Source organism: Platichthys flesus, chromosome 15, assembly GCF_949316205.1.
Source record: "Platichthys flesus chromosome 15, fPlaFle2.1, whole genome shotgun sequence".
In the NCBI taxonomy this organism is placed as follows: Eukaryota; Metazoa; Chordata; class Actinopteri; order Pleuronectiformes; family Pleuronectidae; genus Platichthys; species Platichthys flesus.
In genome coordinates this window covers 5,702,479-5,811,683 of record NC_084959.1, presented here as the reverse complement: position 1 = coordinate 5,811,683, position 109,205 = coordinate 5,702,479, and the positions used below count along the sequence as shown (strand labels likewise).

The 109,205-nt window shown below is 42.8% G+C and overlaps 8 protein-coding genes, 1 long non-coding RNA gene, 5 other non-coding genes and 1 pseudogene across 16 annotated transcripts; 5 read left to right on the top strand and 10 right to left on the bottom strand.

Moving 5' to 3' along the window:
- The first annotated feature begins 8,155 nt into the window (after positions 1-8,155).
- On the top strand, positions 8,156-17,850 carry LOC133970121 (von Willebrand factor A domain-containing protein 7-like). 2 transcript variants are annotated; one of them, XM_062406955.1, is made up of 16 exons: positions 8,156-8,176; positions 9,334-9,521; positions 9,633-9,905; positions 10,019-10,109; positions 10,351-10,482; positions 11,381-11,567; positions 11,658-11,827; positions 12,407-12,519; positions 12,623-12,739; positions 15,014-15,232; positions 15,322-15,454; positions 15,552-15,701; positions 15,992-16,084; positions 16,187-16,470; positions 16,560-16,853; positions 16,935-17,850. In XM_062406955.1, exons 2-16 carry the CDS (start codon positions 9,345-9,347, stop codon positions 17,349-17,351), a joined length of 2,850 nt encoding a protein of 949 aa, XP_062262939.1. In that variant the 5' UTR covers positions 8,156-8,176; positions 9,334-9,344; the 3' UTR covers positions 17,352-17,850. The 2 variants fall into 2 exon arrangements, with proteins under 2 accessions (XP_062262939.1, XP_062262938.1); XM_062406954.1 differs by lacking the exon at positions 8,156-8,176 and having other exon boundaries at positions 9,266-9,521.
- Positions 17,851-19,602: 1,752 nt separating this feature from the next.
- Positions 19,603-26,925, top strand: LOC133969343 (von Willebrand factor A domain-containing protein 7-like). The gene is made up of 15 exons (XM_062405760.1): positions 19,603-19,782; positions 19,892-20,164; positions 20,244-20,337; positions 20,676-20,810; positions 21,455-21,641; positions 21,730-21,905; positions 22,033-22,145; positions 22,230-22,346; positions 23,146-23,349; positions 23,435-23,567; positions 23,946-24,095; positions 24,473-24,565; positions 24,646-24,908; positions 24,992-25,288; positions 26,309-26,925. The coding sequence occupies exons 1-15, from the start codon at positions 19,603-19,605 to the stop codon at positions 26,708-26,710; spliced, it is 2,817 nt and encodes a 938-aa protein (XP_062261744.1). The 3' UTR covers positions 26,711-26,925.
- Positions 26,926-27,000: 75 nt separating this feature from the next.
- Positions 27,001-39,078, bottom strand: coro6 (coronin 6). Of its 2 annotated transcripts, none has more exons than XM_062405761.1 (11): positions 38,866-39,076; positions 35,832-36,031; positions 33,431-33,553; positions 31,650-31,779; positions 31,371-31,549; positions 31,021-31,140; positions 30,777-30,881; positions 30,511-30,656; positions 29,635-29,692; positions 28,220-28,447; positions 27,001-27,874 (listed from the first exon to the last, which is right to left on the bottom strand). In XM_062405761.1, exons 2-11 carry the CDS (start codon positions 36,027-36,029, stop codon positions 27,752-27,754), a joined length of 1,410 nt encoding a protein of 469 aa, XP_062261745.1. In that variant the 5' UTR covers positions 36,030-36,031; positions 38,866-39,076; the 3' UTR covers positions 27,001-27,751. The 2 variants fall into 2 exon arrangements, with proteins under 2 accessions (XP_062261745.1, XP_062261747.1); XM_062405763.1 differs by lacking the exon at positions 27,001-27,874 and adding an exon at positions 27,898-28,048 and having other exon boundaries at positions 38,866-39,078.
- Positions 39,079-40,143: 1,065 nt separating this feature from the next.
- On the bottom strand, positions 40,144-60,165 carry ssh2b (slingshot protein phosphatase 2b). The gene is made up of 15 exons (XM_062405759.1): positions 59,929-60,165; positions 54,920-54,963; positions 47,289-47,401; positions 47,112-47,176; positions 46,909-47,030; positions 46,750-46,815; positions 46,592-46,657; positions 46,240-46,434; positions 45,983-46,076; positions 45,738-45,866; positions 45,387-45,433; positions 45,106-45,252; positions 44,762-44,962; positions 43,506-44,547; positions 40,144-43,081 (listed from the first exon to the last, which is right to left on the bottom strand). The coding sequence occupies exons 1-15, from the start codon at positions 59,989-59,991 to the stop codon at positions 41,753-41,755; spliced, it is 3,723 nt and encodes a 1,240-aa protein (XP_062261743.1). The 5' UTR covers positions 59,992-60,165; the 3' UTR covers positions 40,144-41,752.
- A 2,221-nt stretch (positions 60,166-62,386) lies between these two features.
- Positions 62,387-66,436, top strand: nsrp1 (nuclear speckle splicing regulatory protein 1). Its single transcript, XM_062406556.1, has 7 exons — positions 62,387-62,446; positions 63,337-63,427; positions 63,618-63,674; positions 63,781-63,909; positions 64,088-64,295; positions 64,478-64,580; positions 64,683-66,436. Exons 1-7 carry the CDS (start codon positions 62,427-62,429, stop codon positions 65,455-65,457), a joined length of 1,383 nt encoding a protein of 460 aa, XP_062262540.1. The 5' UTR covers positions 62,387-62,426; the 3' UTR covers positions 65,458-66,436.
- Position 66,437: 1 nt separating this feature from the next.
- LOC133969830 (calpain-1 catalytic subunit-like) lies at positions 66,438-73,869 on the bottom strand (annotated as a pseudogene).
- A 3,118-nt stretch (positions 73,870-76,987) lies between these two features.
- LOC133970132 (uncharacterized) lies at positions 76,988-79,742 on the bottom strand. The gene is made up of 8 exons (XR_009924270.1): positions 79,511-79,742; positions 78,965-79,042; positions 78,677-78,770; positions 78,421-78,484; positions 77,890-77,932; positions 77,633-77,701; positions 77,327-77,405; positions 76,988-77,081 (listed from the first exon to the last, which is right to left on the bottom strand). It is a non-coding gene; the product is annotated as an uncharacterized LOC133970132 (long non-coding RNA).
- On the bottom strand, positions 77,163-77,235 carry LOC133970227 (small nucleolar RNA SNORD65). The gene has a single exon (XR_009924283.1). It is a non-coding gene; the product is annotated as a small nucleolar RNA SNORD65 (small nucleolar RNA).
- LOC133970228 (small nucleolar RNA SNORD65) lies at positions 77,479-77,551 on the bottom strand. Its single transcript, XR_009924284.1, has one exon. It is a non-coding gene; the product is annotated as a small nucleolar RNA SNORD65 (small nucleolar RNA).
- LOC133970226 (small nucleolar RNA SNORD65) lies at positions 77,773-77,845 on the bottom strand. The gene has a single exon (XR_009924282.1). It is a non-coding gene; the product is annotated as a small nucleolar RNA SNORD65 (small nucleolar RNA).
- Positions 78,561-78,634, bottom strand: LOC133970229 (small nucleolar RNA SNORD65). The gene has a single exon (XR_009924285.1). It is a non-coding gene; the product is annotated as a small nucleolar RNA SNORD65 (small nucleolar RNA).
- On the bottom strand, positions 78,853-78,924 carry LOC133970233 (small nucleolar RNA SNORD49). The gene has a single exon (XR_009924289.1). It is a non-coding gene; the product is annotated as a small nucleolar RNA SNORD49 (small nucleolar RNA).
- A 565-nt stretch (positions 79,743-80,307) lies between the features above and the next one.
- Positions 80,308-86,607, top strand: rab34b (RAB34, member RAS oncogene family b). The gene is made up of 11 exons (XM_062405746.1): positions 80,308-80,398; positions 80,778-81,009; positions 81,497-81,588; positions 82,160-82,225; positions 82,885-82,986; positions 83,942-84,006; positions 84,099-84,150; positions 84,278-84,359; positions 84,696-84,786; positions 84,883-84,990; positions 85,986-86,607. Exons 2-11 carry the CDS (start codon positions 80,962-80,964, stop codon positions 86,045-86,047), a joined length of 768 nt encoding a protein of 255 aa, XP_062261730.1. The 5' UTR covers positions 80,308-80,398; positions 80,778-80,961; the 3' UTR covers positions 86,048-86,607.
- A 238-nt stretch (positions 86,608-86,845) lies between these two features.
- Positions 86,846-101,587, bottom strand: supt6h (SPT6 homolog, histone chaperone and transcription elongation factor). Its single transcript, XM_062405745.1, has 37 exons — positions 101,454-101,587; positions 100,136-100,246; positions 99,883-100,047; positions 98,741-98,814; positions 98,438-98,612; positions 98,208-98,289; positions 97,741-97,996; positions 97,511-97,612; positions 97,287-97,400; positions 97,039-97,128; positions 96,732-96,874; positions 96,459-96,604; positions 96,242-96,352; positions 95,800-96,080; positions 95,538-95,692; positions 94,907-95,102; positions 94,646-94,785; positions 94,345-94,462; positions 94,171-94,247; positions 93,922-94,057; positions 93,704-93,841; positions 93,262-93,429; positions 93,049-93,176; positions 92,713-92,920; positions 92,450-92,597; positions 92,141-92,283; positions 91,903-92,043; positions 91,519-91,714; positions 91,261-91,406; positions 90,969-91,061; positions 90,738-90,851; positions 90,487-90,611; positions 90,137-90,249; positions 89,965-90,042; positions 89,685-89,863; positions 89,139-89,431; positions 86,846-88,818 (listed from the first exon to the last, which is right to left on the bottom strand). Exons 2-37 carry the CDS (start codon positions 100,233-100,235, stop codon positions 88,626-88,628), a joined length of 5,265 nt encoding a protein of 1,754 aa, XP_062261729.1. The 5' UTR covers positions 100,236-100,246; positions 101,454-101,587; the 3' UTR covers positions 86,846-88,625.
- Positions 101,588-102,628: 1,041 nt separating this feature from the next.
- Positions 102,629-106,325, top strand: sdf2 (stromal cell-derived factor 2). The gene is made up of 3 exons (XM_062406229.1): positions 102,629-102,875; positions 103,876-104,072; positions 104,774-106,325. The coding sequence occupies exons 1-3, from the start codon at positions 102,704-102,706 to the stop codon at positions 105,071-105,073; spliced, it is 669 nt and encodes a 222-aa protein (XP_062262213.1). The 5' UTR covers positions 102,629-102,703; the 3' UTR covers positions 105,074-106,325.
- Positions 106,326-109,205: the final 2,880 nt, after the last annotated feature.

Here is a 109,205-nt window from a genome sequence, read left to right as displayed (position 1 = left end):
GGGGGGGAATTTTGGATCAGCTTTAATCTTAGTGATGAAGCAAGGTGGTACATTAAACATCCTATTTGGTGGCTATCACCAAAATGTGATACAAGAATTAAAAAAGGGGAAATAAAAACATGAAGCTTATTGGTTGTTTCACATGGGAGCAGCAGATAACCAAAGAGATCCTTTCTGTAAAAAAAACATTAGACCGCCATCTAGTGGAGTAAGTGTGATATTTCAAACCCTTAAGGATTTTTTATATAATCATAAAGTGTTCATTTCTCTATCCAGAGACAAAACCCTGCAGGTTTCGTAGCGTGTTCACGGGAGAGTGCACAGTCCATGTGGCGCAACTTGACGAGTTGGTGAATGAATCTAGTTGAGAAATAAAATTACTAAAAATGATTAAACTGAAAGTTTTGGCTATTAATTTTCTGCCTATCACAAATCTACTAATAATTTAAGCACATAGCCACACAACATATTAACGTGATAAGAAAAGAAGTTCGCACCTGCTGTGATTCAAAGGTTTTCTCTATTTACCTGCTCAAGATCAGCCGGGTCTCCGAACTCGGTGAGTTGTGCTGTGGTCAGCGGGCACCCTGCTGTGGCCCGGGGATGGAACACCACCACGTAGAAGCCCTGACGTATGGCCTGATGGTACAGGGCTTTCAAGTGAGGGCTCGCCTCCCCATGAATGAGGGATGAGGACAAGAACAGGAGGCGTCGAGGTGAAACAACCAAGCGCCTTCTCCCCTGACTAATGCTCCGTCCCTCCCTCCCACCTCCCCATCCCAATCCTCTCACCCGGTCCGGTCTCCAGAGCTCAGTCCACCGTTACAATCCCCCCGTCTCTTAGCAGCAGATTGTCCCTGGTGAACTCTACTGTGTCTCTTGCAGGTCCACACAGCAGAGCGGACAGGGTCTGGAGGTGGGGGTCTCCCCTGGGCCAGGCAGCCGGTCTCGGCCTGGTCAGAGAGCCACAGTGGTGCAGCATATATTTTTTTCAGTGCAGAGGTTTTGCAGATGAGCTCGGATTCTTCTTCAGGCATGGACGCCCGTCCTGTCCGACAACGTGCTCTGAGCCAGCGGAGGACGAGACTCAGCAGGAACAGGCATCTCGCCCAAGGACAGCTTGGTCTTGGCTGGGATTCGAGCCGCTCACCTTCTGGTTGGAGGACAACTGCTGTACCCCCTCAGCCTCAGCCACAAGTGTCTTTAACTAAACAGTTTTACTAAATTAACGGTCATCATCATTTACTTTATGTTTACCTCTTTTAAAATCGATATCTCGTTTATTCTGCTCTTTTTAATCTCTTTAGTTTACTTGAAGTTGTTTTCCTTCGCAATACGTGAACTTCTTTGTATTAGCATGTTTGACCACTTTCGTGCACTTGCTTCCTTATCGGGTCTTTAATGGTTAAACTTGAAAAGCTTCTGCAAACAATGCAACAGCCACTATTTACAAAGCACATTCCATCACCAGCCAAGTTCCTGACGTTGCCTGTAATCAATATGATGGAAAAATAATTAACCCAGAGACAACAGATATTATCTTCTTCTGTGAAAACAGTTTTCTCTGCCAAGGCCAGACTGAATGCCAAAAACACTCACGCACTCACTTCTAAAGTGAATGTTTTTTTCGGTCCGGTGTTCAGTGACTCATCACGTGGTACCCAAACACTGAGGTCACACCCTTTACCAGAAATTTACCTTTTATCCAACAATGATGTTCTCACAACAGTTTTATTTATAAAGCACATTTCACACAGAGGTAGAATCAAGGACGGTAGAAACAACACAAGACATAAACAGAATAAATCAATTTAAAATCAGGTAGCACTGCTAAAAACAACTCTTTTTAATCAAAGAGATTAAAAAGAGGAGAATAAAAGAGGTAAACATAAATGAAATGATGATGACCATTCATTTAAAAATCACTTTCAGTCTAGCCTTATAACCGTTTATATAAGTTTGTATATGTTTATAAATGTTTATAAATGATCCCATCAAGGCTAGCCTGGATGCCAGATGAACTTAGCCACGCCCACAACGTTGGAAGTCGTGAAGCTCGGTCTGGCATCGCTCCTTTGGGGAGAAATTATGCCCGAACAGAAGCTGTTCGGACCAATCAGATTGTCAGGGCGGGCTTTATACGATGATGGACAGATGATCAACAGTAACGTAATCAACCACGTCACCAAAGAGCGCTTGGGCCCCCGGTCTCTTTTCTCTGATGCCTCAGATGAACACGCTTCTTCAGCCTGGTCTCCTTCGTCGTCAGTCGATTTTTTTAACACGGGAATGTCGCGTTCCAACTGTGTTATTAAGTTCTTACAGGACCGACAAATGCGATACGATTTGTTTGATGTGTTGTGGAGTTGTAAACCTAAACGGAAAATTTGTTGCCTAGCGCCTTGCAGCGATCGTTTCAGCGTCACGTCTATTTTTTTGCGCTTGATGCACACAGAAGCAACGACTCGGGTTAGCTTCCGAGTGCATTGTTTTCTATAAATAGGTGCTGCGTCTATCGGGCCGATACCCACACACACAAGCTACGACTCAGAGAGCATTATTCCTCCACTCCAGACCCGAAATGAGATCTCTCCACCAACCTCCCAGTCTGATGCTTCCCGGCCGGGGTTACACATGAAATACTGCTGTAAATACGTTCACAAGCAGCCATTCCAGTTAGCCCGCTGCTGCTAACCGTAGTGGGACACACACAGGGGACACACACAGGGGACACACAGGCTGGAGATTTGTCACAGATCGATAATGATTAATGATGAAAATGAGATATACCCTGCAGACGTGGGGAACTCTAAGCCGGTGAGACGTGTCCGGCTCTCAGGTGTGTGAAGTCAGCGGGAGCATCGCCAGCCTCGCAGTGAACCGCCCGGGTAGAGCCGGGATCCAACCCGCCAGCGAGCAGCCGGCTGCCTCTGCTGCCTATGCCGGCCAGCAAGCCGGGCACTGATTGCTATGAGGCTAACGCCAGCTAGCTTACATGTCACCGTCAATTACCGAAACAAAACAACAGCTTTTCTAGTTGAAGACACTCACTGCAGCACGAGACACGCACTGACAACGCTCACCTGTCTGTGGGGAGATCAGTCAGGCGGCTGCTGCTAACCGTAAACAAACATCGACAGGTCCACCAGAAGTGAGCTGCTGACATGGAGCCAGCAACCCCCGACATCACATAGCGAGCCCGAGCTGAGGAGGGGGCTTGGGCATGTGACTTACCCCGACCGCAGGCTCTGCTTCTCGTCCAGATCTCCGCTGCTTCCCGGGTGGGCTGCCACATGCAATACTGCTGTAAAAACGTGCACAAGCAGCCATTCCAGAAAGTGCTGCAACTTTTAACACAAACTAACAGCAAGCTAGCGTTAGCTCCCTGATGCTAAACGTAAACAAACACAGACAACAGACAGACAATTTCACTTTCACAGTGGACGAGTCGGTAAAAAACCTCACCATCTTCATCACTGGGCTATCGGCCGCCTTTACTCTCATCAGTCCCTCAGGTGATCTGTCATTGTTACTGGTTAAAGCGATTACTGCGTTTTTATTAACCATTTATTAACTAGTTCACCAGTGTTATTCGTTTATTGTTTTCTCTAGGCGTGTCTCAGAAATAAAAACATGAAGCTTATTGGTTGCTTCACATGGAAGCAGCAGATAACCAAAGAGATCCTTTCTGTAAAAAAACATTAGACCGCCATCTAGTGGAGTAAGTGTGATATTTCAAACCCTTAAGGATTTTTTATATAATCATAAAGTGTTCATTTCTCTATCCAGAGACAAAACCCTGCAGGTTTCGTTGCGTGTTCACGGGAGAGTGCACAGTCCATGTGGCGCAACTTGACGAGTTGGTGAATGAATCTAGTTGAGAAATAAAATTACTAAAAATGATTAAACTGAAAGTTTTGGCTATTAATTTTCTGCCTATCACAAATCTACTAATAATTTAAGCACATAGCCACACAACATATTAACGTGATAAGAAAAGAAGTTCGCACCTGCTGTGATTCAAAGGTTTTCTCTATTTACCTGCTCAAGATCAGCCGGGTCTCCGAACTCGGTGAGTTGTGCTGTGGTCAGCGGGCACCCTGCTGTGGCCCGGGGATGGAACACCACCACGTAGAAGCCCTGACGTATGGCCTGATGGTACAGGGCTTTCAAGTGAGGGCTCGCCTCCCCATGAATGAGGGATGAGGACAAGAACAGGAGGCGTCGAGGTGAAACAACCAAGCGCCTTCTCCCCTGACTAATGCTCCGTCCCTCCCTCCCACCTCCCCCTCCCAATCCTCTCACCCGGTCCGGTCTCCAGAGCTCAGTCCACCGTTACAATCCCCCCGTCTCTTAGCAGCAGATTGTCCCTGGTGAACTCTACTGTGTCTCTTGCAGGTCCACACAGCAGAGCGGACAGGGTCTGGAGGTGGGGGTCTCCCCTGGGCCAGGCAGCCGGTCTCGGCCTGGTCAGAGAGCCACAGTGGTGCAGCATATATTTTTTTCAGTGCAGAGGTTTTGCAGATGAGCTCGGATTCTTCTTCAGGCATGGACGCCCGTCCTGTCCGACAACGTGCTCTGAGCCAGCGGAGGACGAGACTCAGCAGGAACAGGCATCTCGCCCAAGGACAGCTTGGTCTTGGCTGGGATTCGAGCCGCTCACCTTCTGGTTGGAGGACAACTGCTGTACCCCCTCAGCCTCAGCCACAAGTGTCTTTAACTAAACAGTTTTACTAAATTAACGGTCATCATCATTTACTTTATGTTTACCTCTTTTAAAATCGATATCTCGTTTATTCTGCTCTTTTTAATCTCTTTAGTTTACTTGAAGTTGTTTTCCTTCGCAATACGTGAACTTCTTTGTATTAGCATGTTTGACCACTTTCGTGCACTTGCTTCCTTATCGGGTCTTTAATGGTTAAACTTGAAAAGCTTCTGCAAACAATGCAACAGCCACTATTTACAAAGCACATTCCATCACCAGCCAAGTTCCTGACGTTGCCTGTAATCAATATGATGGAAAAATAATTAACCCAGAGACAACAGATATTATCTTCTTCTGTGAAAACAGTTTTCTCTGCCAAGGCCAGACTGAATGCCAAAAACACTCACGCACTCACTTCTAAAGTGAATGTTTTTTTCGGTCCGGTGTTCAGTGACTCATCACGTGGTACCCAAACACTGAGGTCACACCCTTTACCAGAACAGAAGCTGTTCGGACCAATCAGATTGTCAGGGCGGGCTTTATACGATGATGGACAGATGATCAACAGTAACGTAATCAACCACGTCACCAAAGAGCGCTTGGGCCCCCGGTCTCTTTTCTCTGATGCCTCAGATGAACACGCTTCTTCAGCCTGGTCTCCTTCGTCGTCAGTCGATTTTTTTAACACGGGAATGTTGCGTTCCAACTGTGTTATTAAGTTCTTACAGGACCGACAAATGCGATACGATTTGTTTGATGTGTTGTGGAGTTGTAAACCTAAACGGAAAATTTGTTGCCTAGCGCCTTGCAGCGATCGTTTCAGCGTCACGTCTATTTTTTTGCGCTTGATGCACACAGAAGCAACGACTCGGGTTAGCTTCCGAGTGCATTGTTTTCTATAAATAGGTGCTGCGTCTATCGGGCCGATACCCACACACACAAGCTACGACTCAGAGAGCATTATTCCTCCACTCCAGACCCGAAATGAGATCTTTCCACCAACCTCCCAGTCTGATGCTTCCCGGCCGGGGTTACACATGAAATACTGCTGTAAATACGTTCACAAGCAGCCATTCCAGTTAGCCCGCTGCTGCTAACCGTAGTGGGACACACACAGGGGACACACAGGCTGGAGATTTGTCACAGATCGATAATGATTAATGATGAAAATGAGATATACCCTGCAGACGTGGGGAACTCTAAGCCGGTGAGACGTGTCCGGCTCTCAGGTGTGTGAAGTCAGCGGGAGCATCGCCAGCCTCGCAGTGAACCGCCCGGGTAGAGCCGGGATCCAACCCGCCAGCGAGCAGCCGGCTGCCTCTGCTGCCTCTGCCGGCCAGCAAGCCGGGCACTGATTGCTATGAGGCTAACGCCAGCTAGCTTACATGTCACCGTCAATTACCGAAACAAAACAACAGCTTTTCTAGTTGAAGACACTCACTGCAGCACGAGACACGCACTGACAACGCTCACCTGTCTGTGGGGAGATCAGTCAGGCGGCTGCTGCTAACCGTAAACAAACATCGACAGGTCCACCAGAAGTGAGCTGCTGACATGGAGCCAGCAACCCCCGACATCACATAGCGAGCCCGAGCTGAGGAGGGGGCTTGGGCATGTGACTTACCCCGACCGCAGGCTCTGCTTCTCGTCCAGATCTCCGCTGCTTCCCGGGTGGGCTGCCACATGCAATACTGCTGTAAAAACGTGCACAAGCAGCCATTCCAGAAAGTGCTGCAACTTTTAACACAAACTAACAGCAAGCTAGCGTTAGCTCCCTGATGCTAAACGTAAACAAACACAGACAGGTCCACCAGAAGCGAGTTGCTGAAATGGAGCCAGCATCCCGACGATATCACCCAGCGAGCCCGAGCTGAGGAGGGAGCTTGGCTTGTGACTTACCCTGACCGCAGGCTCTGCTTCTCAGCCAGATCTCCGCCTCTCACCCCTGAGGCTAGCTTTGTAAATGACGTAAATTCTGGTCGTATTCCCATTCGACGCACTCTATCGTATAGTTTCTTACATAGAGGAACCACATCAAATCGCGGGAGTTGTTTTTGGGACGGTTGACATGCCCACATTAACGTGTAGAAGCACTACAAAAGTGGATTTTTCATAATATGTCCCCTTTAAATTATTTTTACAACCCCAGCAAAAATTGTTTTTACTGATCTTCTTCTACTTCTTCCTGCGTGCATGCAGTTGAGTTCTGTTGACAACAACTATGCATCGCTTACCATACATCACATACTTGTGCTCTGATTGGTAATAGGTCTATCCAATCGAGCAAAGAGGCATTTTTTTCCTGGTTCGGTTGCAACACGCCCCATAATCACAGCCCAATGGAGCGGTATCAAACTCACATTCTGACTATAATTATGAGTATGACAACGTCAGGCTACATCAACTCTTCTCTTCTTAATGTTTTGTGTAAGTCGTTGCTGTATAACCCTCAGTGAAGCTGTGAATTGATCAATAGTGTCTCTCAAGGGTCTATGAAAAGTTTATTTTATTATTGTTATTGAAAAAGTTCAGATCTATGAATTTTTTGACGGAGCTCGATCAGATCAGTGAGATGACAGCGAAGTGAACTACACTCTAAAGTTAAAAACAGACTTTATTAGTGAATTCAATACATCTCCAGCCATGTTACCTAAACATTCCTTTGTATGCCTGAGGTATAGAATTCTTTGCACTACTTTTGCATGTTTTCTATGAAGCAATTCTTCTAGTTTTGCTTGAAGAGCTCCTGCTGTATTTAATCCATAGACTTCCTGCATAAATAAAGGATAAATTAAATCAAATCAAATCGATAGAACACTTTGAGCTGTGTCCATTTACAAGAAATCAATTCAGGAGCAAGTTAAAGTTAAAGTTAAAAGTTAAAGTTAAAAAGTTAAAGTAGCTTTATTGTCAATTTCTTAACATGTTCAGAACATACAAGGAATCGATACGACGTTTCCCACTCTCCCACAGTGAAACATATAAAGTGCACAGGCACAACAGATAACACAAGACATTTCCTAATACTAAGTAAACATACAGCAGCATAAGGTTCTCTAAAAGTGTGAACGTAGTGATTTAAGTGATAAAGTGCAAACAGTACAAGAGACAGTTTGTTGCAGAAGTGGACATACAGAATTTTTTAAGTACAGCAGCATAAGGTTCTCTAAAAGTGTAAACATAGTGATTTAAGTGATAAAGTGCAAACAGTACAAGAGACAGTTTGTTGCAGAAGTAAACATACAGATTTTTTTTGTACAGCAGCATAAGGTTCTCTAACGTTTAAACGTACTGATTAAGTGATAAAGTGCAAACGCAAGTTCCCATAAATGAAAGTATGTTGAGAATCCAACCTGAATGGTGCGACACAGAAAACCGGTCAAACAAGTGACTCCACCCTGGATGTAAATTCTTATAAATGTCAGCGGTTCCATGAGAGATAAAGTCTCTGAGACGACTTCGAGACATAAGGTAGGTTACACTCATATATCAAACGAATATTAGTGATGTTAAAACAAATATATATATAAAGTGACATCAGTCACATTTTTAGTTTTTAATAAAATGTCTTGTACTACCCAAAACCTAGATTTTCTGAATATTATTATATGCACCGAGCTCCTATTTTCACTGCATTAGCGTTCTTATGTTTGTTTTACCCAAATCTTGGATTTTTGTGATATCAGAATGAAATGCTTATGCAGGTGCAAATACCAAAGGCTAGTTTTCATGTACATACTATGCTTTAACTAGTTAATTAGAACATAATTGATTTATCATAGATCTTTGCAATTAATACCATCAGTCAAATAGTTAAAGCACAGTATGTATGTAAATGGTAGCCCTCTGTAATTCAATCAGCTCAAGCTTTTAATTCTGATCACAGAAATAGAAGAGACGGTGTTAAATAATCAGAGCTACAGTATATATAAAGATATATATATATATCTTTGTATATACTATCTGTAACAACTCAGCCACACCAAAACGACTTTCTCTGCTTTGTTTGATCCCCTGCATATGAACATTTGTGTGTTTTTGTATCTTACATTTTGCTAAATTTATTCTAGTTAAAAGTGTGAAAATCATGTAACATCAGGTAACTTTCTTATAACATCATCCTTAAGTACTTGTTGGTTAAATTTTTTGTGTCATTTGCGTGAATATGCAAAGTCAGGTTTAAGTAAAGTTGTTAAATTGAGTCCAACAAAAACCTCAGTAAAATTCACCACTGTGAATAAGTCAATCTGAACAATGGACGCAAACTTGTTTAGGAGGTTTGGTGGTTGTTGTTGTCCTAGTGATTTAATCATAACAGATTTAATGATTACCTTAAAGAAATGTAATGCTCTAAAGAATAGGTGGATCATTTTTCACCGACAGATCAAGTTAAGAGACTGTCACTGTAGAAACTGTGACATTAGGAGGAGGAAGTACATTAATAATAATGGTAATCCGTGCCAAAAGGTCCACCTGAGCACTACTTACATCTACAAAGTGTAGTCCAAATACATTCTGGCTGAACAGCTTTTGGGAGTACCACGGAGTGCATATTGTGTTTGGGAACTATACAAATGAACTTGACCTGAAACTCAGTTTGTACTCTCTCCCTCGTGTCTATCACACAGGTGCTGCAGTGATGGGTTGGTTTGCTGCGCTGTGTCTCGTGCTCCTGCAGATTGGGGCTCATGGTTTTGGTATCTTTGATGGGATCTCTCTAAATCATCAGGAGATCACTGAGCGTGCCATCCTTGAAACCACGCTGGATGTTTGCCGTGATGCGGCTCTGGCTGAGGGCAAAAAGTTCACATTACCTGTAAGGGTTGAATCAAGCTAAATTAAACAAATAAAAATTAATAATTTACAGGGTAATAAAAGTGTGTTTGTGTGTGCGTGTGTGTGTGTGCGTTTGCGTGTGTGTGTTTAGACACTGCCTTACACTGCTGAGTCTGTTGCTCTTGCCTGTGATGCGTCAAAATCCTCCAAGAGTTTCAGTCAAACCATCGAGTATATCCAGGACAAAAATGTGGGTATAGACAAGCGGTATTTCTACAGCGCCCCTCATCACTTCGACAACGAGGAATTCACGAGGGGAAAGGAACTCATCACGAGCGGATTATCAGCTGTCAAAGCAAACAATAAGCTCCAGAATTTTGAAGCGGCGAGAAAAACTCTGGGAAGACTGCTGCATTCTTTACAGGTACTTTCTATTCAAGGTACTTTATGAAGTAAAAATGTGCTTCGATTGCAAGAAAGATTTTTGGGGGATCTGGGTGAAAATAACTTCTGTATCTTACCTTTTTATATCTAAAGGATTTCTACAGTCACAGCAACTGGGTGGAAATGGATGAAACAGCTCCAAACACTAAGCTGATCAAACCAGGAAGCCTCGGAAAAACAGCAGGTAAATACATCGAAGCTATAATGTCAGTGTGTGTGTGACAATTTCACTGACTTGTTTTCTTGCACTTTATTTTAGTTAAACATTTCAAAACTGTATGCATATTATCCTTTACACTGATTTGTGTGTCTACGTGCACTTTTACTCCTCTTTGCTCAATGTGGTCTGATGCTCCACTGCATTTCACTGCTCTGGTGTTAATTGTGTTCAACAGCAACTAAAATGAATCTCATACAATCTACAGCCAAAAGCAGAGCAACCTGTCGCAGCTGCAACGGAGACGACTGCACGAACAACATTCTGGAGGACATCCTGCGGGAGAAGATACTCACCACAGGATATTTTGAATTTTTGCCAGGATTCTCCAAACCTGATGGTAAATGTCTTCATGTACCTGACTGGGTCATTGACAGGATCCAAATCCAATGCTAGTTTTATGATTGTGATTCCTAGATGGCAGAAGGATGTGGGCCACCTCAGGAAATAATGAGGCACTAATGGCTTTCTAGTGGCCGAAACAAAATGAGACGTGAGCCTAAAGTGGTCCACTTTACAGATATGGCCCATATTTAACAATTAGTTGAATCATGTTCTCATGAAATGTGGACATCCAAGTATAATAAACCTGTGGAAGCTGTGGTTTTCATGCCTCCTCTCTGGCGACACCCAGTGGCCAGGGGGATTATGTTTTGGGGTTGTCCATCCGCCCCATCCTTACGAACACGATATCTCCACTTTTGGGGACTTTCTTCAAATTTGGACCAGTTGTCACTCAATTTCAAAGATGAACAGATAATTTTTCAGTGGTCGAAGTTCAATGGTTACTGGAACCTCATATGACCCTGGGAGAAAACATTTCTGTAGATTGATGGAGTTATATAATCGCATACAAGACAGCCGCAGTGCCAGGCTTTCTCAGCAATACACAGCATTTGACATTTTATGTCCCTAACATCCGCTGGTGTTCACTAACACCTTTAAATTAAGTTAGACCTAAAATATCTGCATTCGTTCCAACATTGGGTTCTTCTCGGGCCCCATCCCTCCAGCAGGTTTGTTAGAAATCAGTTCAGTAGTTTTTGTGTAATCGTGGAAAAATGTTAAACAACCAACAAACAGACACATGTCAAAACATAACCGCCTTAGCCAGGGTAATTAAGCTGAAATGCATTTACATATAAACGCTCATGATTATGTAGGAATGGTGTCACAGATAGAAGAGGCATGGGTCAAGCTGAGCATGTCATTCTTATTCTGTTTCTAACGGTAAACAGGAAAATGCAGCCATGGAGGTGGATTTGACAGAACAAGCAGCATTGATCCTACGGGTGGGATCAACAAAGACGAGACTGATTCCGAACACGGAAATCTCCACGTTAAAGCAGCAAACATGGCCATCGCTGCGACCAGGCAGGTGCTGGAGGACATTCGCCGGGCTGCCGGTGACGCCACATTCCTACAGTAAGAAAACAATCTAACTCAGTTACTGTATGCACCTTAAAATTCTGAATCGCAAAGTTAATTTCAACTTTTTGAAAACTCGTTCCTCAGGCTGATGGGAATCAACAAAGGGAAAGCTCTTTGTTTTTGCATAGACACCACAGGAAGCATGGGTGATGACATCGAGGCAGTGAGGAACGTCACAAACTCTATAATCAACAGCAGAGTGGGAACAGAGGACGAGCCCTCGGCCTACATTCTCGTACCGTTCAATGATCCAGGTTGGACCTTGAAGATTAATCCTGTACATGGGTCATTTTTCCTACAGAGAGTTAACTATTTTTGTCTGATAAACCGTCACAACGGAAAAGAGTTGACCTTCATCTGTCGCTTTCTTGTAAGACATTTTCCGACGATAGATCATTTTCGCACAGCTGCAATTCTCCTCTGCCGTCACACTCAGGGCGGGAAGCTCAAATACTCTCAACATAACAATATAGTACTGCCATGATCCGGGTTGTAGGCCATATTAAGTATAGACTATTCAAAAGCATTGATAACATGACAGCTCCCCAAAAGGTCAATGTTATGATTGCCCCCTTGTGGCAACTGCTAACATTAGCTGTCATCCAATCAGATTTATTGTTTGGTCAAGGTACATCAATGTTTATTTGACCTTGAACCTGAATCACAGCAGCACTAACAGTTCATAGCACCATTTGAGCTTCTGATACCAAGAGTTCATGATGTCCGTGGTATAAATCTGGCTTTTAAGTGAGAATGGTAACAAAAATCGTAAATTACTCACAAAGATGAAAAATATAATAATTTCTCCCCTCTCGTCTCTACCTGAAACCCAGACTTTGGGCCCCTGATGAGGACCCAAGATGCAGAGGCCTTCAAGAGAGCTATCAATTCGCTTACTGCATCTGGTGGAGGAGATTTTCCAGAATTGAGTCTTTCAGGACTTCGGGTACTGTTGAAATCTTTGAGACTACTTCAAGATCTGACACCGCAAAATCCCACGATAACGGTTTAAAACAAACACGTTGGTGCTGCCTGTCTCCTCTGTACAGCTGGCTTTAACCGGTGCTCCTCCAGCGTCTGATATCTTCCTCTTCACTGATGCATCTGCTAAAGACGATTACCTGTTGGGTGCAGTGCTCACACTCGTAGAACGAACCAAATCAGTGGTGAGTATTGTCCTTGGTCCGAGTAAAAGCACAGGCCGGGGAAATTAATATTGCAGGAAATTTACGTCAGAGAATTTACTTAGAAATTTAAAATAATAACTGCCTATTATCAAATAAATGACATAATTACAGAGGTATGCTAAAACAGCCATAATGAGTGTAGGGACTCTAAATAAAATTCTATGGTTCTCGTCCTTGAGTTTAATATGGGAAATAGTCAAACTGGATAGTTCCACTGTTTACTGTAAATTAAATAATTCACAGCACAGCAAAGCTTGACCAGAGAAACATGACCAGGTGTGAACAGTACTCAATAGTTCACAGTTAGTGGTGTTGTGCAATAATGCATTGAACGTGATACCATCAAATGGTGTGCCTTTCGACATTCAATAAATTTGGTTGTCAAAATAGAATATAAATATGAATACTAAAAATATGAATATTAAATCATAACTTTAATTGATTCAAGTTACCTCGGGGCACCACCTTTCAAAGGTAGGGAAAAGATAGCCAATATATTGATTAAAGGGGACATACTATGAAAATTCCACTTTTGTAGTGCTTCTAAACGTTAATTTGGGTGTCTGGCATGTCTGCCTTCCCCAAAACTCTGGAAAAAAACAACTCTTGCGATATGTTGTGGTTCCTCTATGTAAGAAACTATACGCTAGAGTGCGCAAAATGGGATTACGACCAGAATTGAGGTCACAGTCAGTTTACACGGCATAGCCCCCCCCCCCGGAGGCGGAGATCTGGCGGAGGAGGAGACCGGTGTAAGTTACGGGCCACAGCCCCCTCCTCAGCTCGGGGGTTAGAAGCTGGGAAGCTAGCCAGCTGGGACGCTAACCAGCCGGGGAGCGGGGTAAGTTACAAGCCACAGCCCCCTCCTCAGCTCGGGCTCGCTGGTCGATGTCCTCGGGCTGCTGGCTCCATGTCAGCGGCTTCTGGTGGACGTGTCGGTGTTTGTTTACGGGTAGCAGCAGCGAGCTAACGCTATCTTCTGTGTGCCTGTGTAGCTCCGGTAGAAGCAGCAGGTTTAAATAGAAAACAGCTGTTTGTGGGGAGCTAAAGCTAGCTTGCTGCTAGTTTGTGTTTAAAGTTGCAGCACTTTCTGTAATGGTTGCTTGTGCACGTATTTGTGTTATTGCGACCGTGAACCTTGCCTGCTTTTTTATGTTTTTTTGGGTTGAGAAAAACACGTATTTAGTCAGATTGAGTTTTTCTTACTAAGAAAGCTGTCAAATCTAGTTTTTATAAGGTTTTGGCCCTACTCAGTGGCGCCCCCCATAGGTTTGCATTAGGCTATGGTAGTGGAGTTCAAGACCTTTCCAAAACAGTTCATACCATGTCTGTTGCATATTTAGTTTCCATCCTGTAAGCCATCAAAGCTGACTCAGGTGCAAGGTTCAAAGGTCATCCCTGAGGAGCAGGAACCATCCACAATTTTTCCACTGACAGAATGTTACTCCCAAGGTCAAGACCTTTACGATGATGTCTTTGCTTTTGTTCTACGACAAAGTCTACATTTCATCTTGCTCCAAGCACAGGCCCTCTGGGGTGTACTTTCTCAGACCCTATTGGGGTCCAAGCTGGATCAAATCTGTCAAATCTGTTTTAAGAGGTATTTAATGGCCAGATATGGTCAAAATATTTATGTTTGCTTTCTACACAATCATATGTTTCACTTTGGTCCAAGTATGAGACACCTTTGTTCATTAACAACCCAATTTATCACACCCCAGCCACAGACTGTTTGCCCTCCTCCCCTCTGGGAGCCGCTACAGGGTCCTCCGTTCCCGGACCAGCAGGTTCAGGAACAGCTTCTTCCTGCGGCTGTCAACCTGCTAAATCACCGTGGTGCAGAGTTCATATGTCTTTTCATATCAGGGTTAGGGTTAGATGAATGTTTTTTATTTTCACGAAGCAAGAGAAGCGCATAGGTCGCGTGTCCCCAGCCTCCTGACTCACGATTACGTGGAATTCAAACAACTTCTAGTGCATTCCTTTTTAGTAGCATTTCCTACGAAATTTTGATGAGACCAGCCTGCCTGGTTATACCAACGCAAAAACACAAAGCTCAATCTTACCAGCACTTAGTCATTGCCATGACGTTTAAAACAGGAAAACTTTGTAAAGGCTTCTATGCTGTGTTACAACCAGGTTATATAGTACTGTTGTTTAATTGGCCAAATATGAGCGTTTATCTTCTTACAGACTGATAATACATTCCATGTTTTTAATTCTCATGGTCCCATTTATCGACTTTCTTTTAAGGTGAACTTCATGATAACTGGCAGTCTGGGGTTTCGTCGCCGAAGAGAGAGTAATAATACCAACGATCAACAACAACAACAACCCAGAGCGATAACAAAAGCATCTTCCAAGGTGTACGAGGACCTGGCTCAGGCTTCGGGAGGTTTGGCTATACAGACCACAAAAAGTCAGCTGCTCGCGGCCACCACCATCGTTACAGAGTCCTCCAGCTCCGCTCAGGTACAAACAAAACACTCACACTGGCACGAGCCATTTTTAGATGATTGATCAAGATTAAATTGTGTCATCAGTTTTAATTAATCTTCCAGGTTCTCCTTCTGCAAGCGGCCAGGAGTCCTGGAAAATCCGACAATTTCACTTTCACAGTGGACGAGTCGGTAAAAAACCTCACCATCTTCATCACTGGGCTCTCGGCCGCCTTTACTCTCATCAGTCCCTCAGGTGATCTGTCATTGTTACTGGTTAAAGCGATTACTGCGCTTTTATTAACCATTTATTAACTAGTTCACCAGTGTTATTCGTTTATTGTTTTCTCTAGGCGTGTCTCAGAGCAGCGCTAACCTGACGGGACCTTTGATCAGTTCATCCCAGTCAGTGGGAAACTTCCAGACTCTGGAGCTGACAACACAAGCTGGACTGTGGGAAATACAATTTGTGTCAACAAATCCCTACACACTGAAGGTCAAAGGTTCGGCCCCCGGGATTATGTTGCTTAATCACATAATGAGTACTTCACATTGCATTGTGAGCCTATGATCTTCAACATGGAAGATGTGCGGCCAAACTACTGAGCCATAAAATCAACGGTCAACTACTCATGTGTTTAAAGCTGTGACAATATCAGCCAGCTTGGTTCAGGCGGAAATATCTCCTCATTTTAAAAACTTTGCACATTCAGCCATTTTCCTTAGAGAAGTGACGTTACAGTGAATTAAGTCACGGAAGGTTTCACATTTTCTGACCATTTATATTTTTCAGGTGAGAGTTCCATTGACTTCCTCTCTGACTTTTTGGAGGTGTCCGAGGGCCCATTGGGAGGTTTTGAAGTCCTTGAAAATCGCCCCAGAGCTGGTAAAGGCACCAGATCTTTGTGATACTTAAAAGATTATTTGAATCAACTTCTTACCTGCTTGAATGGATTTTCTCCTCTTTTTGTTTTTTTTTACCCTGAAGGTGCCAACGCCAGCCTGAGGGTGACGGTCACCGGGGGGGTGTCTGCCATAGTGACAGAAGTGTTTCTGGTGGTCTCGTTAACATCAGAGCAGGTTAACGGCAGCGTGGAGAGTCTGGGGAAAGGAAAATTCGTAGCTCGGTTCGACAGTATTCCATCGGGTGAGTTTGTGGTGCTTGTGAAGGGCCAGAGCACTGAGAGCAGCACCACTTCCTCCAGAGCAGCTACATCCTTCCAAAGGCAGTCATCCAACTCCATCCGTGCCTCTGCTTTGACTGTTTCTGCTGTACGTAAAATACATCGGGCTAACAACTGAACTGCAGTTCTGATGTTTCACCTGTTACTGAATGTTGTTCCTTTCGTTTGTTTTTGAAGGATGATTTAGAAGGTGTCTTGGAACCAGGAGTACCTCTTTCTGTTCCTTTCTCTGTGATGAGTAATGGCTTAGGAGGAAGCTTCACCATCCAAGCTACCAATGACCAAGGTTTTACGCTATCGTTCCCATCCACTCTGCCCCTGACCGCTGGAAGCAGGGCTAATGGCACGGTGAACATCACAGCCCCTGCTGGCACTGCATCTGGCACCGATGTCACCCTGACCATCGAGGTCAATGCTCCAGGAGGCACGGACACCAACTATGTCGTTCTGCGTTTGACTGTCCTCATCCCGGTAACTCTCTAAATCATTTTGCCCTTCGTCCTTGTTGTAAAATCACTTGACTTCATCTACTGTTCTCTTCTCTGTCCGCAGGTGACTGATTTCACTGAGCCAGGCTGTCAGCTGCTCAGCCTGCAGTCCAACTGCTCTGCAGACTGCAGCGCGTCCATGTGGGAGCTGTCAGTGGAGGTGACCGATGGGGTGAACGGGACGGGCATCGACACCATCAGCTTCAGAGGAGGCAACGGGACCAGTAACACCAGCCTGCTCGCTGGTAATGCAACGCTGGTGTCCTATAATGCGTCTTGCTGTTCACCTGATGTGGAGATAGTAGTTGTGGATCAGGTGGGTAATGTAGGCTCCTGCTCCTTCACGGTCCGGACAACGACGCCAACCGTGAACGCCACTCCAACCACTGCACAGCCAACAACAGCAGCCTCTACACAAGCTGTTCAGTCTCTTCTTCTTTGCCTCAGCATCGCAATTCTAGGGCTCAGCTTAACCATCTGAAATGGGATCAGCTAAATCTGAACATCCAGGTTCAAGAATCAAATATTAAGACATGCTTTTGGGGTTTTGAAAATCACTTGCCAGTTTATTCTCAGTATATACTCAGGATCTCAGTTTTCTACTGAGAGGTGTGTCTAATAGCTGGTCTACCCTTGTTGATTTAAATGGGTTTAGCTTAATAACCTGGGAGCTTTGAGTTTGAAGCTTTGTTTGTTACAAGTAGGCAACTACTGGCTACTTATGTCATTGTGAAATTCCTTTAAAAAACCTAAATGGGTTTGCACTATGTGGTATGATGAAGACATATATATACATCATTCATGATGTGGGCATTACTGATATTAAAGCTGTGATTGTTACCGTTGATTAAATGAAAATGTTTCTACATTCCTTGCTCTTGTTGAGGGTTAAGGACAGAGGATGTAACACTATGTTAAAGCCCTATGAGACAAATTGTGATTTGTGAATATGGGCTATACAAATAAAATCTGATGGATTATCTACGTCTGAGACTCTTTCATTTCACAAATAATAAAAAATCTATAATGATAAATTGAATATAAAACCACAACATGGATCACAAAATGAATTGAAAACATTCATGACCATACTGTCAAGCTTTTAGTGGCATTATACACAGGTTAAAAAAGGGGGGGGGGGGGGGGGGGGACTTTTGGATCAGCTTTAATCATAGTGATGAGCAAGGTGGTACATTAAACATCCGATTTGATGTCTTTCACCAAAATGTGATATAAAAATTAAAGATTGGGGGAATAAAAACATGACGTTTTGGGTTGTTTCACTTGGGAGCAGCAGAAAAAACAAAGTGATTCCTTCCTGAGCTATACAAAACCATTAGAGCGCCATCTAGTGGAGGAAGTATGAGCATCCCTGACTCATACAGAAGAAAGAATCTGATATGATGTGATGTTTCAAACCCATGAGGATTTTTAATCTAATTGCAAAGAGTTCATTTCAGAGACAATACACATACACACAACCCTGCAGGTTTCGTAATGGTGTTCACGGGAGAGTGAACTGTCCAGGTGGCTTGGTGATGAGTATGGTCACTGCAACAAGGTGTAGAAGAAAACCTGTGGAGACATGACAAGACACAGCATTGTGCCCACCCTCCATTTCTGTGTTCAATTAGCTTCTTCACTTCTCTGTTGATGTGGGGACCTCAACATGTCTCCAAAGCATCACTGCCGATCGGAGCTAGTGTTGATCTAGACCCGTGTCCTCTGCAGAGTAATTTGACCCTGGGGGGAATCTCGATTGAAACCATTTTGACCAATGGAAAAGGGGCTTCAGTATTAAGAGATGCTTAGGTATATACAGACACGTCTCCACTTCCTCCCACTATCCAGAAATGGAGTAAAAACATACCAGAGAGACTGTTTATAGAATGTTTATAGAAACACTGCCATCTTTTCCGGCTAAGTCATTTGGATAGCGGCGATACACAAACACAACCAATCCTCTTTATGGCATAAAATAACTTAATTCTAGAAACAGGTTAAACCCCCTATCTGCTGTGTTCATCACAGATCTCATGTAACAGGTTAAACTTGTGCTGCGTGGTCACGCCCTCTCCGGGACACATAAGGTAGGTGTTGACACAATCATCATGAGTTTAGAGGACAACAGCAAGACTTCAGGTACCGTAGACTTTTTACTCAAGATAATGAATTGCACCTGAAGAAGAGAGGAAGGATCTGTTTTTTATATAAATGCAAATCTACATAGTACCTGTCCTCTACAAATATACAAATATTTCTGGTCTAAAAGGGTTATGCAGGTTGTTTGAAAGAAAAACTGTCATGCATAAGATATTAAGATGACCTTTAAATGTTGAGGCTTTACAAGGTTTTCATGCGTTATATGAGATTTGTTTGGGAAAGGATTGTTTATTGTTTATACAGAGAAAAGTGTGTGTGGAAGACTAAGAGTTGTAAATGAGTAATGAGGTGTGAGCTTATTTTTTACTATGATTGTGTCAAATATAAAATGACATTGTGTTATTGATATAGGGATTTTGTGATCACATGTACAGAGTCAAATGCCATCGCCATAATCGTTTAATCCAAATTTGCTGGGCATGAAGAAGTATTCCCAGTGGAGGAATGCATTTGAAACATGTAACACACCCTTTGTTTTGTTGATGAAAGCAGGAAATGACTGATACCATTAAATGGCATCAAACAAACAAAAAAGACCTGAAATAAACCTGTTTCTCCTCAGGTACGTCATGTCGTCGGAGTTGGCCGTGTTGTGCCTCCTGCTCCTGCACACCGGGGCTCATGGCTTTGCGATATTACCCGGGAAATCTCAGAGTCACCTGGAAATCACTGAGGCTGCAATCTTAAATGTTGTTGTGCAAGTGTGCCGTGATCTGGCTCAAGCTGAAGGGACAGACTTCACATTTCCTGTAAGAGTTCCCTTCCCTGGAAGTTTGCACCAGAAATTACTACGTCTCTGTTAGTGATGTCGATATGGGTTGACTCAGCATGTGTGTTTGTGTGTTTGTGTGTGTGTAGTCGCAGCCTTACACCACAAAGGCTGTTGCTGTTGCATGCAACGCCAAAAAATCCTCCAGGAGTTTCCTGCTAGCCGTCACATCTGTCATATTACGGAACGTACGGGTGGACCTCCGCCATGCACTCAACGGGAGCTTCCACTTTGACGATGAAATGTTTGTGCAAGGAAGGAGAATCATCGCAGAGGGAGTCCAGGCCGTCAAGGCGAGCAACAAGCAAGACAACTTTAAGGCAGCGAGGGAGAAACTGGGGGAGATTTTACATCCATTACAGGTAGGCATCATTAAAAGGTTTACTCATTTCAATTCAGATAGATTTGATGAGTTATTACCCCTTTTCTTCTTTTGTTAAGGATTTCTACAGTCATAGTAACTGGGTGGAGCTGGGGAAGAAATTCCCAAACTCGAACCTGATCAGACCCGATACCAGCATCGGAAACCTAGCAGGTAGTGAAACAGTCGAGGTATGCAGTCCGGGTGTGATTGAAATGATTTCCAAGAAGAAACCAAATCAGAATCAGAATCAGAATCAGAATGTATTTATTGCCAAGTAGGTTTACACCGACAAGGAAAGACATAAACATATCTAAATAAAAATATATAAAAGATAGATAGATTGAAAAGTGAAAGTAAAAAGTGAAATGCAAAATGCAAAACAGTGAACAGTGTCAGATTGCAATATTCAATGTAATGCAATATAATACAATATAATATAATGTGTTAATTTAACACATCCTTGAGGTGTGGGGGCGGAATAAAAGTCTTGTTGATGAACTTTCCCTCAGATATAAGCAGAGCAACGTGTCGAAACTGTGATGGAGACGACTGCACCAACAACATTCTGGAGGACGTCATAGCGCAGGGGATACTGACCTCCGGTTATTTTGGTGTTGTGCCTGTGGTCTCAACCAAACCAGACGGTAAATAATTTGTTAACTTACCAATTCATGCTGCAGTGAATATAACCAAGAAATCTCTATTACATGCATTTTAAGCTGCAGTCAGACATGCACTGATTATCTCATTCTCTGGAGGGGCTGTACCTGAGAATGTTTCCAATTGAGACACTCCAGACTTTCTCAGGCCAGCCCCCCTTTGTATAAAACTCAATGGTAATGCCCAAAGGAGCCCATGTGAGACAGCAGCAGGAGATCCTCCAGAGGATTCACCGTGAAGCGATAGGCGCGATGAAGACGTTTGAAAACACATGAAAGAGACAATATTAAAATAACAAACAATGACTTTCGGGGTGAAAAAGTGGAACCGCACACGTAGAAGACACAGACGAAGATGTCAAGGGAGATTTGCAGAGAAAGCTCCAGAGATAACTGTGTTGAACGTTGTTCATGTGTGAAAGACAAACCCCGGAGAAATCCGGCCCCCATTAGTTGGACATTCTGCAGAGTACATTTTAGATCAATATTACTACAATAACTTTCCTAATTACTTAAACATCTAAATAATCTAAATACTTAGAATTCTAGAGTTACTCCTCACTGATTTTAAAACTGGTGAAAACTTTATAAGTTGAGATTTTAATTTTCACACTGTATTTGTTGGACAGGTAAATGCAGCCACGGAGGACGGGTGGATCAAACAAGCAACATCAGGCCTAAAGGTGGAATCAACAAAGACACGTTTGATTCCAATCACGGACATCTCCACACCGAAGCAGCAAACATGGCCGTAGCTGCAACCGGTCAGCTGCTAGACGACGTCCGAGGGGCCGCCGGCGACAGAACCTTCCTCCAGTACGAAACCCTCTCTGCACGTTTCAATGTGCACAGTTGCTCAAAGTCTTTTTTCCAATCTCTCTTCCATCTGTCTACGTGCCCTCAGGATGTTGGGAATCTCCAAAGGATCCAGTAAAGCTCTTTGTTTTGTGATCGACACGACAAAGAGCATGAGTGATGACATTGAGGCAGTGCAGAGAGTCACTTCCTCCATAATCAACAGCGAAGTGGGAACGGAGAACGAGCCCTCGACTTATATTCTTGTACCGTTCGGTGACCCAGGTAGGATGATTGGGACATTTTATTTTGAAAAGGCGCACCTTCTGTTCATCTTAAACTGTGGCATGGGTTAACCAGTAGATTTTCATGCGTCATCGTAGAAACGTAAATTCTTTCTCCTGTTGTACAGAATTTGGGCCGTTGACGAAGACGACAGACCCGCAGGTGTTCAAGAACGCTATCAACTCCCTGTCGCTAACTGGTGGAGGAGACGACGCAGAGATGAGTTTGTCTGGGCTCAAGGTTCACTGACGTCTTTGAGTCGATTCAACTACTTGAATTTCTTAACCATAAACCATCTTAACTGTTTGATTTGCTTTGACTCAGCTGGCTCTAACCGCTGCTCCCTTCAACTCCGAGATCTTCGTCTTCACTGATGCGCCTGCTAAAGACACACACCTTAAAAGTGCAGTGATCGCACTCATAGAGCGAACTCAAACAGTGGTGAGTAACAAATACACTTTTCTGTTCTTTTATGTGACTAAAAACCATCCATCCATTATCTTCCACTTATCCGGGCTGGGGTGGTAGCAAGGGTTTTCCAGATGTCCCTCTCCCTAGCCACGGTTTCCAGCTCTTCTTTGGGGGTCCCGAAAGGGTTTCCAGGCCAGATAGGATATCAATGCGTGTTTCCTTTTTGCTTTGGGTGGCATGGTGGTAAAGCGGTTACCACTGCCTGTGGTTCAAACCCTGGTTCTGGTCTTTCTGTAAAGAGTTTGCAGGTCCTCCCCATGTCTGTGTAGGTTTTTTTCTGGTAATCCCGGCTTTTGTTAATTGCATGGTTTGCATAGTTGAAAATAACTCACGCCTGGCAGCTAGTCTGACACGCCCCCATACAACGCCAGGTAAATCAGAGGCTAATATTTCCCTCCATGCGCTGGAAGCAGTTAACCAATCACAACAGAGAGCACACTGGGCTTTATCAGGGGGGGCTTTGAACCAAAACCAAGCGTTTCAGACAGAGGCTGAAAAGAGGAGCTGCAGCAATGAAGTGTGAAGAAAGTGTAGAAAACGTTAGAGCAGTAAACCTTTTCAAGTAATAACCCAAATTAAAACTATGAACCCGAATCAACCATAATATGTCTCCCCTTTATAAATTAATGAAGAAACTAATAAAAAGATAAACTTGAGAATAATGTAATAGATGACTATATTATACCTTCATTCGGAGGATGTTTTGTACGTTAATCATTACTTTAGTCCTTCCTGACTCGATGATCTCATTCACATTTTTGTTCTCCAGGTGAACTTCATGATTACTGACTCAAATGTGACCAATCGTCGGATTCTGAGCGACAAAACCAGGAGACGGAGGGCGATCGCCACATCAGACGCTCAGGTGTACAGAGACCTGGCTCAGGCTTCAGGAGGTCAGGCTATTGAAGTCACGAAAACTGAGCTCCCCGTGGCCACCAGCATCATAACAGAGTCCACCAGCTCCTCATTGGTAATGGCACCACCATCTCACTGCTGGTTAGCATTGTCAACTCAAAGATCTCAGCTGTGTGACTGGTTTCATGCGATTTCTCCAGGTGACCCTCCTGCAAGCATCCAGGAACCCGGGCAAAACCGAGAATTTCTTCTTCAGGGTCGATGTGTCGGTAACAAACCCGAGAGTTTACATCACCGGGCGATCTGTCACTTTCACTCTCATCAGTCCGAATGGTAATACTGCCTCTTTAATTACATACACTACTCCACTACACCACAAATTACACTATATGCAGATTTGCTGTTTCATGGAGCAAAGCAGCAGCAACAATTTGGACTCAAATCTATTCAATTCCGTGTAATCGCTGTTATCATCAGACAGCAAATTCGTTTTCCTCATTTATTCAAAGATCTTTCTCTCTTCCGAAAGAGTAATTCTAAAAAATATAAGAGTTTAAGTTTTAAGTATCAAGAAGGTCTGTGAGGTGGTCTGGTGTGAATGCAGCTGTAACGGTCACACTTTGCATTTCTGTTCTTTAACAAAAAGGAGATGCTGCACATATTATGCATTAGTTATTTCTTACCAACGAGTTGTTTTGGTTTTGTTTGAAGGTGAATCACAGCAAAGCACCGACGCAACAGGGTCACTGATCACCTCGTCGCAGTCAGTGGGAAACTTCCGGAGTCTGCGTATCAAAACAGAAGTTGGACCATGGGAAATAAGAATGGCGTCGGCTAATCCCTACACTCTGAAGGTCATAGGTGAGAAAATTATGGTTGATTAAGATTGATCAGAAAATCAATCCCTACACTTAAAAATGAATCCTTGCTGTGGCTTGGAGCTCAGAAAGCACGTTCTCCTCCTGTATGCTTGACACGTGCAGGAAGGTTTCGTGTTCTCATCACAAATGTATCTGAGAAATGCAGCTGAAGTTATAAATAGATTCCTTCTTGAGATACCACATCAGGTTCAGCTACTGTTCCCTTACAGCCTTAATCTTTCATTGTAATCTTGCATGGAACTCCGGCTTCCTCCCCCATTCCAAAGACAAGCAGCTTCGGTTCATCAGCATCTCTAAATTGCCCGTAGGTGGTTGTTTACTTCACCTTTTTATTTTTATACTTTCTCTTTTTCTTAGCTCAGAGTCCTGTTGACTTCCTGTTGGACTTCGTGGAGGCATCGCAGGGCCCATTCGCTGGATACGATACACTTGACACACGCCCCAGAGCTGGTAAAGAAATGCTTCAGTGTGAATTTGATGATGCGCGAAAACCATCAAGTCAAACATGATAAAATTAATTTCTTTAATAGGCGTGAACGGTACCTTGTTGGTGACTTTAACGGGGAGTGACTCTGGCAAACTGACGGAAGTCACCCTGGTTGAATCGAGTGGGTCAAAGGAGGTAAAAGGAGTTGTGGAGTCACAGGGAAGTGGAAATTTCTTGGTCCGGGTTGACCAGATGCCGTCGGAGGAGTTTGTGGTGCAGGCGAAGGGACAAGATGGCAGCTCTCCATCTGGCGTCTTCCAAAGGCAAACGCCTACCAACTTCAGAGCCTCTAATGTGACTATCAGCGTGAGTACCCATCCCACACCATCAGGAACTGTATTTCAAACATCAGCATTTCATCACTACAAATCTCCTCTCACTGTATTTAGGCCGATTCAAATCCCATCCTAGTTCCAGGAACACTATTCTCTGTGCCCTTCACCGTGATGACCGGTGGAACCGGGGGGAACTTCACCATTCGAGCTACCCACAACCAACAACGTTTTAACTCAGTATCTCCAACCTCCCTTATCCTGGTATCTGGAAACAGTACCGACGGCACAGTGAACATCACAGCACCGCTCAACACACCATCTGGAACTGATTTCACCCTGACCATTGAGGCCGAGGCTCCAGGGGGCGCTGACACCAACTACGTCATGCTGCGTTTCTCGGTTCTTAACACGGTAATACTCCCACTTAAGAGTCATATGTATTAATAGATAATGAAGTTAGAAAACAATATATAGCTTGTTACTCCTCTTTAAACAATTTAAAAACCTCATTTGTCACTTCACATGTCAATCTCCTTAGTGTTTTACTGTTTTACAACCTCCTCCTCGGGCCATGCTAAATGACTAAGCACATCCCTCTAACATCGTTCACGTGACAGCTTGAGCTGATTCTCATAGTCTTATGTCAGATGATAGCGATGATGATGCTGGTACTCCCGGCTGGTATCAGCCAAAACAACTTTCTCAAGGGAATTATCATCACACAGATCCGAAGACAGTGATTCCTCCTTCATGTTAAACTCTTGTTTTTGGAATTTGTGAGATCTGTCTGGCGATTTCTTACAGTGTATTTCAGTGGTTTCTTCAATATCACGGTTCGTATCAGTAATCTGCTCCGAGAGGTTGTTGGTACAGTTTTACTTTTTCTGGTTCTACCAGCTCCACAGTAGCAACAAATACATTTTACTGGAAAAGGCTGCAGCTTGTTAGCGATGAGCTCGATCACTGTAAAACACGCCTGTGTAGGATTGTGTCTCCAACGAAGAGAGTTCACTTGAGAGCATCGTCCGTACAACTCATCCGGTTTGGCAGCATGTTTCCAGCTGAGGCATGACACTGGAACGCATGGCTTCTCTTTCACTTTCAACAAAGAGATAGTTGCTTTACCACTTCTCTAATGAAGTGTGGTATGACTTTCTCTTTTCTTTTCTTTCCTTGGTAAGAAAGCTGTGTTATGTTATGTTTTCTTTACCCTTCATGAGATTTACTTTCTTTCTAAGTAGTTTATTTTGTATTCCTGAACTGTTCCACAGTTCATAATAAATTGTCTTATGGGCCAAACATGTCTCGTAGTTCAGAAATATATTTTCTATTAACCCTTTTATTTTTTAATAAATTACACATTTTACTTTTCCATGACATTCATTAATATATTAACTCAGTGATGTCATCTGTCTTTTCTTGTCTTCACAGGTGACCGATTTCACCAAGCCAGTGTGCCAGCTGCTCAGCTTGCAGTCCCGGTGCTCTGGTGCCTGCAACAGATCGTTCTGGGAGCTGTCGGTGCAGGTGACTGACGGGGATGACGGGGTGGGTGTGGAGCGTGTCAGCCTCAAACAAGGAAACGGCTCCTTGAACGCCAGCCTGGTCGCTGGCAACGCAAACATAATGCTGGTGTCCTACAGGGCGTCTTGCTGCTCACCTGACATGGAGCTGCTGGCTGTGGATCGGGTGGGAAATGTAGGCCTCTGTTTCTACTCTCTCACAGGGAATCCGCCAGCTGCTCTCTCTTCATCCACCAAAGTCACTCCGTCACTCTTTATTTTCCTGAGCATGGTGGTGCTCGGGCTACATGTGACTCCAGTAAAGCTCTGACCAACCTGCTGTATGACTGCAATCTGATGGGTCACGACGGTTTGGCCACAAGGTGTTTTCTTTTTCTACAGTAAAGCTAGTGGCAATACTGATTATTGCAGTCTTACATTAGAAACGGATTTTCATCTTCATTTTAAAAGTAGTTTTTCCTCAGAGAGATGAGGTCTGAGGACTTTTGTGATCCGCCTGCTGTCATGTGAATCCTGATAGAGAGAAATCCGGTCGCTTCCCCTGTGTATGCTTCACCAACAAATGGAAATGACATTTTATTTCTTTAAAAAAAAAGAAATTTATTGTTGTCATAATAGTATCTAATGTATAATCCTTTACAGAAAACAAGCGTTGCTTTTCACATTTTGCTACATGTTCAACAATTTCTGTCCAGTTTCCTTTTTCACTATTTACATTTGAAACGTTTTCAAAGGGGCTCATTTAAATCAACTGTTCATTGATTATGGGACACGGGTCAGGGGTCATGAAGCGAATACATGTGTTGAGAAACAAACTGCTCTCGTAAGCATGTTAATGGTGGTACCAGTATGTATACATGTAAATGGAAAAGTTTGAAGATTAAATTTACACACACAAAAAAAGCCATCCCATTGTTGATACTTTTAGAAGAAACTGATTTAAAAAAGTTATAACAGCGTCCACTTACTTTACACCTTCATCACTACTTGCACATGTCCCTCTAACCTGCAGCCTCTTCAGTGCACTTGTGCACCCTTGTCAAATCACTTTAACTGGTGTAAATGCTTCAAAATATCTTTGCAGTAGCATTAAAGGTACATTATGATAAAACCGGAGGGGGGATTATGCTGAATCAGCCTCAGAAAGGGTTTGAGATACGGATGTGTTTTGTTAAAAAGTGTTACACAGTCAGTTTGCATCTAGATTGTCCACATTCCTGCCCTAAAAGGCCCATTTCAAGGGACAACAGTGTTATCTGAGTATGTAGGAGAGCGGGTCCTCGACAGCTCAGCGGAAATGTGTTACTACGAAATTCAGACCAGTTCTTCAGAGGGTGTGTTCACATGCACATCAGTCAGTGCCATTGGTGTACTGAGAAAGCTTATTCTCCAAGTCACAGATTCTCTTCTCCTGAGACAAGACTGTGGCCTTCAGATTCTGAATCTCCTCCAACAACCTGTCGAGCAACTGAGGCTGGACAGGAGGAGACAGAAGAGAAGGAGGGGGGGAGGGAAACAGAAGAGGAAAGAAAGAAAACAGACAGCGACAGGGAGGGGGAAATCAAAGGATAAAGGAAAGGAGAGAGGAAAAATAGGTCAAGGACAGTGAGCGACTAGACAAAACTAAACCAAAACAAAGAAGGGAGCTCTGGAAAAATAAAGTGGAGGGTGGGTACAAATAGAAAAGAGATGATCAGAAAAGGGTCCAACAGAGAAACACATGAGGTCAGGAGTAACAGTGCATTCAGGTTATAGAACACAAAGATAAAAAAACTCAAAAATCGGTGTAATGTTACAACAGGTGAGCCACAGAACTTACTGGCAGGCTGTTGGTGTCCAAAGTGGACAGGCTACGTCGGGTGGTGGGTCTGGAGTCCAGCATGTTCTTCTTCGCCACTTTGAGCTCTCGGCTCTTTGGTGGCACGTAGCCCTGCTTCATGGACATCAGGATCGGGTCCTCGTCGCGGCCGTCCATCCACTCCTCGGGCTCCATGGCGGGCTCGGGCCCGGCTGTGTCTGGGTACAGGTCGTCCTGGAAGAGGTCCGACTGTGCCAAGGTCAGAAAAGGAGAGGATGAGACAGTGATTGCTTTTGCAGGGTTAATCAATTGTCTTTGTTTTTATCTCTTCTTTTTGTGCTTTAAAAATGTCATCAGATTGTAAAATGGGAATTGGAATCATTTAAAAAGCTAATATAGCAAAATAAAAATACCTCACTATTGAAATTACAGAAAAGTGTAGGGTTAGGGCAGACATGGGCAAAGTACGGCCTGCGGGTCGTATACAGAGTATACTGTATATTTGTTCACAAAAATACTCCATCCATCTGGTCCTGGCCCGGCCCCTCTGTCAAATTTTAGAACCCATTGTGGCCCGCGAGTCAAAACGTTTGCCCACCCCTGGGTTAGGGTTAGGTACTATATATATTACATGGGTAAAAGTACAGGAGATTTGGCAATACAATAAAAGTAACTAATAGATACATTTTGTTGCAGTGTCAGTGTAAAAAAATATGTCTTGTCATGAGCCGGACGTTAAGTTTATAGCTGATAAAGTTGGAGCTGATGTGAATTTCTATTTCTTGTAGATTACTTTAAACAATATCTAAAAATGTAGAAAATTGACACAACAGCACAAAACATAGCAGCACTAAGGAGATGTGGTGAAATAGAAGTATTGTCCACACGATAAAAGATTACAAATACAACGTAATTATTGTGCAGTATGCCAGATTTCTATTGTGTAATATGTCCATGAAATATAGATAATATGTGCAATATGTGTAGAGCACTAATCTTTACTGTTATTCTTAGTTTATGTCATTATACTGTGGTGTTGAGCAGAACTGTGGGGCGGTGTGGCCTAGGTGGTAGAGTGGTGGTTCTTCAACAAGAAAGTTGCTGGTTCAAATCCAACTCTTCCACATCTGCATGCCGAAGTGTCCTTGGCAAGATACTGAACCCCTAAATGGCCCCTCATAAATGTTGAGTGTAATAATTGTAAGTCGCTTTAGACAAAAGCATCAGCCAAAATGAGATGTAACTGTGGAAAAAAATGTTATGAACTGAAAAGTACAATATTGTCCTCTGACCTTTCGTGAGATTTAAGCAGAAAGTATCATAAATTTTAAAAATATGAAAGGAAAAGTAAAGTAAAAGTACCTCAAAATTACAGAAGTTGAGTTAATGTGCTGTGCTCGGTTGTGAGGTTTGATCAGTGAGTCAATGGGACTTACTTTTCTGGGCACTGTCATTGTGATGGGTTCACACTTCTTGTCCAGCAGCTTGAATAACCTGAGAGAGTTTATACATAATGTCTGTTTTAAAGTGAGTAAATATAACAGAACTTCATAAAGCCGATATATACATTTGTGGGATCATTGCAGGTAATAATAAAAGATGATCAGGCTTTGATGACACTGCAATAACTAATATATGTCCTCATGAATGCCATTAACCTTTAGTCTGGAGGGTGACACACTGACATATCCACTGAGCAAACTAGAAAGACACAAACCTCTGCCAACAGTTGCCTTAAATTGAATTAAGTTGCAGCAAATCGCACCGACTCAAACTAATCAGTCCCTTCAATTTCTAATTTAGAAAAAGTGCTATGTGAAAACAGACCATTTAAATATGCCTTCTTTTTTTTAAACAATATCCTTAAATTATTTCCTGAGAAATCTTACAAAATATAAATTGTTAGAGGCCCTAACTCACAATGTGCTAAAAATAAAATTCCTGAATGTTTGTTCGAAACCACTGCAAAATATATTGGATTCTTTCCTGACCCATGTTTCATCCTTCTCACAAATTGTGCTCAATAGTTTTTTGCGTAACCAGAAACAAATCAGTGGAGAAGGTTAAAACCGTAAACTCCTGGACAGAGGTAATAAGATACATAAAACATGAGAAAGACCTCTAATGACTGTTGATATTAATATCAAGCGTGCTGCATGTACCATCTCATAATATTATGGATTCGTCGTCAGGCCCCAAAACTGGATTTGAGCTTGAAAACCTTCCTCGAGTGACATATTTCCTCTCCTACTCTCTTTACCTCCCATCCAACGAGCTGTGGTCTGAGTGTCATTGCACAGTTTGGCTCTTACCTGGCGATCTCACATTTGCTGACGTCCACTCCTCTCTTTGGCATGAAGCCCATCCCCCTCTGCGGCTCCTTGGTGCTGAAGGTGTTGAGGTAGTGGACGTAGGGCGGCTCCTCTGTGATCTCAAAGTAACGGACACTGCTGTCCCCCTACGCACACACACACACACACACACACACACACACAAACACACAGCATGAATAAAAACAGGTCAAATAAAAGTAATTAACATGTGTCTATACATATTATTACACTTAAATTCTGTGTACCTTCCCACAGAGGTAGACCATGTTTGCATCAGCATCATAATATGGTAACAACACTCCATTGCTAGTGTCCAACTCCAACAGGGCAATCGGCTCCTCGAAGTTCGTCTGTGGAGAATTAAACAACAATGAAGAGAAGCCATATTTTGTTTTGTACATGTATATATATGTATATATGTGCACATATAGTACTTGTTTCCCTTTTTGATAATGCATGAGCAGTATATATATAATAACGGTTTTCTACCGGGTCCCAGAGCCCGAGCTCTCTCTGGCTCATCCTGGTGAATCCGGTGGTGAAGATGTTCCCGTCTCTGGTGAAGATGGCTCTCATTGGCCGGATGCCGTCGTGCGGAGCCAGACGTTCCTGTAGATCAGCCGAGGACAGACTTTACTACAAAAACTCAACTTAGGGCTAAAGATAAACAAAATTAAACCTCTTTATCCTCTTGTTGAATTGTACATTACTCTGCTATTTGTCTTCTGACCTGTTAATATAACAGCAGTTTTTCTTAATTTGATCAAAATGTTGCTTTGTAAATATGAATGAATTGTCCTGTTGTGTTTGTATTTCATGTTTATTCTCTACTCACTCACCGCCACCACCTCCCTCTTGCGGGGGTCGCAGACCCGCAGCCGTCGGTCCTTACAGGTGGTGCAGAACAAGCTGCCGTTTCGGTTCCAGCTGATGCTGTAGATGAGGTCAGGGTGGTCATCCATGGAGACGAGAGGCTCGCCCGTCCCCACGTTCCAGACGATTACCAGGTTATCACTGCCTGGTGGGGGCGATGGGAGCAGAGTAAAAAGATGGACGTCTGGACGGAGGCTGAATGGTGTCCTGAGACATCAGAGGACGTGTTTGTGTGTTTATCCTACCCGCAGTGAGGAGGATGTTGCGTGCGGTCGGGTGCCAGGTGACGATGCCCACACGCTTGGAGTGTCCCTCCAGGATCACGACTGGGTCGGAGAGGGGGCGGGTCAGAGAATGATCTGGGATCTGCCAAACCTGGAGAGGAGGGAGGAGAAGAGCCAGTGTTGTAATGTTGATAACAAATCATTTATACCATGTGATTACAAATGACTGGTTCATTCAACTGGGCTGTGGATCGTGTCTGTGATGTAATGGTTGAAATAGTTACTGCATTACCTCGATGTATGACATCATTTCCTGACTACATAGAGATGTGAAGCCGACATCAGTCCTTTATCTAAAGAAATGTTTTATTTCTTTAAATCTATATAAACTTTCAGTCCTGTTTATGTTCCTATAAGATGCAGAGATATCTTAATAAATGTGTTTTATAGATATTTTGTTGATGTTGACCTTTGACCTCTGACCAATCAGCTCTTACAACCATCATCATAGATCTAACATGTCACAGTACTTCATGTAAAACCTTTATTGTGAAAAGCAAATCATGGCATTTTGTTACACAAACTACACACACACACACCCACACACATCCACACTCTCTAATGAGGCTTATCAGATGACAGAATGATCCGTTGACATCACAGTTATGGCCTCACTGTAACTGCACAGTGGTTACACAGCCAGGGCCGGACAGCTGCAACTGTCTGTCTGTGTGCTGCACATAAACTACACACACACACACACACACACACACACAGTTAGTGAGAACATCCCAGCAGCTGCTGCCATAGGAGAGGCAGCGATTCGATCATTCCTGTGATGTTGTTGTGAACAAGTGTGAACTGAACTGATGCACAGATCCATGTTGAGACCAGAGACACGTTGTCTTAACTCCAACTAAAATAATTTTGTATGATTTACACAAGATGACGTACTTGACATGTTGCACAGTTGAGCATAAAGCACAAAGCAGATATAAGTCAATTACTGATCATATTATCTAATTATTCTATCTGTCAATGAGCTTGATTTTTTTTCACAGGGTAATGCACAAGTCTTGATTTAAAACTCAAGTATATTTATTGAGCTGATATTTATAAGTGTGTTCCATCTGGAGCGGATACAACTGCTGCATTTGTTCAGATTTATTCAAATCGATATTTTCGATCATTCGTTCCACAACTGTTGTTGTTCTAGTCAACACATAAATTGTTTTTACTGTACAGTTTATTATATTATACTGTGTATTTATGTCTTTTAAGCAGATGTACGTAGTTGAGAGTAAAATATGTAACATTGGTTTTCACAGCCTCTCTTATAGGACTGTGTTTAATGAGAAATAAATCAGTTACGTTATCTAACCACTTCCTTTCTTCTTTTATGTTTCTATCGAAGGATCCAGACCATTGGGTGTATGACTGTTGGCTTCATCACACAAACAGGGACGGGTCTGAGCAGCAGGGTTAGCAGCTGTGTTACTTCAGCAGCTGTGACAGAGACGGCTGCGGACAGACCCCAGCCTGTGACCAACCTGTGGAGGACAAAGTGTGACGAGCAGACTGATGAAGAGGAGGAGACGAGGCAGAGCAGGTGGGCGGACAGACAGGCAGGTAGACGCAGTGATGTCTCCACTGATCCAGGTCCCTTATCGTTCATTACACTCAGGCTGGCGACAAACTATGAATGTTACCTGAGTCACCGAACAACAAACTCCTCCACATGCATTAGCGGCCTCCCCCCACACACACACACACACTTTTGTGCACAACACACACACACTTACCATTGCAGTACAATCCTCCGAGCCGCTGGCCAGGATGTTGTCGTCATGCGGGCACCAGTCGATATCGAGGACGGGCCCGGCGTGGCCGACCACCAGCGGGTAGTCCTTGCCCACACGACCCGACTGCAACACACCAGCAGCACAGACACACAGGAGAGAGTGAGTGAAGCAACTCACCACGAACATTCACACATTCCTCATGACAGGACACAGAGGTAGTGATGATCAGGTGATTAAACGTCAGGAGGTGTAGGTTAAACATCAGATACTACACATGTAGCATCTCAGTTATTTCAATGAGAAACAGGAACATTCGTTCAGAGTGGATGTTTGAAAACTGGTTCATCCAGTAGCTGCTCCCCAGCTTTTCATGGTCTCACACGTCCCCCTGAGATTAGTTGTGTAACTTTTTGCAAACTTCTACAAAGGGGACCATTGGTGAGGAACAAACTTTCAAACAACGATGAACGAGGAGGCCTTAAAAAAAAGCCACCACAGCACAACAAGTAGGAAACTCCTTCGGCTGAAAATAATAAAGTTATGCGATAGAAAAACTGATCATGTTGGGAGTAATCAGTAAAAACGATACTATGCATATAGGGTTTGATATCTATCTAATATTTCAATGTGAACATGCATATCAGCTTTTGAGATAACCCTGCACATACACACATACACACACACACACACACACCAGCAGAAACACACCCTGAGGGAGTGTGTATTTATATCCGAGCGACGAGGCGTTGAAAGGGGAGTTTTTCTTGTGGCCTGTTGGGGACCCGGAGGGGGGGAGATGCAGGTCGGTGTGTATTATTAGCATGAGACTTTTCACTATGACTCCAGTAGATAATCACGTCCACCTCCCAGCGTCTCTGAAAAAACGGTGAATCACTCTGCGTCTTTAGTGCCACAGCCACACGCGGATGAATCCCGGCTGCGTCGGTCGTCTTGTTTCACCCGGGTTATAAACTGTTTGTCTCATAAAGTGGGACAAAGTGCTCATCACACTCTGTACAGTCCGATTATAACACCAGAGATATACTCATGTGGTTTAAAACGTAAAGTTTACACGTTATTTACATTATTCAAACACCGTAACTATATATCTTAGTTTTTTCGAGTTTTTTTAATAACTGTATTTTCCGTGTTATTCAATAAGCTTCTTCACTTCAATGACTCTAGCCCTTGGACCTGCATCATTGATTGAACGGAGAAAAACAGATTCAGGTTGCCTTTCCCAATGCCTCCCCCTCAAAACACAGACTGCAGTTTAGTTTTGTCTTTGTGGCGTCCATCATGGCCTTTATTTTAAGGCGATGTTGTCATCATCATGATGCACGAGTAACTTTAACACCACGCCGAACCATCGAAGCTTTAAATGTCTGATCTGTCTCAACCTGTCGCTCTATATTCAGGGCGTCCTTCTTAAATACAGATAAATATAGATTCTAGGTTTTTATCCTGTTGAACTCACATTCAATTCCCTATTTAAGCATTTAAAATCTACTAAATGTGATGTACAGACCTGGTTATCAGTTTTAATTTGAAAAGGTTGCATTTGATAACAATTCTGCATCCACATTAAAACACAGGCTGAGGTTGCGTTCTGTCTTTGTGGCCGTGTCCATCGTCGTGTTTATTTTAAGACGCTGTCGTCCTCGTGGTGGTGAACTTCAACACCACGCTGAACCATCGCAGCTTTAAACGTCCGATCTGTCTCAACCTGTTGCTTTTCCTGTCGCTGTATATTCTGTTTCAGTGATCAGGGCGTCTGTCCCATAGGACCCAGACAAAACAAGATGTCCTCCGCTATTAGAAGGGAAACATACCAGAACATTGCATTTTGGGTTATTTCTTAAATGAACTCGATTTTATTACCATCCCACAATCTTTCTGGTGGAATTACACTTACAGCTGCTCGTGCTTCTTTCCTTCACTCTACCGTTCACATTCTGCTGTTTATACTTCACAGCTTTGTTTCTGTTACAGCGACTCATCGCTAAGTTGTACAAACTGATCAGCTTCTGATGATGAGAATGTTTAGTTAAGAAATCTGAAAGCATCTCAGGCCAGAGCTGTTTGGAGAAATGCATCATATCAGGTGGATTGTATATATTTCCATTTGAACAGATCAATACACAGAGATCAGAGAAACAGAAGTGATGTCAGGATTCATCCAAACAGCTCCTGGGCACTGAAATACAGAAGAATACAGATTGTCCATTTAAATAAAAAAAGAAGTAAACTATCTTTACTTCTCTTTTTTCTCTTCCTCTTTTCCCGTAAAGTTCCCCTCCACTTCTTTCCACTTATTTTGAATAAAAACAAATGTGAATAGTTTTAGGGTTTTGATAGCAAATTAAAGTCCTGGAAGAGTTTCCCCTTCGACCTCACTGACCTTCGAGAGGGGCAGGACCAGGAACGCTCCGCCGCCGCTGGATTCAACGATGACCGCCAGGAACTTTGGGTTGACGGCGCAGAAGGAGCTGTCCCACGTCACCCTGGACACGCGGATGTCGTCATAGCCCTGCTCGGCCTTCACCGTCTGGCCGAAGACGTGACGGAACTTGCTCTGCCGCACGATGCTGCGACTCATGGCTGAGGTGAGGAGAGGAGGGAGGATGAAGCAGAGGTGAAGGAAATCAGAAAATATTGAAAGAGTAAGGTGAGGAGTGAAAGAGGATGGAATGAGTGAAAAAAAGACTATTAGAGAAAAAACTAAACTTTCATCATTACACATTTCAGCATCATCTCAAAAAAAGTGAGTGAGTGACTCATTTTACTTTTGAAAATACTGAAGAAGTCTTTAAACAACAGAGTTGGAATAAGACAAACATGTTTATAAATGTCATTTAACCTGCTTTCAGATTTTATTGTGAAAGCACACAGGGTTTTTCGTTCACTTGTGGTGTATTTATTCATTCCCCATACCCTGTTAAACTGCACAGATCTCCCTCCACAGCAGTGGAAAGTACGTTCACAACAATTACAGATGCTTACTGGGCTTTTCCATATAATTTCATTAGTTAATTCCAGAGGTAAACATCGTTAAAAACTTTTCACTCGACTACATTTCAAGAATGTTTTGCTGACACTTTTATAATTCATGAAAAAATACCTACATATAGATTTTTAGTTCTGTCATAAATTAAACTACCAAACAGCATGTAAATCAGAGGTTTAATATAATTATACCATAGTGAGAATAATTTAGTATCTGCTCTTTATATATTATTTATCATCCGGTCACTGAAGTAGGTTACTTGATTACTGGACCATGAATTGATAATATTATTATATTTTCTCATTTTTTTTATTTCTCTTCAGGATTCTAGCAGTTGTTGTTGTTTTTTTGGCCCAATTAGCTCCACGACAACAAGACAATACAAAGTCTTCAATCTATTTACTGTCGATGATTTCTTAAAGTGGGTGTGTCACCTCCTTCAGTGGACCAATCAGGGTCCACTTGGTTGTTTGTTTGTTCCCACTCAATCTAATCTAATCAGACCGCCCCCCAGTCCTATTAAATGGGATTTTAAAGCAACTCTTCATAAATAGATTGTGAATGTTGTTGTTTCCACTTGTTAGTCATCGAGTGATGAACATATTGACTCCGCTGTGTGTTTTTAGACTTGGTCGTTGACTGACCACTTGTTGTCCTGCAGATCTCAGGCCACGGGCCAGAGAATCTGTAATCCTCCCAATCACAGGAGTTATTCTATACCAGTACACGACCATCAGAGTGGTTATTAATAGGTGATTGTCCCCCTGCGCGCTATGTGGCGGCCAAACATCAAAGACAAACACTGAGACACAGAGAGCTGATAAAACGTTGTACTTCATATATGGTACAATACCAACCAGGGTGAAGCTAGAAATACACACTAATGTGATAGAATTCCTATGAGAGTGTAGTGTAAAACTGATCAAACATATATTCCCTGACTGCACTGGCTTCCACGAGGACACAATTAAATCCCTTAAAGGTAAAAGTAGGCCTGCATCCGTCGCTGAAGTCGCCTGATAAGAGCAGCTCAGTTCTTCCTCGTGTTTCGCGGATGATTATAAACTCCAACTGTTCTTCTTCTGTGTCAGTGAGGAAGGAAGATGCAGAGACCACAGCTTCAACTGGGATATTTCACATTTATCCCCCAACTCAGATGTGAAGCCTCTCAGGTCCATGACTCCAGCACAGTGATGAGAAGCTGCTTTCCTGGAAGCTCGCCACTATCAAGAGATTTACATTCCAGCGACCATTTCAAACAGGCCAGCTGTGGGGCGTTTCAGGCCGAACACAATATCGGACACACCTCTATAAATACTACCGACCGACAAAGCCTATAAATATTTGTATTGATTCTGTGTCCATGAGTTGTTGATATAGCAACAATAGGATTTTACTTCTGTGTTGGTTTTTTCCACCTGGAGCAACATATAGGGACGATCTCCTTGGCCCAATTTAAAACTAAATAATCTATTCTGTCTATTTATCATCTGATTTGAACTTGAGAATGCTTGAAAGTGGGGCTTTAAAAACATTAAGGAAGAAGAAAATAAAGTTGATTAGAAGGAAATAAAAGCTTCAACTCTCTCCAAGATGGTTTTTACACATTTTGAATGAGCTGAAAGAAGTAGGCTCCCAGATTGAACTAAAAATACAAATAATAAAGTTCATCTGTGTATCACCTTTCAGTTACTGTAGGTTATAAGGTGCTTTACAGGTTAAAAATGAAAATAAATGAAGCCAAACAACAGTAGACAATATAAAAGCAAATTAGTTCACAGGTACAGAAATAGAAAGTGCTAGAGATAAGATAAAACACTACAAAAGGATTAGAATAGACAGTAAGACACCAAAAGAAATTTGAGATTGGTCTCATGCACCAATGTTCATATTTGGAGCCTTTGCAGAATAAAGGGATTTGTAGTGAATGTGGCGAACCCCCCACCCCCCCCTTTAAATCTCAGCCACTCGCCTCCTGTGTGGCGCATGGCACAGCAGCTCTGGAGCGTCGGGACAGAGCGAAAGAATGACACTGCCACTTTCCTAATATAGACATGACAGACTGCACTGTCCCACCCGGAGCTGGCCGCTCCTCCCACCCGCCCTCCGGCCTGCCCGCTCCTAAATAGCCCCAGAACGAAGCCATGGCACTATGCGTAATGAACGGCTCGTAAATTAAAAAGCCATTGCGCACAAACGCAGATAAAGAGAACAGTGGTTGTAACAGCCGTTACTTCAAGTGTCCCCCAGCTGCCATGTAAGACCTGCTCTGGTGACAGGGGGGAGAGGGGGGGGACGTGCACACTCGCTCTCTACCGTCTTTCAGTGTCTCCAGGACGCGCTCGCTCCTCTCCGGTGGCGCAGTAAAGACGCTGACGCACGGCTGCCCTCACTGCAGCAGCCACACTGACACACAGAGAGTGCTCACCTCGGGCTTCTCAAGGGGACACCCCTCTTCCCTGGACGACTCTGAACCGGGTGGTGCTGCTGCGGTGATCCGACTCCTCCACCTCCTCTTCCTCCGACTCCTGATGCTGTTTTTTATTCCCTTTAGGATGGTAATTCCCCGGTGATCCGGCTTCCAGGAGATGTTGCGCACTGGACAACTGCGTGACGCTCCTCGGAAGGGAAGGAGAGAGAGGGGAGCGAGTTGGAGTACCGGGGCAGAGCAGGGGGGGGGGGGGGGGGGGGGAGGCTTGAGGGTTGGTGTCCGTCTATTTTGGAACCGGGTCTGTGAGTGCAGGGAAACGTGACGCGCGTCTGTTCCAGGGGGTCAACGCGTCCCTGAAGGGGCTCAGAGTCACTCCAGAGATTTTTTGACTCTGATAGAAGAGCTGAGGTTTTATTACATAGAAATAAACACACAGGTCAACTGATGTCTGACGCTCCCCATTCATCATCTTCATTGTTCAGACACAAGGTAATGAAGGGTTAAAAAAAGGATTAACTTGAACAAAAAGTTGCCTAGTAAAGCGTCTGCGGGTGAAAAAGCAACTTGCTGGTTTACATCACAGCAACAAATTCTTATTTGCACCACAGGTAGAACTCTTAACAGGTATTTGTCCAAACTCAATAATTGTCACATACTAAAATTACTTTTTTTTTTTAGGATCAAAACACTGAAGACATTAACAACCAGTGTCAATAAATCACAACTGTATTTGAATTAGATTTCATTCACTTGCTTTTATTCAATTTTATTCTTTCACATGTTGTCTTGTCTGCTGCTGTAACAAGTGAACGTCCAATGGGATCAATACAGTTTGTCTTATCATGTATTTATTTATTTATTGTGTTAAATCAAGTTTACATTACAATAAAACTAAAATACTTACTTTACTACAGGTATAACTGATTTGTAGTTGATGTTAAATGTTGACATAGGCTTCATATTTCATCTAGAATTAAGTATTTTGAGTAATGTACCTGTAATGTGTATCTGATCATTATACACACATGTAGGATAATTACATGTGTCTATCCACACACTAACACCACATTGACAGGCTTCTTTAATGTGGAAAGAAATGCCGTTTATTAAATGGAAAACCACATGTTTAACTATCTTATAAATTCATAAGGTCCTTTTACTCTAGCAATTAAGAGGTTGTAGTATATCATATACCTGATACAGGTCCTGGTCTGTTCCTTCCACAATCAAGTAACTTAATTTCTTTTAAATAAACACACATCAAACCAGACTGAATCATTTCCATTGTTTAATGGTCACAGTTGAAGCACATGATATAAAAGAATATTTACACTGATAGTTTAAAATAAAGAAAAAGGTTTTTGACAATACACACACACACACACACACACACACACATACCCAACAGCTTCTACAATCTAAGCATGCTCCTCAAAAGTAGCAACCACACATAAAAAAAACATTAAAAACTAAGCCACATTTAAAATTAAAAAGGAAGTAAAGTGCATGTATGACAGTCGTCTCTGTACAGACATTTCTGATAGACTGCAGAGAAGTTTCACTTGCCAGTCACAGGCACACTCCTTCAACGTGTACAAAGGAGATAACGATCCAGAATTTAAAAAAATGTACACGCCCACATGGTAAAAGTTGTGCTACACAGTCGCAATCACACACACACACAGACACACAAACCAGATATAAAAACATGTACAGTTCATTAAATGTCAACAATGTCAACACACACAATAAAGACCTTTACTTCTTAAAAGAGAACAAAGCAGAAAACCCAACCCCCTCTAACCTAAGCGTTCTCACACACAGCAACAAGTCGACAAAACAAACATCTAGTCTGAGTGGCATCGGAGGACACGAGAGAGACGAGTTCAGTTTGTCAAGTAGTGAAATTCTAATTGTTTCTGATTCAGACGGACATTCCAGGAAATCCGGAGCCTGACGTTTGTGCAGGTCCGATTTGGTTCAGACGTACTGAGGTATGGTGTCGTCAAAACAAACATGAAATAAACAGCTTGCCTCGTTCTCATCGCAAAGTTTCAATGACTACTCTCCGTCACCAGGTCTGGGAACAACTGTCTTTGGGGATAAAACACTGGTCCATAGCGTCCGCAGTTCCACCTGAGCGCGGGGTGTTTAGATCTGATGCTGCCAGCACAGTTCATACATTAAAGTACAGCAGAATATAATTTAATAATATACTTTGACTGGGTATTTTTGCCAAATGAGCCAAAGTTTTTTACATAAATGATCTTTAAAAGAAGTTTGTGTGAGCGTTGAGTTGATGATGGGCAGATTCATTCATGGTCACACTGCACCAGGAGGACGGCCCTGTCGTTTTAAACTACGCAGCACAACTGGTAAATGCTGATGAAGAGAGGTGAGAGCACAAGAAGAGGAAAACATAGGCTACATTCCACCTAACAACAGACCGAACCTTTCAGTCAACCGACAGCAATTCAGTAAATATCATAATGTTGACGGAGAAGACCAGCGATTTTGTGCAGGCTCAGGCTTATTAGCTTTTGAACAGAGTTACCCACGTACATCTGGATGGTTGCATTAGCTGCTGTTTGAAACTTTCCAGTTTGACTCTTTATTTTACCTAATGGGAACCTTCATAGCCTCGCCACTGCCCTTCCACCGAAACAAATATCTCGTAGCGCAGATTTCACAGAGGCTCGTTGTGGATCTGCCAGAAAAACACACGGAAACTATTGAACATATCCTTTAAGGCAAGAGGCATTGATTTGTTTTGCTGAATAGATCCAACATATACTCTAAATCTCCATCTCTCACAGGTGCACATTATCCCTGTCTCTCTCTCTCTCTCACACATACACACACACACGGACACACACTGTGAGGGTTACATGGTGTGGTAAAGGGAGCTGACAGTTCTTTTCTTGAGCTGCGTCAGGGGGTGAGTCCTTCCATACTGCTGCCTTGCGGCCATGAGCGACAGCGCATGTGACTGCAGGGAATCGGGGCTAATGCTGCCGACTTCTCCTCTCGGCTGACTCTGATATGAGGGTGGAGGGATTCCTGTTGAGGTTTCTCCAGCTTCAGAAAGCCCCTCCACGTCAACTTCTGGGACCCCTGGCTGCTGGTCGGCCTCGGAGGGAGAGTTGTGCACCCGCTGCTTCTTGGACTCATCGCTCGTGTGACCTGGATGCTGTTCTGACAGCAGAGAGACGGGGGAGCGGCTGAGCTCCCACTCGCTCAGGTCGTTGGCGAGCAGCTCCAGACAGCCCAGTTTGGCCAGAGAGGCTGAGCGCTTCATCAGGGACGGCGGGGTCAGCCCTGCCTGGCGGATCCTGGCTTCCACCTCTCTGACCCTCTTCTGGATGCTGCTACTGCGCTTCTGAGAGGATCCAGCACTGAGGCCGAAAAACTGGTCCACACAACTGGTCTTGTAGGCTCCGGCCGTGCTCACCTGCTGCAGAAAGGCACCCAGCTCACACAGAGTCTCCCATGTCTCCCTCATGATAATGTCACTGTGGGGTCCTTCTGGGGGGCAGTCCCAGTCGGTGCCTGACTCGAGCTCCGTCACGCCTTCCAGACACAGAAAGTTCACAGAGGCAAAGGGAGAGTGGGCAAAGTGGTTGATGGGGTAAGAGGTAGAGAGCAATCTACCATCAGCAGGCTGGAGTTTGGGTCCTTTTGTGCTTCTGCCATTATTTCCTAGTGCTCCTATCTCAACTACATCACCACTCTCCCTTTTAACTGGTCCCTCCTCCTGCTCCTCCTGCTCAGTGCTAACGAATGACTCCTGTGAGCAAACAGACGCATCCTGCAATTGAGACGCAGCCACAGGATGGATGCTGGCCGCCTGCCGCTGCGAGGAGGATGTGCCAGCAGAGAGGGATGGTGGCGATGAGGAGGACGTTGTTGGAGCCTCGTGCTCCATTTTCATTTTTTGCTCCAGCTGTCGTGTGACCCGCCGCACAGAGCCCCTCGTCCAATCGCTGTGGATTCGAGCGGGATCCTCTTCCTCCTCTTCTTCTTTGTTCTTCACTTCCTCTTTTACATTCTCAGCCTCCTTCTGCAATGAATCATTTTTATCCTCCATTTCCTCCATAGACGTCCTCACCTCCTTGTCCCGAGGGCCCTGAGGCTGTGTTTGAGGGCCAGTAGATGAAGTCTCGGTGTGCACTGCAGCCTTCAGTCCTGTGGCCTGCACAGGGACAATTGATTCCTACAATAAAGAGAGAGATCAAATAAAAGTGTTAATATAAGCATGCAGTTACTTAGGAGTCATTAGAGCATTTTCAGATTCAAATGTGTTGCATTCTAACGTTATACCACCAGGTGGCGCCCTTAAACACAAGAACCCAAGAGCTAAACTGTTAAATCAACAGACCAAATTTAACTTCAGTGGATTCAATAGATTTTAAAAATATCTTTTATCTACCAATTTTTCTGAAAGTGTATTTAACATAACATTGTACATAAATATCTTTTTCCAAACAGGTCTGAAACAGACCACAATATCCGACAATACCAATCAAATTAAGACCCTCAGTGTCTTAGAAGAGCTTGAGAGATGCTCTGAAGACAGTTCACGTGACCCAGAGCTTAAACGTTAAGTTGTTCAGCTGTCTGTGGAACGCTTTCCTCACCTTTCCTTTCTCCTCCTCAGCGGAAACCTCCTCAGGCTGCGGCTGCTGTTCCTTGGCACAACTCTTCACCAGGGGCGACTGCTGCACTGCAGCACAGGGAGTTTTACTGTCTTGACTCATCCCCTTGAACTTTTCCCTGGCACTGAAAAAGTTGATGTGATCCGCACTGGGGCCGACCAACACTTCAGCGTCCTGGGGAATGGCACTGGGATGGCTGATGAAATCAGTGGTGGAGGGAGGATGAGCTGCTGAGCCGTCCAAAGACGAGCCACACAGCTGCTGGTCACAGTCTGGATTTTTGACAGGCACTGGTACAGGCAGACTCTGGGGTCCAGCTGATAGTGTGCTTGGTGTTTGTGTTGCCATGGGCTCAGGCACGGACCCTAGAATCTTTTTCGTCACAGGCTGAGGGATGGATGACACCTGTGGTTGGATAACCTCGTCCGTGCAGGCTGGGGACGGAGCGGGAGAGAGAGGGAGGTGGTGAAGAGAGGGGGGCGGGTGAGGCTGGCCCACCAAAACACTTTGGGCAACAGTCACCATATCTGTCTTTTGAGGCTCAGGCACCACAGTGGCGGCCCTTGGCTGGGATAAAGGAGGTGATGACAGCGGCTCCTCAGCGTCACATAAGCCATTGGACAGCGGAGGAGATAACGGAGAAACGGAGCCAGCTGTGGATTCAGGACGGGGGGGATCCAGCTGGCTTCTCTGAGCTGCAACAAAACGAGGAATCTCCAGGCCGCGAGGGACAGCGTCACCTGAGAGAGCTGCAACCCCCTGGAAGGATGAAGAGTTGAGCTGATTGGACTGGATGCCAGTATCAGACTGGCTAGTGGAGCGTGTCGCTTTGCCAGCCCTGGCTGAAGTTCCCAATGATTCCAGCAGTTCTTTCACAGAGGGACCAGGCGCGCTGCTGGCCTGGTTATGAGGGTCAGAGCGACCCAGGCTGTGCGGCTGACCTAAAGATTTACACAGTGGCTCGTGGTGCTCGGACAAGTCGCTGTCAGAGTGAGAGCGCCACAGCTTGTTGTGCCTCTGCCTGCTGTTGGAGAAGGTGACAAGAAGAACATCTTAATGTCTCATGGTGTCTCTCGTATCTCCTTTACGTAAAAATATGCTCCTGCAATTATTAACCTCACCACGTTTTCCATATTTTCATGTAACACAATTTTGCATATTGTGTGTGTGTGTGTGCTATTTGGTGTGTTACACCCAGAAATCCATGCTTGTGTGTGTCTGTGTGTTTGTGTGGGTACCTGGCCAGCAGTATTCCCTGATACTCCTCCAGCTGCCTCATGAAAGAGGGGTTAGGTTTGGTCACGGCTCGACGCTCCTTGACATAATCAAAGGCCTTTTTCAAATCCCATGCAAACTCCTTCATGGCGTATGCGATCACGGTGGCAGCAGAGCGACTTATACCCATTTTACAGTGCACCAGACACTTGGACCCAGCTTTCCTGGTGTGGATATAAAGGATCAAGCATAAGATCAATATCTGACCAAGTCCAATTTTTTGCAAGGAGAAAACTCAACTTACATGAACAGAAAGAAAGAGGGATGCTTTTCTATAACAAGACACATGCAGTCATCTGAAACTCACTTGGCTCTAGTTATAAACTTGTAGGTGTCATTCCAATAGGCGAGCAGGTCGGTGGCCTCCTCGTCATACACGCGGATGTTGTGGTACTCGAATACACCAGGGAAGAAGTTGTCTATCTCCCTTGTTACATTGAGGATGTACTGAACCCTGTGGAAGAGCGACACATGAATGAGAGGAAGGTGAGAAACATTGATTGGATGGGCAGTTGTTAAGCTGATCTTGAAGAATCGATGTCAGTATAACTTTAGAGTGTGGTTTGCTGCCTTCGTCCTTCTCCTTACCCGCTGTTCTGCAACTCCTCCAAATTGGATGCATTCCACTCAGATCCCTGTAGGAAACAAATCAATCCTCAGACTTATTCAGGCCTTCTACTGAGCTTTTCATAATGCTTAAATCCTTATGTCCAATGTGTTCTCCAATGTCCACTCCAGACCAGAAAAGAACAAAGCATTATAAAAATGGGAGCCACAGACATCCTGAGACAGACTGATGTTCATGCAGTCAAACTGAATTACTTTAAAATGATAAATCATTCACGTCTAAGCAGAGAGTGTTCTTGATACAATCGGAGATCGAGCAGCATCTTTTTCGTCACGTGGATGCAGCCTCAGAGTTGTCGTGAGTGGACTTACCAAAAAGACGTAATCGAAGATCTCTGTGGGACTGTCCATCTGGCCCAGAATGACAATCATCTCGTTGTCAATGTACTCCTTGAACTCTCGCAGGTTGCACGTCATGTGCATTTCCAGCTCCGTTCGGATCTGAAGAGCACATCCAGACAGGAAACAGGTGAGCACACAGATACAATTGTGCAAACCTAAACCTAAAATGCAGGTATCACAAGTTCTTTCAAGTATAAATATTAGCAGTGACTCACCTCTTTACAGGTCACATTCTCCAGATCCTTCAGCATCATGATTTCTCTCAGACTGCTTTTGATCTGCCGCTCGGTCAGCTCTCTCTCTGTAGGTCTGCAAAAACACAGTGACATTGAAATGTGTTATATTTAATTAGACTGAACAGTTGTCTGTTGATATTTGTTAGTGTCGTCCATACAGAGAAGACAAGAGCAGACACCTAGTGGAGGAAAATAAATGACGTACACATTCCGCATGATCTAGTTAGGCTACTTACGCATCGGAGAAGAGGACAGGTGAGTCAGCACGGTGCGACATCAAATCCTGCATGGTGTTCCACTCATTGATGCGGACCTGGTCGGAGGAGACCCTGCTTTGATAGTAGCTGACCCAGGTGAGGAACAAGCTGCCTGGGAAGTAGTTATGACAACGTGCCACGTCACACGCCTTGTGGAGCGACTGGAGGGCCGACCTGAGAGATGGAGAGAATTTGAGATCTTGAAATAAAAAAAGGCTTCTGAATCAATGGCCCAACATTTCACACCAAGATGAACACTTGCTAACAATGCAAGGAAGATATAGGTGTGCATTTCTACCAACCAGTGTGATTAATGCAGTGTGTGACTCACCACATGGCTTGCACAGAAACCGGCTTGAAGACAAGCACTCTGCTATCAGTTGACACAGTGAAACCCCTGGGAAGGAAGCACAGAGGGACAGAAAGTCAGCACACTGGTGTTGTGATGGATGTTTGCTCTGTGATTTAAAGATTGATGTGTTTTCACACCCGTCTCCATCCAGATGTATCAACGTGTCGCTCCATAAGGGCAAAACCAGGCCGACAGAACATGAGCTGCAGGGGAGAACAAAAACAAAACTCCAAGTTACAACTTCAAGCACCGAATAAAAACAGACACACACAAGCATGCGTGTGTAACCGACTCACCTATCTACGGGACTGAAGTCCATTCCCAGCACCACGCTCTCCTCCGTGTCCTGACGACCATTTGTTGACACCACCACCATGTAGCGGGTGATGCCCGAGTGGATGCTCTCCAGTCGCACCGCCTGGAGCAGGAAACAAGACGCGGTTGGTTTCGACAATCTTAAGAATGAATTTTGTGCGAGTTTGTGTAACAGTGAACGCACCAGTTTGATGTTGTCCTCTGGTCTGAGGAGAGTGAACATGGTTTGCAGGTGCTGCTGGATGTCTCCTGAGAAAACACAACTTGTATTAATGTGTGAATAAATGAAAAGCTTATTTATTAAAAACAACAGTGATGCATTAAACAGAGCACGGCTCTTCAGGTAGACCGTTTACCTTACCTGCATGTTTGCTGCGCAGCTGTGAAAAGCGAGAGGCAGAGGAACAGGAGGAGCCATTTCCTCGAGGTAAGAACAGAGCGGCTCCTTTGACTGTCAGGAAACTTTCACTGATGCTGGACAAAAAGAGAGAGACTAAAGTAAATCCACAAATCCTTCAATAATTCATTTAATCCGTTACGGAATTTTTCCCAAAAATCGAACTCACTAGAACGAGCTCCAACTGAAGCATCACAAAAAGATTAAGGACCTAAATGGCACATGTGGCGATCGATGATCCTTCAGAGATGTGTGCAGATGAACAATTGAAACAATAAATGAATTAGTCCTCTGGATATCTAAAAATCTTTTAATTATTAACTGCTAATGTTTTGCAAATGTGAAAGATTTCTGCCTCTCACTATCTTATGTGATTGTGGAATCAATCTTTTTCGGGTGTATAAATAAATATGTAACCGTGGGCACTGGGCGATTTTGCCGGGACAAAATAAATAATTGGCCTCCTGTAGAAAAGCAGATCTGCTGTGGCTTCACATGCAGTTAAACTTTAGTGAACTTCGCTTCACATGTGTGTAACCGTGCCCTGACATTGTTGCTGCTGCTGTGGGGACGCTGTGTTTTTATTGGCCGGCCGAATGGAGCAGAGGGTTTTGTTCTTCATTATGAAAACATCAGGTGAATATTGAGTATGAGGTCTTTTGTCATCTGGAGATTGAAAGTATCTCAATAAAGGTGATTTAATTTGATATTTTCTTAGAAAACAAGGACGATGTCCTGTACAAACATCATGGACAAACCAATAACAGTAAAGTTTATGTGACTTTATGAGCTAAAAACACTCGACTGTGCAGTTCCCAACAAACAGCAGCTGGTTTTAATAACGTGTCGGCTTAACTGGACCAGACATCGAAAAGATGAAAGGAGGCAGAAGAAAAACAGATAAATAGAGTATCAGAGACTGAGGAAACTTCCAATTCTACCAACCTCTTCATCACATGAACCCTCCTCTTCCTCAAACAAGCAGATCGAGCCACTGTTTTTTATCATTGCATTCAAATTAACTGGCTTTCAGACTCCAGTACTTTAAGGCACAAAACTGAATAACTACTGGCATGAAATAAGCAGCTGCAGCTAAGCTACTTGGCAATTCTGAGTTATGTAATGGACTTAATGGATTCCTTGGCGTTTTACATTGCTCAGACGTTTTCTGAATCACAACCAAACTAGTAGCAAACGAATACACCAGACAAAGGGATAAAGGCCTCAGTGTGTTTTGTTATGATGGAGTGACTGTAGAGACAACAGCGACCCCTGGCTGTCACTTTCTGTCATAACACACTGACTGCAAAGAAAAACACAAGGCAAAGAAGGGTGAGGAAGTGAGACAGAGGCTAAGGTGAAAGACCCGGAATGGGAATAATTTTCACTTATTATAAAAGTGAAAATAATGCAAATCAATGCTTCACAGTGATGGGTTTAAAAAATACCCAGTTATATTCCCCAGCTAGAAAAATTGATGATTAGATGTTCCATTCTTCTGAAAAGTCAAAATCTGCATCTTCTTTACAAACAGATTCCTTCATGATGAAATTAGATGAAAGTGCAGTAATAGCATAACAGTCTTCCTGAGAAACAGTCACTTTAAGGTGAATAAAGTTGACTCTCTCTACAGCAACAAAAAAACAAAAAATGTAATAAAACACCGATTTTGAAAGATCCTGAAAGATTTCCTGTATCTCATCAGACAAAGGAGAGGCTGACAGCTCGTTTACTAAGTCTAAATGCACACCAACAGTAGACAGATGTCTTTTACGAGTGTGAACAAGTGCCGACAAACTATTGACTTGGATGATCAAACACATCAATTGCCAATAAATGGAAGTTTGCATTCATCACATCCTCTGACTCATGAACAGACTGTGCCTCCCTGCACTGCCCCACAAAACATCCATATTAGGCACATCTCTGAAGGTGGGTGGAGTACATGTGAGCAGATGAGCGTTGCATTGCTCAAGGAGCCATCGGAAGGAAACACCTTCCTCCTCTGCTGTCATATCCTTCCCATTTAGTCATCATGGGAAAAACCACAAGCCTTTGTCATACCAGATCTCTGCCCAGCACTGGAGAGCAGGACCAATAAGAACATGAACTGTGTCGAGATGAAATGTACTGGGATTTTCCAAGAGAGCTACCAAAGAAAAACAATCCCTCCCTGGATCAGATTCTAGACACGTCGCTAATGAGCATATGAGAACACAACAGCCTCAGGACTCCGCTGCGACCACTTCGTTAACTCACAGCTGGTAAATGTCCCCCTGAGACACCAAAGAGGTGCCGCTGAGGCGAGGTCTCATCTTCCCCGCGCAGCAGACGCAGAAGCAGCCGGCTGACGAGCTCCGTGGCGCGGTCACAACCCCGGGAGGCATCGCTGCTCCGGCGGCCGGGGCAGGGCGCGCGGGAGCCGGCTTGAGCTACCGGGAGTCGCGGCGGTCACGTGGTGTTCTTAATGGGCTTTTTGCAGATTTGGGGAAATATCCGCGGAGATGTTTTTGAAAGAGCGCAGCGGATGGGAGGCGGACAGATGTGGAGCACGCTGCTGTAGTGGAGCAGGTGCCCGGGAACATCTGGTCAGTGGAGCTCCTTCAGCACGCTGCGGTAAATCCTGCAGCTGACTGGGGGTGGGGGAGGAGACTCACTGACCAATCAGCGTCTGTCACAGCCCTGTATGGAGGCTTATTAGTGCCACAGTGTCTGTGGTCAACACCAGACTTGTTTATAAAGCCTCCCTCTGATGCTGCTCAGTCTGTACATGATGTAAGAAGGATATATTACAGCTGGGAAATATGGTATTCAATTACATAAAGAACAATATTTTCCATATTTATCAGGATGAATGTCAACCTCTTGATAAACAGCCAAACATTTGATAAAACATGATTATATTGCAATAATTATTGATATTGTTTACATTTCCAAGTCCTGAATTTCACTATTTATATGCATCATATGCTTGATTTGTCTTGCCATGTTTTTATAATAATTTTTATTTATTATTAGAGCTGGGCATTAAAACAATATCAATAGTTTACACAACATAATTTCATTGATAAGAAAAGTCCAAAACATATCCATATATTAGTTATGCATTGTACAAGCACAGTGAGGAGGTATAACACAGAATTGATAAACCTCAGATTAGTAAAAATTTTTACTGTTTATCAAGTGTTTGTCATTCTTTGCATATAAAGAAGAAATTAAAACTACAACCTTCACTCAGGAGGAAAACTCAGTCTTTAAACTTGAAATAAATAAATCTTGTGACATTTATTGTGATAATTATTGACATGACGGATATGATTCATTTTTGGCCATATCATCAAGCCCTAAATTGTAAATATCATGAAATATCTGACTCGTTCTTCCCTCGGGCAGGAGGCTGCGGTCAATCAGGACCAAAACCGCCCGCCACAAGAGCAGCTTCTTCCCGGCTGCAGTTGGCCTTATCAACAAGGGCCGGGACCCCCACCTGACTCAGACTTTTATTCCGCCCCCACACCTCAACGATGTGTTAAATTAACACATTATATTATACTGAATTACATTGCATATTGCAATCTGACCCTGTTCACCGTCTTGCATTTCACTTTTTACTTCACTTTTTATATCTTTTATCTATTATATATATTTTATTTAGATATGTTTATGTCTAAATAAATGTTACTTTGTATAAATATTAATAAAAGGGAGTAAATAAGAAGTAAATAGTGAGTAAACATATATTGTTTCTTTTTATTGCTTTTCTTATGTGTGTTGTATTTATTTTGTTTGTATGTTTTTATGTTTTATGTTCATTGTATGCACCAATAACTAGAGCAAATTCCTCGTAGGTGTAAACCTACTTGGCAATACAATACATTCTGATATCATTGGATTGATCATTTTCATAGCAAAGATACAGAGTCAGACAATTAGATATGAAAAGCTGTGCAATCTTAGAGGTCATTAGAAAGTTACTTGGTACTCACTTCTCCATCCCATCTTCATCCCTTGTGTTCAAATATTTGATATTCAACATATTTATTTTCCTTTGTGGCATTTATTCATGATATAAATTAAAGGGTGGTGATGACAACATCAGCAAAAAACTGGTTACTTAGCTGCCATGACAACACTTCTCCTGATTAAGCATTAATTATCCCCGACACCCTCAGAGACATCCTCTGTATGGGCCACACTCTGATCACATGTGTGTTTTCTGTACCCTGCCGCAGAAAGGTGACAAAGTTGTGTTATCAATTCTAGGTCTGTAGCCTTACGTGGAAATTCTCACCGGAGTCAGAGACACCTGACACCTTAGGTGCTGCTGCTTCTAGCAACACCACCACCACAACAACAACACCACCACAGCAACCACAACGGAGATTGAGAAATCGAAAAGGAGACATCAGGCCGCTCATGATCCCAGGGGGAAACTTGACCTTAGACTTGGTTACGCTGCTTGTTGATTCCTCATGGTTTCTATTTATAGGCTGGTTTACACACCAGGGGTTAATGGATTGTCCCCACCTGACTTCCAATTCAAATCACAGGATAAACAACAACTGCAGGGGTGTTTTCCTTTTAGGCCCAACTGTGATTGGTGTAATATTGTACAAGTGTGTATCTGCTTGTGTCATGTTTTCGTGGTGTCCTCGACCTCCGTGGTCAAGAAGCCAACACACATGATTAATACCCGAGATGAAGTGGGTCGGTCTCCCAGTGATCTTCACATGATGAAGAGTGTTTATTTATAAGATCGTTGATTCACATGTGTCTTATTGAAATATGTGCATTAGATAGTGAGTACAGTAACTTAGTGGAAACATGGAAAGGGACAGAGCTATACAGCAGAGCAGAAGGTCAAGAGTTTGGGCATTTTGTAAATGTTTCAGAGTTTAGTCCTCTTTACTGCCCATTCAAATCCCTTAGCTGCCTCTTCTTTTCCATCTAGAAGCACATGGACTCTCAGCAACCTATGTGTTTTTCTGTTTTTTTGGAGCAAATTCTCTAGTTCCATTTTACTGTTCTCTCATTTGTCTGCTGAAATTCACACCGTTCAATCCCGACCAGTAAAAGCCGGAATGTGTTTGTTACATGCAGACAGACACCGGACACTCCTCTGTTGCTCTAACGTCTCCATGTATACAAATACACAGACAATCCCCCTAGGGATCAGATCACATACATACATACATACATGAATGATATGTAAAGACAACCACTCACCTCCACATTCACATCTTCAGGCAATGTGGAGTCGCATATAGTCAGATGAAAGTGTAGCACCAGAACAAAATACAAACACCAAAGTGTCGACTCACAGACTCAAACCCTGAACCCTCTTGCTCCGAGGCAAAAGAGCTGAAAGCACCATCATCTCACCCAAGATTACGAGTGTGACGTAAAATAGGTTTATCAGTCTTAGCGGCACGATGTAAACTGGAAAGAAAATTACACCAGTGACCTTCTTTTTGAAATTCATGATTTGACTTTTCATCTTATTGAGGATTTACACAGATTATAAACGACATGGAAAAAAACTTTAATCAAAGCACCACATTAAATTCCTCTGTCTCCCTCCTGTAGGTCCTCCAGTGACGTTGCTGCTTCAGCTGATGTCACAGTATTGCTGATGTCAGTGGCTTTAATCAGCAGGACTGCAGTGGGCCCTGCTTACGCACACAGACACACTGCATCACTAAACCCTTCTTCTACTCTGAATGAATGAATTTGGCTACCTGTGACAGGGATGAGCTCTGCTGCAGCTGCTGACGTCTCACGGACATCTGGGGCGTGGGCGAACACGGACAACCTTGTCTCAAGATTTTAGGAATGTCAATTCAGGAATTCAACAATTGTGGTTGTCTATTTGATTGAACCGCACCCACATGTTCTATTACAATCTTAAATAGATCTCGAAAGACTCTCATCTTGTTTCACTGTAACAACAAAAGCAATATTAGATGCTGTTTTTAGAGGAACAAACCATTAGGGCCTTTCTCAAGCCTTATCTGTGTCACCAGCTGATCCATTAGGTTTCTGAACCTACCCGCCGCTATACATCCTCAGCGTCGGGCTGTCAGGCTATAATGGGGCTGACATTGGAGTCTGCGCCTGACATAAGACAAGACTCTGCTCCTCACTAGGAACTTAATATGTACAGTAGGCAATTTGTAGGTGGGTGAGGGGTGACACCATCCACATCAAACCAAAATGACCAAAAACAAATTCCTTTTAATAACGTGTCAATCCAGCCATCCCCTGTATGAGGGGGTGTGCTGCATGTGCAGTGAGAGAATTTGTGTGTGCAGGTAAGCAAGTTAACGCTGCTAAGTCAATCGCAGGATCCGCCGTTTATTTTTGAAAGTTGATTCCACCTGCTCCTACGAGATTTGCATGGGCGAGACCCGAAGTGAAGCAGGAGGTATAAGCGCAGAGACGTGGTCATAGTCACACAGTAAATACCGACCAGAAGGAAAAGAACAGGAGGACAGCGCCCTCTCTCTCACATCCTAGGCAGGCCGGCAGTATTCAGCATAAAGTCGAAAGAGACCGCTCTCACTGTGCACATTTTGGGGGCGGGTCTCGTCCCCAGAATTCTCTCCCTCTTGGAACTTTTTTTTTTGGCATGTCCGTACTAATACCATGGTGTCATGGTGTAGATATTTCATAAATGGGTGTAACAACAGTAAAATCAAGCATCACAGGACCTTTTATTATTCCCTTCAAAATGTCACATGGGTGTATGAAATATTAAGGTCAAGGGTCAAAATATATTCAGACTTCAAAACAAGATATTCAAAATAATATAAGTTTACGAAATACTGTTAATCCAAATGAAATGAAATCTAATCCCTCCTTCTCGCACACAGACAGACACACACAAGAGCCCTGCTATGTGAATATAGATTTCACTCCCAGCTGCACAAATACAGACCGTCCTCTCAGTGGGATGGCACAGAGCTCCAGTGACCAGACAGACAGAGGCACTCTGACTTTGGGAGTGGCGACCAATCAGCCCCTGGATCAGCAGTGCAGCTCCTCTGACCCACATACCCAGAGCTGACTCATAGGGAGCCGTCTGCCCTCTTATGGACAGACAGCAAACCACACCTTACATCAGACGAGAGGATTTCGGGATTTCTTTTCCGATATCAAGAGACATTCAACACAATGGGGAAGTAAAGGTGTCACTGCGGCTGAGGTTTACGGTATCATTAGCATCTACAATAAATCACTCACTGCTTGTGAACTAAAACCAGTTGCAAAAGTGGTTCAGTGAAACAGGATAAACAAGATTCCCAACTCCATTTCACTGCCTGAGGCAACAAGGGACCATACACAACACCACAGCAGCTCTTTGTCATGTCACCATAATAAAAGAAGAAAGTCCTGTGGGCTCCGACACATGTAATATGTCATGACTCATCTAATGGTTCTTCGTGTTAAGTGTATTTCCTGTTTCCAGGTCAGGGGTCGGTGGCAGCCACAGAACAAGCCCTGTGTTCTAATTTAGGGGTTGGGTCACAAAAGGGTAATATAATAAGGACTTGAGAGGGAGCAGATATTCAGCATAATATCATTTAATATCTTACCTCCTCGGCTGAGAGCGGCGGTCATCCTCCCCACTCCCCGACTCCTGAAGGGACAAAGTGAGAAAATTACATTTAATAATTGAAAAGTTCAGAAAAAATACTGTAAAGTCTAAAGCTGAGCGTGAGACAAATGGAGACAAAACGCAATATTAACATGATTGTTTCAAGTATGAGTAAGTGAATCATCTAAATGATCAAAAGGAAAGTCATTATTTAACTATTTTAACTCACTATTTTAAAAATCATGTCATTGTTATACGTTAATATGCAACTTATTTAATGGTTGCCGCTTGTCGAATATGCTGATACTCTTAATTCCATATGATAGAATGGGCCTAATGACATTTTTTGGACCAAACAAGACATAATAATGTAGTTGAATTTCTAATTTGTCATAAATGTAAAATCTGTTCGTCAGTCATTTGTGAGAGATTTCAGTCAACATTTGTTTTTATGATTTATTCAGATAAACCCAATTATGTAGCACATTAACATGTTAAAACACAACTCAAATGGAATGTGAAATCTCTCCTCTTAGAAGGAACATATGTAATATTTATAAAAGGCAGACATGTGAATAATTACTGAGATTAAAAGCATGATCGGGGTCTTTTAGTGTTAGGTTTATAAAGCTCTGTAAGGGATTCTGAAACTTGTTGTCAAAGACCGTCTTCAAATTCAAACCAAACAAGTAGTGAAAAAATGTCAAGGAAATGAAACCCACTGTCCTTTGTCGGGTTAAAACAAAACACACACAGCAAAGACAGCAGGGAGAGCAGAGTTCAGCTTCAACTCAATTTACATGCTCTCCAGGAAAATGACCTCAGTCTGTTTTTAAGGTGTGGTCGGTGGGACAATAACACATTCACACACAAAAACAAGCAAGCCTGTGAGGAAGAGACACAACGACACACAGAACGACTAAATCTGCACACAGTGGAATATTACACTTTGCTGAATGAGAAGGCTGAGGATTAGTGGCAGATGAATAACTGGCGGTCATGGTTTAATGCCCGGTACTGAGATGTTTACGCTGTACGTGAGCTTAAGAACATTAAAGAACCATTTACAGCTTTATAAAGAGAAGAAGTGGATTAGATGTTAATGAGAGGCCACATTGAGCCCAGACAAAAACATGTACTCAGCTCAGAGGCTTTGCTCTGACTGAAGCAATATGGAAAAATTATATCACGGCGCAAAAATGCTTGATATGGTCAATATGAACTGTGTGCACTGCATCTATGTATTTTCCAGTGGAACTTTAAAGCAGCAAAGAACCAGGGGATTATTGCATCGTTGAAGATAAGACAGTGAAGGGTCGGGAGGCCAGTATCTACTGGTGTGACCCTGTTGCCGATCCAGTGTAATAATGTCGTGTTTAACAATATAATAGATAGGACGTCCACGCCCTTTCACAACCGGGATATGCAAAGCAGGTGTAGTGGTAGAAAAACTATGCAAAACAGATCCTGTGGATTGAGGAGCACCTCATGTAAAGTATGAGACGCTTGAGCCGTTGTGAACTGACTATTATTACAACCTGTCAGCACAAATTACTCAGAGATTGTGTATTGAAATGTCTTATTGAGACAATATCTCCTAAATGTTTTAGTTATATTGAGTTATATTGCACATAATGAAGTTTGAGCACATTTACATGTGAGGGAACACTGAGGATGACATGATATCTCTAGAAATTAAAAGTATTTATAATCTGTTAACTTCAGAGCCGGGTATATTTTGTATGTATTTTATTGGAAACTTTAAGCAGCAGCTCCATGTTGATGCCTCCGACATTGTGACAAATCACCCATGCACCTTTTGTTTTGACGGGGAAATTATTTGATGATTTGCATATATGAAAATGAAAGAGGATTTTACAAAGCTTATGGAAATGTTACGCCTCATCATTTGAGCTGGACAGGCCTCTGAAGAAGAAATAACAGCACCTAACCTTTATTTGTTTCACCAAAGTCAATTAAAGATTTATATTTATAAAAGTATAAATGCATCCAAGTGTGTACAACACCGTTTGTGTGTTTCCAATACAAACACCCTTATTGTGAAGCAGACACATACCAGTGAGTCTGGACGGGGCTCAACGTGAGGTTCAAGTAAATATGGAGGAGGGGAAAAAAACAACAGCCAGCAGCCATCTCATGCAAAGTTTTACACAAGCCACCATACGCACGCCACTTGACAGCAAGACAGGAAACCAGACATGTCTGTGTAGCGTGTTATCATTGTTTGTGTGCGTGGGCTGCAGCTTGAAAGCATATTTCCACAAGAAAATGCTTCACATCCTTCGACACCTCTGCCTGCCTCACCTTGGACATGTGCATATCTTCTGTTGTAATGAAAGACTCTGGCTCACCATCACCTCGAACACGTGATTAAACCTGCGGCTGTGCACTGAGCTGCTCTTGCAACTCATGACTCAATGTTACAATGTACAAATTCTTGTTTCCTCCATTCTTATATTTCTTTTAACAGTTCTGGATGACAGTCTGAGCAGATTTCCTAACAGTTGCTCACAGAACCTGTTTTACTCGGGGGAAATAAAACGTTTAAAGTACATGGTCCCTTTCAATGGACACAATGAGTTTGTGACTCACACTCAACTTGTTCCAAAAAATGTTTTGCATTCTCAAATTTCCATCCTCTACAGTTTCATTATTATGCTTAAGTTAAGCAATATGCTCATGTATATGTCAGCTGTCAATGACTTTGTTATAACATTTTACTTGGCATAACATACATGATGTCGATGATTGAGGCCAAAATAGGAAAGGTTGCTTATGAATACGGAAGACTGCTTTATGACAGCACGTCATTTGTAATACAGTTTTCATCTTGAATTGTCAGCTATTCAAGTGTCTCCATTAGCAGAAATTAGACACTGCAGTCTGGTTATTTCCGATCGCTGTAGAGCAGAAAGGAGTCGGCATCTGTGGATCGGTCTTCATTAGCATATGTTCACTTTCGTAATCACTTCTCTGAAGTTGTTCGAACCAGACCGAGAACAACATTTGAATGAGAACCAGACGGTGAACTCGGCTCTAGATCACTTCCTCGCTCTCTTGCCCACAGTCTAGGGGAGTTCCATGTGTCAGTAGAAAGAAGACGAGCGGAGTGAAAAGCAACAGGACAACGACCCGACTTCTTCACTTTGCACAGTAATTTATAATAAATGTATCCGTTTTGCATTTGGGTCAATCCTCATCTCCAGAATAACTCAATTAGGCCTATGTCGCTTACACATTAAGAGACAAAACAAGGGGAAACACACATGCACAGATTGTTGGAAACCTAAAACGGAGTGTGACACTCGCACAAGATGAGGAAATTGAGGTGTAGAGAGGTCAGGTCACTCAACGCCAGTGATTTGGTTCAGATGCGTAAAGCCGCAACAGTCATATCTGTTGCGAGAAAATGCAGGAGGACGAGGAAACGCAGCAAACCTTCCCACAAAGTACACCAGACATGCTGCCATTCCAGGTACTAGCAACTAATGCTGGTTATGATAGTTTAACATTAGTTCAAACTCCAGCAGCAGTCCCTTCTGTCATGCTTTTTCAGTCATGACCCATTAGAGGAGGTCTCTAAAAACCACTGTGCAAGTGTACAACAGCCCAGAACATGATGATCTTCCGTGAGACGTTTGAGTATCAAGTTGATTACAACATAAATTATTGTTTTGTAAGCAAAGCAAACTTCTATCTATGTAGAATTCAACCCTCAACTACTGGATAAACCGTTTAAACTTCAATTAAAAAGGCACCCATTGGAGTTTTCTAGTTAACAACGACATTACGCTTACATTCAGTTTTAATAACCAGAACTTATTGTGTGTATCCTTGAGGTGTAACAAACACCACAGTCAGTTATGATGTTAAATGTTTATATAATTATTTATCTATAGGAAACGTGTGATAATATTTTGGCCCTACCTCCCTGCACTAATCAACCATAACCATACTAACACCCAATCTTTACCCAATAATAAAATGTAAACAATTTTGTTTAGATCCAGTTTTAATCAGCAAAACTTAGAGTGTATTTGCCCTCGAGTTCGAACAATATGGAAAATGTGATAGTATGTTGGACGTTCCTCCCCTTTCCTTACCATAAACCTAAACGAAATATTTGCCCTAATATTATATGATTTGGCCTTTATGTTATGGGGAAATGTTTGGGTCCAAAAAAGGAAGTAGAGTCCCGCAATCCGAATAGATAGAGGCACATCATCAATATTATAAGATATAATTATAGGGGGAGGGAGGACATCAGCAAAACATGGAGACAGGGACGTAAAGACAGAAAAGACACGTCCACAAACTTGTTTAGGAACCGGGACAACTCGTGCAGGAGCTCCTCGCTGCTCTCGTGCGTGACACCAGGAAGCTCAGCGGTAGCGGAAGTGAGTGAAATGTGTGTTTCGTTACAACTACAACACCGCGACTTGCAGGTGGAAGATCAACCAGCAGCAGCAGCATCGGCGCGTTTTACTGTGACACGCACAGGACAGGACGCGGGGACGGGTTTCCAGCTCGGTATCGATCGAAGCCCGTCGCTCCGTGGTCTCTGCGGGGAACTGAACCCGGGAAGAGACGGAAGCGTGCAAACAGGAACCATGTCAACAGAGGAGCACAATGAAAACACCCAAGAGGAAGCGGCGGTTTGATGCTAAGCTAACGATGCTAGCGACGTTTCCCCCGCACACACACATATATTAAACGCAGAAACAAGGCAGGGGGGGGGGGATTTTGGGGTCAACTTGGTAGAGACTCTTGAGCCCGAACAACGATGAGCTGCGATGTGTCGCGCATGCGCAGGAAGCACAAAGGCAATGCACTTTAAGACAGTCGAGCCGCGGGTAGAAGAAACACAAACATACAGCGGAAATGGAGCCTCGTTGAGCAGAGGGACACATTTGGGAAGGTTTTTTTTGTTTTCTGGGTGACCGGAGACCGTGGAGGAGGCTCCGCGGGGCCGAGGGGACGACTCACCGAGACGCAGGGGCTGGAGCTGGTGCTGGGGGTCGGTGATCGCTGCACGGTAACCAGCGCCATTCAGCGGCGGGGAAGCGGACACCTGAGAGAAGGCGACACCGGCGAGGCGAGCATAGCTGGTTGTGAGGAGGAGGAGGAGGAAACACCCGGACCCGCTGCTCGTCTCTCCCGTCGCTGCCGCTTCCTCTCTCCGCTCGGTGGCTGTGTGTCGACTCCCCGGCTGGTTCCGCTGTCAGAGGCTCCTGCGCACGCGCAAGCACCCGGAGCTCGTCACCCCCACCCCCATTAACCGTGTGAGTGCTGGACATAAACCAGTCGACTGTCAGCCTCACAACGATAAGTGATGAAGTGCATTAAGAGATGAATAAATCATGAGGTTCAAACAAGCAGCCGCTCACACTCACAACACTTACAGAGGCACTGGTGGGTCCTAGTTAAAGGTGCATCGTGTACGATTTAGGTGAAAGGGATCTACTTGTAGAAATTGAATATTAACTAATCCCAGTTATGTTTTTACCAGTGATGGGGGGATGAAGCTTTGACGCTTTCCATCCAGTTAATTTCACTCATGGGCCTAAGCTTCGTGGTTCATAATTTGCTCTACTGCGCCATCAAGTGGACAATACATGTAAAAACAGGCAGAGTGGTTATAATGACACCATGGCTCTGGGTGTATGACGCTTTGAATTGAATAAATTAATGAATGATGTTTGGGATGCCAATACATAAATTATGAACTTATTAATATGGTGTCTGTATTTATGATACAATGGTGGGGGTCAAACGGGAAAGTGGAAACAAACGACACCGCCCAGATGTGCAGGCATGCACAGCTGCACAGCACCGGCTTCACCACTATCATTACACCTGGCCCAACCTGCTTTCTTCCCCGTGCAGCCTCCTACACGTAGACAATACCGATAATCACAGGGAGATGCCAACAATCACAGAGCTGGGCAGATTCAAAGGTTTTGAGCAGAAAAATTGATCATAATTCGAAATATTCGCTTTATTTATGCAGCTCTCTGTTATTCAAAAGTGATCCTCTGCATTTTTCTGTCTAGTTTCATTAGTTCGATAACATCATCCATCCGCCTGTCACTCATCCCATCCACCTATCCATTTATCCACACATCCCACAAGGCCATCCAATCCTTCAGGCAGCTTTGGTCGCTGTGTTTGTAGAAGAGGAATTAACAGAGAGGCCAGAGAGGAGATGAGATTGAGATTACGACACAGATAATGGTGTTTGGATTTAGAGTTTTGCAGTGGAGCCAGTGGAAATACAGAGCTGCAGCTTTAATCACAGGTGAGTCACGTGCTCCCTGATCTTATTTAACAGACATACCGCAGGTGTAGAGTCGAGCAGCCGACAACATTGAAACTAACAAGTGACCCGAGCCATTTCCCCTTATCTCTGTTAAATATACACATCCTTTAATTTCCTCTTATATTCATGATAATAATAATAAAGCTATAATAGCCTCTGTATCCGTTGTGTAGTATGCTGATGTGTGGTCACAGGAACAGAAATGGTCCCTTTTTGTGCATCGTGAAGTTTCATAGCAGAACGAAGACCTGAGGGTTGATGCTTTCAGTGGGTTGAGAGAGGAAGTGGATGCAGTGTTCACAGGACTATATAAGATGAGTTGTGAGGTGTATATATCTGTGTGACTGTGTGACTGTGTGTGTGTGTGTGTGTGTGTGTGTGTGTGTGGGTGTGTGGGTGTGTTAGTGTCTGTGAGACTTTCTGTGTGTGTGTGTGTTTGTCTGAAATGTGTTTCGAATTTAAGTGTCACAAGATATAAATAAAATAGTATATCAAACTAAATATTGCTATCAAATAAACACAAAGATGTACCTGAGATAGCCTTATAGATTTATCAATTATTTTCCTCTCAGGATCCTGATTGGAGAAAATCCCCCAAATCAGTGTTTACATAAAAAATGTCTTGATCTTAACAATAATTCTACTTTCAGTTTCAGATTAAGGACAGCTCACAGGCATGGAAAATACATTTAAAGTATAAAACTGAGATTAAATGAATTATCATCTGCAAGATATTCTAAATTTAGATATATAACTTAGTTGTTCAAGATGTGGAGCTGGAGAAACGTGTATGATATTCACAGGGATATAATATTCATTGTTTTCATGTTACTGTTTTACTATTATTATACATTTATGAAAACAAAATAATTACTAATCACTTATAAATCCCATTTTGTCCATTGTGGTCAGAGACTTCTAATTGTTCAGAGCAGTCCGCACATTCGCAGCAGACCGACAAAACCATACTAAGTGGAAAAAAATACAATAAATCTGAAAACCATATAAGCATGGTGGATGTGTGTGGCAGCTGTGTAATTCATATGTATTATTTATGTATTTAAATTACTGCTTGAATCCACCACAACTGGACCCGTCGCGTTTGACCTGATTTTAAATGATTGTGTCGAATCTGCCGCTGCCGCCTCACAGTTAGCAGAGCAAGATGGCGGCGCCTACGAAGCAGTGAGTTGCTAACATGCTAACTCGATTTGCGATAGTCCGGGACAAGATATCAACAACTGTGTCGCTTGGTTAATGATTTAGAAAGAGCTTGTGTTGAATTCCACAACGTGTTGTAGCGGCACGTGTCGTGTTTAAGCTCGGGGGATATTTATTAAACCGCTGTTTCGTCTTTTGCTGCTCCTGTAGCTAGCTAACGATTTGTTAGATTCCTCCATAGTTTGTAAAATGCATTAAGAGAAACGATCGTTCATTTATATTTATCAGAATCCGCATTCCATCTCCTGCACGTTCTCTCTGCCTATGACAGACTGTGTGCAGGAGATGATTCATCTTAATGGGGTTAACGTAGCTGCTTCCATATGCAGTGAATTTGGTAGAGTTCTCTTAATTTGTAGGTGTTTTTAATTCACTCGATTGTGCTGGAAGTGTTGCTCTATGAAAGTTAACCTAATCTAATGTCTGAAGGTCTCATTCACGTCCCTTTAAATCATGATATGGAAAATCTTGAACTGGTTAATTGAAATATGCAAAGTCAGATATTTTTCTATAACCGCATCGCCATATTTAATACTGATTACCAGGAATTTAGTTTGCTCCCACAACATGTTGTTGTACCTCATCTTAAATATGGCCCATTGGATTTAGATCTGATAACTGAGTAGGCCGCTAATAAACTCATTCTCATGTTCTTTGAACCAGTTTGACACTTCTGTGCTGCGACATAGAGCTTTAACATGTTGCAAGTGGCCATTCGAATATGGTGAATTGTGGACACACACCATTACACAACCATTACCAGGCTGGGATGCTGGCACAGAGCAGGTTGGATTCATTCTCCAACCATTTTGGAAATCAGGGATTAAACAGTCTTGTTTTCTGTCTCTCCACAGGTACGGGCTGATCTTGTCCCAGAAGAAGGGAGGGTTAAAGGCAGCAGCCCTGCAGAAACCCTCTGTGTTTGGAGATGACTCCGATGACGAGGTGGGTGGACTCCTGGATTCGTAATAAGCAGGAAGCGATTGCTCTTTCGCCGCATGCAATTCCGCTGTTTTAGCTCAGACGTAGAAATCGATTTTCGTAAAAGAAATGAAAGAACGAGATCAAGGTAACATTTTTGCAGATGTCCATCCAAATACACTGAATTCAGTTTTTGTTGTGTTTTGTTCCTCAGACATCAGTTGGGGAGAGTCTGAAGAGAGAAGCCATTAAAAAGAAAATGATGAAGCAGGTGAGAGGAAGAATAAAAAAAAAAAAACGTAGAAACCGCCAAGGACAGTCCCTCCTTTGGTGATTTTCATTTTCTGGTCGTTGTCTGACTCCTTCTCTCTCTGAAGACACGTTTGGAGATGCAGAAGGCCTTGGAAGAGGACAGCACCGTGTACGACTACGATGCCGTCTACGATGACATTCAAAAAAAGAGAAGTGAGGCCACTAAAAAAGTTCTTGGAGGCGCTGACAAAAAGGTAATCTCCCATAAATTTAACGCTTGTATTGCTGCATTTGTCAAAACTTGAGATTTCTGAAATATCGAACACTTATGAAGACTGTTCTGACTTCTGACATTTATTGCTGAATACAATTTAAAAAATGTGAGCTGAAACCTCCTCATGAATGTGAACCGTTTTCTTTTCTTTCAACCAGCCAAGGTATATCCAGCAGTTAATGAAAGCAGTCGATGAACGAAAGAAAGATCAAGAACGGAGGGAAGAGAGGAAGATCCAGAAGGAAAGAGTGGCCGAGGGAGAGAAGTTTTCAGATAAAGACGCTTACGTTACCTCCGCCTATAAGCAAAAGCTGCAGGAGCAGAAGGAGGAACAGGAGAGAGAGGACAGACAGTCACAGATAGAAGGTTGGACTGATACTTTAAAATTGCATTATTTTTTGATTGTGACATTTCAAACAGTATATTTGACGTATTTTAAAGTTTCTCCTCCCTCAATGCTCATACACTATGACCTGCTCAGAGTGGAAATGGGCGACTTCATGCAAATATATGTAAATAATCTCTTTGAATCGTGTTTGGTCTCTCAGCTGCCTTGGACGTGAAGAAACAAAGAGACCTGACTGGCTTCTACCGACACCTGCTCAATCAGACTGTAGGAGAGGAGGAGATACCAGATCGCTCAGCAAACAAGTCAGTCAGAGCTCCGTATTACTCGCTCTTGCGAAATCACACTTATGACACATTTTTAAATTTGGAGACTTTAACTGTGTTGCTCTGTTCCTCCTCCCACAGACCTCAACCCTTGAAGGTAAAGACAGAGAAGACTTCACCTCCTCCTTCGCCTACATCCCATGACAACAATGCAAGTTCCTGCAGCGACAGCGAGGAGGCGCACGAGCAGAAGTCTGGGTTTAGCAAGCTGGGCGCAGGCTCTACACACCCCAAACGCCAGTACAGACAGAGGTCGCCATCGTCAGGAAGTGGAGAAGAAAAGGAGAAGGAAAGAGAGAGGGAGCGAGAACGACATAAGAAGAGTCACAGAGATCAAGACAGAGGGAGGGACAGACATGGAGACAGAGACAGGAATCGTGGAAAGGAAAGGGATGACAGACATGGAGGAAGAAGAGACGACAGGGATAGAAGAAAGGACAGAGAACGAGGAAGAGAAGATGACAGGAGTAGAGGCAGGGGGGATGCAGAGAGGGAAGACAGGCACGGGAAAAGGGCAAAGAGCCCAAAAGAAAGAGAGAGGGATAAGAATGGGGACAGAGAGAAGAGGAGGAATCCAGCTGAGGATGAGCGGAAGGACAAAGACCGGGAACAGGAGAAGGAGAGAAGGAAGGAGCAAGAGAAGGAGAAGACGGTGAAGAAAGAAGAAAAGGACCCAGAAAAGAAGGAAGAAGATAGAGGAGAAGAGGGAAAGGAGAAAGAGGAAATGGAGGAAAAGGGGAGCAAATTTGCAAAGCGCAGCAACGATCATACTTTGAGTTCAGCCAGAGAGCGCTACTTGGCCCGACAGATGGAACGCTCGGCCTGTAAGAGCTATATCGAGAAGGAGGAGGACTGAGAGCTGTTGAGCACACCACACACACAAACACACACACACACACATCCCTGATCGGCACTCAAACTATCTCACTCAAGAGGATACAACTCGTGTTGTCGTTTTTCTTCAATAAATCCATTCAAAACATCTTTCTTTGTCTAAACTTTTCAAATTCCCAACCTGTTCCCCAAGATAACTTTTGATATATTGTTACCTCTGCAGGGGAGGTTATGTTGTTGTGCTTGTTTGTTCGTATATTTGTTTGCTTGTAAGCTAGATTACACAAAAACGTTTTAACAGAGTTCCACAAAGCGTGGGTGAACGATGTGGTGTGGGTCAGGGAAGAACCCGTTAAAATCTGGGGCAGATCCGGTGATTTTTCACCACTTTCATAGGGAATGATTCAAAGATATCTATGAGTGTGTGATGCTTGATTCAATTTAAAGGGACTGCTGCACTTTACTCAATAACAGCTGGCTACTGTGGTTTTTAACAAACACTCTTCCAATGGGATTAACCATGACACTTGTTTCAGACTATTTCATCTGTTTTTATACAGCAGCAGAACAGTGAATGTGAAACTAACCCCAGATTAACTACAGTGTCTATAGTCGTGACCATAATGACACTCAGTGTTTCTCATTGATGTTTATTAGCCATGGACAACAACAGAGGTATAGCAGCAAAAAGCATCTGGCCTTCAGAAACAATAAGTTTCTAGAAAAAGCAGAATCTTACCCAACGTGTCCTGAGCTAATCGAGAACAGGGCAGTACATTATGGAGGGGGGGCTTGAAGGTGGAATATTATAGACGTGGTAAATGTGAAAAAACAATGTTGACTTGTAAATATGAGTTCTGACAGAGACACTTGTATCAGCAGCACAATTGTGTTATGTCAACCAGTGCTTGTGTTTATTGTCCTTTGTGCTCTGAGGTGTTGTATCTTCCTCTTGTAATTTAATTCATGGTGAGTGATAATAAAATCATTTCTGTTTCACAGTTACTTCTGCTGCCTCTTGTTTTGATCACAGGAACTTTCTACAGCGTCGCAGGTTCTGTGGGTTTCCTCTGCTTCTGTGATGGCCTGTGGTCCAGTTGTACAGGGAGACGTTGGACCAGTGAAACCAAAGAAAAGCTTGTTTGTAGAATTGTTTTTAATAACGGAGTTCTGCAGAGAACGAGCCGCACACTGCACTAGTCGAATGTAACGAGGTACATTTAGTCAAGTGCTGTTATTTACGTTTTACATTTTCTGCCAATTATACCATAGACCGTGTAAAGATGGAAGACTTGTCTCCAAGTCCTCCCAATGTCCAGAAATGAAGCCAAAATATCTTGGAGAAAGAATCTGTTAAGTAGTGATTGGACGGATGAAGCTGCGACATCAAGGTCCCACCAATACGTGCGCTCATCCATCGACATTCCTGTTTTTATAGCATCAGAAAACCAATTTAAACTCACTGGTAAGCACTTGAACATGTCATGACAATAACCATCTCAAATGTTTCCATCCTGTCCAGAGACCTGGTTTACAACCTATTCTGTAGCCACCCACCAGGTGGCGATCATGACACTTTGGCTTCGCTGTTGTGAAGCAGTCATCTTTACACTCCACTTCAAATGCAGTTTTACATTTATTCAACAGCTTTAGTTATTAAGGTTTAATTTTTCTACACACAGATCATAGGATTTCATTGATAACAAGTGTTAATATCAACTGCTCAAACAGCTGCATAATGATCAACCACCACAGTAAGATGCTCCTTATACATGAATGCATCAGTAAAAAACACATTTAGGGCAATACTGTATTATGGGTATGTTTATTGATGTTACTTTACATGCATTTGCTAATGATACATCTTCAGTAAATTAACACTTTAAGTGCAGGACGTCTTGTTCCTTTTATTGCAGCTTTGTCACTTTCACATCAGGAAATTATATAAAAACGGGACGTGTGTTAACGTGTCACATGGTGAATATTTCATAAAGTCAGTAAAAGACTCACCTCTTCCCACGTCAGGTGGATCATGCTGTCCTGTGATTTCTTATCATAAACTTCTGTAAAGAAAAACAATATTCTTTATTACAATAAATACATTTTGAACAAGAGAAACACTCAAGAAACTGTTGTGCAATAGTACGTAAAAATATTATCATAGAATGGAGTGCCTTTAGGCACTCAATAAATTTGGTTATAAAAATAAAATATAAAACATTCATATTTAAAATATTAAATCATAACTTTAATTGGTTAAAGTTATCGCGGGGCACCACCCTTCATAGAAGGGAAAAGATAGCCAATTCATTGATTAAGATCAGTATTTTACCATTAAAGATTATATAATGAACAATGAAGGTTATGGAGTTCTTAACAGTGTTACGGTTGGCAAGATTCACTTATGCAATATTAATGAAAGAACATTTGTGAAAGAAGAACATTTATTATGAACATAATAAAGTATAAAAACACAAATTACTAAACAATCAAACTAACTAACGACTAACTGACTAAATATGAGTGTGTGTGTGTGTGTGTGTGTAAATTAGGGGCCTCCCAAAATGGCTGACCAAATTTCACACCTTTGTAGAATGCTTTCAAAATGGTAGTTTATCCCCTAAGATAAGAGCCCCCCCCCCCTTCTTCTGAGGTTGCTTTACGGGGGTAGGTTTAACAAGGTGGAGACTATGCGTGTGTCTGTGTAGATGTTAATCAGATAATGCAAGAGTCAGAGAGACCCACAAAGGAGGCCTGTGAAGGGCCTAACTAACAATTACTTTCAATTAACTTGTTGCCACAATATCACACCACATATCAAACTTATAAACACACACCGATCAAATAAACAGTCTTGCTTTAGCGTAGTATAATTATTAAGCCAAGATTATGTTACCAGTCCGAGGGAAAGAAGAAAAGCGAGTTGCTGTTCAGTTTGCAGTTCTGTGACGTCTCCTGGCTTTGTGGTCGTAGATTTCTGCATTCGCGATTCTGTCGAGCCGTGTGCTCAGATGCTGGTTGAAGTTTTCCTGCAGGACATCGCGTCGCTACGAGGAGTTTTGTAGAGCTTGAAGGGCGAGGAGATTTCCTTGAGAAGGGTGAGCAGGGGAGCTGCACCTCTGACCTCCGGTTGTGGGTTGGATAGAGAAGGAAGCTGAATCAGCCAGGCCCCCCCCCCCCCTTGGCGATGTAGGAGAAGAGAGGCTGGACAGCCTGCTGGCCTTCGAAAGATTGTAGAAAGAGGAAGATCTTGGGGAGACCTCTCCTTATATTGGCCCCGGTGACCTCACAGGTCTTGGACCAGAGTGACCAATAGGAGTTGACCCTGGTGGTTCTTGACACCTTTGTGTGACATTGCCCAGACCCCAGGACATGCCCTCTGGGAGACTGAGTTCCTTGACTTTCTGAGATCAATGGAACCTGTGGCATCTTTGGGGATTGAGTCCACTCTAGCACATGCGGCAAACTTGTTACAAGTTTGACTGAAAGGAGGCCTGTGGTTTGCATAAAAACCATGTCCCAACAAAACTGTAGCACTGTTCTGTAATGTTCAAATCAACCATAAATGATGAGGATAACAGATTCATTAAAGACACGGTGCTTTCACACCACTGTCACCTTCGCTCTGAACAAATCCTGATTTCTCAGGATGGTGAGGTTCGGAAAGTGATGGAGGCCTCATCACTCACCTGATGTATTTTCCAGACGCATCATGAGAACGATGAAGTTCTTCCAGGAGGTGGATGAGGGTTCTGAGTACCGCAACATCACCTGTCTCAGGGTGAATCCGCTCACATCCATCCCTGGAACAGACCGCAGGAGAACATGACAGTTACTCTTCACGTGTAAACATAATGCATGTTCCCCCCTCGATGTCAGCCAGGGATCCAGTCTGATTCAAATTAGAGCGATGGAATAGTCGCTGCAAAAAAGGAATCAACCTATATTTAGAAACTAACATCAACTGCACAAAGCCATGTCACCATTTTAAAATTATAATAATAATTTACAATAATTACCTTGTAGTCATGAACCTCAGTTTAGTGAAGGTCATGGTCATCCTTTGGTTGATCTTAGTGGACGTTAAGGCGAAAATGTCTCATCGTCTTTTATCCAAAGCAACTCACAATAAGGGCATTCAACTGGCGGCCACTGGTTAAAGACCAGTAGAGCTGCTGAATTCTGGATGAGCTGCAGGTTGGATGGCACTAGCAGGCAGACCGGCCAGGAGGGTGTAGCAGTAGTCTAGGTGTGAGGTGACCTGAGCCTGGACCAGAAACTGCGCCGCCTTCTGAGAGAGAAGGGGGCGTGTTCTCCTGATGCGTGTATCTACATGAGCAGGTTGTTGCAGTAATATTGTCAGTGAGGGGGAGTTGACTGTCGAGTGCCAGACCCAGGTTCCTAACAGTCAGGGTAGGAGCTCAGCTAACAGGGAGTTGTCAAAGTTAATAGTCAGGTCCTGGGTGGAGAGTCTTTCCCTGGAAGGAAAAGTAGCTCAGTCAAGGCTCATTTTCAGTTGGTGTGCAGACATCCAGAGAGATGTCAGTCAGACAGGCAGAGATTCGAGCTGTTCCCTGTGTTTCAGATTGGGGAAAAGAGAAGATTAGTTGGGTGTCGTCAGCATAGCTGTCGTAAGAAAAGCAATGTGATCATTAGTGATTTCTATCATAGGAAGTGCAGCAAAAAAAAAGATGTGTTTCAGGATGCATCCACCATAGCACTTAAACTTGTATTGACTTTTGAAATGTTTTGACTGCATGTATGATATAAATCATCTTACCATGAGGGTAGTTAGCCTCTGGAGCTGGGTGGCCAACAGCTCTCCGTTCTGACATCACACACACACACACACACTAAGATCAACGACTGTGAACTGGTAGGAAAGGAAGAAATTGAAGATTGGGGGGGAAAAGACATGATACCTGATCGACATCGTGGTTGAACTTGGTGGGCCCCATGTCAGCGTCCTCATCAATGCATCTGCCAGAGTTCTTTAACGACAGTGACTTGAGTTAGTGTCAAAATTTATGAGATCATGGGCCAGACATCAAACTGGCTAAAACCAATTGGTCCCACTGACGTACAGCTTTAATTTCTTTGGGATCAGTTGAGTTGTCGTGTTCGTGGTCGTCGTTGGGACTGGAAGCAGAGAAGATCGTGGTGAATACAAGCTTTTAATGGTCGTCATTCATTAAGTTTCTATTGCAACTTACGGGAAATGTTACATATCACGGTGTGTCTTTACCGGGTCTTAGCCTTAGCCTTGATGTAGACGGTGAGAACAAAGTCTGCGGTCATGTAGGGTATTTTGGTGGAGGGGATGATCGCGTACTCTCCAGGCTCCAGGCTGAGGAGCTCACTCTGTTCCCTTTCATAGGTGTACGAGCTCTGCTTCTCCGGGGGGTTTGCGTCAAAGAAGAGGTTCTCCAGACGTCCTTCTGGGGTCTAGTGTTGCATATTCAGGTGACTCATGTGGATTGTTGTGTTTGCAAAAGTGTAGCATTATATTTGTTTTTCTGTGCACTTACCCCAGGTGGAACCTGTCGGATGTGAAATGAGAAGAAGTGTCATTATTCATATCATTCAAAAATGGTTTTGTTAGCCTGGTGTATTTTTTTTTCTCCATATTTGCTAAACTGCAAATTGTTGGATTTTATATTTATGGATAAAATTCTAAATGCCGACCTTAAAGATGGCCAGTCCAGCTGGGTAGAAGTGTTCCTGTAGGCGGGTCATCATCTCAGGTTTCTGCATCAGAGAAATCAAGATGTTTTTGTCCCCCGGCTCCTTCTCATCTATAACAGACACCTGGATGCGATACTGGGGATTTGTCTCGAAGGTAGCTGCAGGTCATAAGACATTTTATCTTTCAGAGACAAACAAGAAGAGACAACAAACATCTTGACCTTGTGATCATGGTTCAAGACTTAAAAGAATGAATTGAGCTCACAGTCAGCGATGCTGCCGCCTGCGGACTCCCCAGCCACCCAGCTGCCATCGTAAGTCTGGCACTTCCACTGGCAGTTGAAGTCCCCGTCGATGAAGTTGGGGTTCTCACAGCACATGGACACCTGGAGGAAATTGTGAGAGAAGTCCTCCAACTCCATCCTGCAGGACCACGCAGAGGAACGACGAGAGGAGCACAAGAGGTGAGAAATTTAGAGTTTCAACTCAGATAAATACATCCAACTACTGTTTTGATTTTAGTTTGACCAGATGATCAGATTTCATCCACAAAGAATAAAGTACTGTTATTCATTATCAGGCCTCACTATTAATAGATCCCCTTTTCAAAAAGTACACAAACTAGTACTTGTTCTACATGGTTAATGGAAGGATGGACAGATAGAGGGATAGGAAATTGCAAACAGTTATGGGTTTATACAATATATGGACAAAATTATCAAATTCAGGCCTTTCATTCAGTCCCATAGCCATTTGTTGGACCAGGCCCCTCAGCTCCAGTGAAGGGAATTCATTTTAGACAATTCTTTGCTTCCAACTTCATGGGAACAGTTTGGGGAAGCATGACTGCCCCAGTGCTTTGGGATGAGCAACAAAGGAGATGGCGAACCAGGGCCTCTCGTCCAACATCAGTGTGTGACCTCACACACAGCTCGTCTGGATGAATGGGCGACAATTCCCACAGACAAACTCCACACTCATTGTATTTTGGTGCGAAACACAATCTTCGCACCAAAGATTGAAACACAATCTTGAATTTGGTTAAATTTACCAGAACTCTCCATCTTGGCGCTTTGCTTGATCTTCTGTATTCAATAGGTTCCCCATATCTGACCTGAGAACAAGGGGAAAATAAAACAATGAAGATGAATTCTTGCCAAAATAAACAAAAAATAAATAAAAGAAGTTCTCAGTTGTAGTGCTCAGCGAGTTTGTCTTTGTTTGACTTTAATAGTGTGGGAGGATTAATGATTAATGTACCTTTCACCCATCTTTCCCATCCACTCCTGTCTGCCCCAAGGGTTCATGATGCGCACCAGCTTCACCTTGGAGCCCAAACAGTCGACCTTCAGATGAAATCATAGATATGATGATAAATGTGCCAAATTACCACTCACAAAATCTGTAACCCTTCTTAGTTGTGATAAATGAACACATGCAGCTCCACAGTTTACCTCAGTGACACCTGTGACGGAATAGGAGTGTCCAATCACCAGTCCGTTGTCTCCTACACTGTTCACCTGCTTATCCTGAAATAAACAAAACCATTAAATACAATGAGGGATTTTAATTGAAATGTCTTCTATGATTTCTGTTCTTACCCCTGTTGCAGTTGTGCAGCAAATCATGGACTTGCACCGAATGGCTCTGGTGAGCGTAAGCCAGAGCTCTTCATCGTGGTCTTTGTCGTGGGCCTCCTCGAGTTTGTAGGTGGTGTAGACCCCCCCCGCTGAAATCCTTGAATGCTTCTGACGGCAAGCCGAAGTTCATGTCATCGTATGAACCGCATACTCTGAGGCAGAAGGTTAAACTAACGTTTGTAATCTGAAGTCAAAGTCTTGATTCTGGTGTTTGTGTCTCAACTGTGACCTTAAAACAGTTAAACTTCCAAGTGAGTGAGTTGGTTACGTACTTGGCGTAGGCTTTCTCCAGCAGGGGGACCCAGAAAATATTTCCTCCTTTGCAGTGCACAGAGAGTAAAAAGTTGTTCGTTGTGGGCAGAAGGTCGTCAACGACCACGTCCACCCACTTGCCGAACCTCCAGAACTGTGACAGGGAGGACATGTCTGAAGTGAAATCATGTTAAAGCACTGTTTCAATACAATCACAACACTTTAGGTCCTTACCCTGAAGTGAAATATTCCTGCATGGCCCTCGTAGGACTGGTCTACTGGCACCACTTGTGCTATCATGCGTTGATTGAAAGTCAGTGAGCAAAGTGCAGACAGAAACCAGCAGTTACCTGGTGAAAGAATAAAGAAAAGAAAATGCATTTCCACAGTTCACATTGTCGCCTACACAAGCTACCACTTGTGACAACCAGAAATCATTTTGCTCACTGATGTAGCCTTGACCAAAGTCAAAGCGAGAGGCTCCCTGGGGAAAGAAAGTCGGCTCGCTGCTGTTGTTTTGTCTTTTCAGGAGCTCCTGGACAAGAGAGCAAATACAGACAGGCATATGAACTCAAGGAACAAATAGGAAATGCAAATAAACATGGATATGATCTATTTACATCAGGTTTACTTACAGCTGGTCGAAGCCACTCCACTCCAGGATTCGGCAGGCCCCCCAGAGAGCGGCTGTTAGGTGGGAAGGCGTCGTCCACAAACAGCGTCCCACTGCGGAGGTGCTGGTCCTTCAGCTGTGCGTAGTCCTGGTGGTTGAACGCTGCAGGGTTGGAGGGGCTGCCCACCCTGCCGTCTTCATAACGCAGGTTGATGATATAGGTGCACGCTCCACACTCGGGCATGCTGACGAGAGGCTTCAGGGAAACTCTGCCCGACAAAACAAACCCTCTTTCTTCTTCATCTATCTGGAGCGGAATTTGAAAGTGTATCTCAGAGGTTGAGTGGACGCAACCACCCGTGGGACGCCGTCAACTGGAGGCTGCGTCCTCATAAACTGTATCTCTCACTGCATCTTCCACAAGCCTGGAATGAGACCTGCCCCCAAAACTGCTGGACGTGTCTGTAATTTTGTTCGCATGCAAGGACACGTTGACAGACTGCCAACAACGGACGGTAGTTGAAAAGGTGACATTCTCACAAGCCTACATGAATTTCACGTTCTTTGTGCTTCTTAAAATTATATGAATCAAACAATCCCCCCCCCCCCCCCCCCCGCTTACTCTAAGTGGAAAAACATGAATGAACCTGTTATTCATGATCATCAAAGGAGTCAAACCCATCTGTGAATTTTAAAACTCAGGTTTAACTGTATATGAGTTTGCAATCCCAAATTTCATAATCTGAAGCATCTGATGGGAAATAATTTAAACAACAAAACAAAAAAGAAATCCTGGATTATTATATTTGAGTTGTTTTAAATTCAAAGTAACTGCCACAAAAATACAGCAAATCACTTTTATTACATTTTTTTACAGGATAATTCAATTGCTTCTTTTTTTTAAATGTTAAATTAAACTGAATTATATGTAAAATATTTAAAAATTTGTATTTGTAACTGCAATTGAAACAAAAAAAACATTAGGTTTGATTAAATGCTAATTTGTTGTTAAGTGACAACTTTTGCTGCCTGACTTTTTTTGCTACATTGTATGAATATATTTATTTTCTTCTCTTTCACTTTATTTTGATAAAAGATAAACAGGAGAATCATGTTTGGAAGTTGAATTGAATTGTGAGTTTTGGCACCAGGTCAGTCCACAGATGCTCTTTTGTTGTAATTTAAACATCAGTCAGAGAACCGGCCTTACTCAAACATTCCACTGGTGCAGGCTCTGCTGGAAAAACAGATATTACCAGTTCAGGACTTCGTTAAAGGTGAGACACGCCCCCGGCACAATTTGTGAGGCGCCCAATGCACTAAACACACTAGACAAAGATACAGGGATATGTTTGTAATAAACGACTGAATGAGAGAAAAATACATAAAAATCTGATCCATATGTGGCTGACTCTGTTATAACGTGTAACTTGCCGTAGAGAGCAATTGGATTCGCAGGTAGAGTTGTGTGTGAGATGTTGTGTGTCCGACTTGTAGAGCGTGCATTGTTCAAACAAAAGCCAATTGTATTGAGAGTGCTCAAATAGGAAAGATGGTGTTTCAACGGCGAAAGTTTCCCAATATTGACATTTTTTCCTCTAATTCCTCTAATTCTTCATTTATGTGAGTTACACTTCTTTCCTATCAAGCGTACACAAAGTGTGCAGGAGGGATCATTTGTTGGATTAAAGCCTTTCTGAGTAAGAAGACACAAAGAACAATAACCTTTAGATTGTGAGATATTATGAGATCATATTAGGAAGAAAAACTTAAATTCATGCTAAAGGTGTTTTTTTTGTGTGAGCTAAGGATGATGTAAACTAATAACAAATGTATAGCATGTTCATTTTGTATTCTTCCCATAGTATTGGATGACACTTTATTTAGTAGAAACTAGACTGTCCCTCACGAGAGTGCATTACACTAAACCCTACAATCCCCTGATGAAACGACATTTCAATTCACTACATCCAGACTTAATTTAGACACATAAATTTATTTATAAATTAAACCATTTAAAGAGAAGATCCACGACTCATCAGAAAAAATTGTGTTTGTGGGGATTTATGTAATATTTCGAATGGACTCGTAAAAATACTGCTAAACTAAGACTAATCATTTTTGGCTGTACAAGAGATACAAAATACATCTTGGTTCTCACATGCAAAGACACACGACATGCAAATGGGGGGAAATTTGTCCTCTGCTTTTGACCCATCTGGTGAACACAGGAGGACAAACAGCAGTGGGCAGCCATGCACGGCGCACGGGGAGCAGGTGCTGGGGGAGTAAGGTGCCTTGCTCAGGGGCACTTAGACAGTGGAGTAGGGAGTCTTCTTGGACTTTTGAACAGATCCAGGTGTTGTCCATCCAGGTATGTTGTTGTCAATCCGTGTCAAGTCATGATATAGTTTAGAAATGAAGGTGCAAAGGATTCATCATTTGTCACTTCACAGACTACCGACATGATTAAATACGTCTTTAATGAAATGCTGTGTGGTTCATATATATATATGGTGTGACACCATTCAGTTTAAGATTTCAGCACACAGTTGTCAGCCTTGTTGGTTCAAGACTGCTTCTGATAAAAGCCTTAAACAATTGTTACAAGTCAACATGTTTACTGTCAGTACAGATGTTTCACCAGAGGCATTTAAATGACCACCCTCCGGTCTAAATGACAGTTGTTCAGAAGCATCCCAGGTATTACAGCCTCCTTTCGGTGAGGCGCCAGTTAGAACACAATATGCAAATAGCTTTTCCATAGGTGAAACAACTGACAGGTATCAGGGTCAAGTTATCAATACAACTCATCATTTTCCACATTTAAGACAAACACCACAATAGGCTTAGGTCATGATTACTGATGGAGATGAACCTTTCCATCCAGTAGGTTCACTCATGGGCCGGAGCATCATTGAGCTTCATTTGCTCCATCATGTGGACAATAAATGTAAAACGGGGTGAGGCCGGCTCGCGATGCTTTGAACGTCACCACATACAGAGGCCTCGATATCCGCGTCAGACAAATCTTCCAGGACGCTCGACACATCACTAATGATTACACAAGTGGGAGGTACATGGAGTTTAAACTTCGATCAAGATTTTAACCTCTTCATTCTCTGCCTGAAGAGAACTTTGGTTTAGTTGCAATTGTTACTCAGGAGATTTCCCCCAATTAACTGGTGAGAAGGACCAGTGCGTTGATGGTCAGTTTAAGGACGGAGATGCTCTTGGTCAATCTGGCATGACTGGGAGCTGCGGTGTGTGGAGACGAGTAGATATAATTTATATGAACTCAATATTAACAAAACTGATTTAAGCACGTGTAATAAGTGGATAAAGAAGACATATCAGGCCAATTTTATACAAGTTTTTTAATAAAGCATTTTAAAAGAGTGAAATACATTTGAACCAACACGTTCTTCTTCAGACAAGTTTCCATGATTCTGTGATCTGCAGAAGACAAAAACATTCAAATTAGGAGTGTATAAAATGGACTCTGGGTTTAACTCTTCATCGGCGGTCACATCTAGTGTTCAGAAAACCGATGATCACCACTGACAATCTGACGGTAATTCCAGCTATTTCAGTTTAGGGTTCATCACAACAATAGAGTTAACCTTTCATGTAATAAAGCTTTAAATGGGATATACCAGTTTAATTTGCACACCAAAAAAAAAATATCGAAATTTACTTACAAGGTCTCAAGGTGATGGAGCAGGGCCACAACTTCGGATTAATCCCTTTCCTGGGAATCTGTCAGGGCCCCAACTAAACCTGAAGAAGAAAAACAAAAATGGTTAAGAACTAGAACATTAATTCCAGTTGAGACGTTGTCGTTGCATTTTGTGTTCAGAAAACCGATGATCACCACTGACAGTCTGACGGTAATTCCAGCTATTTCAGTTTAGGGTTCATCACAACACTAGTCAGCCTATCATGTAATAAAGCTTGAAAGAGGATGTACCGTTTAATTTGCACAACAAAAATCTAAATATACTTACAAGATCTGAAGGCAGATGGACCTTTAGCTGAATTCCTTTCCAGGGAATCTTTCAGGACACCAATTGAACCTGAAGAAGAAAACACAAATGGTTAGGAACATCAAGTCCAGTTGAGACAAGTTGTCGTTTTTACTTCTAGTGTTCAGAAAACCGATGATCACCACTGACAATCTGACGGTAATTCCAGCTATTTCAGTTTAGGGTTCATCACAACACTAGTCAGCTTTTAGATTAATAAAGCTTTTAATAGGATGTACCTGTCACATTTGCTGCACTGCAGACGTCAGGCCGAGGAGACGACTGTAATAAAAAAAATATGAAATTAGAACAAACACTTTCAAAACAATCTTTTTAAACAAAGCTTTAATGACTCAGAAAAGTGGATACAAAAAAATCATTAGTTCTTTCATACGACAGAACTTCCTTTTCCAGGATTTCATCACTGAGAGCAAATTAGCCTTTTAAGCAAGTCACTATTGTACAACACGAGTCAAGCCACTGGTTCTTATGGTATTAACTTATATACCAGTAACTGATTAATCAACTGCAGCAAGTTGAGCAGAGGATTTTAAGCACCAGGTCAAGTAGTTAGATTTGTATTAGATTGAGAGTTTATGTCAGCTGTGAAATGACTCGTCAGGGGTCAATCAGCCATTGTGTGGCGAGTCTGTATTGAGAAACTTATTGTGTAATCTAGAAGTTTAATCATTTTCACTGTACAACCGTGAGCTTATAAGGCTCCTCTGCATACATTTTAAATGGGCATTAAAAAACCTAGATCAACTTACAAGATCTCAGGGTGATGGAGCAGATAGACTTCTGGAAGAATTCTTTTCAGGACATCAACCGAACCTGAAGAAAATAAACCAAAATGGTTAACAACTAGAACATTAATTCCAGTTGAGACGTTGTTGCTGTTGCATTTAGTGTTCAGAAAACCGATGATCACCACTGACAGTCTGACGGTAATTCCAGCTATTTCAGTTTAGGGGTTCATCACAACAGATGCTTGTAGCTTTTATTTAATATAAAATCCAAACTTACCCACTGCAGCAAACAGCAGGAGCATCGTCCTGCTTCACATCTCATGGAAGCTCCGGCTTTTAGCTTCCAGGATCTCGAAGGGGCACATTCTGATCTGTGTTTTAAGAGATTTAAATATTAGGTGACATCCAATGTTTGAAGAGGAGAGTCTAAATAGTTCTGTTATTTCAGGCTCAGAACAGTGATTGAGTAACATCGTCAGTTGTCGCATCGGACGGCACTTCCTATTCACAGTTTTCATCACAGACACATCTGCACTGACACATGGTGTTACTGCCAGACACTCACCTCCTACTGGAGACATCATGGTGACTTCATCAAGAGGGTTGGTTGACACTCACAGGGAGCTGCCACCATGACTTCCACCTGAGGACAAACAAATTCATGTTTCGAGATCAAATGAGAAACCTGGATTTGGACTTCCTACAATTGAAATCAGCATTTATCAATAGCTGTAGGCTTGTAGTTTATTTCTCACTTTCCTTTTTAAATACAATTTTACAGGCTGTTTGACTAATACATAACTTAGAATAGCTTTGTATTTCATTAATTTTAACTTTTGTCTAAACCAAATCAAGTAAGTGTCTTTCAATCTCCTTAGACTAACACTATACTTCAAATATCTCCATTAGCACACAGTTCAGTGATAGAGTCTCATGTGACCTATTATTATTCTGCCCTCTTGTTTGCTCCTGGACTCCTGATCTTCCCTTTAGATCAATCAAGTACCCAATTCCAGATTTAACAAATCAAGCAGTATAATATGAAAACAGACTTAATACAGAACGTGACGCTTCATTCTTTGTTATAAAACATTAAAGAAGGAGAACTTACATCTTTTCTCTGGTCTCCATCGTGTCGTCCTCTCCACGTGGCGGCCTGAGGCCTGGCGGGAAATAAACTGAGCTGTTTCTACTCAGAATAAAATCTACACTTAGATTCACGTGTTCTTTGTGAGAGCACTAAAGTAAACTAAGATCTACTAGACTTAACAAAAAGTTCAGATTAACCCGCAGAGCTGCAACACATCTGAGGAGAAGATGGAGGAAGGAAAGAGAGAGAAATATGTTGAGGCGCGTTTTTATACCGTCTGAGCGTCGCGGAATACACACGTCACAAACCCACGGTAATGTTGCCGTGACGCCACCTGCTGCACCGGAGTGTGAACAGCACGGCTTTATGTCCTATTTCTTTATACTCCTATATTTATGTTATATTTCTTACATGTTTATTATGAACAAATTATAGATTCTTTTTGGGTTATTATTATTTTTTGTTTCAAAATTTATCTTATACATTTTTATTTAGATTTGTATACAATTTTCTTGACACATACAACACTCACCAAACTGTGTTCAATCAAATAAACTACTCAGATTATATTGTCTTTCTTTAATTTAAAATGGACAGTGTACATCAATATGAGAACAATGGTTTAAATAAATATACCAGAGTTAATCTACAGTCTCATTATTTTATTAAAGTATATAGTTTTGCATAGGAAGCCTCACTCATCAAGCGGCAGTGTGGAAATAGTCTGTTGCCGCAGGGTGGCGCTGTTGGCCTGGTTTCTCTCTGCTTCCCCTCATTAATTACATGGTGAGTGTCATTAACTGCCTCTGTCCGGAGGGACGAGCTCTGGATTTGTTTCGTTGGATTTCACATCTGCAGACACACAACATATTCTTTCCTCTTCAGCGTTTTACCACCCGGTACTTTCAGGTAAAGTTACTCAAATACTCATTTTTTTATGATCACCAGTTCTCTTCAGGTTCTCAACTCGGTGAGTCGGTTGTTTGAGTCGGTTCCTCAGGACACTGACAGTTCATTGTGTCACTGGTTGTGTGTTGGGTTCGTTGTCATGCTGCAGAATACATTTGGGATTGATCAGACGACCCAATGATGACACACTGTGATGGAGAATAATCTATATTATCTATCTAAGAATCTATCTAAGTTATATATTCTAACATGTTCCAAAATCCACTGATTAATCTTAAGTTTCCTTGAATCTCTTTCATGTTTAAAAAAGTCTCATATTGACTGTAAAAAAATATTTTTACTAAAATCAGTTATTTGAATGTTTTAATTTATGTTTCAGGAAGACTTCATTGTGGAAGTGGTGAGAAAAAAAGAAGATAAGTGTGTGTTTTCTTTGACGTGAGTGAAGACTGTGTTTACTGTTAGGGAAAGTGGCAGCTTGGAGACCTGTGTGTGTGTGTGTGTGCGTGTGTGCATATGCGTGTTTGTGTGCATGTGTGTGTGTATTGATCGACTACAGCAGCATGTTGCCACCTGTGAAAAAGGACCGAATTATTTCTCACCTCCCAAAGGTCAGTCATACACACACACACACACACACAAACACATACACAAACACACACACACACACAATGTAATTTAATGTAATCGATAATCACACTTAACCATGTTACTGAAGTGAATTGATAGTTTATCGCTCGTATTGCTGATTTTCGGGACTTCTGATGATGAGTTGATTTAAAGTGTTGGACGCTGCTCTGCTCTTTGCTCTCGTCTTTTGAAAACCTTCATGTTTTAACTCTAAAGTCATTAGTTGCATCAGTGATTTATCCTAAATAGAAAGGAAAGTGAGGCCTGTTCTATTGGCGACCGTAAAGCTGTTCATTTAAAGACAGGAATGCGTACTGGACAGCAGCAGTTATGCAGAAAAAAATGGCAATTTAAGATTTTTTATTTGTTTGCCAGGTAAATGATATTCAGTACATCTTTCATTTGACTCCTCACTTTGTGTTTTTCCAATTCTTCCTCTCTTGGACTGACTCCACTCTTTCTTTGCAGTGTTTCAGTCCCAATGCGGCGCTGCACACCAAAGAGGGCTTCCACCCGCAGGTCCAGGCTGCTTGTCAGGTGCAGAAGTCCCGCACGGTGAGGTAAGAACTCTGCTCGTCCTGCTGCTAAAAACATCCACGTTTTGTTTGGTCCCAGTTTCTCTTCTGTGTGTTTGGCACGGGAATCCTTCAATACCTGCAAAATCTATAAGGACTATTTGCACAAACACAGATTTAAACATGTTTGAAAACATGAACCCAAGCAACAGAGAGGGTCTGTCCTTTTATTTTGGAGATTGAATTTATCAGATTGTTTCTTTTCACCTATTCGATCTTTTGACCGTGAATATCCTCAGCCATAGTCATTAAAAGGCATCACATGTTTAAAATTGATATATTTTCATTATTGCTTGACAAGAATTTCGTAGACATTCAGAGAGAAAACTTTGTTTTTTCCTTTATTTTATTCCTATATGTATAATATCCGAGTAAAGTTGAATGAGGCCACTTGAGCATTGAATTAGTGGTTAAGTGGTTAGTGTCGACTCCTTAGAGCTGTTTGCAGTGACGTCCATGTGTTACTCATCATGTTGTTGTGTATTTCATGCCGTTGGGTGGTTGTTGTTGTTGTTGTTTGGAGTCATGAAGGAGAGACGTGGTTTTGTCTTCCCAGCTTCAATATCGCCAAGGTCATCGTGGTGGGAGATGTCTCAGTCGGGAAAACGTGTCTGATCAGCAGGTAAGAAGCCGTCATTGAAAACAGATCCTTCAGATACATTACACTTTGATTTGAACCGTGACTCCATCATGTGTCGAATTTACAGTCTTTAAAAACAGTTGATTGTAAATTTCATCGTCACAATAGAGTTGTGTCACAAGAGGAAACAAAGACAGAGTCAAACAATCTGCACAAAACTGAAACACATTTTCTTCAGAAAATTAATCATTAAGGATTTGGCACAGATCAGAAACACTTGAACATTATCCGGCGGGAAATTGTGAGTCTAAGTGAATCAAATCCAACAGGATCCATGAACCTGATGAATTTGTAAGAGACCCAATCTGATTTTAGGCTGTATAGAATTTCTGATACCAATATATATATATAAATGAAATGTCAATTATTCCTAAAATGTTCTTTTCAAATCCCTTTGACAAAGAAATGTAATTGAGACTCAAATTTTACAGTTTTACCCTTGTTCCTTCCACTGTCCCCTTGCCCCCCCCACATGTTCCCCCCCTGTTCCCTTGTTCCCTCCACTGTCCCCTTGTTCCCTCCACTGTCCCCTAATCCCTCCACTGTTCTTCGTTCCTTCCACTGTTTTCCTGTTCCTTCAACTTTTCCCTCGTTCCTTCCACTGTTCCCTTGTTCCCTCGTCTGTTCCCTTGCCCCTGTAGTTTCTGTAAGGCAGATTTCGATAAGAACTACAAAGCCACCATCGGCGTGGATTTTGAGATGGAGCGTTTCGAGGTGCTCGGTGTTCCCTTCAGTTTACAGCTGTAAGTACGTCCCTGACAAACACTTCACATTCACACTAACTCACTTCCTGTGTTGACTCATCTCAGAGGTCATCGAGGTCAGATCAACGCTACTGGTCCAACATTCGATCACGTAACACGATGGAGTTACAGTTTAACGTCTGAAGAATCTGTAAATGAAATCACATGCTGAGTAATCATCTGGGTAATCTGATGAGTCAGTGGAACTTTAATGACATGTTTTCCCTTCACTAAATCACATTACTGCAACACGTGTCGTGGAGAGGGCGAGCGCACAGGACACAGGAAACTGGAAACACAGAGAGTCAGTCCACTTGTAGCTGTAACGTGGCAGCACGCTCTCAACTGTTTGCCTTCTTATGTTGTTCCTCCTCTTCTTCCTCTCCCTGTTGTCCTTCTGTCCGTCCCTGCGTCACTGTGGTGATGAAATAGATCAGCAGCCTTGAAGCCTGTACAGACGTTCATAGTTCCCAGAGGATGAGTCAGGGATCACATGACTTTCATTCAACCTCTTTTTTTAACTCTGGAATTAATTTAACATTCCAAGACAACAAGAGAAAACAGATAAGAAACAGTCAAATCTGCCGAAGAGCAAAAACAAGAGAAAAAGTAAAAGCATTGTATTAAATGCAATACATACAATTCAATTTAAAACAAATAAATTCAAATCTTTAGGACTTCAAAATAAAACATTGATTCGTTTAGGAATAAAAATCACGACGCATTCACAGTTGCCAGAGGATGAAAGGACTTACTTTTCCTTAGAACCCCTATCTATCTATCTATCTATCTATCTATATATCCATCTATCCATCTATCCATCTATCTATCTATCTATCTATCTATCTATCTATCTATCTATCTATCTATCTATCTATCTATCTATCTATCTATCTATCTATCTATCTATCTATCTATCTATCTATCTATCTATCTATCTATCTATCTGTTTCAGGTGGGACACTGCGGGTCAGGAACGCTTCAAGTGCATCGCGTCCACCTACTACAGAGGAGCTCAAGGTGAATCCCGCTGCTGTGTTACTGCATCTCTCAGTAAATTACATTGTTGTTGATCTAGTGTTGATGTTGTTTGTCTTTGTGCGTTTCCTCAGCCATTATCGTGGTGTTTGACCTCAGCAGAGTGAGCTCATTAGAACATGCCAGGTAAGAAATAACCCATTACTGTCTAATGATGATGCCATTAAAATGCCATTACAACACTTATAGCTGTGTGAGTGTGTGTGTGTGTGTGTGTGTCTGTCTGTGTGTGTGTGTGTGTGTGTGTGTGTAGGCAGTGGCTTGAGGACGCCATGAAGGACAACGACCCCTCCAGTGTTTTACTTTTCCTCGTCGGTACTAAGAAGGACCTCAGTGTGAGTAAGACTCAACACTTCTTTAAAATAGTGATGTAAAGGTGAAACGAAAATAATTGAAAATGTGAGGATTTGCTGTTTTCTCCAGATGTAAATATAAAGTATTTAAAAACAAAGTATTTAAATATAAAGGGCTCATTGTAGGGTGAAGAAAGCAACAATTTGTACAAGTTAGATAAATCACACAATTGAAAACATCACTAGGATTATTTTATATTCAATTTCAATAGATCCCTTTCATCTGAATCTGACCCACTGAATCTTTCAAATTTACTTTATGATGGTTTGACTCAGACGACCTGAAGTTGGTTCTTGACTCTGCGTCTCACTCCTCAGACTCCAGATCAGTTGTTCCAGGTCGAGCAGGAAGCCATCAGACTCTCGGAGGAAATCAAGGCCGAGTACTGGGCCGTTTCTTCAAAGTCAGGTGGGAATAGAACACACGCATCCACCCCAGCGTGGCTTTTAGCGACTTTTAAATGTCTCCCCCTCTCAAACTCTCTCCTCCATCTTGTCTTTGCAGGAGATGGCATCAGGGACTTCTTCTTCCGCGTGGCCTCTCTGACCTTCGAGGCCAACGTTTTGTGTGAGCTCGAGAAAATGGGGTCGAGGAACGAGGGTGACATCATCAGTGAGTCAGTTAACCTCAGAAAACTGCTTCTTACTTTCAACTGTGTCTTAGAATCATTTATCAGAGCGATGCCAAGGGCCATGTTTGAATTCCTCAGATGTTTCTATTTGGATCTGCACCAGATTCAAACCGAGGTCCGTGTTTTCTCTGAGAGATCGGTCAAAATCTTGAAAAACACCTTGTCACGCAAAGTTAAAGTGGAAAGAAGTTTCTGGATCCACACTCAAATTGAATAGGTTATTCCTTAGGTCATGTTCAATCTAAAAAAAAACAATCTCCTCCCAAATCCAGAATTTCAAACACTCTGAGGATTGGCTCAACCTCCTGGGAAATGTGGAATCCATTCAGCCGAGCTGAAGCCTTCAAATCCTTTTCTCACGACCTGTGCGAACCCAAACTTTACTTATTCGCGCCGAATCCGTGTTATTCTGTTTTTTTTCTTACTTTCACGAAATCACATGAGAAACATGAAATAACTTTTAAATTCAGGCTTTTTAAGCCAAACTGGATTAAAGTAAAACAAATTTAAACAGGTGAATATATTTTCATTGAAATAAAATATTAAGAAAACATGACTCAAATACAGAGATGAGAAGTGCATTTGCAGGGGACTATTTCTCGCTGTTCTGCTTTAGTGCTTTTTAGTTTAAACATTAAGTGTATTTGTTTTCATCCATGTTTATTGTCGTGTGTTTGTCTTCTCTGTCTTTGTGGAGAAATGCCTCATCACCATCTGGTAATTTACACATTAACGTTAAATAATCTACTTTGACCACGTTCTTATGAATATGAGGGAATATGTGGCCTATTCAAGGTTTGAATATTTTTTAAACAATGTTGTGTTTTGGTTCATTTTATTACTGGTTTCTAATATTTTCACGTGATTTGTTGATGACGTGATAAACATTGGACATTTCCAGCTTTTTTCACGTCGACCCGTCCAGCTCCAGCTCTCCCTGCTCTTCTGAACCATGTTTTGTTTGTGTTGCACTCAGGACTCACAGACAGCACAGAGGCCAATCACACACCAGCCAAGAGGAAACCCAACTGCTGCTGATGAGCCAACAGCTGGACCAGTGACATCATGGACAGACCCCACACAGACAGCCCAGTCCCCTCAACTAAATGAGGTTCTATCGGAGCCGGTGACCTGAGAGGGAGTTAGCCACCATACAAGTTGTAGGTTTGACATATTGAGTTGTTGCGTAGTAAACAGCAGTCAGCTGAATGACCAGAACAGAGTCCACTGTGTCCTCTCAGGAATGTTTGTACTGCTGGCCAGAACTACAACAAATAAAGCTTTGTCATCAGCTGGGTTACATAAACGTTTATCACAAGAGGAAGACGCTTCTCCTCCGGGTCTCGTGTTGAACTGCGTTTTTTCGGTTGGTGCTTCCAGAGACATGTGTCTGTCTCTGTGGTTCCCCTCCGTTATGGATGAAATGTCAGTGAGGCTGGATCTAATGCATGTGTCTCAGTCATGTGACGGTGCTAATGTGATGCGGATGCCGGCTCCCATGACCACAGCCGTGCCCACAGCACGCCTCGCTCTGTCTGACATAAGAGTTCTCTTGATCTGGAAAACGTTGGGATCCTTATTAAACATTAATAAACTTTCATATTATTGATAATTGATTTCAACAAACTGCTTCCGGTCGCTGTGTTGTGCCAAAGAAAGTGTAAAGAGGAGAGTAAAGAAAGTGTGGAGATTGGGAAAATTCCTCACTTTGCTCCCGGCTAATCATATTTCTACCATGAAGAAAGTGAAGAATGCAAACACACAAGTATGTCCTGTACAGCACATGACCAGACGCATGTTCGCAGCATGTTCCCCCACACAGCACCGACAAGTCTCTGGGTTTAATATGAACACTTTTATTAAAGGGATCACAGGTAGAAGCGGTCATCAGCAGTGCCGGTGACATCATCACTCCTCCCTCACCAAGACACTGCCGATGGCCGATCACAGCCTCGATATCAAAGATGCAACATCTTAATCTGGCAAGAGACGTAAAACCAAGTACGTTTTTTACTCCAAAGAAAAAAGAACAGATATTTGAAAACATCCTGCATTTCGTGGGACCAGGTTCGTTTTGTGCACACCGCAGAATGAAGCTCAGCATTCAATACCAGTGCCGCTGCTCGTTTGTACTGGGGCACAGCGAAAATCAAAAGATGCAGTGGCCTAGAACGGCACGTGACAATCACAAAAAAGATGAAATGCTTTTTTAACAACAGTAAATTCATTCTGAAATTGTTGCGTGCATCTTCGACTATTATACAGAAAGAATATAAACACAGGGAAGTCAGTTTGATATCTTCTGCTGACAGTGCTACAGTCGGAGAAAGTGAGAGAAATCATCCACTCTTGTTATATTTTTTAATGTTGCAGCTGTGGAAACACTTGTTCTTGTTTGTCGACGGTCGGCAGAAAAAACAGATACTGTCCCGTGCTCAGCTGCAGCAGCGATGTGTGAAGAGACCAAGTCCTTCACGGTGCCAGACATCGTAAACCCAAATGTCAAAAGATGAAAAAGTCGCCCGACTGCAAACATAAGAAAGATAAAAGATTGTAATCTAAGTAAACTTATAAAATCCTTGTCTGACAAACTGCCAAAGACGCTTGCTTGACATGGCAAGGCTCTTCCACTTGTAAAATTAGCCATAATATTGTTACTTAAGATAATGTTATGCTGCTTAATTCCTCCGCACCGCCTCTCACATGAAGTCATCAAAAAACAACCAGCGTTAGCTCGAGTGTGGCACACGAAGAAGTCTCCACCAACTTGTCTTAGGTCAATGAGTCAATACAGTAAAGACTATCTACAGAATACATTAGCTGATCATAATACAGCGTGTGGTGGAAACAAACAGCAGAAATGAACGTTCCCCTTGAATGCATTTTGCTTTTTGAAAGTCGGCCTCGGCATGTGTGCGTGTCTGTACAGTCACGGATGTGTGTTGTTTTAACAGATGTGATGGGGCATTGAGGTTCAAACAGAAAAAGAAAAAACAGTCTTTATTCATTCTGTGATCTGACGCATTCCAGACAAATTCAATTTCCCTAAGTAGCTTGGCAGAGCTCTTTTTAGGAGCTGTTTTTCAGAATCCACCAGAGGAAAGGGGGACTCTGGAAACTAACTGTGCCCCTCTGTTCGAAAGCATTCATGGATCAAACTAAAACCAGTTGCAAAAAATAAAGACAGCAGGACAGCTTGTGTGACAAAGTCTGTTAGGTCCATATCCTATATGCAAACGCTGTCCGATGTTTCAAGTGTGTTTGAATGTCATTGTACTGACTTTCTGCACGACATATACAGTGTTATTCTGACTATACAAAATACTATACAGCCAGAGCAGCTGACGGAGGTGAGGAGGTGAAACGTTTGGGATAAGATGGGCAGACAGACGGAAGAGATGATGAATGATAGACTGATCAACTGCATCTACAAGATCATGAGGACATGAAGAGGACACGAGTCAGCTGGAGGGCGAGGGCTCCAACTAGTGGTCAGCCTGACGAAAGGGCTGATGGGTCGTGCGAGAGACCAAAGGAGGCAGATAATCCAAAACAAGCCGCAGTACAGAGGATGGACTTAGGTGAGGGGGGTTGTAGCGACACCCCCCTCCGTGTCCTATCGGTCCATTTCATCAAGCAGAGGTGTGGCGTCTCCGGCGATGGACATGGGCGTGCTCTCGATCATGGGGCTGGGTGACGGCCGCGGCGTCATCCTCGGGGTTTTCTTCTGCCCCTCGGCCTCTTTCTCCTTCAGCCACTGCTCCGCCATCTTGCCCCAGTCCACGGCGGAGGCGTTGCTTCCGCTTGGCCTGCGGGGGAAGGAGGAGAGAGTGGGAGGTGTTTCAGTTAAAAAAAAAGTGGATGAAAGTGACACAGATTGAATGGCAGGCTGCTTTAAAAAAGACCCAGAAAGCGGGTGTAGCGCCATCTATAGGCAGGAAGACTGTCATTCAACAAAACTGAAAATGCAGACCAGGATGACATTACATGTGTTACAATTTGTATCCATATGTCTATAAATGAAAAATATCTGGGACTAAAGAGGAATAATAAGAAAACTTAAACCACACAAACATGATTAAAAGGAAACACATCATGAGACAACATCAGATATTTCTCCTGTACGTACTTTGGCTGCGGCGGCAGCGGCTGCTGTGTCGGCGCTTGTTGCTGCTGCGGCGTCCGTCCTCTGGATGAGGTGGAGGATGACGGCGTGCCGGACGAGTGGCCGTGGTGACTGCTATGGTGGGCGTGGTGGCTTTGCTGTGGCAGTTGTGGGGGGCCGTGTGTGTGAGAGTGGGAGGACTGCGGGGTGGAGCTGGGGTACTGGGGAGTGCCCAGTGCTTGCTGGCTCGGTGTGGTGTACGAGTAGCTGGGTGTCATTAAGGGCGTCGCGATGGGCTGTTGAGGTGTGGCAAATACCTGGAGCAGAGGTGGAGGAAGTATTTGGAATGAGTGAATACTCAAGACTTTATGTAGGATATGAACTTCATCTTCACAAAGAGTCTTATTTATTATAATCACAAGATCTAAAGCATCTGTATCCTCTGAAGTAGGAACCTATGATTTATTGCCAGCTGAAGTGAATGATAATCAAGTCCTGCTGGGAGCCACCAACATCTCAAAAACAACCATTTCCTCCAGCAGCAGATGTCGCCATAAAAGCTGCACTCACATGATAAGCAGAGGAGCTCCCTCCTCCTCCTCCTGTGCTGCCACCGTAACCGTACTGGCTGGAGCCCCACTGTGCGGGGGTGGTGTTGGGGTTCTGGCTCTGGCCTGTGACTGCAGCGATGGCACTGAACATCTGAGAGGTCATGTTGCGTGGGAGGGCGTTGACAGCTCGTGTCAAGTCTAGGGAGGGAAGAACACATTAGGAATTAATAATGCGGATGCTGAATATTAAAGGTGTGTGTGTGTGTGCAAGTGTGCAAGTGAGAGGGAGAGAGACGCACCTGCAATGTTGATGTTGGCCGGGGTGGCGTTGAGGGACGCAGGTGTCCTCGTTCGGCTGCTGTTGCTGGGGGTGATGCCTTTTAAAAAGGGGAGAAAATGTTTGAGAATAAAATACAATACATTAAAGTGCTGTCATACACATGATGGAACATAGGTAAAGTGATGTCATACCTGGTACAGGCTCCTGGTAATGGTCCTTAAACCAACGGAATAGTCCGTTTACTGTGGCAAATACCTGTGAGCGGTAGCGGAAGCCATCTGGGGTGATGGTCACATACTCAACCCTAGAGAAAAATGGCACGCTAACATTTAGCTCTACAGGTATGAAAACACATGAAAAATTTCTAATAAAAGGCATAGCAGAGGAGCAGCTTTGTGGGAGAGTGGATATGAATTGTGTAGCATTTCATATCATGTACGACTTGAATCTGAAAGATTAACAATGGTAAATTTGAATCTGTTTGTTCACTATTATCGACGAATTGGAACAATACAGGAAACAGGAAACACTTGCTGCTCACCGTGGTTTTCCACGAGGCTGATAGCCCAGGACGAACTTTCCAGGCAATGCTTTGCAAGCCGAAACAAAGTAAGGAATAAAAGTTGGCTTCTCCCGCTTTGTCTTGACAAGCAACTCCTCCATTTTCTTAAAGAGAGAGAACAAAGGGAGATATGATGAGTAATAGGTGCAGGCGGATTGTAGATGAACTTGAGTTAATGAGTTATGCTTCATAAAACTAGATAATACTCAGCACAGAAAATCAGTACCAACCTCCTTGCTTCCCCCGCTGCACTCATGGAAGTACTTATGCCCAAGCAGATCGCGGGCAAATGACGCCATTGGCTGAATGTACCGAGCAGTGATTTCATCCAGATCTTCAAATTCCTGTTGAGATCACAAGAGACTATGTAAGACCGAGCTGCAGCAACCACAGTGCTGACGTATCACTATGAAGGATTCTAGAGCAGAAAGCAAGCGTGAAAAGAGTAGAGAACTGTTTACTTCACTGTTGATCCAGAGAGTGTGTCCCAAGCTGAACGCGTTCTCTTTGCCTTCTTCTCTCACGTCCACGTGCTGGTAGATACCGTCAGCCACCTACGAATCATCAGAATCAGACGCTGTGTCCAACAAACTCCAACATCCAAACGACTGCAATGTGTTGCATGGTACTGTGTAAATTTGACCTCCTGTCATTTGGATCCACCTCCACAACACTCTGAAGTCATTTGTTAACCTGCATCCCTGTATCTTTCCATCTATTCTACTCAACCGTGACACTCCATCTGTTTCTTACTTTCCAGGTGACGGTGAGGTGGTTCTCTCCCTTGCTGCTCGGTCTGATGATCAAGTCTCCCTGGTCCAGGGTCTCCATCATCTTCTCCGCCTGGTTGAAACTAATATTGTGGAAGTTGGGGTGGGCAATCACACGCTTTATATATGCTGGAGAGACAAAGAATGTAAACAAATAGCCATTAAGGGCAATGATGTGGACGTCAGTATAATTGGATGGACAAAGTGTACAACATTTATTGACTCTGTTATTCTAACTCACGTGTTCGTTGTTGTTTCTTTTTTAACTCCTCCTCCTGTTTTTGGTCCTCAGTCTCGTGGTCAAAGTCATAGTAGCTGTCCTTGGGGAGCTTCCACTCATTGGCCTTGTCCATCAAATCGGACGTGCGGCATGTGAGGTCAACGCTGAATTTTTCAATATCGATTTTCATGATGCGGCAGTGGACCGTCATGCCCACCTGAAGGGGAAGAGGGAGGAGGAAGAACCAAGTATTAAACAGTTGTTTTACAATAGAAGAAAAAAGGACAGAAAGGAGAGAAAAGAGAAACATTTGATCAAATATCTATCAGTTGAGATTAAATACAGAATTTATTTAAAAATCTAATTGAAAAACATCTGCAAAGCACAACCAATCACGACCCTCACCTTGACTCTCTCCTCTGGGTGTTTCACAACTTTGTCACTCAAAAACTTGGTTGGTATGAATCCCTGGACGCCGTTATCTAATCTGGACCGCACCCCAATGGCCTGACCCGGACAAGAACCACTGTCAAAGTGATTCCACACCTAAAGCAGAGACAAAATAGAAAGAGTGATGTTTAGATGTCAGAAACTCTCAGCTGTTTTCTAATATCAAGTTGTCAAAAGAGTTAGAGTCTGGTACCTCGCTGAGCTCAGGGAAGTTGTCCTGCTGGCAGAAGGGACACTGCCACAGACCCGTAGAATCGTTACGTATGGCCTGGTCATAGCTTTCACCCTGCGGCCGCCGGTGAGCTATCCCAGTCACTATACTGGTGATCAGCTTACCTGGAAAAAAAGGAGGAAAAACATCAACCACAGGCAAAAAATACATTAACCACACCAGCCTGCAGCGTTACATTCTACTTTGATTAGTACTTTACCAGCAATTACTGCACAAACTTCTAGGACAGCGCTGATGGCTAAAATGTTTACCGATTTAAAAGGGGCTCACCGATATAAAAGGTCTCTGGCGTCTCCTTGGTGAGCAGGTTGAAGACCTCCTCAGTGTTGGGTATCCTGTAGGGAACTCTCAGGTCTTTGTATCTGCAGCTTAGCTCTGCTCGGATATCATACAGAGTGATTCCCTTGTTGCCGTAACCCTAAAGGGACAAAGCACACAAGAAAATGTTTTTTTTTGGGCTTCACGAGTTCCCGACACATATAGTTGTGTCTGGACTTAATAATCACAGTCAAATTCACATCATACACACAGACCTGTCTCTCCAGCTCTTCAGCGAAGGCATCCAAATCAAGATCTTTGAGACGTTCTGGATTTTCTAAGATTTCCTCCAGGGCTCCAGCTGGGTTAGCGTCCTCTGCTGACTCATCATACTCGAGGGCATCTACAGCCATCTTACGAGCCCACTCGTACGTCTCAGGGTGGACACGAGACCCATCCAGAACCTCGATGTAGGAGTCCGTACTATGAGGAGAGGTTGAGATAAGAAAAAAAACGAATGACTGATCACACCGTTGTCTGAAAATTGCATTAGCACTATGAGAAATATCTAGGTGGCCTGAGCATGTACCAGAGCCCTACTAGGTACCAACCTGTCTCCAAGGGACGCAGTGTCGATCTTGATGAAACCAGCACAATTGATAAAAACCTTTGGTCCCATGTGACACATGGTGACCAGCTGGGTTCTGTTTTCCAGACGAGTGTTGTTCTGCTTCAGAATCTGCACAAAGACAAGGTCAAGCTGATGAAAAACACTATACTCAAATACGACAAAGAAACTTAATATTAGCAGAATATATGCTGACCTTAAGGAGGTGGGAGCCCTTCCTTGGTCCCAGACCACAGACAAACTGGACCAGGCTCTGAGTGTGAGGATGAGCGATCGCTTTATTCACGTCCACCCCAACTTCATTGACACGGTTGATGAATTCACAGTGAAGAGCAGAAAGCAAATCCTCCTTCACCACTTGTTCCTGAGGAAAAAATGTATTTCGTTTCACAAATATGTGCAGAATGCAGGTGCAGAATACTGTTTCAGTTCATCAATTTTCGTTAACAGTAGTTATTGATTATTTAATTGGTTGAATGATTATTGAGGAGTGGATAAAAAAACCTCAACAATAAACATCCCAGAAATGTGTTTTATTATACAATTAGTGATATCAAATCAGTCTTCAGGAGAAATCTGTGAAGAACATACAGAAATAAATGCATATACTACACTTTGTCTTCTCTTCTATCTCTCACCTGTAACGGGTGAAGTTTGAGGCAGAGGATATCTTCGTCCGAGCTGCAGACCTGAGCGTACTCCACCAGGGGATCCTGAATCTTCCTGGCTATCGACACAGCCTGTCGCAGCAAGGGAGGGTAATCCCTAAAATCGACCTGCACAGACAGAAAGCAGAGTGTCAGGAGATGACCAAGGGTAACGAGAACATTGTGTCGCACTTGGATCAAGAGTTCACCTCAGACTTCTTGCTGTTCATGTACAGCGTGGCCAGTTCATTGTCTATCAGCTCCACTCCCACAGCAGGCACAGAGGACTCTTGTTCGAGCTCGCTGATGGCCCGCTTCATGTCCTCCATGATCATTTGGGCGTCTCTGCATTCAAATAGAAAATATTTGTAAACTAAACACTGTGACTCCTCTATACTCATTAATGTTGTTCCAAATCGATACATGTAGTTTTCTAGCACATACTTAAGTAAACTTACCGGCTTTCTCCAGCAACAGCTACAACATGAGGCTTCTTGCTGGCCAGAAACTTCTTGAAAGTCTCAATGTCGTGGGCCTGAAGATGATGGACACACACAAAAGGGTGATCATCTCAATGACAAGAAAAACATCTGTTGACTGCAATAATGTACAGTTGGATTTTCTTCTTGTACCTTCTTCTCTCTCTCATCCTCCTTGAAAGCATTCCTCCTCTTCATGAAGTAGGGCAGACGCAGGAAGTCCACCACCTCTCCTTCCCCGTTGATCAGAGCACAGAAAACTGGTGTATCTCTGTCAGTGCAAAGTGTGTGTGTAAGAAACTATACTGTTACATAATCCTGCCATTTATGGGGCAAACATTCCCTGATCTTAACAGTTAAAATTAGCTCATGCAGATTTAAAGTGATTATTGTGACATTGATACCAACAATTCAGGCTACTAATATATCTGGGGGGGAAATGTAGGGCCCATACCTGCTTGGTGCGTACGCTACACCCAGTACCCGAATTCCTTTGCCCTGACTCTCATCCATCAGATCGTCGTCTTCCTCAACTTGCTGATCTGGTCTGTAAGAAGCCACCTTAAGCCAGTTATACAGTCGGCGACAGCAGGACTACAAGAAGAGAAGGACACAGAAAGTTCAGGGTGAATTTTAAGGCAAAACAAAAATAAATGTTTGTTCCATGATTTCTGAAACATGATATTATACGGTCTGGACACATATCCCAAATTACCCTGACGATGCTCTCTTTGGCCTCAGAGATCAGTTTGCTCTTGAGCTCCTTGGCCATTTGAGGATAGAGGAACTGATTGAGAGCTCTCTCTATGGCTAGAGTTCGCTGCCTGTTCCACTCCTGCACTTGGTGACTGAACTCATCCCTGTAGTAGAACTGTTTGATCTCATCAAAGTATGTCTGGTCCCCAGTAAATCTGAGGAGAAAGACACAGAGAGAAGCAGAGACTTAATACTATCACATTAAAAACTCAAACAGTCTCATGCTCTACTGACAAGGATGTGGATAAAAACCTAAGCTACAAATTAAAATGTCATGAAATTAAACTCCGGGGACATAACCTACTTATGAAACCTCACTTTCTGCCAACATCAAAGTTAGGTTTGTACAGATGATGAAAATGGTACAACAGTTTATCACATCAGATTCTGTGCTAGGTAAAGGAATGCCAGAAAACTTGACATGGTGTAATTTGCCAGAAAACCTGACATGGTGTAATTTGCCATGATCCTCGATCAGTTGTCTGCCTATAATCATGAATTTACTTAATTGAGGAGGCTCATCCAGGCTCACCTACACCATCAAACTGTTCATTCCCAATTTTTGTTGATAGTATTGAGACTGTCTTTACCCTTTGACCCCTATAAGGTCGATACAGATGTCAATGGAAAGTAGCCCCTCTTCCTCTGCCAGGCACATCTTCAAGAACTGATCTCCATTCAGCTCCTTTACGGCCTTGTTCTTAAGATACTTGAAGGAGAAGGCAAAATGTGCCTCATCTACCTCCTACACAGAGTAAACAAATGGCAATGACGGGTTAGATTAATACTTCCTTAGATTTGTTAAATGTGATTTTATTTTCAAAATGTCAATGTGATTAAATGCATCTCTACCTTTTTGCCCTTCTTTGTAGGTTTGATGTTGATCTTGGCCCTCTCCTGGAAGGTCTGTCGGAGAACATGTCTGACGAGAGGTTCCCGAGCAATCTGCATGGCCACCATGTACCTTGTTCCTTCCAGCACTGCCTCAGGAGTGCTGAACTGACTGCACACATAATCTTTGGCTAGTTCTACAGGCTCAGCAGGGAATTGTTCTGTCTCGTGACGCTGGTAACTGTCTCTCAGATTTTCTCCGAACTGCTCTGGAGTTAAACCAAACTTCTTAGCCAAACCATCTACAGTAAGGAAGAAAAAGAAGAAGAGGTTGAAGTGCAGGCATTGGGCAGGATTGGTTCTACCAAAATATTGACTGTGCAACAGATGAAACTATAGAGACTGAGATGTGATTGTGATACTAAACCTTAGAGAATGGGTAGGAAGTAAAGAAAAGACTCACCAAGTCCTACACTCTGACAGATACTGTACATATCTCGTCGAGATGCCAGCTTAAGGTCAGGTCCTTTCTGTTCTTCTTCCTCTTCTTCTACCTCCACTTCTTCTTCTTCACCTATGAAGGAAGCAGTACTTATTTAATTAAGTGCAAAAACCGCAAACAAAAAAAGCTATATATAAGATTTGAAAACGTCTGAATTATCCATCGATCATCATCTTACCATCCTCTGTCACTTCCTTGATCTTCCTGAGCCTCTTCTTGGTGGTTTTGACAGAGTTCTGCATCTTGGGGATGTCTCGGCCATAATAAAGCAGAAAGTGGTTGTACACATCACCCAGCTCTTCAAGAGTCTGCACATCTTTCAGCCTATGGAGAATTAAATGTTTTGAATGGGTGAGCTTCATTGTTAATAATCAACCACTTGGTGAAATTCTTGCATCAATTCACATCTTATTACCGTACAAATAAAACCTCCAGTTTTATCAAGACATACCTCTCCAGGTCAGGCGTGTCCAGAGGACGGATGCCGTCGGCCAAAGGTTTGTCCGGATCAGCAGAGATCTGCTCAAACTGGTAGGACTGCATCTTCCGAAACAGACGGGTCAGGTTCTGCTTCCGGGTCTTCAGCTGAGTCCACTGATGAGGAGGTGGAGGATGAAAACATTTAAGTCGGGAAACCAGAGGTGGCATACTCCACTAAGATGAAGCACTAGGAAGACTCATTATTTCACATTGACTCCTAACGATTGCATTGATTAGTCTGTAATTGATTTCCTTGTGAAAACAACGATGAACTTCACCTTTTCATCCCACTGCCACACCTTCCACAGGTCATTGATGTTCAACTCTGGTTCCACATATTCTTTCCTGTAAAAGGCTATGAAGGGAACCTAAGCACAATACAAATATGGAGTCTTTACAAGAGCAACACATTTTGGATACCTTCTTTAAGACATGGTGAGTAGTTGATAATATAATGAAAATTGTCATCAAACAAAGGAAACATATGCAAGAAGTTCATTGTATGAGTAGGTTGAGCTCACTGTACCTCAAATTGTTGATTCCTCATAAAGTTGAGGGCCTCTTTTATCTTGGCAATAGTGCTGGGACCTTTCCTGCTGAAGTTTGTTGTTGTTCCCCTGTCTAGGTAATCTGTGCTCTCCTGTTTAGGATCACACAAAACAAAATTTTGAGGAGATGAATGAGATGAATCTGCATAACATCTACTACGTTTTGGGGTTCTTTGTGTTTATACGCGAGTGTGCGTCATACCTGCATGGATATTGTAAGAGTGGAGAAGCCATGTCTGAAGATCCACTCGGCTTCCTCCTCCAGCTCATCATCCTCAGCAGGTTTCACAGGGATGGAGCGTAACTACAAAGTAAACGACAGAGTCAACAAAACAGACAAGAAAAACAGCAGCACAACATTTCAAGGATTAAATAACAATGAATTTAGTACCCCACCCCTAACAATAGTGTATAGATAACAAACACACACACCTGGAACCTCTCGGGCATGTCTGTTGTGCGGATCTCATTATCCTGGTCGGTCATGTGACTACTTTCTAGCTCACTGGGCTCATAGATCTCAAAGATACTCTTCCTCCCATGCCTCCTCTTAATCTGTTTCTTAGGCCGGTCCCAGCCCTCCTCATCCTGGTCCTCTTCCTCCTCCTCACCCTGGTCATAGGCGTCGGCATCAAAGTCGGCAAAGTCAAAGTCGCCACCGAAAATCTCCTGGGCCTCCTGGAGGGCTCTGTTGGAGGATTAATAGCGATTAAGTAATTTTCTTTATTTGTATCATAAAACAATTATCATTTAATGTTTATTATCTCATTGTTTACTGATGTATATCAATATTTTGAATTTAAATATTGAGGTGACACTCAGGTCATACTACGCAAGTTATTGTATAACAAAACAATGATACATGCACCAGTAGAATTACTTAAAACTACAAAACTCACGCATCTGTGTATCCTGAGAACTTCTTCCCCCTCTTTTTAGTGATGGGCTGTCCATCATCATCTACGATGAAATCGTCTATATCTGTGAAAGAAAAGTATTTTTTTTTTTTTAAATGAAAATCCATTTTACACCACATCATTTCGAGATCAATTGTGAGTTGAAATTACTTCTTTTATTTCAAACCTTTGTAGATGATAAAACACAGATCTAAAAAATCCTTCTGGCCTACCTGACTCCTCGTCCTCTCCTTCTTCTTCTTCATCTTGATGTTGGAGAGGCTCGTCCACAGCTTCTCCTTCCTCCAGGTCACCATCTGCATCCCCATGAAATATCTCATCTGCAATTTGGTCTTTCTCATCATCATCATCATCTTCCAGTGTTTTTACACGGTCGTATTTCTTCTTCTGTAACACAAAACAAGAACAGCATTTATTACTTGTACAAGTATGACATGAGAATGTAAGGTAGAAAATTTAGCTACACAGTTGAAATTGTAATTACACATAAAATAGCAATGACAAAGGATGCTCACCCTTCTTTTCACTTTAACACCCAGGTTTTCCTCAATTAGGTCAAGATCATCATCATCCAGGTAGTCATCATAATCTGCAAGGAGGAAAAGACTTAGTCAGAGGAAACAACTTCAAGTCATGTTTTGTTATTACCACTATAAAAACAGTGCTTCTGATCTTGACACAAGATTACTTAAGCATGGGGATGGACAATAATTAGAAATAAATCATGTTGTTATTTCCAAAACTTTCAACTATAATATCAAGGGCCACCAGCCTGAGTTAATGCAAGATACACATAAGTGCATCTGACTCCACAACATATGGAGCTTAAGGAAGGGGAACAGAACACTACAGGCAGCAGCTATTGTTTTATCTGCTCAACAGATGCAAGACATTTGTTTTAACAACCGTTCAGGAGAGACGGAACAAAACGTAGAAAGATATGTAATTGCAGTATTAAAGAATAGCAATAAGTCATGACCTGGCAGCTTAATAATCAGTTGACTCAGATACCTTGAACAAAGGTACGTTTATTAATTTTTCCAGACCAAGGTTCAGAATGAGGACCTGATCCAAAAGCAGCTCAGAATGAGGTTTGTCTGTCACCAGCTTCAGTATTCCCTATTAATTATCTAGACAGTGGCTTCCAACAAAAATGCTACATATTCATTATGAATACAGTTTTTACACTTCTCATGACATTCAAGATCTCTAATGGAGTGTTTTGCACTGCTGCTTCATTGTAGACTTGTGTGCAGCATGTTTGTCCCACTTTCGCTCTCACCCTCTCTCTAACACACAAATGTATCTGTCTGTCAGTCATACTGGCCATAAGCAACACCAGGAGAATGTTCAGCACATTAAAGGGCCATCAAAAATATCAGAAAAAACACTATCAGCTGTCTGAGGGAACTTGAAACTGTTAGTTTCTCTTGTGTGTGCAGTTCTCAGCATGCAGACCGACTTCAAGTTAACACTGTCCCATGGGCTTGGTTGTGCAAGAGATTGTTTTGAGTGCAGTCACAAGAAGCCCCTCTTTTCAAGCATTGGAAATGTGAGGGATGAAGGAAAATGTTTTCAGTTGATTGCAATCTGTAACCTCACTGCTCGATACCACTAAATCATACACTGTCCCTTTAGAAACACCTGATGAACTTACTTCGCTTTTTACGTCGATGTCTGACTTCCTCCTCCGAGTCACTCCCCACTCCACTCCCACTTTTTGCAGCTTCTTCCCCCTCCACCTCCTCATCTCCATCATCAATGAGACCACGCAAATTTCCTCGCTCATCTTGGTCCTCTGTGTTTTCTTCTTCCTCTTCATCTGTTGAGAGATGACAGACAAGTCATCCAACTATCATACAACCCCATCTCCAAAACACAAACCCCAAGTTAAAAGCTTCAAATCTTACCATCTTCCTCCAGAAACCTCTGGGTTTTTTTGGGCTTTAGGTCTTTCTCGGCGAACTCCTCCTCCGACTCCTCGGCCTCGCTCTCTATGAAGTCGGACATGACTGCTGCTCCTGAGAAGAAATTCAAACTACTGATGTCAAACTCTCTCAACAGAATCCTGGCATTGCTTTGTTCTACTAAACCAAACACATGCAATATGCTATCTCGCATTGTGCAGTACTTCCTTTCCCGTCCTTATCACCCCGTTTGTTTTAAATTCCGATTTAAGTAACAGTAGTTTTCCTGAACTTTACAAGACCGAGGCTGCACCATTCAACCGAAAGGAAGAAATGCTACTTATATATTTCTTTATGTGCGATTATATTTCTTCATGTGCGATCTCACAAATTTAGTGTCGCTCCTATAAATTCAAGTTCTCCTGGAGTATTTAAACCAAATTGACATGAGATTGACTTATCTCTGACTGCAAAGCATGAGTTTTGACGAGGTCAACTGTGCCTGTGTGTGACCCTAACACACATATACTTTACAATATTAACCACCTTTGTGATCAAATGGTTTATTTGTATTCTTAAGCTAAACACGTGCACGAAGGACAAATTAAAGCAACGTTCGTCGAACACACACACATTTCTATATATACGATCATTGACAATACGCACACCATACACTTAATAAATACAATAACTAGGTATGTAGCCATTTTTGAACCGACGAGTGCTTTCACCTCAAGGCTGTTTTATTGTCAGCACAATCACATTGAGCTGGATTTATATGACAAGATTCAAGAAAGAAAAAACCTACGCCTAGAGATGTCGCATTGCGCACACACGACCCCGTCGATGCTAACACAGCTAACGCATCGTTTTAGGCGCAACTCAGCTGTAAACACACAGGTGAAGTTAGCAGCAAAGCTTCTGCCCCCCAATCATGTGAGTTATATTTATAATCCAGCACGATGTCTTTAACTGCGAGCTATCAGCACCGACTGGGCTAACGGTTTCGATGCTAGTTAGCTAGCTAGCGAACAGCCTCTCGCCGGGACGCTGCTTCTTTGTCCCGCTGTTATTTTGGAGCTGAACACAGTAACCACAATACCAGAACAGGAAGAACCGGACCACACGACACGCACCGTGACGGGAAACACAACGAGGCCTCTTGGCGTTAGTCGAAGCTTTAGCACATCCCTGCGTTAGCCTAGCATTAGCAGTCAAGACAACAACAGCTAGCCACGTTAGCGCGAGCTTGTTAATCGCTGCTGGCCGAGCACAACCGTTAAAAAACTCCGCAAGCGACCCCGGGCGGGTTGGAACTTACACGTCTGCCTCACAGTGGCGGGTTATTCCGTCAGTGTGTACAGTGGTGGCGGGGCTGTGTTGTGTTGTGTTTGGTGTTTGTGGGAGCTTGTGCTTGTTAAAAAACGAAAAATGGCCGACAGCGAGCGGCGTGAAGACAATTCCGGAATTGGAGTGAAGTTACCCACAGCCAAGCGAGGTGGCGCACCCTGCTGTATGGAGGACCATACATGACATAAGTAAAAATAAATAAATAAATAAATGTATAAATAAATACAGAAATAAATAAATAAATGAATCAATAAAAATGGAAATAAATAAATAAATACAGAAATAAATAAATACATATGTTAATACCAAAAGAAATGTCAAAAGAAATGTCTTAAATATATTTTAACATTTATTTTTTCCCTGATACATTTCCTTTGCATTTGCAGTGTCCTTATGCTAATGAGAAAGGCGGGCCTAACCGCAGTCTCATGCAGGATTGGTCACAGGAGTGTAATGATCCAGCCCTACTACTTCTGCCTTTCAATGCTGGTGTCCAGTAGCTGTTTGCAGCGTTGAGCCAGTTCACACTTAAAATGAACTAGTTCAAGTTCAGAGGGTTAGTTAAGGTTATTTTTTATTGGGATGATTTAGCTGTCAGTAGTCCTGACTGTGAGCGTCACGTCTCGTGTTGTACTGAGCACAATGAGCGAGCCGAGAGGAGGAGGAGGAAACATAAACTCCAGCCCGGTACAAACCACCTGCAGCCTCTGCTCTGATCATGAAGCCGCTGATCTCTGAGCAGATGTGACCAGAGAAACTCTGTGTTTCCACTGTTCCACAGAGTCACTAACTGGCTGTTTCACGGTGAAGAGATCAAGTCTCAGTCACTGCCCATGTCTCTGAGCGAGTACATTCCTTGTAGTTGGACTTTCTTGAAGAAAACTGTACTAACTTGATTCTTGTTGTTCTTGGTTTATACCGTCATGGTTGAATGCACCTATTGTGAGTTGCTTTGAATAAAAGCTTCAGCTAAATATAATGTAAAATTATGTAATGCATGTGTGTTCTTTATTTGCACACTTTTTTTCTATGCACGTGTGTTTAAAAAAAAATTGCATGTGTTCAATCAATTCATGGAGCTCTCTCGGCCACCGTCCCTCCGAGTCGCCGGAGGGCGCTGTGTCCCTCCTTAGCTCGACACCGGCAGCCCGTGCCACTTTAGTGACGTAGCGACAAGACGCCACCGAGCTGAGGTGTCGGCGGCTCGACTCTCCAGGAGGAATGGCCTGTCTACTCTCCGGTTCTCTCCCCGCGCTGCTCTTGGCCCTGTCCGCTGTGTGTGGAGTCTGTGTCGGCACCGAGCTGAGCTTCGTGACGTGCGGCTCCGTCATCAAACTGTTGAACCTGAAGCACAATGTGAGACTTCACTCACACGACGTGCGCTACGGCTCCGGTGAGTTCGATCCCCTCATTCACTCAACAGCTGTAAAACGCTATCTTCACGTTTATATCGACTGTTTTCCACCTTGAGCGGCTTCATGTGACTGTAAAAACAAACACCTGGAATCCAGATGTTGTCGCTGAATGAACATGGGGAATGAGCAGAGGTTCACTGTGTCACTCTGACATATGGTTAATCATTATGGTTCTGTGGTGAATCTACTTTAACACAAATCATTGGGGGAAAACGAGCATTTAAGGTGAAAACATTAATATACAATTTGTTATACATATGAGATGCACAGCAGGACGTGGTCTTTTTTCACACCATCCTCCCTTGTTTAGCTTATTTAATGTTGTAAACAAACAGGTCTTTAAACCACACACAACTGCAGAAGGTCAAGGAGGATGGCTCGATTACAATCAAGACTTATTTCTGTTAAGGAGGTTTTCTGGAAGCTGGTGAAAATCAAAACTCGGGCAGCAGGTGATGCCTTGTTTAGCTTATTTAATGTTGTAAACAAACAGGTCTTTAAACCACACACAACTGCAGAAGGTCAAGGAGGATGGCTCGATTACAATCAAGACTTATTTCTGTTAAGGAGGTTTTCTGGAAGCTGGTGAAAATCAAAACTCGGGCAGCAGGTGATGTCTTATGCAGAATAATTAAATGTAGATTTAATGCATCAATGAGCCAAGAAGGTGAAACATTATCCAACCGCTAACAGAGTAACATGAGCAATTGTCACCGCAAGTCTGAAGATGTCTCCCACAGCCTTCCAGTAATTTTTCCCTCTACTTGCATCACCCATTCCAACAGCACTTCCATGAATGGCTAGAATTGCTGTCACATGGTACATGGAGATGTTTGCATCTTATTGGATAGTTAAACCTGGACGATGCATTCCCAAATCACATAGTGTCCTGACGTCTGGCCACTGTAGTTCCTCAACCATTTCCTTATTTTCTATGATTCCCTCTGCTCACCCTATGTGTTTGTCTGTGTGGGACAGGTAGCGGGCAGCAGTCTGTAACTGGGGTCACTACAGTGGAAGACAGCAACAGCTACTGGAGCGTCCGTGGAACCGGCGACACCTTCTGCCATCGGGGTTCCCCGGTAAAGTGCGGGCAGACAGTCCGCCTCACCCACGTCAACACAGGCCGAAACCTGCACAGCCACTACTTCACCTCGCCACTGTCCTCGAATCAGGTGGGTGGAGGGGATTTTAACATGTCCAACCTAATTTAAAAAAAGCTGATTTATGAGAAGTTTGGGGAGATCACGATGACTCTAATTGCAGTAATAATTATATTGTTTAGTCAGAGATGAACCAATAAACTCCTTTTCCGATTAAGTGAAACAAAGACAAACCTGTTGAGCTAGAAGGGATTTGACAGGAGCTTTTACACTTCAGCATCTGTACCAAACTTTCTGGGAGTTCAGCCATCAGGTCAACACTGTCAGACCGAAGTGGGATAGGGTTGGGAGAGGTGGACTGTGACACGATAAACCAGATGTCTAACAGTTGACAAAAAAGTCTTTGAACATCTCTGATGTACCAGGTTATTTAAACTGTGTGCAGTTTTTCAGCAGACCATGCACCAAATCCAGATTTTTATCACAATTGAAGATGGCACAGTCTAATATGCACTGTGGTCTGTCTGGCCTCTTTCATTACCTTTACCTTGAGTAGCCTTGTTTGAGAGTGTTTGGGATAACCATACTTGTCTGAATGTAAAATGTATTTAATGTAGGATCTGTGAAAGTTGTAAAATGTAAAGGCCCAAAGCAAGATGAAGCATAAGGATATATTTCTGCCTAAAACGGAAACAGAAAGCTTCCAAAAACGCAGCGTACCTCATCTTCACCTCTGTTCCTTGTCTCCTAATCTCTGTCTCAATCGTCCACAGGAGGTGAGTGCTTTTGGTGAGGAGGGGGAAGGCGACCACCTGGACGAGTGGACGGTTCAGTGCGGGGGATCCGTGTGGAAACGCGAGGAGGCCGTCCGCTTCTGTCACAAGGCCACGGAGGCACTGCTGTCCGTGACGGGGGAGCAGTATGGACGGCCAATCCACGGTCAGAGGGAAGTTCATGCCATGTTGGGCCCCAACCAGCACAGCCTCTGGAAGGCCATGGAGGGCATCTTCATGAAGCCCAGCGAGAGCTCGGCGGGCAGCCGAGAATACAGTCACATACACACAGAGTTCTGATCTTCTCTTCTTCTGTTTCCTTTCATCTTCCTCCCTGTCTACTAGGGCTAAACAATGAACAAAACATATCACATCCCATCGATTTGGGAATATGAGTCACGATTTCTGCATTGAATTTTCTCTGTGAAAATGATGATGATTTTTATTTAATTTTTTTTCTGGGATCCCTCTCAAACAAGCACATTCTCTTTCATCTGGAAAATATGACTTGTAGGTCGAGGTATCTCTATAACACCACAACTATTTATATATAATAATATGTTATGACATTTTTATCTAAATGAAAAAACTGCAGCTCCAACAGTTTGGATTTTACACTTGGCCATATTGCAATTTCGATAACATTTCAATAAATTGTTCAGCCCTAGTGTCTACCTCTGTATTCCGACCTCTGTCTGTAACTACATCTGCACCAGCAGCCTCTGAATGCACCTCTGTCCTCTCTCATTCTTCTCCCTCATTAACCTCTGACTCGTCTTCTAAAGAGACTGTGCCAAAACTCTGTCATGGGTCTGGGTACAATTACTTCATCCTGTCAATCCATTCTGTCGCTCTGACTTTCTGACAATAGTGTTTTAAAATCAATGTCCACGTGTAATGCATACGTGGAGATGAATATTTGAAACAGTATTGTGTTTAGACAGCTTTTTCGAACAACACTATAATTTGCCTTAACCGGCACATATAGAAATACAAGTATTAAAACGCAGTTTTACTGTATGAAGACTGCACAAGGGGAGTTATTCCTCACAGCTGTTATTTATTGTTAAATAACTTCCATCTGCAAGCACACTACAACACAGAAGGCCAATCAGTACATTGGATTTCGCGGGATAAACAACATTTGTTACACTTGTGCCTTTGTTTTGTTTGTTTAAAAAAAAGTATGTGTTTACATTTTGAAGCCTTTTAAACTTTTGGAAACCTACAATGTTTTTATGGTATTTTTAAGCCATGTTATACTCAAACGATGATAAACAGTGTTACTATGGTAAATTCCTTTTTTCCCTTTAACTCAGTGAAGCATTTACATAATCCCACACCAACTGACATGAGAGGATAAGCAGTTTTGTCCGTGGTGGTATTTCTTGTTTTCAGCGTTATACATCACTGAAAGACTGTTGACTGTCTTTCTTACGTTCATGCTGTCTGTGCAAGCGTATGTGTTGGATCAGCTCTTTGTTTCAGAGGTTCATATGAACAACAAGCCTGCAATGAATACCTCATATTAAAGAGATTTTTATGCACAGTTGCATCACTGTTCGTTATTGGCATTTTCCACATTTTTTTAATTTATTCACAGGAGTTTTCTACTTGATGTCGTCAGTGACTCTCCGAGTAATGCAATGAATTATCACATAAAACAGTCCACGGCAGTACTGGTGGTATTTGTGTGTCTTTCATAAAGCTGACAAAGATTAAAGCAGCCTAATGGATTTACAAATGAGTCGAGCTCATAACACGTTGCTGGACCATTACATTCTGGATAAGGCCTTGTTTGTCTGCCTAACGGCGTGTTTTTGGTTCATTATCTGACAGTTAATGGGGGTGGGGTGCAGCGGCTCTGAGGTTATTCTCACTTGTGCTTGACCTGCGCTCCCTATTAATCATGATTTAGAGTGAGCGCCGATGCCAGCGCTGTTCCACAGGAAACCTCAGGAAACAGGCTGCCAGACGAGTAAATGAATCTCATACTGCGTGGAGCTAAATAGAGCTGTAACCTCTTGAAGACAATTAAATGAACTGAGCTCAGTGGGAAATCAGTTGGTGGTTGATACACTCACGGTCTCATGAAGAAGCTTTCACATCCTTTGCCTTTAAAAAGACTTCAGGTGATACTGAATAACCAAGCAGCAATTTTGACCCAGTATAGATCGCAGCAGTGACCAACCGCTTATAGAGCAGCTCTGGTTTTTGAAGTACATATCCTGTTTCTTTTCTCCATCGACGTTTTATAAATTACTCATGAAAAGAGTTGTAAGGCTGGAACCGAGCCGACCGGCTACGAGATGAGTCCTGGTCATAAAACGTATAATTCAGATCCAAAAAATATTGGACTGTGAACATAATCATTTTAAGCGTTAATGAAGTACGCATCCCATAATCCTTTGCGAATAATGAATGACCTTGTAGTTAATATATTGGAGTTATAAACGACCTGACCTTTTGGACTCTTTTCCTCATCTCTAAACTGCATCATGGTAGAAAGTTTGTAAACTAATATAAAATAGCCCAATCCGCTGTGTTCGCTCTCGTGGTTGAGGCCTCTGTCGTTTCGGATGCTCTTTGTCTTTATAAATTAAAAGCTTTCTGTGCAATCTCACCATATTAACAGCCAAGTTCCACATCCCTGAGTGGAAAGTGCTGACAGCTAAACCTCCTTTTTGTGATTTTGAGATACTCCTCTTATTTGTGAGATCTGACTGTGCTGCTTCTGTGGCTGTTCCCTTTTATTCAGATCTCTGTGTGTGCGCTGTTGGTACCGCAGCTCGGGGAAACTGCACTGAAGTGAAAACCACGCTGTGTTGTCATTCTATTTTTAGTGCTGGTATTTAAAATGACACAGCAACGGTGATAAAAAGTGACAAGCAAAGCAACATGTCTAATTTTCCTCTTATTACCAGCCAGGCCCGTGTATCTGTGCTCAGCAGCTCACTGTGAGTCCAAAGTGATGTGGAGAGACGCCTTGTTACCCAGAGGTTATGTTTTCACTCCTGTCCATTCGTTTGTTTGCTTTTTTGTATGTTCAGGTATAGAAAGAACCCAGTATATTCTGGTGTGGATTCAGGAATTGTTTTATCTGCAAAGGAAGTTCTGCGTTTTTTAACCCCGTTTGTTTGTTTGTCGTTTGGATTGTACCTTAGTAGTTTGTAGGTTCTTTAAAGCTACTGAATTTATTATCACAAAACTTGGCTAAAGGATAGAATGGATGGGTAGAAGAAGAACCAGCTAAACTAATCTGGGGTGGATCCAGATCAGGTGGCGGATCCAGGAAAGAACATGCACAAGATATGGCAGTTTTTTACATTTTCACTTTCCCAGGGAATTATTCATGCTTCTTGATTAAAAAATAAAACCAGCATATTCAGAGGACTGATATTTATGAGTGTGTGCAGCTTGGTGCGGCTTGATTGGATTGAAGGAGACTGTTGGGCCTTGGTTGACGTATGCGCTCTAATGAGTTATTATAATCTACAATTCAAACAACTTCACTTAATACCTGGAACTCACATTTTGAACGATCAGGCATATTAAGGCGACTGATGTGTGTGAATTTTATTTTAGAATATTTTGCCCTTTTGTGTCGCAGGATCATTTTATTTTGTCGTTAGTGTATTGTTTGTGTTGTGAAATTTGAATCTGAATTATTGCAGAATCCCTAAACACAAACACAACTACCACAAATTTCTATCAAAACAAGGTTTTATTGCATAAACATATATGGATATATCTTTTTTTATTTTTTTAGATTAAACAGATTAAACTTGTCATTTGCATTTTTAAATATCCAGTCGGTAACTATTGCTGTTTTCTTTCACCTTTTCTAAGCAGCATGCCAAGGTTGTATTACATATCTGTGTTTAGTTTTTATTTCTATACAATCTACAAGGTAAAAACATGTTTTGGTTAAAAAAAAAACCTCTAAAGGAACTTTCAAAAACATGAAAATTGTGAACTGATCCCGTCACGTCAAAGATGTACAGAAGAATAATGTAAACTTCAAAAGTGTTGATAAAAGTTTTCTTTTTTCAAATGAGTCTCCGGTACATGGCCACACGAGGACATGTGAATGGCACAATTATTAAAGAATCGGTACCATAAAGTGATCTATGCTGGTTTCAGAAGGACCATGGCGCTAATAGACACAGGTGAAGACACGGTCCGTCGGTCAAATGCTTATGTGCTGAGAATATCAAAGACATGGACTGACTCACACGGATAAGTGTAGCACACATTACACAGCAGTTAATACAGGACCATGAGGCAGTGGGAACATTCCATAGAAAACCTAATGTGACTAAAACACACAATATAATTTATTCAATGTCAGTTTCAAACATCCACAGTGAGGCCTATAGACTCTAGATGACGTGAAAGAGAGATGATGACGATGATGATGATGATGTGACCT

Coding starts and splice junctions, on each gene's coding strand:
- nsrp1 (XM_062406556.1), top strand. CDS start 62,427: ATGGCGGCGCCTACGAAGCA. Junction 63,428..63,617: donor GAGATGACTCCGATGACGAG/GTGGGTGGACTC, acceptor TTTGTTCCTCAG/ACATCAGTTGGGGAGAGTCT. Junction 63,675..63,780: donor AAAAGAAAATGATGAAGCAG/GTGAGAGGAAGA, acceptor CTCTCTCTGAAG/ACACGTTTGGAGATGCAGAA.
- LOC133970121 (XM_062406955.1), top strand. CDS start 9,345: ATGGGTTGGTTTGCTGCGCTGTGTCTCGTGCTCCTGCAGATTGGGGCT. Junction 12,740..15,013: donor TAGAACGAACCAAATCAGTG/GTGAGTATTGTC, acceptor CTTTCTTTTAAG/GTGAACTTCATGATAACTGG. Junction 15,233..15,321: donor AGTCCTCCAGCTCCGCTCAG/GTACAAACAAAA, acceptor TTAATCTTCCAG/GTTCTCCTTCTGCAAGCGGC.
- ssh2b (XM_062405759.1), bottom strand. CDS start 59,991: ATGGCGCTGGTTACCGTGCAGCGATCACCGACCCCCAGCACCAGCTCC. Junction 47,177..47,288: donor GCTGCGCAGCAAACATGCAG/GTAAGGTAAACG, acceptor GTGTTTTCTCAG/GAGACATCCAGCAGCACCTG. Junction 45,434..45,737: donor TCTTCGATTACGTCTTTTTG/GTAAGTCCACTC, acceptor TGTTTCCTACAG/GGATCTGAGTGGAATGCATC.
- LOC133969343 (XM_062405760.1), top strand. CDS start 19,603: ATGTCGTCGGAGTTGGCCGTGTTGTGCCTCCTGCTCCTGCACACCGGG. Junction 23,350..23,434: donor AGTCCACCAGCTCCTCATTG/GTAATGGCACCA, acceptor CGATTTCTCCAG/GTGACCCTCCTGCAAGCATC. Junction 24,096..24,472: donor CTACACTCTGAAGGTCATAG/GTGAGAAAATTA, acceptor TCTTTTTCTTAG/CTCAGAGTCCTGTTGACTTC.
- sdf2 (XM_062406229.1), top strand. CDS start 102,704: ATGGCCTGTCTACTCTCCGGTTCTCTCCCCGCGCTGCTCTTGGCCCTG. Junction 102,876..103,875: donor CGACGTGCGCTACGGCTCCG/GTGAGTTCGATC, acceptor TGTGTGGGACAG/GTAGCGGGCAGCAGTCTGTA. Junction 104,073..104,773: donor CGCCACTGTCCTCGAATCAG/GTGGGTGGAGGG, acceptor AATCGTCCACAG/GAGGTGAGTGCTTTTGGTGA.
- rab34b (XM_062405746.1), top strand. CDS start 80,962: ATGTTGCCACCTGTGAAAAAGGACCGAATTATTTCTCACCTCCCAAAG. Junction 81,589..82,159: donor CAGAAGTCCCGCACGGTGAG/GTAAGAACTCTG, acceptor TTGTCTTCCCAG/CTTCAATATCGCCAAGGTCA. Junction 82,987..83,941: donor GTTCCCTTCAGTTTACAGCT/GTAAGTACGTCC, acceptor TATCTGTTTCAG/GTGGGACACTGCGGGTCAGG.
- coro6 (XM_062405761.1), bottom strand. CDS start 36,029: ATGAGTCGCAGCATCGTGCGGCAGAGCAAGTTCCGTCACGTCTTCGGC. Junction 31,780..33,430: donor CGGAGGATTGTACTGCAATG/GTAAGTGTGTGT, acceptor CCTCCTCTCCAG/GTTTGGCAGATCCCAGATCA. Junction 28,448..29,634: donor CAATGACAGTGCCCAGAAAA/GTAAGTCCCATT, acceptor ACCTTGGCACAG/TCGGACCTCTTCCAGGACGA.
- supt6h (XM_062405745.1), bottom strand. CDS start 100,235: ATGTCCGACTTCATAGAGAGCGAGGCCGAGGAGTCGGAGGAGGAGTTC. Junction 94,248..94,344: donor AGGATGAGAGAGAGAAGAAG/GTACAAGAAGAA, acceptor CATCATCTTCAG/GCCCACGACATTGAGACTTT. Junction 92,284..92,449: donor GCCAGAGACCTTTTATATCG/GTGAGCCCCTTT, acceptor CTTTTTTTCCAG/GTAAGCTGATCACCAGTATA.